Source organism: Pteronotus mesoamericanus, unplaced genomic scaffold (genome assembly GCF_021234165.1).
Source record: "Pteronotus mesoamericanus isolate MK-2021 breed Mesoamerican mustached bat unplaced genomic scaffold, CSHL_Meso_final scaffold_651, whole genome shotgun sequence".
NCBI classification, from domain to species: domain Eukaryota; kingdom Metazoa; phylum Chordata; class Mammalia; order Chiroptera; family Mormoopidae; genus Pteronotus; species Pteronotus mesoamericanus.
In genome coordinates, this window is record NW_026555325.1 from 20,140,181 (window position 1) to 20,284,359 (window position 144,179).

General features: G+C 37.1%; 3 protein-coding genes across 3 annotated transcripts; 1 reads left to right on the top strand and 2 right to left on the bottom strand.

Moving 5' to 3' along the window:
* The first annotated feature begins 6,654 nt into the window (after nucleotides 1-6,654).
* On the top strand, nucleotides 6,655-47,263 carry GALNT5 (polypeptide N-acetylgalactosaminyltransferase 5). Its single transcript, XM_054562385.1, has 10 exons — nucleotides 6,655-8,459; nucleotides 23,303-23,469; nucleotides 25,530-25,649; nucleotides 31,435-31,570; nucleotides 32,129-32,248; nucleotides 33,868-33,985; nucleotides 35,003-35,326; nucleotides 40,373-40,453; nucleotides 43,552-43,713; nucleotides 47,111-47,263. The coding sequence occupies exons 1-10, from the start codon at nucleotides 7,006-7,008 to the stop codon at nucleotides 47,249-47,251; spliced, it is 2,823 nt and encodes a 940-aa protein (XP_054418360.1). The 5' UTR covers nucleotides 6,655-7,005; the 3' UTR covers nucleotides 47,252-47,263.
* Nucleotides 47,264-53,176: 5,913 nt separating this feature from the next.
* Nucleotides 53,177-60,267, bottom strand: ERMN (ermin). Its single transcript, XM_054562726.1, has 3 exons — nucleotides 59,811-60,267; nucleotides 59,056-59,148; nucleotides 53,177-56,221 (listed from the first exon to the last, which is right to left on the bottom strand). Exons 1-3 carry the CDS (start codon nucleotides 60,049-60,051, stop codon nucleotides 55,725-55,727), a joined length of 831 nt encoding a protein of 276 aa, XP_054418701.1. The 5' UTR covers nucleotides 60,052-60,267; the 3' UTR covers nucleotides 53,177-55,724.
* A 54,790-nt stretch (nucleotides 60,268-115,057) lies between these two features.
* Nucleotides 115,058-138,650, bottom strand: CYTIP (cytohesin 1 interacting protein). Its single transcript, XM_054562709.1, has 8 exons — nucleotides 138,372-138,650; nucleotides 131,530-131,579; nucleotides 131,254-131,308; nucleotides 127,768-127,870; nucleotides 127,454-127,547; nucleotides 124,398-124,467; nucleotides 118,580-118,646; nucleotides 115,058-115,961 (listed from the first exon to the last, which is right to left on the bottom strand). Exons 1-8 carry the CDS (start codon nucleotides 138,546-138,548, stop codon nucleotides 115,495-115,497), a joined length of 1,083 nt encoding a protein of 360 aa, XP_054418684.1. The 5' UTR covers nucleotides 138,549-138,650; the 3' UTR covers nucleotides 115,058-115,494.
* Between the last annotated feature and the right edge of the window lie 5,529 nt (nucleotides 138,651-144,179).

Consider the following 144,179-nt stretch of genomic DNA (forward strand, 5'->3'; position numbering starts at 1 on the left):
TTTTTGGAAGTAGTTAGGTGTGGTGGTTGTACAATATTGTGAATGTATTAAAGGGCACTGAATTTTGTTCACTTTAAAATAGGTAATTTTATATTATATGAATTTCACATCAATAAAAAAAATTCAAAAGTCATCAATACACTCTTAACTGGCAAGTCTAAAGGATTACTTTTAGTATTTTGTTAAACTTCTTAGAATCACCTGATATTGTTGAACATTTTCCATTTTCTCCTCTCTGGAATTTTATGACATTATTCTATACCAATTGCTGCTTTCTCTAACTCTTCGTTCTCAGTTTCTTTTTCTTTTTCTTCCTTTCTTTCTTCCTTTCTTTCTTTCTTTTTCTTTCTTTCTCTTTCGCTTTCTTTCTTTCTTTCTTTCTCTTTCTCTTTCTTTCTTTCTCTTTCTCTTTCTTTCTTTCTCTTTCTCTTTCTTTCTTTCTCTTTCTTTCTTTCTTTCTCTTTCTTTCTTTCTTTCTCTTTCTTTCTTTCTTTCTCTTTCTTTCTTTCTTTCTTTCTTTCTTTCTTTCTTTCTTTCTTTCTTTCATTAGAACAATTCAGTCAAATAAAATTCCAGTTTATTGTTGGACAACTTTGTTTCATACATACATCAAACAGGCCAAAACAATAAATAAACAACAACTTCATAGACAAAAATAAAGGGAGGGGGGAAGCACCGTTTTATCTTTGGCCTTTTTAACCATTTCATACAAACAAACTACCTATACTACATACACAAAAAGTTACTGGAATGCTCGAAATAAGTTTTTTTGTCATAGTTTTTGCTTTTCTTACAAGGTTTTTTTTTCTCCTTTGAGATTTTAATGACCATGGTCACACCACAAGTAAAGTCCGTGCTACAGACTTCAAAGGCTCCAAAGGCTGCTTTGGTCATCCTGAGATCGTTAAAAATGGCTGACCCCTAACAACACGTACAAAAATATAAAATGGAAATAAAAAATACAAACAAATTTTCTTTTTTAAAGTACTTTTAAGGAAAAAAAGCAAGGCCTTTGGAAGTTTCGGGTTTTTTCCTCTCCTGTGGTAAATGCACTTTGTAGTTTTTATTGGGTGGTGGAGAGCTCAGGTCATCTGCGGGTGGCACTGTCCTGCGGTGGGCGGGCGGGCCTTTCTATTCGAAGGTGATTGCGTATAGATTCTGAGGTAGAAAGTGGAAGGTGAATAGGCCACAGAGACCTTTTTTTTTTTTTAAGTTTAGCTTTTCTTTTTTTGCTGTCTAGTCATCCTCATCAGTCTTCTGCTTCTTCGTGTCAATATCGTCATCCTCATCATCTTCAGCGGCCAGTTTGCCCCTAGCTGCCTCAGCTCCTCCTCTCAGTCTCTTTCTTACTACTTCTACCTTCTTTATTGCAGGTTCTTAGCCATTTTCTCATCTTGCGGTCTATGCAGTGTCTGAGTAACCTTATGCATGCAGTATTAAATACGTTTACATTTCCACAAAGGTCGCAAACCCTGGGTTCTTTCCTAAAATCTAAGCCAACTTTTTTTTGAAAAAAGGATATCTCTAATCAAGTAAATCATTGACAATTCAAACTCAACATGACCACAATCAAAATCATCATCATCCTCATTCTTTTTTCTTTTCTGGATACCTTACTCTTCACCAAAGCCAATGTTTCTCAAAGTGTGGTTCTCAGATTAGTACCATTAGCTTCAATAGGAAACTTACTGTAAGTGCAAGATCTGGGACTCCACTCGTTACCTATTCATTTGTATCTTTATGCTACCACTAAGCCACACCAGCCAGGGCACTTTATATACTTTCTAATTAGGGTAAGCTACTGAATAAATATCATAAAAGACAATAACCATTAATTAATATTTAGTACTCACTTAGCAAACACCTAATACTCGCATAGTATTCAAAGAAACATTCAAATACCCTGAGAGTGTAACTTTTGATGCAAAGTCAAAGAACTGGAACCAATACGCCTACGATTCTATTCGCACTGGGAAAATTTGAAGATAGAAATAAAAACATGTTTATTGAACTCCTAGTGATTAATAATGGGGATGATTCAGAGATATGTGCAATGAAAGTAGAACAAGGGTACAGATCCCACTCTATTTATACAGAGCTATCTTGCTAAACACTTTATGATGCGGTCTGGAAGAATTTAGTGGCAGGCACTCAGTAAATTCTCAATCAGTGGTTGCTATTAATATGATTATCCTTTGAACCTTTTTTTATCTCATAGCACGCATAAACTAATTATTAAAATTCTGCAGCACACCAAAAAATATATTTTTTTGTTAGTCTAATAAAACAATAGGTATAATTTTGCTTCATTCTCACCAGATGGCTATTGTTGGGTTGGCTGTTGTTTTTTGTTGTTTTTTTTTTAATTTGTCAATGTAAGAGAAAAGAAGTAAATGCCCCTGACTAAATAGTCAGGTAGTGCATGTTTTAAAAATGCTTGTGGCACACAAGTTGATAATCAATGAAGTAAAGTGAATGTCCTCCCACTAATATAACCATTTTACAAAAGAAGAAACTCAAAATATTTTTTTCTCTTAATTTTTATTTTTGGTTTAAATACATTTGTCTCCACCTTCCCATCACTACTTTCCTCTGCCCCCTCTCCTACATCCCTCCCTCAATCCTTCCCCATTTTGGCTTTGTCCATGGGTCCTTTATACATATTCAAAATGTATTTTCAATTTTTTATTATACAGGTAGATTCAAAATAAGAATAAGAATAACCCTTCCAAGAGCTCTCCAATGAGCATTTCATAACTAGATATTCAGGCTGATGTCCATTTTAACTAAGTATGTAGAGATTCTTGAGAAAGTTGACTGGCCAAAGCCACAGTTTGGGATGACATTCAGAGTACTTGAAATAACCAACCTACCTATGTATTTAATTTTTTTTCTGGTAACATGGATATTAATGCAACTAAAATAAAAAAATAGCTTCCCTGGCTGCTGTGGCTCAGTGGATTGAGTGCTGGCCTGTGAACCAAAGGGTTGCTGGTTCAACTCCCAGCCAGGGCACGTGCCTGGGCTGCAAGGCCAGGTCCCCAGTAGGGGCATGTGAGAAACAACCACACACTGAAGTTTCTCTTCCTCTCTTTCTCCCTCCCTTGCCCTCTGTCTAAAAATAAATAAATAAATAAATAAAATAAAAAATAGTATAATTTACCTATGAAAGGTCACCTGTTGGATAATATGTGCGTTGACTTTTATTAAAGGTAAAATTTCTTAATTTATCTGTTTTCTATTCCTTTTTTATCCATACTTTGTCAATGGGCTGAACATCACATGTGTCCAGACAAGAGAGGAAAAAGAGGAGAGGTGTTCACCTGTTGGGGACTCACTGCGGAAGAAGGGGTTGGGAAGACAACTTTAAAAGAGCCAAATTAGTACTCTAGACCAGGTCTGACTATCTATCAATCCACTCCTCCCTTTTGGGGTACTTAGTCATTGTTTCTTTTCTTTTTTATATATTTTTATTTCTTATTCTGAATTCTATGTCTGTTAAAATTGAAGACTAAGCCAGAGTTAATAAGTAACTTAGTCCAAATTAAAGTCAAGATTCTACTTTATTTTTCTCAACATTTTTCTCTCATGTTGCAAGTAACATGTTTTTATTAGTAAGGACAGATCAGAGGTAGAGAAAGAGGGGTGGAGGGGAAAGTGGAGAAATCATTATCCTTAGACCAAATGAATATAGAAGACTCAGGATATTTTCTAAGCAGTATTTTAAAACTGTCAAGTATAATAAAGATACAACAAGTGTTGACTATTCTCACAGGAGTTTGAGTAATTTCAGCTGCCATTTGGTGTGGGGATGTGGTTGGACAAGGCAAACCTTTTATAGTAAAATGTTTTCAAACATTATATTTTAATATTTAAAACAATATTATAATGCTAACTGCTTATCCCTGATACTGAAAGAATTCTCATTTTATTTTAGAACATGGTTCCTTAATAGTTGTGCTATGTTTTGTATTGAAGGTATTCTATTCAGTGGAGTTTTAAGATTTTTCGGGGCAAAAACAATGTCACCTACTTCATAGTTCGGTCATATAGTTAGTGCTCAGGGAACAATTGTTCATTGATTAATCCATAATAAAATAAAATAGAAATAGCAAAAAAAAAAAATACACAGACATACTTCTTGCCTCATTGCCAAAATCATGTTACTTATCAGTATTCTTTTTGATTTTGGGGACAAGCTGGTATAGTACCCCACATTCCTATCACAACAAAGCATCAGCAACAGTATTAGTGGCAATAACTATCATTTATAGATTGCATTCTATATAACAAGAACTTTAAATCATTTTCTCTAATCTTCATATTAACCTGCTAAGCAGAAATTATTTTCTTTCTTTTTATTGCTAAGTAAACACATCTAATTAACCAACTTGCAAAGTCATACAGCTAAAAAAGCAGTACACTGTGGTATTTAAGCACATGGTTTATAGCATCACGCAGTCATTTATTCAAGGTCCAATTCCTCCAATCTGTACTACAAGTTGGTTCACCTCCCTAAGCATTTTTTTTATTGATTACCAAGTATAGTGGTACCTCCTTGGTACTTGTCGTTAATTCGTTCTGACAAGTGGAGAGCCAGTGATGATCAATGAATCATTTTCTCTTGCAGAGTGGCATCGTGAATCATGCAAGTTCTAGCAGGTGCAACAAGTGGCGAGAAAACGCCAAGTGTTGAAACATTTTTGCATCAAAATGAGATAAGTACCAGGTTTGATGAGCTCTGATGCTGACAAGTACTGAGGTGCCACTATATAGTTATAAGTGTTTCGTCCTTATTTTTGTGAAGACTCAATGAGGTACTCAAGGGAACGAGCTTAACAAAGTGTTTGGGACATCTTAGGCATACACACACACACACCCCCACACACACACGCACACAAGTTAACACCAAAGCCTACATTCTCAATCATGCTGGTTCCCTTGTCCTTCTCTTAAGATACTATGTTCTCTCTTCACTTCTAAGCTTTGCTAATTTATCTACCTTTCACCATCAAACTAATATTTATTTTCTTGGACCATAGTAACAGCAGAAATAATTATGCTCTTATTAGTACCTAAAGTCTAAGGGTATCTTCTTCAAAAGTCATCCATGCATTCTAAAACTAAACTACATCACCATAGAATCTGGGATATTATTCTCTCATACTTACTGTGAATTATGTATGCACTATTTGTGTATTACTACCTGACTGTGAAATCTCAAAGAAAAGAACCAAGTCCTTTTATTCAATATCTCTCAACACCAAATATAGGACCTGAGCCATGGAAAACACTCAACAAACATTGCAAGGATAAATGGAGCAAGGCAAAGTGCATGGAAGAAATGGTAAAGCTACCAATGCTGCCGTCCATGTGGATATTCCAAATCAGAGTGAGCAGTCACTGAATAAAGGGGAGAATCAGGGATTCAAGAAACACATTACCATAGCTGCATTAATCAGAGTTCCCTCCCTTGAGGCAAAGTATAAACTTAAAGGCCAAATGCAAGGCAATTGCATAAGTATAAAGAATTCAGAATCTTTCCTTCTCCTCTCCCCAAGTTTTTGGGAACCTATGATGATCTCAAAGCGGGAATGTTATACCCCCCCTAATTCTACCATAATAAGTCAGAACTCCTCAGAAAACAGTGCTCCTGCGCAGTGCTGCTCAAACTTTATGAGCAATGTTTATCACAGGTCATGTTAAAATGCAGATTCTGATTCAGCTGTTCTGGAAATGTATAGCTTTTATAAAGTCTTACTCTGAGAAGGAATCTAACAAAAATTATGGGCAGTATTCAAAAAACAAACGAAAACCAAAAAAATATAACAGTGAGGCATTTTATGGTAGACCAGTGTCTCTCCTCTTTGGCTTTACATTAGAAAGACCTGGGAAGCTTCTTAAAAACACAATACCAGATCAACTGTCATCTCTACCTTCTCCCCCTATAAATTAATCAGAAATTGGAGCGACTTCTTCAGAGTTATTCTAAGGCAAAGCCTATGTGGGAACCACCCCTCTACCCATCTACCAGTGCCACTCAAAGTCTGATCCAAGTTCAGTTCAAGAGCAAACTGTCATGGTCTATGATGAGATAAGTACTGAAACTGAGAGTGAATTTTTAGAAAATTTTATAGCAATATGATGTTGCATTTATATCTGTTAAATCAAATAATAAAAATAGATGGGCTAGTTTAACATAAACAGTTGACTTACAAAGGAACATTTTGATAAGCACTCAAGGAAGGCTTAATTACACAACCACCTCTGGTATATAGATTATATTAGGCCCCTTCTTTACGCTGACATCTCTTAAAGTTGAAACATGAAGGCCAGTGACTAATTGCTCAGGCAGATCACTGAGAGACCTGGGTACAACAGGGTTAAAAGCAGGAATGGGGTAGGTGGGGTTACAAACCAGGAACACATGCCCTGCAAGTGAGATAGCTTTCATTCCCTTTAATTGCCCTGAAAACAAACACACTCTCACATAACACAGAAGGTGAGAGCTGAATGAAGTTTTCTGGGTAATGGCTCAAAATGTTTTCCTTATGAGAAGTGGTGTTGAGTTACAGCGTGCAGACTGAAAACTGGGAGGAGAGAAGCAGCAGCTCCAGCCCGGCCCCCACTTTTTCTTGGGCTTGTAGGAAGGTGGACATGGGTTCCCAGAGACAAAACAAGTGATATGCTGAACTGTCTGGCAGCTGGAATCGACTGTTCCCAGGGTGACCTAAGGGCAGTGTTTATCAGGGTTTAGCCAGGGGCCAGCCTAGCAGGCACAGATGCTCTGCTGTGAAATGCCACGCTGGCAGAGACTGACAAGCAGTAGGAGCTGAGCTTTCCCCTCGGACTGCTATTTCCTGCTGTGTTCAGGGGAAGGGGGCACTTTCTGGCAACTCTGCTGCTGCTGCTGCTACTGCTGCTGCTGCTGCTACTTCAGCTCCCTCTCCATTCAAGGTAAGCAGACTCAAAGGGAGGGCAGGCTGCAAGGGACGCTTTTGTACCATGAACAAGATCCGAAAGTTTTTCCGAGGAAGTGGGCGAGTCCTGGCATTTATATTTGTAGCTTCTGTCATCTGGCTGCTCTTTGACATGGCAGCTCTCCGTCTCTCATTCAGTGAGATCAACACTGGGGTCCTGAAGGAAGACATCGTCAGAAAGGAGAGGATAGGGTTCAGAGTTCAACCAGACCAAATGAAGATCCTTTACAGCAGCATAAAAGAGATGAAGCGTCCACTAAGGAGACACGGGAAGGGCATATGGGGCAAAGAGGACTTTAGAAAAACTGAGGCGCATGTGCTCAAGATTGAGGATGATTTGGACCAAACCCAGAGGGAAAGAAAAGTGCAGAATGCACAAGGAAGTGTCAAGATTGCGCCTTTGTGGCCTCCTGCACATCTGCAGACCTTCCTTGTGACTTCTACCAAACTGATGACAGAGGAACATGACCTCAGACCTGAAACTTACTCTCGTTCTGTGACACCAAAGCAAACGACTGCTCAGGGAGCTCAGAAAACCACATTCAGAGGAGCAAGAGGAACATCATTGCCCCAAATATCTGTACACACAGGACCTGTTGGTATAAACCAGGAGGCACAGAAGAGACATAGTGACAGCAGTGACACATCCACACAAGCAGCTGAAAGGAACCTGAATGTGACCATCAGGCTTCATAGTGATAGATCAAAGCAGCAATCGCAGGCAGTAGCAAAGGAGAGGACATACACTGCCAGCCCGCCGGTGCCAAAATCTAGGGAAACCATAGCCTTAAATAAAACTGAGACTCAGAGCAAAGAACTAAATGCATATAAACAAAAAGCCAGTAAGAACCTTCCCTTTTCCAAGTTCATTGCCAATTCAAATCACTTACAGAAGCAATCTATTAATGAGACACTGTTGGGAGGACTGCCAAAGAATGATGGAGCCAAAGTGGCTGGTGGGAAGAAACTCAATTTCTCTGAAAGCCATGTTGTGATCATAGCCAAGGAGGAGGAGCTAAAGACAGACACCAAACAGGTCCCCAATCCTAAAACCAAAACTATATTTCCTTTAGTATTGGGTGAAAGCCAAGGGAAACACAGTTCCAGGAATAGAACTGAAGCATCTTTCTCTTTGCTTGCTCTACAGAGAGCAACAGTGTCTCAAACCAATCAAGTTTTAACTGGGGGGCTAAAGCCAGCAAGAATCAGTTTAACTACCAAGGCCCTGCATGAAGAACTCAACCAAAGGCATAAAAAAGCCCTTTTACCTGAAGACCATGGAATGCACCAGGTATTAAGCATTGATATGACACTTTCTCCAAGGGATCCCAAGGCTCCAGGTCAATTTGGACGTCCTGTAGTTGTTCCCCATGGAAAGGAGAAGGAGGCAGAAAGGAGGTGGAAAGAAGGAAACTTCAATGTCTACCTCAGCGACTTGATCCCTGTGGACAGAGCCATCGAAGACACAAGACCTGCGGGGTAAGATTCATTTCTCTTTTTTTTCCTGAACACCACATATTGACGTAGAGAAGGTTTATTTCTAGATAATTTTGTATTATTTTTGGTCACCTCAAGGACTAAAGCAATATTACTTATTAAACATAGTGCACATAGTCTACCACCCACAAAAAGAAAAATTCCAATATCTGCATACCCACTGTGTTCCCTTTCTGTTCTTATTTCTCTGAGTTTTTGGCCTTTGCTCCTATTAGCTTATGTTACATTTCATTTCCTCTATTGAAAACATAAATATGATTATTTTTATACATTATGCTAAGTGAAATAAGCCAGGCGGTGAAAGACAAATACCAATGATCTCACCTATTAGTGGGACCTAATCAACAAAACAAAACAAGCAAGCAAAATAGAACCAGAGACATTGAAATAAAGAACAAATTGACAGTAACCAGAGGGGAGGGGAGAGGAGGATAATGGGGGAAAGAAGGGGAACTGTTGCCATGTATAAAGGACCCATAGGCAAAGCCAAAGCAGGGAAGGATTAAGGGTGGGAGGTGGGGTGGGTGGGGCGGGGGGAGGGTGGTGGAGGGGAAGTGGAGGCAACTGTGCTTGAACAACTAAAAAAAGGAAGGTAATAAATAGATGATAAATAATTTTTAAAAAGAAAGAAAACATAAAAATGATTAGATGGACTCAGTTCCTAATAGGGAATTATAAATGATAGAACTTAAAATATAATTCCATTTAAAAAGTAACTATGAACTGAATTCCCAGTTTCAAAACTTTACATTGTTAATGGGCTTGCCAGGGATTTATTTGGGAATGGAGCACAGAGAAGGATCCTTCTAGGCCCCCCTAAAATTGTATCTTAGCCAGCAAAATTCTGCTTAATCATGAATGATAATCACCATAATAGCAAGTGAAAAAGTGACTTTTCTCCCTAAAATTTAATTGTATCTTTTGTAGTTCAGGAGTCCAGTTATACAGGAATAACAAGGTTGGAAAAATCAATCAGCCAATAACTAGTAAAAACCTGTATAAGAGCATAATAATACCTGCTTATATTTTCTAGAATTGCACCATTTATAATGAGCCTGCATACACATCAAATGAACTTCATAAGAGTCCTAAAAAAGAGGAAGCAGGTATTAAGGGTTCAAATTAATAGACGAGGTGCTCAGTTGTATCACCTTCCCAAAGTAACAAAGCTCTAAAGCTGCCCAATGAGTCTTCATGAACCAGTGCTTCAAAGAATTTAATTCCTGTAACTACATCACCAGGAGGTGTATCAAGTCACAGCTATATGCTCTGATTCAAATAGAGTTGGGTTCCCACCTTTTTTTAATCCTCTCATATGTGAGGTTACTGTGTAGCCATATAGCCACTACTGAGTAATATCAAAGCTCCATGTATGCCTTGATATTCAGGTCCCTGAGTCGAACAATGTTTGCTCGGAACTTGGAATTAGGGAGCATCAAGATTTAAACTTAACACATGTGGTATGTAAACAAGGGCTTTGTTTGGCTTCTGCAGAAAACACCTTTTTGTGATGTAGGTAGTCAGTGTTACCAGGAGAAAGGCAGATATAAATGAGCCTGTATTCTTGTTAGAAAGAGACCATGATGTCAGCTACAAGGAGGCCACTTCCCACGTCCTTAGCCTTTGGCAAATGACTATCAGACATGCACTAATTGCCTGCTAGGCCAACCACTGTGCCATTCATGTTTCGCTCTCTGGTGAAACTCACCAATCTTGAGGAGAATACAAACATACCCAGAATAAAGATGAAGAAACTGAGGGCCTAGGAAATTAAATTACCTGTGGTCATAGAGCCAGTAATCATAGAGAAGTGATTTCAACCTGTGCTCAAAATTATGCTGTGCTTTTAACTCTCATCTCTTGCTGATTACAGCCCACCCCCTCAAAGAATCCTAAAAACTATATTGGACCAGCTCTGATCTGAAATTCTGTATATTACATGCCACCTACATTTTATACGATTTATTTATGAGCCAGCTTTGAGTTAGTAGTTAAAGGAGCTCCATTTCACCATCCTTTTAGCAGCCCGGCAGATTGCTATTGATCCTGGGGAAGAAGCAGACACTGCACAGAAGCCTGGGCTGCAGTTGCAAACCAGAGAAAGGGCAACTGTGTGAGGGCCAAAAGCGAGTAATAATGATGCTCTTATGAATGTGATTTGTTGAAAGCTTGCTGACCCCTCAGCACTTGTTAGTTTCTCACATTTGGGCCGTGGAGGTTAAGGGTTGCAACCCAGGAAAGTTGCTTTTACAGTTACGCTCTGTCTCATGAAGGAGGCTCTCCAGACTGTGGGAGAAACTGACACGTGTGCCTCAGAGGATGAGTCAGACAGCATGTGGCTGGGTCCCCTCCCTCTTATCACACAGCCCACCTTGGCTAAACATAGCTGCTCTCTGCAAGCTGCCTACCTGATGCTACACTCCACCAACAGTTTAGCCCCCAGGGATTCTATGTACGGGACCCCCTAAAGTATTTTACAGCCCTTTTGTGCCACTCTTCCTTGAAAGAGGACAGATCTTTTGTTATTCTTTTACTCAAATACACTGACTACAAATATGTGCAAAATATGTGCAAAATATGTATCCATATAGCTAGAGGTTAGAAGAAAATAGAAATGAAAACTTTGATTCATCAGTTTTACAGGAACTGGAGTGACGTTTTCTTACTTCGATTTTATTTCTTTTCAGCCTGTTCTAAACATATATGAGATGGCACATTATGATTTTGAAGATAATAAAATTTAAAAGTAAGCAAAAGAGAAAATCATTATAGAATATAATAAGAAAGTGTGTGTATGTGTGTGTGAGAGAGAGAAAGAGAGAGAGAGAGAGAGAGAGAGAGGAGGGCTGCCCTTAAAATTAGCTACAGTTGAGCAGCCCACTGAAACCTTTACAGCTTAAGAACTCTGGGGAATATTTCCCTTTGTGCCCTTTACATTTTCCCCAAACTCACCATTACATATTGATTAACACAGTTACTGCTATATCATAACAACCAATTGAATACCAATTAACCAAAAAAAAAAAAAGGATAAAAGCCATAGGCTTATTTAAATTCAATACTTCTCAGTAATAATAACTGGTTACTAGTTAACATCTTCTTAACTGAGGATGGCTTAATGGATATGCTAGGAGGAGGCTGGCATTGAGAAAGGGAAGAGGCACAACCACACCTGCTCTAGTTCTAAAATCAGACCCTCTTTTCCAAGCCAGCTCTTTGCTTCTTTTCTCCTGAATCCAAAAACCCACCTCTAAGATGTTAAGATATAATCATGGCCTTTTCCAAAAGCCCGAGTACTCCTTTCTGTTATCAGCATTTTCTCCACTGTCTTTTCCAGTGTCACCCACGTTTCTGCCCCTTGCAGTGTGGCTGTAGCTCTCTGGATGTGACATTCTCTCCAACGTGGGCCCTCAGCATGAGAAACGTTGGTCTCGTTACCCTTTCCTACGTACCACGCTCATTACTATCCACTGATGTTTTCATTAACTCGTCCCTTCCCACAGCCACCCACCGTCCTTACCTTGCACGGTCCTCGCCACGCTTTCCCATACATCTTAATCGGACACTGCTCCAAGTCCACTGTCACTTCCCTGCACCTGGACCGTGACTTGACTGTGACCGCGGCATTCCAATGACCCTGAAACACTCGTTGTATGCTCTCCACTAACTCCGGCCTTCGGAGTCTATTTTACCTCCTTAGAGAAATTAATAATCTTCTGAGGGAAACTCTTTTGCTTCATTTTATACTCTTTAGCCCTGAGCACAGTGTTGTGCATTCAAAACATACAGCGTCACACAATATGCTTTTAAAAGATATGTTTCTCTAAAATTATTTAAGTTGATACTTTTTTTAACAAGTAAATAAGATCCTACCTAGGGATGTGGTGAATTGAACTCTACCAGGCCAGACCTAAGGAAAAAAAGTAAATGAGCGGTAACTATTCAAATGTAACTTGCAGTGAGTCCTTTTATAAATTAATAATGACATCATAATTTTTCATTTTGAATATATGGAATATATTAGTATCAGGTTAAAGGTAAACACATTCTGGTCTAACAACATGATCTATTCATTAATTCATGTTTTTTCTTTAGTGCATACATTCATTATTGTTTTGGCTTCTAATTATAATGTTCTCACTGTCAATGGAGGAAGATCTCCCGACTTTGCTTACAAGAATGTTTTATGTCAGTAAGTTAAATACAATTTCACTTTTGCCTCTAAAGTATGTTGAAAATAAACAGCTTTTTAGACAGTCATTTTGAAGTTCCATATTGAATCATTCTTTTATAAAAAGCTATTTTGTACAGTTCTTGCTGTTAATTATTAAAGTTTGTTTCAGTCTGTGATAACGAATACAGCATACAAGTATTGTTAACACATGGTCCTGTCTGCTGAAAATGCACAGCAATTCTACTTAAAGTCTGTCTTTTAGCCTGCAGCCATAGTTAAGATGTAACTACAAAAAAAAAGAACTCATTTTAAGAGTGCACTTCCTAAATCTGTATTTAGAGAGGAATGACTCAAAAAGTTTTTGCTGCCAGCGTTTAGTTTCTGAAGCACGCGAAGAACCACAGCACGCCTCTCCGCCGCTGTGGTGCTGTCGGTCGTGAGCTCGCTCTGCCGCTTCATTCAATGCTTGCTCTTCCTGCAGAACTCCGGCAACCCCCCGCCCCCCCCCCCCAAGGAAAACGATTGAAATTGGTCTTTATTGTCTTAGCCCAGAGCTGGGACTGTCAACCAATAATTTGATTTCTTCCTGCACAGCTAAAGAGACTTTTCTTTTAGCACATATGAAAAGCAAAAGACAGCCCCATGCGTTTGCCACAAACCAGTCTAAATTACTGAGGGGAAAGAAAAACCTTTCTGGAACCTTGCGTTCCAACCCTCGCTTCCCTTTCCTACCCTTGGGAGGTCAAAACCTGTAACTAATGATTTACTGGAGGAGGAGGAGGAAGAGAAGGAGAAGCTAAAAGAGAGAAAATAAAGTGACCACACATACTCTTCTAAACTTCAGGCCCCTAAAAGTGTATCAGTCTTGGAGAAAATAGGAAGTTTAAAGATAAATGAAGTTCAAATTCTTTTATTTTGTGTGGAATGAGTATTTTAATCGATGAGACGGGACTGCAATTGTGACTAGTAATGATTGGAGAACATTATCTATCATAAAATTAATTGGAAAAGCTATGAGACCTGCCTGAAAAACCAAATAAGGACAAGGGAAGAAATCTCACAAGATAGAGTTAAAAGGTTCTTTCCAGGTTTCACCCGTACAGGTCAACACAGTGCAATGGTGCTTTTGAAGTATGTGTGCATGTTCGTGTGTGTGTGTTTGAGCATGTACCTGGACACATTTGTGTGCTTGCATGTATTACAGCACAGTGCACTATTCCACTAAAAATTCATGTAGAGGAGCAGGAAATAAAAAACAGAATTTGTTTAAAAGGTGCAAGCTAGAACATAACGTAACAAAGGTTGAATATGGCTAAAAGATGATTACAGAACCTTTTGATACTTTTATCTGCCACACTTTCCCCATAACTAGGCGAACAGTATGGAGAAAGGTGACCAGAGGGGAGGAATGTACAACACATGGCTGCTGCTAATTCAAAGAGAAGAAAACGGTTCAGCAGTGTCTAATTAATGTAAAACTGAGCAATGTTAAATCAAATCAGTGACATTTTCTCCTAAATACTGCCTAAGCCCTGGACATATTTCTGGGAGCAAGTAATTAGTAAATATAGGAATTTAAACATGTTTACACTTCTTTTTTACACATCTAATCGAGCGCCCAGTTTCATCCCAATTTAACCATCAGCCTAACTTTATCAACTTCTTGTCATAATATCACCACGGGTACTCTTGTGCTAGAAAATAACTTCCCATTGGTCTTCCCTGGCTGACCCATTCAGAACTAGAGCCTCTCAAGAGGGAAACATTTTTTTGCTCAAGGGTCAGAAAATTATGGAAAATAGCAATGTTTAGAACTTCTGTTTGGTTGTTTACTTTCAAAATGGAAGAAGCTTTGTATAGTCCCTTTTATGAAAACAACAACAACAAAAAACCTCATAGCCACAGACAACAGTATGGTGATTACCAGAAAGAAAGGGGTGGAAGGGAAAGTAGAAGAGGGTAACTGAGGAAATAAATGGTGATGGAAGGAGACTTGACTTGGGGTGATGAACACATAATACAATACACAGATGATGTATTACAGAATTGTACACCTGAAACCTATATAATTTTATTAACCAATGTCACCACAATAAATTCAATTTAAAAAAACAAATTAGAAAATCTATACTAGTCCAAAGTATATCATCTTCTAAATTGGCTCTGCTTCTAAAACGTCGGTATATGGACATGTGTGAGAAGGAACAATACAGAGAAACTTTGTATTTGCAAGGGCCTTTATGACTTGCCTTCTCATTTTATCCTTAAAACCATTCCTCAAGGAAGGTGCTATCATTATCCCAGCTTTACCTATAAAGAAACTGAGACTTAAAGAGGAAACTGAGGTTTCATATTGTGGCAGGTAATTCAGATGGTGGCAGTTCATTTCATTCCATGGGCTATTTGCGCATTGACTGTCACGAGCTGGGCGCACGGCGCCAGGCAGCTGAGACCTTTCTTCCTTCATGTCAGCTAGTTTCATCCTGACAACAGCCTGTCAGATGGATAAAGTGTTACCTTTCCTTATAACAGATGAGGGAAAAACACCCAGGGAAAGGTAATGTTCCCAAAGGCCCACAGCCCACAAATGGCAGGGTTGGCATCCAACCCTAGGCCTTCTGATTCTTCCTCACTCAGTAATAATCTACTCTGCCAAATGGTTCTCCCCCAACCTCAGACCTCAGCCACTCTTCCTTCATAGTGACCATCATCACTTCTACCTCGCCTGCATTTGCCAAGGCTCTCTGAATAAGGGGACTCTCTCCCTTGCTGAGACTCACCAAAAAAAAAAAAAAAAAAAAAAAAAAAAAAGTGCGTATTTATGTTCCAGGCAGTGATGTGTGTGTGTGCGTGCTGAATTTTACATGTATAGGTTTTTACTCTAATCAGTCCTCACAGCAGCACTATGAAAGATATACAATTTCTTTCATATGATTTGCAGAGGTAAAAAGTGAGGTTCTAAAAATGATCTGCTATCCCAGCAAGACAATGGCACATTTGGGATTCAAAAGAAAATTTCCTCACTTCTACAATATTTCAAACACTCAATATTAATAAAAGATTAAATGGTATATACCCTAAAAAAAAAAAAAAAAAGAAAAGAAAATTTCCTCACTTCTAATTCTAGTGTTGTTGTTTCCCCACCCCCAACCCACCCATAGAATACAGAGCCCCATTCTTTGTTTTCTTATAATCATGTTTTCTTATAATTTTGGCAGAAATTAAAATCTCTCTCCTCCTATACACAAGTCAGAAGTGTATCAGGGTATTAACTTTTACATGTTAGGTCCTTCATCAGAGAGAAATATGATAGGAAATCATATTTCTTTATATAGCACTAGGAAAAGGTGATTCTTTAAAACTGCCCATCAACCACAGCTCAGCAGTGAACTAATATCCTGGGCTCCTACTATGCAATCTGTCCTCATGGTTCTGCCTTCAGGCATGGAGCACAACATTGTATGGAAGCAGAAGGTACTCACTAAAGGAGTAAGCAAAAGAACATGCAAGTATGGCCTGAGGGAGGGCAGAAGTCTTTGAGCTCTTACCTGAAAGGAAGAGAGTTAGGGAAGTGAAGAAAGGGGATAAAAAGAGTGATTTATTGAGGAAGTGTGGAAAATCTGACATGGGGTGAAACTGAAGAAATAAGTGGAGTCCACATTACTCAGGGACTTAAGTTCTTCTAAGGGCCAGTGGAAAACATTGAAAACTTTAAAGTCGTGGAGAGAACAATTTAATTACCTTTTCTCAGAGGTATCATGATACAGAGAAAAGCAAAGCCCTTATGGGTGAATGAGGCTGAAGCTGAAGAGAGAATCAGGGAATGTTAATATTAGATGAAGTTTCGGAAACGAAGTCTGAGGAAGGAAGTGACTCGTCCAAGGCCCTGCACTGTGGGAGAGGCAGACCTGGCCCTAAGGTGCCCTAACCTCCACCCAGAACTATTTCTGCTGCATCACACCCTGCTCTCCTCCCTCCTCTTTCAGTTTCACTCTGACAGCTGCCTGCTCAAAATAGACTATTGTTGAAGTGATGAATGTTGATACTGGTGGTTTATATATCTAACCAGAGCCCAGAAGCGTTGAAATACAGTTACCTCAGGAACCACAGCCTCAGCTGGCTAAAGCCTTTGGAGTATAGGTGGTGAGTGTGACTAAAATCTTCTGAATTAGTAGTCAGGCTATTCTGACTGAATGTCAGGAGTACTCAGGAGTCTACCACAGAAATAACACAGCATAAAAGTAAAAATTTCATATAACTATACTTTCTTATCAGTGAGGTAAAAAAGATCCAATAATTCTAAGGCCTTGGAAAATAATATATATAATATAATTCCAGACAAAGCTCCTCAGCCAGATGCTCAATTCTCCTTCTGATCATCCTGAAGATAGCAGAGCTTGGGGAGTGAGCCCCCAAAGGCTCACAGGAGGCAGTAGTTGAATTGCAAATAGATGCTGAGAAAATATTCTCCTCGACCTTCTGTTCAAACCTGAGAACACTGAAACTTGACCTACAACAGTACATTTTGACTGTCTTGGAATAAAATGAAAAATTCATAGACGTGAGAGAATGTTATCATTCCCTCAATCTTCTGATTTGAAACCTTTTTTATTTGATAGGCTGCATTCAAATCAAGTTAGTGGCTGAGGCTTCAGCACACAAGCCAAGAAGGTGAAACATATCACTCCTCAAGTCTCTTGGTAAATGATGAGCCCTTGATAGGTTTGGATTAAAAGACTGCCTGAGAAAAGGGCAATGCATCCAGGCAAAATGTATGTATTTGCATTGTGGATAATCATAAATCCTCACACAGGTGTTCAACCATGGAGCTTAAAAAGTATTTTCATATCCATGATCTCATCAAATCTTCACTGACTTTCTGTGATGAATGGTAATCTTCACCCTAAAAGTGAGAAAACTGAGGTTCTGGAAAGTCATGGGATTTGTCCATGGTCATGCAGACAATAGTGTTAGAAAGAACTAAAAACTCAGTCCACCATTTTTCTCAAGTCTAGAGTCTTTCTGTCCCACCACAGTAGTGAATTAACTTTGTGCGGGGCTGTGAAACCTCCACATTAGTGTCCCCATTTGTTTTCAGTAGTTAAATTGGCTACAGCAATCTAAGTTTAGACTTCCACCAAACAAAATAGATTAGATTAATTTTTAAGAATAGCATGGGGACTGAAGACTCTAAATACCTAGTTTTTGTAATGAATGGGCATATAGAATAAAAATATTGTTTCTTATTCTCAAAAAAAGATTACCAACCCAGAAATATCTTGATTTAAATTAAACTTGACTCTAGCTATGACCTTTCACCAAAGTATAGCAGAAAACAAGGTTTCCAATGGGCAAACTGGAAGGAAGGAAATTTACTTCATTTTGGGTCAGTGTAGGATATCTAGAAATAGTTTTTACAACTAGTGAAAACCAGATGGCTGTCAGTATGTAAAAATGGTGCAAGAGTTAAAAAGGCTGAAAACATTTCTGGCCTGACCCACAGCATTTTTGAAAAAAACAGCATGCTGATTTTTCTAGGTACCTGAAAACATGTTTGGTAATATAGGAAACCAAGTACATATAAATGTAAAAGTGACCTGATATCTCAGGCGCCCAAACCAAGGCACACTCTGAAACTTTGTGCTTGAACCCTCTTACACCTCCTCTGGCCCCGCTTCCACATTCTTCAATGCGGCCCCTTTTTCCCAGGCACCAGTGTGATCCATACAATCCTCCACGGAGTCTTCTTCAATGTGATCCCTTAAATACATCTAAAATATTTTTGTTCAATAATTAACAGAGGTACTACTTATTTCTGGGATATCAGCATCTAGTGGAAGCACTCATAATCTATCCAGAGGTGTCTCCATGGTGAAGTTAAAACACTATGACAGGCTGCATGCAGTCAATGGAAGATCAGATACATGGTGAGTGGAGATGCCTTCCCTAAATCTCTAAAGTCTCAGAGAGCTTTTCCTATCTCCAATTTTAGGCTGGCTAGCACTATAACACTTCTTAGAACTTCCTCCTAAGAAAGACCAAAAATCTACTGATTTTATAATATAAGAAGTTTCATCTGCATTAGAGTTCTTGGTTAACTCTTCCCAATGTAACTAGATGTTCCTACAGTCAACCAAATTTCAGCCATAATGCAATTCTCAGGACTTCACAGCTAAACTTGTTTGTTCAGGGTGGCTCATGCAGAATTTGTGTAGGTGACCCTTCTTTTTTAGAGCTTATTTATTTTTCAGTACCAAAATGTTGTAAAGAATATTTAAGTGTGAAATATGTATTTCTTATTTATTTACATTATAAAGTTTAAAAAGTCATAAGAAGTCACTGATGTCTTTTCTACCTTCCTCATCATTTTCTACTCCTTTTAACTTTACTTCCTATTCCCCAAATGAAGCCCATGATGAAACATTTAACCATTCTATATCAGTGCCTTCAAATCCTTTGCCACTTTTCTTTCCACCTCATTTGTTCAGATGACCCCTAAACTTGGATTAATCCAGTGACCTTCTTTATCTTCTCCTGCATCTAGGCTGCCAGACGCTGGTGGAGGAAACCACACTTGTATTTTGACTAAAATTTTGGACTATCCAAATTCAAGAAAGTGCTCAGTGCCCCTCAGAAGTGTTTGTCTGTGTGCGTATGTGTAGTGAGCCAGTACAGTCTCCCATTGTTCATATTGTTATCCCAAATATTCTCTGTTCTCCTCCACTGGAAACAAATAACCTTTCCTCCAGTATGAGCTCCAAATTCTTTTAATTTCTCATCCCAGACATTTAAATTTATCAGTATACGTCACTACCTTTTTTCTTTATATCTCAAAAAAAAATATCTTTTTATACCATTTAAACTTTTGATTTAAACTCCATTATAACTCCCTTCATTCAACCATCCATTGAATCCATAATTATCAAAGAAGTATTATGTGCAACCATGCTAGAAGCTTGTGGTACTTTAGTAAGCAAGGGAGATTTGTCCTGCACTCAGGAAATTCTAGATGCAGAAGGGGAAAATATCAATAAATTAATGCATGGCAGAAATACTGAGGGCTGTAAGAGAGAATTAAAAGATGGCAGCTAAATTTCAACTCAGTAGTCAGAGAAGGCTCCTCTGTGGAGGCAATATTTAAGCTGAGACCTAAATGAACAGAAGAAGCCAGCAATGAAGGCACGGGGTGAATAGAAGTTGTGCTAGAGGTTAAAGAAACAACACAGCTCAAGTGTTTAATATCATTTAAGGAATTAAAAGAAGATCAATGTGGCTAGGTGGAGCATGTGACATGATAGTAGAATAACATATAGGCAGTTGGAGAGATGGCCAGAGGTCATACCATGGGTCCTTTAAGCTATGGTAAGAATTTTGGATTTTTTTATTTTTATACCATAGGAATTACTAAGGAATTTTAAACAGGGGACTAGTGTAAGATGTGGTGAAGAGTGGAAATAAAGTCTGGGTAGGAGACTTCAGCAATAACCCTGGAGAAAGATGATGGAGGTTCAAAAACAAAGGGTAGCAACAGAGGCAATATAAAGCTAGAATTGAGATATATTTGGCAATACAACAGGTAGAAGTTAGAGGTTGGTTTCATTGATGATCAAGAAGAGAGTGAATCTAGGATAACATCCACATTTCTGCAGCAAGGTGGGTGATAATGTTATTAAGAGGGAAAATGCAGAGGGACTAGTTGGTTGAGATAAGGTGAAATAAAGGTTTATTTTCACAAACTTATACGTGAAATGCCTGTGAGACATCCAGAAGTGATGTTAAGTAGTTGGTTAGATATATGAGTCTGGAATTCAGAGGAAAAATCTGGACAGAATATAAATTTGGAAGGTAATATTTAAAGCTGTGGAAATGGATAAGATCATACAGTGGCATTATACATAGAAGAAACAAAAACCAGGATCCACCTCTGAGAATCTTCTGTTTAGAGATTAAGAAGAGGAAAAGTTGAGAAGAAGACTGAAGGGGAAAAGCAATGAGTGATGGGTGAAAATCAGGAGAGTATAGTGTTTCATGGGACAGAGAAAGAGAGACTTGTAGAGGCAAGACAGAGGCAATTGAGTCAACTGCCACTGTAAGGCTGATTAGTGCAAGGAGAGAGACCTGGCTCCACCAATAATCTTATCAATCACCGATTCTTTCAACTACGTATCAACTCTATTTGTACATCCCCTGAAGCCAGTAAATATAATTGTTTCTTCCTATGCAAGAAAGAGAAAGGGAAAAGGGATGACAAATTTGCCTTGCATGCCACCTTGTTATCCTCTCTTTTCTTTCTAGTTTTCCTTTTGAAACAGTCCATAAAAGTCTCCACTTCCTCATCAGCCTTTTACTCTAAATTCATTGTACTCTAGCAGACCCCATTCCCCTCTTAGGGAACTTTACTCCTATTACCTCTGGTCTTTGACCGTCACCACCAGAGATCCTGAGAACTGGACGATCACAATAGAGATATTTTGCTTTGTGAAAAAATGTCAGAGTTTAAAGCTTGCCTAGTACAAAATTATCCTTTAATTGCTAAAATTATTAGTAATTACATATTCATACTTTCTAATATTTTTCTTTTCTGTAATTGAGTTATAAATAATAATATTAGAATTCTAAATGATAATGTTAGAATTCATAATTTGATATCACCAATTTAACACTTTCATGGTCTTCTTTGTATAAACTCTTAAACTTCAAAGAAGAGTCAAATGTAGTAAAAAAAAAAAGTATTCCCTTACTTTAATAATTCTGTTAATTCAAAGTAGACCAACCTTTTGCTGACAAGTAAGAAGGGTGCTCACCCATTCAAGGAAATAATATATGTGTCAACTCTCTCTCCAAAAAAGTTTACAGTTGACCCTTGAACAAGACAGTTTTGAACTGCATGGGCCCACTTACATGCAGGTTTTTCTTTTTTTCAGCCCTTCATATCCTCAGGTTTTGCATCCTCAAATTCAGCCAACCCAGAATCAAAAATTGGATTTTGATATTCCCAATTATAAATTCCCCACTGCAGATAGTTAATATTGTTCTTGGACTATAGTTGGTTGAATCTGTGGATTCAAAGAGCAGATTGTAGAGTCAAAATTATATACATATTTTTCTACTGCTCTGGGACAGGAGTTCCTAAAAGTTGTGTTGTTCAAGGGTCAACTGTGCATCCTTTCTAGGTGAATAATGTTGGGTAATGGATCTAATTTCTCAAGCTTCAGTTTGCTCTATTTGAAGAAAAGTGTGCTAATATGCATCTCAGGTAGTTGTCATAAAGATTAAATTTAATTGTGGACCAACTGTAAAGGACTGTGCAAATGTGATTTCACTATGGTTTTGATTCTTATTTATTCTTTATTTACAAACTAAGCAAAGTATAACTATGTTATCTGACAGAAAGGCCTGCTCCCCACAAAATGCCATATCTACAGCCAGCTGCTTTTATTCTTGTGTTGTTAAGACTTCCTGAATGTTTATTTCTAGAGCCAGACTTGGACCAGAGTTTGAGTCCCAAGTCTGCCATTTACTAACAGTACAATCATGGACTAGTCTCCCCATGATTTCAATTATTCACCTATAAAAAGAGAAAGATATGCTATTGGTTCAAGGTTTAAATAAAAATAATTCAGAGTGCCTGTAGTATTTACTTATGATCTTCATAATTATTGCATTGCTAACAGTAGTTGTGTTAAAGGATAGCACATACTCTTTGTAAGATTCCACTGGGCACCATCCCGTGAATAGTAACACACGCAGAAGATGGAAAAAGGCCAACAGTGAGGCTGTATGCAGTGCACAGCATGAAAAAACACCAAGACCAATTACAGCCCACCTGAATACCAACTCCCACTGTGGCCTCCTTCTCATTTCTGTGCCAGCAAAATGATTTCAACTGTGGCTCATCTTTAGCACAGAGAGTCTAGCAAGAAATTCCCAAACAGATAAAGAAGCTAAAGACTCTAATTATTATATATATCATATATACACACATATATATGTAATTTGGTATTAGTGCATTTACATGAAAAAAAGAATAAAGATTTTCTTTGGCCCTTGGCAGAAGGCCAGTTGGAAGGATAATCATAAACTACTTGGTAACATTATATAATTCCAAATGTTCTCTTGTGGTACATAATCTAATTAGAATAACAATAGCTTCCCTTTGTTGAATTTCTGTGCCAAGAACTGTGCTAGACATTTTACATACATTCTCACTAGGCTGTAAACCTCTGTTCAGTAAGAAACATTATCTCATCTTACAGACGAGAAAACTGAAGTGCAGAGAAATTAAGTAAGGTATCAATGAATAAAGATCTTAGAAATAGTGGTGGTGGGATTCAAAATAGTATCTAACCTTCTGCAAAGCCTATGTCCTTTCCACTACAGCATGATGCCTCCACAGGACATTCTCATGTCATGCACTGTTAGTCTTTTTATAACACTGTTACTGGCTATTCTTTCTTTGCTTTTTCATTTTTTATAACAGTCCCTAAGAAAAAACACACACTAGAATCCTCTTTGATATGCATAGATGGAGGAATGGATGGATAGAGAGATAGATATGTATATTTATAGACAATTGCACTCTGTTACTTTTAAAACCAGCTTGTGGCTCTTATTAGCACATCACTTGTGCTCTGCTTGTGTTCTGGCCCAGGTGTGCAAAGCAGCTGGTGCACAATAACCTCCCAACCACCAGTGTCATTATGTGCTTTGTGGATGAGGTATGGTCCACTCTCCTAAGGTCTGTTCATAGTGTCCTCAATCGCTCTCCTCCACATCTCATCAAGGAGATTCTGCTGGTGGATGACTTTAGCACCAAAGGTAAGAAAACAAATACTTAAAAATAAAAGTTATATATAAGACAACTGCAATTTGGATGGATGGCAAATTTACAGTGTGATTTGAAAAAACATATACATTTTATAAATTCCAAATCACTGTTTCATTTGGTGCCTTACAGACGTGAGTCCAAGCATCTCTGGGATACCGAAAGCCAGCTCTAACTACTCCCTAGAACCCTGTGTAGTCAACCTCCTCAAACTTCCTTTCAGCTGTGACCTCTCTATCATGTAGAAGTGATATAGAGAACCAGATGTTCTTTACGATTGCACAAATACCTTTTCATGGCATCTAATAATCAAGTACCCCACAATTACTGGGATGCCTTTCCTATAAGTAGAGTTCGAATTATACTTTATGGAAAACAGGAGATGGAAGACCTATGGCTTCTTCTTTAAGGGCAAAACATACTATGTTTTTAGGTAAGTGTCCAGAAAACACATTTCCAATGGGATGAGAGAAATGAGGTTCTAACAGAGTTCAAAAGCAGAATCAGTCATGGTAAGGCTTTACATTTGTTTTGTTTATTACAGAGAAGAACCTCTCTCTCTCTCTCTCTCTCTCTCTCTCTCTTTGGATTGTCAAATAATTTGTGTATGTAAGTGGCTAATGACAGAGGTCACATGACTGTCACATTACGGGCTCCCAAAATGCAACCCACTTTCAAAACTTTTAGAAAATAGTAAAAGAGGTAGCAAACCTTATCAGAACAGCTTAACCTCAATCATGACCACAATGACAGCCAGTTTCCTCAGCCTCAGAGTTCTGACCAGAATCACACAGAGCTCCAGAAGCAGTGAGACACCCAAGGAAAACTAGTTGAAAACTTTAAGAAAGCATAAACAGAAATAGTATGTAAGTAGTTACTAAGCAGTTAGTAGTCTCTTTAGGAATGGCATATCCCAATTTTGTGGGACTTGAAGTTCTGTGGAGTCTCTTTATGAAAAACAATACAACATTAGTCAGAAAGTGAGTAGCAGAAGCATTCTTAAGAGCCATACCTCAGTGGGATATATGTCTATAGCTTAATTACACATAAAAGTGACAGCAAGGCACATCAAAATACCTCATAAAACCACACGCACAAAAAGTTCCTTTAGCTAGATCCATCTTTGGCCACCCAACAAAACTGACTGGGTGTGATACATGGGGATGTCACACTAGGAAGTAATAGTGTTCTTAACCAATGACAGTTGTAATATCTTCCTTTTGCAAATTTTTCAGTTTGCATACAATGCTTAGCCTCTTCCCTAGGCTTTAAAAGGGACTTTTGTAAGGGGGCAGGGTTGTACAGCTTCCATTTATTTCAAGATTAAATCTGCCCCTGTACTCACAAACACTCAGAAAGAGTGAGCCCTCCTTTGTGTAATTTGGCAATACTAAAAGGAAGGATGTAGGCTTTAAGATAACAGGCAGTTAGAGTATTGAATCCAGATAAAAATTAATCCAAGAAAATGACATCAGAAAATAAAATCATGGCCCAAGAAATAAAATTTTTTATTTGTGACAACATGGATGGACCTACACCTAGAGGGTATCGTGCTAAGTGGAATAAATCAGAGAAAGAAAGACAAATACCATATGATTTTACTTATACATGGTATCTAAAAACAAAACAAAATAAATGAGCAAACAAAACAAAAGCAAACTCATAGATACAGAAAACAAAATGATGATTGCCAGATGGGAGGACTGTTGAGAAGTAGGTAAAAAATATGAAGGGATTAAGTACAAATCGCCAGTTATAAAAGCAGTCACAGGGATATAAAGTACAGCACAGGGAATATAGTCAATATTATTGTAATAATATATGATGTCGGATGGATACTAGACCTATCAAGTGACCACTTTGTAAGTTATATAAATGTCAAATCACTATGGTTTACACATGAAACTAATATAATATTGTATGTCAGTGGTAAATGAATTTTTAAAATTTAAATATTATAGTTTTTTGGAGTTTGATACTGAGGAAGCACTACTTCTGGTATTTTCCAGATCTAGTTAAGTGATTTCTTGTCTCTCCTTAAACTTTCATGTAGACTACCTAAAAGATAATTTGGATAAATACATGTCTCAATTTCCAAAAGTTCGGATTCTTCGCCTCAAAGAGAGACATGGCTTAATAAGAGCCAGATTGGCAGGGGCACAGAATGCAACAGGTAAGAAGCTGCTAAATTTTTGTTTTGGCTACATTTTTGTTTTATTTTAATTTTTTTTCAAATATACATCAAATGTAAAATAACACAATGCATACCCAAGTATCTGTCATTTTTTTGCAGTATGTGCTTCATCACACACATACACAGACACCTGTCTATATATGCACACCTTTTTTTCTGAACTTTTGAAAAGGAATTTACAGTAAGTACCTCAGTAAGCATCTCTGGAAAGCAGAGGATTCCTCTAACATAAGGATAACTTTCATACTTAAATATCACCTAATGCATTGTGTTTCAAATTTTCTCATTGTTCCCAAAATATTTTCTATAACTGCTTTTTTTCCCTTTGATATTTGAGATCTAAGTTTCATGAACTGCATTTGGATGTTTGATCTCCTTAGTCTGTCAAGGTAGAATAGGTAAGACCACAACCATTGAACCATTGTTTACCTTCCATTGACTTGGTTTTTCTTTTTTACGATTATGGGCCATTTGTTTGGTATAATTGAATGCATTCTTAAATTTTCTCTTTCCCCATGTTACATACAAGATTAATATTTTTGGTATGAATGCTACATTGAATTTGACTGTACAGATGATAAGAATTGTGCACTTATTGCTTCAAATCAAGATGCACATGATGTCAGGTTGTCCCACTGTTGGTGATACTAATTTTACGCACTTGTTTAACATATTGGCAGCTAGAGTTTGTCTTTGGTAGTGAGAAGTGTTTTGTGGGGCGATACTTTGATCCATGCAAATATCCTGTTTTCCTCACAAGAATTTATGTAATGGTTTAGCATTCAATGATGATCATTGTTTGAATCCTTGAATCAATTATTACACTGACCTGCAAATTTATTTTTCTAATTCTATCATTTTTTCTTTTATTAACTGGCATTTACTTGTAAAAAAAAAATCTCTCTCGTCCCCTCCTCCCTTGCTCCCTCCCTCTTTTCTCCTCCCATCTCATGCCTCCATCACTATACATATAGATATATACATAATTTTATTATGTATAAGGTATATGCATAATTTTATTATGTATAGTATATATGCATATGTATATGTATATATAGCATATGTGTATATATAGCACATGTGTTATATATACATCTATATGAAATTGTCAACAGGCTTATATTAATAAATTACTCTGGCAAACTACTATAAAATTTCAAAACACTGGTTCTCAGTTTCTGTTTCTATCTTCCTGTAGACGTCAGGGTTCATGGCCCACACTTTGAGTAACATGAGTAGAGGACCAATGCATGAGTTCGGAAGAAAACAGAAATGTTTGTCTGGGTGAGGTTAGTAATAGCCTTGTGTTACTAGGATATATTCAACTGCCTGGACCCCATGGAGAATGCAAAGGGATTTAGGATCTTGTACCAGGTTTAGCCAAGGATATAATTCAGGCACTACCCAGGGACCATCCTTGGTTGAAGATATACAGCCTGTTGGGTCCTCCTAGCCACCCTCACCCCTTCCTCAGGCATCCCCCAGCCCTCACAAGGACCACATAGACAGGAGACCTCTCTGGGCCTGAAAAGCCTCTGTAATCAGAGATCAGCAAAGATACCAGGATGGAAACTTTCTTTAGAATGCCTTAGCTAAAAAAGAGATCTGAATAGAACCTGAATCCAGAATTTGACAGGTCTTGACACCTACTGTTCCCTATACATTTATCCTTTAAAATTTAAAGAAAAGGGAAGGGAAGCCATGGGCAAGGATGAGATCAGAGAGTCAAGGACATGTAGAAACAGAAGTCAAGTGGCCCCTTTCGGTTCCAACTATTATCAGTCTCTGGAATTCTGAAAGAGCCTTCTACAAAATAATAAGGGCAAAGCAGTGACTCTCTGATCACTAGCTATGTCAGCTACACAGTCAGGTTCTAGGACTTGATAGGTTTATCATCTGAATCTGATTCAGGCAAAAGGTCAGATGCAATCAGTTGTCTAAGGGGAATGAGGAGTTAGAGAGGTCAAGTAGAATTTCAAAATGTATAGGGCAGGCCATGGTCAATGAGTCTCCAGGGAAACACCCCTATATAAAAGCAGAAGAAGCAAGAAGAGATGGGGTCCAAGGAAATAAACTGACCAGCTGGCCCAGTGGCCTATTGCCCTGCCAGGAAGAGCCTGTAGTCAAGCAGGTTCAATAGTACAGTCCCAAGAGTCAGAGTAAAGATGAGATTTTCATTTCCTTCATGGCCTTTAACAACATACTTGACATTTACTGTTTGCATTCCAAAGAATCAACTGGCTAACTTTAAGAAGTGACATCAGGCCTTCTGAAGAGCAACAGTCATGTAAATTTCCACAACTTGTTTCTGCTGAACAAGTTCAAACAGGTGATTTCCTTAGCATCACTTATAAATCATTATGTAAAATTAAGTGGCCAGCCAGATCCACATTCCTCTGGGAACCCTAAACACAGCTCTCCAGCACTAATTGGTGCTGGCAGCAATCTCTCAGAGCTGGTCAGCTAAACGTAAGTGGGAGTCCGGGCTCCAAAAGGAGCCACAGCTGCTGGGCATGTGAAGAGTCTCTGGGCTGGCCAATAAATAACTAAATAAGTTACAATGAAACCTATACGCAAACACTCCAGCATTACTAGGACTTACTCTACTTACTCTTAGGAAACAACAACAACAACAACAACAACAACACAACCTGCCAGGTGTCAATCAAGATTGAATTAATTATTCTGAGCTGTAGTTTAAACACTTATTGAAAGAAATGTCAGTAATACTCACCATTTATTAAGAATTTAGGTAGTTGGTAGAGCTTAGAAATATCCCCATAAGGTAAAGCTCAAAGGGGTTAAAATTAACTCATCCAGTGTAGCTAAGAGCGGCAGCACTGGGATAAAGGCAGTTCTGTGAAACTCCGATCCTATATTCATTTCACTATGACTCTCAGCCTCTCAGAGTCAGGAACAGTGTGTAAAATGTCCTCTGACAACATCTACAATAATTAGAAATTTCACCCAAAGTTAGTTACACAGCTCCTTGTTCTGATTCCTGAGATCTTATTTAAAAATAAAATGTCTGAAGGTGGAGCAATGACATTCTTGCATGGTAGGATTCTCTTCTCTTCCCAAAATATAATATAGAATGTCATCCTATGATTTAGGCAGATGCTACTTCTTGTGGGTCCACGCTGCAAGTGAATGAGAAGCTTTGTGGGGATCTGGGACAGGCAACAATTGAATACAAATTTAGGGACCCATTCTGCTGCCACTGGGGACTGAGGGAGTCTATCCAAGTGCGTTGACCCTGTAAGCCTGCTGTGGGGATAGGGACGGGGCCTAGCAGAGACTGTTCTTTAAACTCTGCGTCTGAATAAACAGAGGTAGGAGTGCTGGGAAGATGGAGACTATCATTACCAGTCAGATCAGATCTTCATTTCCTTCGTGGCCTTTAGCAACATACTTGACTTCGCTGTTTGCATTCCAAAGAATCAGTTGGCTAACTTTAAGAAGTGACATTAACTCTTGGTCAACTCTGAGGTCTCCTGAAGAGCAACAGTCCTATAAATCCCTGCAACTTCCACTACCATATCACTAGCCAGTGGGGCCTTAGCCGACCACGCTTACACGCTCTACACACCCAGGTGGCCCATCCAAGCCCATAACAGGGGAAGGACTGGGCCAAAGGACACCCTTAGAGAAAATGACATTTCATTATCAAACAAGCTATAATTCCCTGAAAATAGGACACTGCCAACATGGTCAGGACATGTCACTGCTGTCTCCACGAGTAGAGGACCTGGTGGGGATTCAAGGTTTCTTAACAGTACAGCCAAGTCAGGTCAGAAGAGCCTTTTCAAGAACATGCCCCACCAAGACTTTGGCTAAGATAAGTTCTTTACCTTCCTGCCAAAATTCTATTGTTCATCAGGTAATTAATTATGTACTGAATTCTGTTCATTTAAGAGGTAGCTTAGAGATTTCAGTGGATAAGGACCCATCACTCAGATATCCATTTTCATCTTGTTTTTTTGTGCATTGCTGTCTTCTGCATTTACTTTAAGCCTTCTTTACTCAAAATTCTGCTTCATTGTGCCATTTTATTTTTTAAACTCAGGCTATGGAATGAACTATTTTCTAATAGTATGCTGCTGCTGAGCTGTGCAGCCTTGAAAAAGTCACCTAAGTCCTTTGTTCCTCAGTTTCCTTACCTCTTAAATGGGAATAAAAATTAGGCCTATGCTTCATGCTTATTATAAGGATTACAATATATAATGTTTAGAACAGTGTCTGGCACAAAGTAAGCACTTAATAATGACGAATGATGTTATTATAGGTTTGTCAAGAGCAGAGGAGAACAGCCAGGTGTCCGAGTGATCAATTAACACAGTAAGGCAAAAAGAAAGTACAGTCAACCGTTTAATCACTTACTGCAATAGTGTTATGTAAAGAAGCTAAACAAGAAGAAAATGCTGGCTGGCTCCCTCAATGATCCATTTTTTTTTCTGTGGAACAGGGCTAAGCTGGTGGATAAGAGCACATTTTAATCTCACTGTCAAAAGAGTCCAGAATGAAAGTTTCTTTCTGTTTTATGGCCCTGGGTTGGAGGACAAAGTGTGAGAGAAGGGAAAGGGCTAGGAGTGGAAAAGTACTGACTAATGAGTCAGAATGCAGAATAATGTCTTCGGGATCCACCCACCTCCCATAAGGTGAGGCAGAGATGTTGGTCTGAGAGACAGGCCTCCAGATGGAAAAACCCGGGCTGAGAATGTAGAGATGCATAAACGTGTGTCCAGCAGTGGGGGAGGGAAGGCCTGAGCCCTGACTGCAGTTCCTTTCAGATACTGCAGTGACCAGCTGTGCTCCAAGTCTGGCTTGGGGAGGGCGGCCTCTTCCATGATGTCTGCAGGGTAGAGCCTTTGCCATTGCCTGTGGTAGAGCCACAGAGATTACAGGTAGGATTCTGACCAGGAACCAGATTTCTCCTGTTATTAATAATCACGCATGCACAAACACACACACACACACACACACACACACTCTGTTTGTAACAATTTAGATGCTGCTGAGATTTTCAGAAAAAAGGAGTGTTACTTCACGCAACTAATTTTTTTAAAAAATAAATCTTAATAAATATTTCTAGCCTCTAAGTTTTTTTCTCTTGCAACTCTTTTTTTAATTATGATAAAATAAACATAACATAAAATTTACCATCTTAACCATTTTTAAGTGTATAATTCTGTACTGTAAAGTATATTTATACTGTTGTGCAACCAACCTCCAGAACTCTTGTCATCTTGCAAACTCTATACCCATTAAACATCTCCCCAATCCTCCTCCCTTCCCCGTAACCTTTTAAACACTACCTCCTAGTCCTCCTGGTTCTTCCCCTTTAATTTATTTTACCTCTATTATGTGAAACAGTTTTTCTTCTTTATCATCTCTAAGGCCAAATTTGGAATCTCAAACTTATCCTGTTCTTCTGCAAAACAAAATCCCAGTTCTCCATCCCCAAAGTTAACGGGACACATCTCCTTAGAAAGAACATAAGCAACCACCTCTAATACTAAGTATTCCCTGCAGGGTCTTGGCTACCCATTCTAAGTGGCTTAGCAATTTTTTCCAAGCATAAATGTTACTTGCCCCACAAGACTACAAGAAACAAAATTTCTTTTATTTTGCTATAAAATGAAATCATACAGACAAGGGGTATAGTGAGAAGAAAAGACTACCGCCTTTACAACCACACTTCAGGAACAATATCTAAGACCTTATCTCACATTTTCAAATGGATTTTTTTTTTCTGGCTCTTTAGGTGATGTGTTGACATTCTTAGATTCTCACGTGGAATGTAACATTGGTTGGTTGGAACCTCTTCTGGAAAGAGTTTATTTAAGTAGAAAGAAAGTAGCCTGTCCAGTAATTGAAGTCATCAATGATAAGGATATGAGGTAATATGTTCTATTCCACAAGATACTTCTAAGTTAATCTTTGGCCAGCAGCAAAAGGAAGACTGGTCATACTCCTCATTTGCACATTTTTGCAAATCTAAGAAATATGCAGTTTATCAAATTAAATAAATGGAAACACATGGTAGTTTCAGAGCAGAAACTACTTAGGATCAGAGCAGGCAAATCTGATTATTTGACTATCATAAATTTTAACCATTAAAACCATTGTCCAGTTCTTTCCTCTTTCTATTCAACTAAACTGAAAAATATTTATTTTTCTTAAGATAAGTTTTTTTGTGATAAATACATATATATATGCTTGTAAGTTGGGGTTCTTTTCCTCAAAAATGGCCATATTATTTTTTTAAATATGTTAAAAATAAGCAATTTAGCCAAGTGGTCACTAAAGCAAATTATACTTAAAATTTTTTGAAATGGTTTTTAAAAGTTTGTAATGCAGAAGCACTTATTTTATTCATTTAAATGAGACATAACATCAGGTCGATTAAGTATATACGTATGATCTCAGGTAGCACTTTTGGTTTTTCCCTGGACTAGTTACATGACAGTGGACAACTTTCAAAGAGGCATCTTTGTGTGGCCCATGAACTTTGGTTGGAGAACAATTCCTCCAGACGTTGTTGCAAAAAACAAGATTAAAGAAACTGATATAATAAGGTAAGTATGTGAAATTTAAGATTAGAAAGCAGTCACATGTCTTTTTATAAAGATATAAGAAGCAATTTCACAAAACAAGTATGTCCTGTCATTCTATAGGGCATCAAGAATTACATTTGTAGCACCGGCCGGGTAACTTTATTGGTTAAAGCATCATCCCAATAAGCCAAGGTTGTGAGTTCGACCCCTGGTTAGGGCACATACAAAAATCAACCAGTGAATGCATAAACAAGTGAAACAACAAATTGATGTTTCTCTCTCTCATTCTTTCCCATTCTCTCTCTCTAAAATCAATTAATAAAAGAAATTACAGTTGTAGTTAGTAGATGACCAAAAGTAAACAAAATTTTCCTGAGAAATTAATTTCCTGCTAGCAAAATTCATTTTTAAAGTAGTCAATTGTACCCTAGTCAGCCCTGAATGTAGAGAAATTCACTAACACAATTTTTGTTCTCTGGGATTTACAATCTGAAAAACATTAAGTTAGTTTAAATATGCTGCATAAATACTATATTAACACACATAATATTAAAATCAACATAAGTAAAAATTAAGAGTAAATAATAGTAATAGAAGTATCATTACAATAATAATAGTTACTGTCAGGATTTTCTTTTTGAGTCTAGTCTTACCCTTTCCATGGGAGGGGTGCCAACTTCTATGAATGAATTAATAAATAGACACAGAAGCTGGATATGAATTAAAATTAAGGTTTCATTGCTGAAGAAACTGAATATGCATTAAATTGAGGCTTTGTTGCTGGAGAAACTGGATTGAAGAACACAGCTTATACCTGAAGCCAAAGTGGGAGCTTCCAAACTCTTCCCCCAAAGTCTAGCCCTGAAGGACAAGCAGGCAGGCAACCACAGGCTGTGCAGTGGGAGACCTGAGCTTTCCCTTTTGGAAAGAGAGCTTATGTAGACTCAAGGCAGCAAGTTCCAAGAGAAAGCCAAAGACCCATCTATGCACTGCATCATGCTTTCCCTGAACTTAATCCTTAATAAAACACACTCATCCTTTGCCAGGTGTATGCTTTCAGGGTTGATCTTCCTAGCCAGTGGAATAGGAGTACTGTATTCATCAAGCACTATGTGTTTAACCCAGTCTATAACCGTAGGAGAGGGGTGGTAGTATTCCCATTGCAGAGATAAGAAAATTGAGACTTAAAAGAGTTAAGTAATTTTCCCAGGGATACATGGATAGTAACAGAGGAAATTGGGATTCATACTTGGGTGTGATCTGCCTGAATTTAACATTCTTGCTCTGAGCCTGCACCTAAATAACCTCTTCACCTATTCAGACTCCCACTTTGAGGGTCAATGTAGTGGCTCAGCTCATATTATACTTAACATAATGTTAGGAAGAGAATGTGTTCTGAATAGCGTGGGTTACAGATAACCTGAGTTCCAGGCCCCATCTTTGCTGACTAATTAAGCTCTAACAGCAAGAACCAGGGAACCTCTCACTGAAGTGCTATTTGTGACTCTATTTCAAGACCTCACACTTGGTAGCTATTCGGAAATGCCTCCTAAGTCCATCACAACTGTACATAGGATCTACGCTAAAAGTTAAGTTCCTGTGACACGCAAGTGTAAAAAACCAAACTTTTCTTTTTGTAGGTGCCCTGTCATGGCAGGTGGATTATTTTCTATTGATAAAAATTACTTTTTTGAGCTTGGAACTTATGACCCTGGACTTGATGTTTGGGGTGGAGAAAATATGGAGCTGTCATTCAAGGTATTACCAAGGGTTTCTCAAATTCTATTTACAATTAAGAGTTTATAATTTTTAATGGTTTCTTTTTACTAATATAATCAGATATTTTATTGCCTCTGGAAGGAAACTTCACAGAAATTTTAGGGCCTCTAGATTAATGTTTTCATATCCAAGATTGAATTTGGAAGAATCAATAGCACTCATGAAATTTATTAGAGTTCCCTAATATTTCACAGCACTGTTTCTGCATCTGAATATGGGAGAAATAATTGTCTGTCATTCACTGCAAGTGCTGTAAGATTCATACTTAATATAAAATAACTCTCCTGGAACATTTTTCTAATATATTCGAAGTGATGAAATCATTCATTTATGGCTCCTCTTGGAGAGCACAAGAGACAGAAGTACAAAAACAGTGACTCTAAGGCAGGCCACCAAAGGCCATAGTGCAGCAACTTTGGACATATCAGACAACTCTGGGTGATTATACAATCATTGATTAATGTCTAAGAAAGCCACAGCAACAGCCATAGTAGACTGCATCCAAAAAGCGACTGTCTTCCTATGGAGTGGGGTGATATATAGCAAAAAGTGTATTACTTTGAGCTCCTGAACAAGAAGAATGGTTTTTAAGTTGTGAGACCAAAAAAAACAAAAACAAAACAAAACAAAAAACAAAAAAAACAAACAAACAAACAAAAAAACAAGACGAAATATATACTCCTCTTCCTGATTCCATTAAAGCAAGAAGTCATTTTATATTTTGAAATTCTGTTAGGATTTCTTAGGGAAAAAAATATATACATTGCAGGGGAGGGAAGGAAAAAATATATTTAATCCTAAAATGGTCACAGCAATATACAAAAGTAAATAAACTTGCTGAGTTTAATTTTCGAATGAAGAAGATTTTAGAAGGTGAGAGGACTACTTAACACAGGGTGGAGGAGGGGAGTCATCAAGTGGTTTCTTGCGTTGTTAATAGCCTATAATTTGTGGACAATGACTTGATAATTGATGCTTATAATTGAACTGTTCCAGGTATGGATGTGTGGCGGTGAAATTGAGATCATTCCCTGTTCCAGAGTGGGCCACATATTCCGAAATGACAACCCATATTCCTTCCCCAAAGACCGGATGAAGACCGTGGAGCGGAACTTAGTGCGGGTAGCTGAGGTCTGGCTTGATGAGTATAAGGAGCTGTTCTACGGCCATGGGGATCACCTCATAGACCAAGGCCTGGATGTCGGAAACCTCACCCAACAACGAGAGCTTCGGAAGAAACTAAAGTGCAAAAGTTTCAAATGGTACTTGGAAAATGTTTTTCCTGACTTGAAGGCTCCCATTGTGAGGGCTTGTGGTGTGGTAAGTTCAAGCAACAATTTAAAGTCTGACTCCATGAAAATGAAATACCAAAACACTTTTGCAAATGTGTGGAAGAGAATAAATTATTACATTATAAATAAATACCAAGTATGAGTGCAGATGAGACAAAGCAGGGTTGAGGATTAAATAAAATAAATTTGAGGAAGGTTTCCAGGCACCCATGTTCATGATTAGTTCAGCAAATACCTTCTGAGTATCAATAAACCAGGCAGTATTTCAAAACTGGATCATAGAGCGATGAATAATGGAGAGTTGACCCCTTCTTTCTGGAGCTTAAAGTTGAGAAGAGAAAAAGATTACAAATAACAAATTAAGTATAAATAAATATAATAGTTCTCACTTAGGGAACCAGCCACAAATGAAAATTCTTCTTCATTAGAACGGTCAACTCTGAGGAGGCGTTGAAGGCTAGGACTGACAGCCCAAGTGTCAGCCAAGCTCCAAAGAAGAGAGGCCCAGGCAGAGGGTGCCATGTACGAAAACTCTAAGTCAGGTAACAGTCTGAGGCCTTCAAGAACTGGAAAAAGCCCTGGCTGGTGAGGTTCACTGGATTGAGTGCTGGCCTGTGAAACAAAGGGTCACAGGTTTGATTCCCAGTCAGTGCATGTGCCTGGGTTGTGGGCCAGGACCCCAATTGGGAGTGTGCCAGAGGCAACCACACATTGATGTTTCTCTCGCTCTTTTTTTCCCTCCCTTTCCTTTTTTCTAAAACTAAATAAATAAAATCTTTAAAAAAAAAAAAAGAACTGGAAAAAGATGAATGTTCTTTTCAGGGTATGAAGCAGGGAAGAAATGGCACCCAAAGAAACTGAAGAGGCAGGAAGGAGTCAGATTATGTAGGCCCTCATAGGCAGAGTAACGATTCTCCGTCCCTTCCTTCTTTCCTTCCTTCCTTCCTTCCCTCCTTCCTTCCTTCCTTTTGTTCTGACTCTGAGAGTTAAGTAATGAGATGACATGATTTAATCAGAATTTGATAGATTTCAAAGATGGGTTGAAAATAACAAATTGTTAGACAATAGGAAAGAAAATTCCAAGGCACAAGGTAATATACCAAAAAGGGAGAAGCCAAGCTAGATGGGTTGGATAGAGTAAAAAGCTAATAAAAAATCAAGGAAGAGGAGAAACTGAAAGCCAACTTTTTCCAGTTCTTCCTAGAAAGTAGATTTTGCAATCTAACCACTCTGCCTAGCAAATTTCCTGATGACAAGGACTTAGTAAAGTCATACTCCTTGGTGGTATAGGAAGATCCTGGAAGAATTTGAATGAGAGAACACTAGCCCAAAAATTTGTTCTGATTTTATAAAATTCAGCTGGCAAATGTGTACATGTGACCTGTTTGTATGTACCATAATGCATTATAAAATTGCCATCTTGATAGGTCAAAATAGAACAGTGCTACTTCAGGTGGTTTGACCTGATGTTTTCTCTTAGGTAACTCATTGGGAAGAATACCCTGGACTGACACACTATTTAAATATGTCTGGCCCTGACTCCTGTGACTCAGTTGGTTGGGCATTTTGCCGCGGAGCAAAAGGTTGCCACTTTGATTCCCGGTCAGGACACATGTCTGGGTTGCAGGTTCAGTCCCTGGTGAGGGCACATACCAGGGGCAATCAATCAAAGCTTCTCTCTCACATCGATGTTTCTCTCTCCCTCCTTCTCCCTCCTTTCCCCTCTCTCTAAAAATAAGTAAATAAAAGTGTTTAAAAATGATATGTCTGTAAAATAATTTATATTTTTAAATTCTAGTTCTTGAGCAGGAAAAGAAAAGAAATACTACCATAGTAATTTCCTCTTGTCCTAACACCACAAAATCTCAGCAAGAGCATTACTGAACTTTAACCACCAGAGGGAACTAAAAAACTGTCTCTTGCTTCCTCTGTGCAACTGACTTTTTTTGTATGCCTATGAAATTTTTGAAGAGCTCTCCAAATGAAACAGCCATCTGCTGATGCCTGAGTTATTCTATATCAAATGCAAAAAAAAAAAAAAAAATACTTTAAGTGATTTTAGAAAATTATTTTTTTTCTATTTTTCCTCACCAGTTGTTGCTTTCCTTAGACAAATTTAATAAAGATGTCATTTGCTTCCTTCTGAAGCAACCAGTAAGGAACATTATTACCATTAAAAAACAAAATAAAACAAACAAACAACCAAAAAACCTAGGACCTTTCTCCAGGCAATGCAGAGTAAGATTAACTAGACCATTATTTTGATAGACATTCTTGAAAAGTTCCAAGAAAATGAACTCCACAACTTTTTGTTACTTGCTTCACATTTTCCTTTCTTTCAATCTACATACTTAAGAATTTAAATCCAGTGGTTATTTTTTAATGTATTTATTATTTATTTTCAAAGAGAGGGAAAGGGAAGGAGAAAGAGAGGGAGAGAAAGAAACATCAATGTGTGATTGCCTCTCATGTGTCCCCCTACTGGGGACCTGGCCCGCAACCCAGGCATCTGCCCTGACTGGGAATCGAACCAGTGTCCCTTTGCTTCACACTCTGGCACTCAATCCACTGAGCCACACCAGCCAGAGTGAAGTTTTGGGCTGTTTTTTGTTTGTTTTTTGGTTTTTAATGAGAGCAAACCATTTCTTATTAAACCAAAAATATTTAGAATACATAAAATAACCTCACCAATAATATGTATTTATATTGGATAAAACTCTTAGCAAATGGCCTGTAGCCTAATGTTTAACAATTCTGTAATAAACTGTGGGGGTAACTCCCATTTCCTAAATTGGGCAATAAAGTAATTCAAAATGAAAAGTTGAAAATCGATATATGACCTGATTTTTTAAATAAGATTTAAATGGTTTATCATAAAATCATAGACACAATTCTTTAACAATAAAATAAAGATTCCATTTTAAAAACCATTCATAACGAATAAAGAAAAACAATTTATTAGCCCTTCATAAGCTATTTTGTTATGAAGAAAAGCAGTGTCTCTAGTAAATTTCTCCAGTAACCTCTGATAAGAAGGAAGAGAAACAGATCTTTAGATGAAGTGTGGTGGGGGGCAAAGATAAAAAAGATTTCTCTTACCTTCTAATGCCTTTCAGTGTTGGAAGAAGGGATTGTACAAAATAAATACAAAGAAATCTGTTGAACTGGGGGTTTCCAAATACTGTTCTGGTCAATTTTATTAGTTGTGCTGCCAAAAATAGGAACCCTTGGTCAAATACATTTGGCAAACACCCGCACAAATTCCCTCTTAGAGCAGCAAACTAAACATTAACATACTGAAAGTTCTGAGAGGTTCTGGAGTAAGACCACCTCTTCCACTGTGTTGAAGCCAGAGTTTTCCAAACCACTTCGAAGACAGGATTAAACAATCCACAAATACAGGAGTTTATATTTATCTCTGTTAAGATCCAAAGAACAATTGAGAAAGCATTTCCTTTCTTTAACCTCCAGGATTATTCTACCTTCACATGTCTCTATTAACTCTCTCCTCTGATGTTCAACGATGGTCGATTCCTTCTGTGCGTTGTGACTGCTCCCATTGACTAATGGTGGATGGTTTTCTCCCATATTTGTCATTTTAAAGTGTGAATAGAGCTTTCTTTAAGGATTTCTGACAGAGTTCCTTCCTTGTAGAATTGCTTTTGCGCTCCAGACATCCCAGAACTAACCAACCTGATACTATTTTTGTTTCTGTGTCTTGAGGGTTTATCAGGATTCATATTCAATACAAGTAGTGTAAATTTGCATATCAAACCCAAATGAAGGTCGCCATAAGGTTTTAGCCCAGGCAGAATCTAGCCTCCCTGTGGTGTCCCTGTGCTAATGGGTAAATTGTTTTTCCGGGACATCATTCCACTGAGGGTCTTACTCCAGTTTTTTTATCTTTATGTAGAAGACCACAATTCTACCTCTCTGGGTTATCCATGCCCAAGTTTTTCTCCTAGCTCTAAAATGTTATTCCCTTGCTCACATTATTTGCTGTTTTTCTACTTGCCTTTAGTTTCTTTTTTTTTAAATTCTGCATTTTCTGGTTCCTGAAAGTGTCCCTTACTTTCTGGCCAGCTAAGCTATGCATGTAAAAGCGAGGACAACCCACTGAGCACTGAGTTAAGAACGCTGGCAATGCTGTGAGCTACACAGCCTGCATCATAAGCACCCCAGAGTTAGAGCTCTGTGTTAGGCACATGGAACTGGAAGGCACACTAATGGTGTCCCTGGCAACTAGCTCCTCACTGCCTCCCACGTCAGCTGGCTTTCCAGAGTAGAAACATGTTTCTGCACAGCAATTCTAGAAATCAGGAAAGTCTAAATTGCACTATTGACCCAGCATCTCGTTAGCCCTGCCCAGGATGTCAAAGGGAGCAAGAGAATCAACATTTTTCTGTGTTAAATGGTGACTTATAGAAAGCTGTCTCCATATTTGACCCTGCAAATCCATTAAAAATCTGGGGGCCTGCCAGGAACTGCCTTTAAGCTTGTTGGCGCTGTATTAGCTTTCGTGACTTTCCTGTAATCAATTGTAGCTTGCCTGAGTCATTAGGAAGATTCTGACAGGGAATCAGCTGGAAATCTGCTGTTCTTGAAGGACTCAATTTATCTCTGATTCACTACCTAAACAGTCAAATAGCTTGGAGGGGTCAGCCAGACAATAGAGCCCACGACTATTGGTTTGATTAAATTGTAAGTTTATGCATTAACTTCTAATATATGCGTCGGCCAAACTTGAGCCAAGAAAGTCACTACTTTTCTTGCCCCCTTTTGCCCATCCCCTGTTCAGCATTCCAGGCAAGGGTTAATTAGAAACTTCTGTTTGTTGGCTCTGTAGCTAAATCACAGGCCTGAACTGACAGACTGAAGCTGTACTTTAGCAAGATTACATTATGTCTCTGTTAGGGATAGCAACCACTAAAATCTTATAGTGTTAAGTACTGCTAAGCTATTAACTTAACTATCATTTAACCTTATTGTAGTTTTATATTCTGTGTTTTCTGAATGTCTTGCTCTACTTTAAGATATTTGTTTCTTGATGCGTATTTCATATTTTGCCTCCTAGCTTATCAACGTGGCCTTGGGTAAATGCATGTCCATTGCAAACGCCACAGCCATTCTGGAAGACTGTGACGGGGGCAGCGAGGTACGTTCAGCCGGGTTCTCCCTCTCACAGGGCACAATGGATGCTACTGTAGTAGTTGATAAGTGCAGGATACGACACATTCCTCATTTCCTTAGAAAGTTATTTTTGCCTCTAGGAACAATAGTTACTTTTTATATAATCATAAGGTTGGTGATGAGAAGGTCCACCCCTACATGTAAAGATGTGGGTGCTGAAGTCAATCCACCAAGAACACCGTTTCTGGCTCCATCACTTGCAAAGAGTGTTAATTTTGTAAGCTTCTTAACCCTTGGGTAAATGGTAGTGATAAGTGCCTACCCTAAAGCTAATGTGAGGATCAAGTCAGGCAATGTTTATGAAGGATGTCGAACGATATCTAACACTTAATGCTCCACAAATGTTCGCTGCTATAGCAAAAACAAAAACAAAAGGCGAAAAATAACACATTACATATAAAGTAAAAAAAGACAGGACATATTTTTAAAGAATTAATCTCAGGGAGCAATTTTACTCTCCAATTCTATCCCCTGCCCCCATTCTTTTATATCTCAAGAAAATCATGTAAATCAAACAAGCCATGATCCACAATGGAAAACCAGGTAGCAAAACTCCACAGACTCAGGGCACAACGGTGAGGGGAGGGCGGGCAGAGCAGGGACTCTGCGGCTCTGGTGACGGCACCGCCCTCTCCAGCACAGGTTCCCTGTCCATTCTTACTCTGTGGGGACAGTTTCTGGTTTGGGTGCCAATTAGGACTCACAGGAACAGTGATCCATAAGTAAAACTCAGTCCCCTAAAATCGTAGGTCACTCTTTGGTAGAGAAATTAATTTAAGATGATAATGCAGGCTGGCCAAAGCCTACTGCTTTGATTTGAATGAGAGATACTGCTTTTTATTTTCAAGCACATCCCATCTCTACCTCTTAAGCTGCTACTGGAAGAAACGGCATTTTTTGTCATCGCTGTGGCTATAATTCAGCTGTGGATTGTAAACTTGCTGCTAAAGAAACTCTCTTAATTAGGAAAGATAGGAGACATGAAAGAGAAGTGTCAAAAATCAGCTGCAAGAAATAACTTCTGTGTATTAATGATTCAAAGAGGAAATAATTCACACATTGTAAAGCAAAACAACAATTCATCCAAATTATATGAAAGTAAATATTAAATAATGCTGTCTTCCAAGACTCAGCATTTGGTGACTTTCTGGGCCTGATGAACCAGCATTTTATCTGAAAACCTAAATTCTGGTCTCAGTAACCACTGAGTCTCTGGGGGAATGCTAAGAGGGAAAGGTATGAATTATGAAACCACTGCCTTCCACAAATGCCCATCTCCCTTTTGTGTCTTACTACTTTTTTTCAGCTTCTGCTTCTTGTGGGTTTTTTTATTAATAAAAAATTAAGGAACTTGGTGGAAATTAACTTATTTTTGCCAGAATTAATGAGACAATATCAAGCCAGTGACTATAGCATTTATCTCAAAAAAAAAAAAAGTGCAAAAGGAATAAAGCCTTACGACTGAAAAAATCAAGCCCTATATTTCACCTTTCCTAAAAAGTCTCTTTGGTTAACTTTCAACCAGCTGAGATGTCCCTTTGCAAGATAGTATCTAGCTTCTCTTAGTAGCTACATAGCTTCCTTATATTATGACATGCCCATGCTTCTTGTCAATGTAAGGAACATCCAAACCTAAAGAGAATTTTTATGACTTTATTTGAGCCAAACTGAGGCATATGCCAGGGACTAAGATTTCAAATGTTCCAGAGAATAACAGCTGTGCAGTTTCTTTTATGCATCTGAGGTTAAGGAGGGTATACAAGGAAGATTATATGTGAGAGAATCCAAGGAGGGGATTAAATTACAGGATAGTTCAGATCATGTGCTTTCATGTTTTAGAAACAGATCTTCGTGTTTAAAAGAAAGGGTCTTTAAGAGGACATTGCACAAGTGTATTAACCTAGAGGCTCAGAAAAGGTGGACAGAGGTGAATACCCACCATGATCTGCCAAGTGAGGAATTTATGATCAGATCACCCTGTGAGGTTACTCTCCATAAAGCCCCTTTTTCTTCCACATTCTCAAAACTAATGTGCACAAAAATCACATGAGAGGCTGTTACAATGTGAATTCTGAATCCACAGGTTCGTGGCGGGGGGCTGAGACTCAGCATCCAGCTGGCTCCTAGGTGGTGCTGATGGTGACCCTGTCAACACAGAGGTCATACTTGATATTCTAAGTTAAATCTCAGTTACATTACAAATGCTTCAGTAGATAAAACCAGTTAGAATGTTTTCCCAGCAGCCTATTTTTTTTCCTACTGTATTTACACTGGTGTAAAACAACAAATTTCCCACAGACCCAGAGCCTTATAGTATATCAACCAGGCAGACAGTACTAGGTTGTAAATAGTTGGAGAAAGCATATAAAAATTGAAAAATGGTTCCATTGCCTGAATCGGTATTTATTTTAGACCTTGGCGACTCCCCCAAACGAGACTCCTTTAAGGGCAGTTTCTATGAACTGGGGGACACTCCCAGATCAGCCACCTGATGACTCCTTGCGCTGTCAGCAGAGGAAGATTTTTAACACTTCCTCTAAGAGTTCAACTGTCTAGATAGTCTTAAACAAAGAAGCATAATAATTTCTGCCAAGGTGATTTAGAGCTGTGATTTTGATCTTCCTGTAGTCCCAGTGGCTCAAGGCTGTAATCCTGTGGTGTTTGTATGTTCCCTAAGAATTCAAGCACCAGCACTGTCTGGGATTCAGAACACCTGAAATGACATTTATTTACATAAATGTACTAACTGCACTAAATTGTGTCATTGCAACTAACATTTATGGAGGATTTACTGTGTGCTAAACCCTTGACAAGTCATCACCCAAGCCTCTGAGACAGACACTGTTAAATTGCTCACCATCTTAAAATGGAGAAAAAAAAATGGGATTAAACAGAATTAATAATATGCTCATATTATCAGAGTTGGAAGTAGCAGTACCAGGGTTTAAACACATTTGACCAAAGTCCCTACATTGTTAACCTTTGCTAACAAAAATGTTTGACAAAGTCCTTACTTGTGTTTTCTGCTTGAAGTGACATTTCTCTTACTCATTTCTTCCACAGCTACAACAGTTTAATTACACCTGGTTAAGACTTATTAAACATGAAGAATGGTGCTTGGCTCCCACCCCTGACACGGGAGCCCTGAGGCTGCACCCTTGTGATAACAGAAACAAAGGGCTAAAATGGCTGCATAAGTCAACATCGGTCTTCCATTCAGGACTGGTAAGCAAAATATCTGTACCCCTTCTTTACCACAAGTTCCAACTTTAAACAAAGTGTGACATAAAACCCTCATTGTTGGGTCACCCAATCTGAAGCTTTAAGAGGGCGATGGGGCAGCAGAGGCAGTGCAAAAGTTCTTACAGAGAGATACACATACTTTTTGTAAATTTTCAAGGTTTTTTTCCTCTTACAAATTTATTTGAAACCAGTTATTTTAAAGAGCAGTCACCAGGTTTTGTTGGTTATATTGCTCCCATCATCTGATTCTAAAAGTCATTTGCTTCAGTCAATTAACAATGTCAAAAGTCAGGCTTATAAATTAGAATTGGTTCATGTTGTTTACCAGAAAAGCTCAGAGGGAGAGTATATAGGGAAAGCAAGAAGCAGTATGCTCCCTGCGGGCCCTGCATTTTAGTATGCACCTGGTTGCAAATTCTGCCTCTCACCAACAGGAACACATCTTCTCATGCCCTCTGATTTCCAAAGACCTGGGCTCTTTGGGGATCCGGGAGTCAGCGCCCTCCACTTGCCAACAGCAAATGCAGGGATACTGGTTTGGGTTCTTGAGAGCAGCCATGATGGGAGTATTTATTTCCATGCAACAAGTCAGGGGGTATTTTTTCAGGGGTCCAGTGATTAATATTTACCCTGTAAATACAGGGGGTATTTACAGAACACCCCTGTAATACCCTATTCACTCAAAGTCCTCTCAGCTTTTCCCAATTCTAACAGAGTACAAAGTCAGAGGCATTGATGTATGATCTTGAAGTGGCAGAAATAATGTCAGGACTGCCTTCTCAGATTCTCCACTCTCTCACTAGGAGGTAGCCACCAAATCCACTAAATGCATTAAGAAAATGGAGGTCATCATTTTGCTCAGAGCTGGTCCCAAAGTAATTTTTTTTTTTTTACTTGGAGTGCCTCCATGTCTTTTGATGCCACAGACAGTGACTATTCTCTTCAGGATATTTTTCTTTCTGTCCAGGGTCAAAATCAGGGCCTGAGCTACACATTCTCCAGTCTTTCCCCTTTTGGATTTTTCTCTGCTACATTTTAATCCCTCCTGGATACTGTTTTTCCTCTTTAGTGACAATGGTTATTATTGTGTTATTCCAAAAAATTAGTAATTACTGGTGTATAAACTGCTGATTTTATGTTTTACAATGTTGGGAAAAATCTATAAATATATACCAATTAAATTACATCTTACCTCCTGCTTCCCTAACCCTGTGAGCAAGAGAAAGAGAGAGGCGGAGAGAGAGAGAAAGAGGAAGAAAAGGAAAAAGAAAAAGAGAGGAAGAATATAGGAAGGAGAACAAAATCCTTATCTCCAGAAGTGAATCTGAAAATGGAAAATATTTTAGGCTGGTGAGAAAATATTTAGAAGCAGGCCGTCCTTAAATCATATAGGGCTATTTACCAACTTAAATAACCCCAGTTGGCCCCGTTGAGAAGTTAAGACTTCATTAGCTGCTTAATTTTATTTTTCAATCCTCACTCAGGAATATGTTTATTGATCTTGGATAGAGGGAAGGGTAGAGAGAGAGAGAGAAACATCGTTGTGAGAAAGGAGATACATCAATCAGCCACCTCCCATACCCGCTCTGGGATTGAACCTGAAACCTAGGCATGTGCTCTGATTGGGGATTGAACCCATAATCTTTTGGTGCATGGGATGATGCTCCAATTGATTGAGCCACCTAGCAGGGCCAGCTGATTTTTATGAGGCCTAATTTCGGTCCCCTTAAACGATAAGCCAATTTGTAAAGAAGATGATTTAATTAACATAGCAGAAATTAGAAAGCTGTTCTGCTACCTTATCTGTGCCTATGACTTGTAATCTGTTACATACCTGCCTTCTGCCTTAGGTTCCCCTTTTTATGCCGCTAGATGTGATGGAGATGAGTATCTTGAAAATTGTCTTTCTTCTTTTTTCAGTATTTTGGTAGTTTTCATACTGAACCTTTTAAGTCCCCCAAGACATGAAAGTCTTAAAAAACAAAAGAAGTGGAAAATAAGACTGAATGACAGAAGCACCTCTTTCCTTTCAGAAAGCATTAGGAGTTGGGAGCTTTGTGGAAGAAGGGATGGTAATAGTAAGCTCGACCCTGCATACCAGTGAATTATTCAAGTCATACATTTATAAGTCAGCTTTTAAAAGCTGTTCTCTAGGTGAGCCCTCCCCAAATGCTCTGGATTATGGCCACCTACAAGTGCATAGTTGAGAAGTTCATGGGTGGCTTTCAGGATGTGGGGAATAGAATACCTCTCTACCACTAGTTCTCACAGCAAGTGTCTTTGGATTGGGGACAAGTTATTTCGTTACCTCTTTACAATCCACCAGCAGAACAATGTAGATAATCCAGAATAATGTTGCTCAAGTCTAATGCCTTTACAAAAACCTTGAGCAGGTACAAGCATCATATTTCCAAATTTCTACAAGGGAGTTTGTTAAAAGGTGGATTCTGATCCAATGGGTCTGCGGCGGGGCTGAGACTCAACATTCTAACCAGCTCCGAGGTGATGCTGGTGATGGTCCAGGGAGCACCCTGTCAGTGCAGAGGTGATACTTGCTCATCTAAGTTAAATCTCAATTACATTACAGATGCTTCAGTAGATTAAAGCATTTAAAATGATTTTACCAGAGGTCTATTTTATTCTAACATATTTTTTGTAGGAGCATTGGTAAAATAAATTATTATTGTACCTCTGTTTGATATTTTAAAAGTATTACAAAATATACATACATATTTTAAATTATCTGTGTCATAGTCCTGGATAATTGAGGAATTCGATAGGGGGAAAGAATTATAAAGCCATGAGCAAGTTCTAAGTAGGTTATTAACCATTTCTCGGATATCAATAAATATTAAGCAATAATAGAAGTACCTTTGACCTTTCTCCTAATTATATCTGAATTTTCTGGACATCAGGCATTATATACTCCGAGATTATGGTAGGGAGCTCATGAATTAAATACATCATTTATCTAGCACTTTGTATTCCAAATTTGCATTCTAAGGCATGGATTTAATTAAGAAATTAACTAACTCACTATTTGTCATGGTATGTGTTTTTTTTTTCTTTTCTACCATCAGTGAGGGAGCCATCATCCAACAAATATAGCAAATGCCATCTGGTATTATTTTCTTTAAATAATATAGTAATCAGCCACATGATCAGAAAATTCAACTTTGAAGTGTGAGAACTTAGTTTGAGTGAGAAATTCAATACTACCCAAAGCCTGTGTTTATGCTATGAATTTAGTTCAAGATAATTCCTAAATAATCAAAAATGTGAATACCTATTTTTTTTTTTTTTGTATTGGTTTCCATTTCTTTACACCTCAGTTGTCAAATTCAGTCTGTGGCTCATTCCCAGGTCCCTTTCTCTCCAGGTAAATCACATTGTTTTTGCAAACTATCATCAGTTACTATGCTTGGAAGGAAATTTTTCTCAGAAGACCCTGAAAGTTGCTGCTTGTGACCCAAAGAAGCCATATCAAAAGTGGAAATTTGAAAAGTATTTCGAAGACTGAAGAGGAACTGATATTTTTATCTAGTGAACCATTAGATGCTGTGAAAATGAAAGTGAACTCAGTGACTATATTTCTTCATGGTAATTTAAATTTTCAAAATGAATAGCACTTGAATTTTTAAAAATCACAATATTTGAGATACCAAAAGTTAACTCAGGGAAACAGTCCAACATTGAATTGGAGTCCTTCTTCAGCACTAGAGACCTTTTTGAATTGCCTGCTATCCTCACCCTGTGCTGAAATCAGCCTTTAAGTTTCCCCACGCAATCCACCAGGTACCTGGAAATAAAGACAGAAACACTTGGGGAAGTACAATTGTAATCATAATGACTGTGTTGGATAATAATCAGCTCTTTTGGCTCAGAAGTAGGTTAAAATCAGTGAAAATCTGATTCTTTATTTACTATTTTTTCATCAGAAAATGATTCCTTGTGTTTCTATGGCTGGAAGACCTCATAAACACATAGCTGTCACCTTGGTAAAATCCCTTCAGACTGCATGCATGTTTACCTTAAAGTTTGAAATAGTATTGATATAATGCTCCATCATGGCAGGATTTTGATCTGGATTGCCACATAATGTTTTTGACCAAGCTGAGTCAGTGGAAATTTTTTTAATTGAAGGCGTCAAGTGCTTACTCAATTCTAGCTGTGGACATTATTTTAGTTCATTTTGTGCTTTTAAAACTAAAGTTAAAAATGGTCATACTAGTAACTTCCTAGACTCATGTGAATATTAAAAAAGAAACAAAAAAGGCAAAGTAAAAGAGACTTCACCAAATCACATTGTAGTAACCCAAAATACATTTAATTACTAGACACACTAATGCAGGACCAAATAAGAGGAGTTGAAACAAAGGAGAAATAGAGCATTAAAAAATATTAAGGTTCTTTTATATAAACTACTGTCTTAAATTTAGCAGCATTTATGGGATGAATATGCTAAAAATGTGCTTTAGAGATTTTAAAGAAGAAATAAAGTGAAGGAAACAGTGAAAGGGGAAAAGAATGAGGTTAGCAATCTTAAGGAAAAGGGGTAAGAAATATCGCTTTAGACTTGGCCAAAAAAATAAAGAATTTGCCACCTGGATGAAGAGAGGAGGATAATAAAGCCTCAGATGTGGAGCTAATGATAACACTGGGGAAAGGGACAGTATTCCTTTGATTCAAACTGAGCTCCCAATCTTAGGTATGTCACTATAGGCATATCAGAGATCTTAGAAATCCTGATGTCCTTTACATTCATTTTGGTAAGAAAATTGATACCCTGAAGACACATTACCTATCTGAAAATCCCAGGCCAGTTAGTGGGAGAATCAGGATTAGAACATGCCTCTCCAGAGACTAGGTTCATTCCATTGCCCCAGAGCACTGTCCTGAACAAATTGGTTCCACAGCATTTCTATGAAAGAGATACAGAAACCATTTTGCTGGGGTTGAGTCTCTGGAGGGTAACCATGCTATATGCTTGTTAATAGTATAAAAGCTTTGTTCAGTTGAGCTGATGATAAACCTGAGCATCTTTAGTTCTACTTTCCAATGTAAAGTTCATTTTTAATTCCCAATTAATTCCAGAAGAGCAGGGCATTAACCAAGATTCAGAAGGGGAAAGAGTTTTGCTCCTTGCATCATATCTGGGATGCTTTTTTTGAATAATTGACATTGCAGGTGACATAAGAGAATGATTAGAAATGAGATAATTCTTTCCATACAGAGCCATGTAGGGGAATAAAACACAAGGTGGTTGCCAAATGTCATATTGAGTTGCTGACCAAACTGAATATACTGAGTGCTTCTTGAAATTCTTTATGTCACTGAAAAATGTTGCAAGGTTATTTTCCCCCAGTGTAAAGGCTCTATTGTTATTCAAAAACCGAGTCTACCAAAAACTAAAACTCTGTTCAGAAAAAAATGAATTATGTTTTAGGTACATGTCACTTTGGATAAGAACAGAAGAAATTTGAATGTTTTTTCTCAAAAAAACCTTCTTATAGATGGTCAGTGTATGTTCTTCCTGGCTTTACCTTGACATATGCATTATATAAAGATATATTTGAATCTCTATTGTCAATATAACAAAGGATTGTTTTCACACATCACATAGCTGTTCTTGAGTAGAATTTTAAAAACGGCTTTTAGCATGTATTTGTTCAATTACTGTAAGATGCAAAAAATTAATAACTAGTTAAGAATTTTATAACCCTAAACTTAACAGTGTTGACTAACTATGAAGTCTACTACCAACATATTTTAGCATTGTTCTCTAAATTTTGTTTTCAGAAAACTTATAGTAAAGGTATAAATGCCTCAAGGTCTTCTGGTACTTCTAATAAGAAACCTTTGGGCGGGACACCTTAGGGTCCTTATCAGCCCTGAATTTTTCCTTAGGGGGCTGTGCTATTGGGAAATTCATAGTTTTTTCTCAATTGGCTTAAGTTATTGCCCTTCTTAGAAAAATGTCTATGTATCTCATTACCTTACATGCAAGTGTAGTTTTGTTAATATTTAACAGAACTCATTTGATCAAAAAGCTAACTTATCAAACCATCTGAGTGCTTCTGAGCCTTTCGGTTTGCACAATTTCTTCCTCTTTTTCAGCAACTACCCAAAGCTTCTACCCTCTCCCCCCCCCACAAAGGATGGCACAGCTGTTCTTGGGACAACCATATTTTATCACCAGCATCAAGTTTCTTCAATTCTGCTTACTGACATTCAATCAGCTGTCATTCACCAGGCCAAAACCACCCTGGGTCATGATCACAATGCACTGTTAGCTTATCCACACTAATTTGGAAATATTATCTTAGATATTCAAACACCTTGCTTCTAGTAGGACCTTATGGATTGTAGAGGGGCAAAGATATAGTTATAACATAGGAATTCAATTTCCTCAGTCAACCTTGATTTCATGAATGGCTTAGAATGGTCTCCATGGTGCTCTCACGCCAGAGAATGGGGTTGAAGAACACCAGATAGTACCATCTTTATTTGTTTTAACATCTTTAATTTAATTTCTGTATTCAGACACAAGAAATAAATTATGCCTCAGATGAAGTCTCCAATATCCTGGGTAAAAAGGAAATGACAAGGAGTAAAGAGAAAAAAGTGGGAACTAATTATCTTTAAGTACGCACCGCGTGCTAGGCACAGTTTGCACCCCATCTCACTGTCGTGCACAACTCAGTGAAGTGGGTCTCATTCTCCTCATTATGCAGACAAGAGGATGGCTAAGAGGGATTGTCTAACATTATCCCATCATCCTGCTTGTGCAAGATAAAAACCCAGTTTCTATCCTATGTGGATCAAAAAAAATTTTAAATAAAGAAGAAAAAAGAGAGAGTCTCTTCCACGACACCATGCTGTTATGATTGTTTTTCTAAGTAAGCAGGCAGCTCATTGGGGCACAGTTAAAATCCCTCAGTTGTGGAGTCGGGCCTCTTTGTTTTCTCTCATGGATGTTGTACAGACAGGCAATAGAGGTTACACCCCTTTCTGTTAAACAACTGAAGTGTAGGCTTAAGGATAGCAATCTCCACATGCTTAACAGTGGTATACCTACTTGACTTCATGCTGGACATATTCTTTTCCATTTCCTGGAACAAATAGGAGAGGGGGAAGTGGACATAGAGAGATTGCTTCTCTGTGAATAATATTACCAACCCTTTCTTCCCCCAAACGTTGATAAAATCTGACAGATCTGAAGAGAGGTGGGAAATGAAAAATTGAGGAATCCCTTAATTTAAAACACAAACCAAGACTTGTAACTTTCCCTTCATTGTGTTGTCATCATAGTGCTTTTGCAACAATTTTTGCATAGATTATTGAACAATTTCTGCAAGCCAAAGTGTCCTGCAATGAGAAAAAGAACACTAACCAAAGCTAATGTAGACAATATTTATTTTTGGCAAATAGCCATCTCATGAACAGTTTTGAATAAACCATGTAGAGAGCTATATACTCCTGATGAGTTTTAATAGATGGTATTTCAGGTATTGGTGGTGCCTGTGTCTAAAAGAAAGGAAATAAAAATTACCATCACACTAAGCAAACTTACTGTCTCTGTTTTCACCCTAATAAGTCAAGTAAGAATTACCACTCCAATTAGGGTCTCTTTACAAATTTATGTGAATCTTTGTTTTACAAAAATACACATGAAATTCTCATTTTCCTGAAAATAGAGCAACTTTTAATATGCTGAGTTCCTAATGATGACAGTTGTCATCAAATAAGAAATAAATTCTTTTAAGATGGAGGTTTTCTATTTTTTATAATTGATTGATAAATATTTTCCAGCTTGAGAATATTGGTCATAAATATCTATATAAATAAAGCATAGATTGTCTGTACTTGACCCTTCAAAACATATCAATCTTTGTAAATATATGTGCATATATGTATATTTGAATATACATATATGCACATATATTTATTTATATGCATATGTGTGTGTGTGTGTGTGTGTGTGTATATATATATATATGCCTCCATTTTATGCTTTTAATTGAGAGGTAGTAAAAACCAAGGGTTTCTACTTAAAAATAAAGAAAACTAAGAAATATTTTTGGATATTTTTAACTCGTTAAGTGCATAGCTTTCTCTGCATCTGGCCTTCTGGACAAAAGTGCAGGTTGATGTTAACTCTGGTTATTGTTTTTCATACTTGAAAGGAGTAATCAAACTTTAAATTCAAATCGCTTGTTATTCAGGTTATGATTATACACACACCTTAATTCTTCTCCTTAAACAACTGCCCAAATATTGCTAGTTTTATACCTATTAGCTATAAGAGGTGGACATAAAAACAAGAGAAGACAAAGGTCAAAACAGAATTTTGTTTTTCACTACCTAAAACATTTGTTAATGGGAGACACATATTAAAACTATAGAGTATAAAGGAATTTGGAATTGATTTGAACATTTTTAAGTACCCAATGTTTCTGCCTCTGACCAACTGCAGTTATTATAAATAAGGTATTGAACATGTAATATTTGATTTTTAACTTTCTATATACAAATTTAAATTACTTTCCAAGTTAATTTCCAAAAAGTTCCCTAGCTGGCAGTTGATTACTAGATATTGTTATTTGATTTTACAGTTTGTCATGTATCTGAGTGATTTCTGCTGCTGATTTCTACCTATGTCATTGGGTTTATGTTGATTGTGTGTCTTGGTCACCTTGTGTTCTTCATGAGCTGCATACATGTTTTGGTATTCATATTTATTATGTTACTGCCTGATGTTTTAATATTGTTAAATGTTTGTTGTAACTTCTGATCTTACTTTTTACAGTCCTTTGGTTTCTATAGAGCAATGAAAGTTCACACTTTAGAAGAAGTAGTTGCCTTTCTAGAAGTAGTTATCCTTCTTTATGATACTCTGGTGCTTCATCTTTTTCCATTATTCTCTACTATTACTTATTTTAAATGTTTTTTCTATCACTTTGAAAAACTTCAATGTCCATTTTCCATTTGAAAGTGTACCAAAAGTACTACCCTATGTAAATATGCAGAAACAATTGCTATAAAAGTGTCAGTATAGTTTACATGTATTACCTGATGACTACGAAGATATGTTTTTCAAGTATGGAGTAAAGATACATCTAAAACAATAGCTCGGTTCTAGTAAAAATAATGGAAACTTTTCATGAACATTACATACTACCCATTGTAAAATTTTTTGCAATTTCATGTACATTTTAAGACCTTTTAATACAAATAATGCAAATGAATTAAAATAATGTGTTCTCTTGCTTTCTGAAGCAGCATTTATTGATCATACTAATTGTTGCTGATATGCAAGTGTTCTTGCTCAATTTTAAAGGGCAGCTAAAGAAAATAAAATCTAGACACCGAAAATAAGGCCACAAAGTTTTATTGAGAGAAAGTCAGACACAGAAATTCTTCAATTTATTTGTTACTAGATAGATAGGTTCTGACATATTCTGTGTCATCAAAGTTAGCATTATATTAAAGGTAAATTTTAAATTGACAAAGAAAGAGAACTATTAATTCCTGTTCACCCAGCAACTAAGGAAAATAAAAAAATCATGTAAGAAATATCAGCATTCTCACAATAAATTAATTCTCCCTCCTTCAGGTACCAGAGTCATCCTTCTTCCAACCATGAACCTTGACTCACACAAGTGGTAAACTTTGCTGCGTAGTTATCAATTTATATTCTATATGTCCCACATGAGTTTCAAATATGATAATATCCCTCATGCAATCTGACCCAGAGCCTTGTCTTTCCTAGGTTACAAAGAGTCAAACAGCCACCCATCAATGTCATGTTACTTATAGTCACTTAACTACGTGGCCTTAGTGTACAACAACAGCATAGGGCAATGCCAAAGAATAGTTACAGTCTCTTTGCAACTACATTGTCTTATCCATCAACATTAAGTATTTATTCATAGAATATACCCTGAAAAAGTATATGTTGACAAAATCTTTCATGATTGGTTAATCATCTGGTTAAAGAACACAAAGCAAAAAAGGCTAGGGTTACTATCTATCTATCTATCTATCTATCTATCTATCTATCTATCTATCTATCTGCATGCCCCAGAAGAGCTAGTTGTTTGTCCATACCACATGGCCATAGTCCACCACCATACAACTACCTCCCCTGGAATAATTTAAAATTCAAGCTCTGTTGATGGTAGATTAACAATATGGTCCTGTTTTATGACAGATAACACAATATAGAGCTTTGAATTTAAGGAGAAAATTGTAGGGGTCATCAGTAATCCAGAAAATAAAATAGGTTGTCTAGGTTTAGAGGCTCTAAATAAACAGGAAACTGTGCTAATACATCAATTTTCTACTTAAGTTTATCAATAAAGACGAGATTTTCCTAGCTTTATTCTGAAAACTTGCCTTGACAAAAATGAAATCTACAGGTTAACAGATTAAGGAAGGATGGTAGGACTTTTATATGATCAAGTCACAAAGTATTTCTTTGAAAGAGTAGAAGGGACACTGCAATCTTAATTGAAAACTGAGTCTTGTAAAAGCTAAATAATAGTATGTGATACTATGGAAATATATGACGAAGAAGAATTAAAGAAATTTCCATTAAAATGTGTGGGATTTGTTACACATAAATAAGCAATAATCTAAGAAGAGCTAAACCAAGGTTTTTTTGTGTTTTTTTTTACAAAATAAAAAAGAAGTAAACAAAGGATTGAATAGTACAATGAAGACTGTATTATATTCAGACAATAAGGAATTGTCTTTTTATTTGCAGGGCCAAAAAATATCTTTATCTGCAGTGACTGAAAGTACAGGATAATATATATGGAGCCTGAAATAAAAAATTATGAAACTATCTAAGAAATCTATATAAATATAGACTCTCAATTTTCATAAATATTCAATGCATTATTTGACACACTGGCTTCATTAAACTCCGTCAGTGCAATTTTAAGCATTTCGATTTGGGCTGAGGTCCAGTAAATTATATATTCCCAACAACCATCAAAGCTTTCTCACTAAAAATACATGCTCACACTCTACTTTGAGAATATTCTAAGATAATTACTTCCATTTTCATAGTAACTAGTACAGTTATGACTAGTGTTGTGTTGAGTTTCTTAGGAAAGAAAATTATTCTGACATTATTAATAAGGGAAAGCGTGATAATAAGGGGGGTATTTTCCTTAAAATGTGCTAAAGCTCTTTTTCATTTTTAATGACACTAACTTTTCTAGACAAGATTTTATTTTCTGTCACAGAAATAAAATTTTCCAATATAACTAGTCTGTTGGCCACCAATTTTCTAGCCCCTCCCTGTGTCTACCTCACAATGGATTTAATTCATCCTGAGAGCATAAAGGCAACATTTAGTTAGAATTCTCCTAACAATTGCTCAGCTCCTCTAGTGAGAAAATTCAGTGAATGGTAACACTGAGGAAGAAGGCCCATACAGGGTTTTTACTCTGTGGATACCTAGGAAACCACTTCAAATCTTTTTTGAAGATAACAAGGAAGGCAAAGTATTTTGAGAAGTTTATTGCCAGAATCTATAAAATAATGTTTAAAAGTTAAGAAAGAGTTAACAACAGACTTTCATTCAGCCTCAAGGTACAGGAAGAAAGACCCCGAAAGAAATATAAGAATCATTTCAAATAGGTCTCTCCATTTAATGACTACATTTCCCAGCACTCCTCCTTTTAAAGCCAAATTATGTGAGATTCCCCAGGGTTCTGGCTGTTTAGGGCTTATCCTGTAATGCTATGTAAGTGAAGTTTTAAAAAGCAAATGTCCACAAACAAATGTAAAGCTTTCTGATTTGAAGTTACCATACTGAATTTTGTCTAGGGTTATTTCCACATAACTCTACAGAAAAACAGAAAGTGAGTTTCCACATCTTTACAGGGGATAAGTGAAATAAGACATACAATGATGCATCTCAGGAATATAGAATTAGCTTTTGCATTAGTGGGCCTGAGAACTTCTCAGATCCAGTTAGTTTATAAATGCATCATAGACTCAAATTCATCAATTCTCTGCTTGGTATTCCCCTTCCTGATTTTCCGATAGGATATTGTATTGTATCTTGAATAAGCATTTCTGGAAATATCACCCTTCTTTCCAAAAGCTGGCTGCTCATCAGGTGTCACAGGTTGGGAGCTGGAGCTGCTCAGTGGGGAGTCCTCACTTGGATCACCTTCTTCTGTTAAGTGAGAACCCTCTTCATTTTTCTTCTTGAATTCTATCACTCGAACTTCATCTTCATCATCGTCTTCATTGTTAATTTCTTCATCCCAAACCTCTTGCTCCTCCTCACGCACCACATCAACTTGGTGAGGTTTTCGAAATCCCAGCCATTCAATTTCAGTTGCCTGGTAAGCTTTGTTCTTCCTACCCTCATCTTCTCTTTCTTCTAGAGGCTGTTCAACAATTCTTTCTTTTTGTCCACTTACTTCCCGGTTATTGCGATGCAGAGAAATCTTTTCCCACTGAAGCCCTGTAGCAAAATTAATTGGTAATTGAAATGTGCAGAGGTTCCAAAATACTCAGATGTTATTCTCCAAATTATATTTCTGGACAATCATTTCCCCACATATTTTTTATGAAATATTATGTTGTGGATTATATTTCATACAATAAAGTGATCTATATCATCCAATTAGTTTGGAAAACACTGAATTAAATACAGTTAAGTAAGCTTCTTCAGAATTTATCTGAGCCATGCTAATGAACATTGTAAATTTCCAGGAAAGCTGACAACTTAACTTTATTTGACTATGGACTTTTTGTTGTTGTTATGGACTACTGTATTGAGGGAAACCGGTACTCCCTGAGACAAACTTCTAAAAATTTTGTTGAGCCTGCCGAGATGGGATGTGAAGAGATAAAATAAATATTTGAACTTATATCTTATATACACAGACCACACACACATTCTTCAAGGAAAGTGAAAAATACCTCACAAGGGAATAAATGGATTTCTTCCAATAGTAAAGACAATGACTGCCCACATCTGGTCAGGCTCACAGTAGCACATTTAGTACTTGCCGCCATGCCTCTCAGAATTGTCCTAAAGTACCAGGTGTGGAAGGAAGAACAGAGGACCGCAGGTGGGCAGAAGTCATGAGCTGAAGCTAACTGAAGCACCAAACCCACCAAAGCACACACACTTTAAATTCCATAAATTCCTAGAAAACCATGACTTAAAAATAATGTTGATGTCATATCTACATAGTGTTAGATTACCCTATTATTTTAGACATGTCCCTGATCACAGATAATTAATTCAAGTTGTTTGGTACCATGTCATGACTTTTAAAAAGCTTTATTCATTGCAAACTTCACTTTACAAACAGATCATACGAGGATATTCTCAACAATGTTTATCGTGAGTGCAAAAAAGAATTAATTATAAGAGAGTAAAGGTAGTTCTCTGAGCTTTCAAACCCCTAGAGGGCTTGTGTGGGAAACTTCAGTCTATAACGTGCACGACTCGGCAACATTGCCCGGGTAGAGCCCCTTGTCAGGCCTGGATTCACTATTCCCTTTCACACTTTATGAGTTTTTAACTCAAGTGAGAGATGAGGTTTCTCTTTGCCATTCCCTTCCACAATTTTCTATTTTCACTGCAAGATGTTCACATTTCCATCAAAAATTTTTCATTCTCTTTTTATTTTTTTATCAACTATAGGAAATCAAATTGTAAACTTAGAAAAACAGAATTAAAAGACAGATTATCACTTCTGACTAGTTGTACCCAGGTGCCCAGTCATGTTCTTTACACTATAAATATATATGCATTAGAATGTTTGCTATCATCTTGAACTTTGTTTTGTTTTCTTCTTTTCTACAAGAACCACAGAAACTGTTCTTTTTGCTCACATTCATGACTCAGGCATAGAGTTGTCATGCGTGAAATTACTTTTTGAATTTAAATTATAGGTTTTCCTCAGTATTTTTAGCATCTTTTTTATTTCTTGACCCAGGAGTATTCTCTTTGAACACTTTATAGCTGTTTGCCATTGTAAAAATAAAAGACAACAAAAGGGTCAAACCTCTAGCTTATAGCAAAAACATATGTTCCACCAAACACAAAAGGATCAAATCAAGGGAAAATTCACACTGAGATCTGCTACTTTAAAAATCTAGACTGCTTTTGTTTTGTATTTGATGAAAATGAAAGGTCCTTTAAAAAAGAAGCTGTTGTCTCCATTGGACTTCTGATCAGAAATTTGAAAAGGGCACTAGGAAGAAGATTGTGATCCCTGCCTTTAAGAACTAATTGGAAGCAGAAAGACTAGGGCAGAGTGTTAGCTCATTTCATAGGGGCTTGAGGCTGATAGATTATCTGTGATAATGTAAGGCTGGACAACACCTGTGGCTTACTACATTCTTCCTTAAGCATCCACACAGTGGACCACTGCATGTGGTCAGCAGAGACTCTGACAAGTGTCCAGACAAAGTGGACAAACCTAGGAAGCTGCCAATCACATTTATATCTTCCTTGGTATCTACTTTTTATGTGATATTCCAATAGTTCACGCAATAATATCTACAATATTTTTCCCATTAAGGTTCTAGCTGAACTAAATTGCTTAGGTCTAACAAGTTGACTTCAATTTTTAAATAAGACATTTATGGTTACATGAGAGGATATAAATAATTAATTGATTTTTATCCTTTGCTGTATTTGGAAATTGCTTGAATGTAGGTGTTTCCTTAGGAGAGAAGTCTAAAAGATTGTATATCTCCTAGTCTCTTGAGTTTATTTGAAATATAGTCACTTAAAAATCAATGTTCTTTTTATTCTCCCATTTTCTGAAAAACACAATTAAAATTACTTTATCACCTGGTAGATTTCCTTAACAAGAATTAGGTAACCATTTTGTGCTTAGAGAAGAGGCCTGGAATTTTCTTATAAATCAAATAAATTTATAAGGTTATTTTAAACTGTATGTCAATGGTAAACTTTTAGAGTAAACATTTACATTTCACAAGGTGCCCGGTGCAGATGTGGAGACACTAAATCAAAAAGAAAGGTTGATTTGGTGGACTAGCTTATTAAGAGACCTATGTATTGTCAGGTGAGAATGTGCCAATCAGTTATACCAGTCCATGCAGTTTCAGTGTTGAAGCTTCTAGAATACTTTCTAAGGTGGAACCCACAGATAATGAAGATTCCCTTATTCCCCTGTAGCAGCTCTGAGGTTTGAAAGGCATTGCCTAGATTACATTCTCAACACCACACTCCTGCAGCCTCCCATGCCAAACCTGTCATCCATATCCAGTCAGACACACGCTGCATACAAAGTGCAGGTAGATTCCTCTTACCTTCTCTGAATGTCATTTCATCAACACTTGTTTCTTCAAGAGAAAGATCTGTGATGGCCTTATGAACAACAAACAGATTCTCTTCTGGTTTTTCTGAAAAAAACACAAAGATTAATATTGTAATATTTAAGTAGTTCAAGGTTAAATGTGTTATCAATTTAGACTCTAGCTAGGGAGATTCTTTGATTTTTCATTGTGATCACTTAAAATAACTATTCTTTTACTTCATTTTTTCATTGGTTCCTTTTATTTGTAAACATAATGATAATCTCCCTTTAATATCTAAGTTATTTAACCATGATTAAGACATTTTAGGGTATATTTAGAAGGGAAACTTGAAATTCTGAGTTCTCTTTGCTCAAATAATAATGTGGCCGTCCATAATAGTAGTAAATAACAATACATAATAGTAAATAACATTTAACCGACACTGTGTAATCCTCACAACAACCCAACAAATATCGGCACTATTCTTCTGCCTTCTACTGAGAAAACGAAGTCTTTAGGAGGCTAGGAGAGTTGTCCGGGGTCACGGAGCTCTCAATGCATAAGTCTGGACTTGACCCACAGCAGAGATTTAGTCCTCATGCTATGCAACCCCATTGGAAAAGGGGCCACATTCAGGCCGGGACAGGAGCAGGAGGATGTACAGCTTATTTCTGTCCTGGAAGTTTATCAAAAGAGCCCTGGAAGTAAACGCAAAAGAGTTTACAAATCAAATCAAATCAAGATTGAAGAGAAGGAAAATGTTTTACCTTTCAGGATCTTCTCATCCATCGACCAGTTAAGCATTCTCTTCCCTTGAAGTTTTTCACTTTTCTCCTGATTTCCTTCTGTGAGTAAATCCTCAAGACTGGGTTCTATCCTGTAGTATGGTGGGGTGCTACCCACATCACTGGCTTCCTCACTGGCTTCAGTGATCGGTGGTTTACCGTTTTCAGGTGGTATATCCCCATTACACTCCACCTGACTGAATGTCACTGGAACATCTGTCATGATGTACAGCTGAGTCCGACTAAGAGAGAGCTTTGAGGAAACTGGGTAAACAGATCCTTGATGATACGTTCTCTTGCCTTCAAGTCTTATGGTTCCAACTCCTACTCCAGGAATATTCACTTTAGTGCATAATAACAAACTTCTTTTTTCTACAGGTGCTCAGATGGAGCTTGGAACAAAAGCAACAGGATTTGTCAGATTTGCCACCAGCCCACGAATCGGGCCAACCGCCACTTTCTTTGTGGCTCAGCAGTCCCACTGGCAGAATTAAAGGCTGCCCTTTGATTTACATAAACAAACAATCGGAGGCAATCAGGCTTTTGTGTTGGTGTGTAGAGGGGAACTTTCAGCTTGTCAGCCCCTCTCTGGGAACAGAGATTTTTGTCCCTCTTCACAATGGTCCTTTGTCATTTTCCTTGTAACAGGAGCCACCATTGTTCCTCAGCTTTAATCCAGAGAGAATGACCACCTTGAGGCGTATTAGTTCTGTGTAACCAGCTTAACATTTCCAAACAGATTTTGTTCAAGTAAAACCTCAGCTATTTTGTAGGGAACAATGGCATCATTTCTTATTGATTCAAGAATAAGACAGCTTATCAAAAACCTGTAAACAAGACAACTTTATTATAAGTGGTCCTAGTAGCAGATTCCCTGATATGCTTTCAGGAGCCCAAAGAAAGTACCTAAGAAAAAACAAACAAAAATGTTCTGCCACCTTGCTAATACCAAAATTGTTACAATTTTATAGTAATTCACTTGGCCTATAGCTCCTTATCCTTTAGTTTATTGATATCTATTGAAGCTCAACTCACCCTTTAAAACTTTAATATGATTTCTTCCATGAAGTTTTTCCTCCCTCAATCAGAAACATTCTCCCTACTGATATTGCATGATGCTGGTAAAATTATTTAGCACCAACATAGTCTGCCCTTAGGGGAAACGGGTGATTATGTAAAACAACTGCCACTACCACACCTTCCTTTTTCAAGAAGACATCAATTCTTTTTCTTTCTTGGATCTCATGGACTGCAAAATGATCCCAGATTCTTTGCTGTGCTGCCTCTCCCAAACCCAGCCCCCACCTCGGAAAGCCCTCTCTTCCTCAAAGCCAAACCCCTGTCTTAACCAGGTCCTTTAAGTCTCAGCTATGAGGCTGAAATAACATTTTTTAATAACACTTTTCCTGACCCGCACAATTAAGACAGAACTCCCGTATGCATTATCTTTGTCATTCAAAGTACTCTTCACAGTTGTTATTAAACTAGTGATGGCACAATTATCTCTAATGTCTCCTTCACCAACTAGAATTGAAGCTTTGTCTGGGCAGGAATCATGTTTAATTTTATTACACATGTCCCTACCATGTAACATCTGCCTTGAAGTAGGTAGGTACTCAATTTTATATATATATATATATGTGTATATATATATATATGTATATATACACACACATATATCTGTATATATATATATATATATTTAAATAAATGAATACATTTTCCTCCCAAGAGAATACATTTCAGTTATTTTCTAAAAAGCAGAAGAAAGGTTGGATAGTAATTGTAAATTTATCACCTTTAAAATTGTATCTAGGGCTGAGCTCATTAAAGTCTATGTCAAGAATGACAAATACATGACATTGCCCCATCTTTCTCCCTTGTCACCATGAGCTCTTCTCTACCCAACATACTAATTACTTGTTTGTGGAGGAGAGGAAAAATAATTTTCACTCTACTCCTCTGAGCTCTTGGCTGAGGCTCTGTAATAAAATACAGATAAACAAGAGAAAAAAGGAACAGAAGTTTATTAACATGTGTACTTCACATATACATAGGAGATACCCAGGGAAACCAAGTAACTCCCTGAGATGCCCAAGATACTACCAACTTAAATATCACTTTCAACTAAAGACAAAAGAAAGAAAGGTTTTAGGAGCAGGGTGGGGGCAGTTGTGAGGGATTACCAGGAAAAGCATAGTAGACAAGGGCCAGTTTTATTATGCAGCTGCTTATGCCTTTCCAGCTGATTAGATTCTCTTGCGGTTTAGGGGTATCCTTCTTTTGCTGGTACAGAGAAGGAGACACACTTATAGAGATTTTCTTTATAAATGTCCATTTCCCCCACAAAAGAGGAGTGTTCCTCAATCCCCGGCTTTGTTTTCAGAACTTCTCCAGTGTCTGCTATTTCTCAAAAATAATTAACTCAATGTAATCCTTCTGCCAAAGAGACATATTTTGGCTGGGGTGGCAGTTTGTTACCCTTCATTTGTTGGTTCTTAATTTGTTTGACAAACACTTATACAGAATTTACTCTGTGTTAAATTCCTTCAAAAATAGTAACACATTTGATCTTTATAAAAGCCCTGTAAAGTAGGTACTATTATTATCCCCTTTAACAGACTAGAAAAGTGGAGCAGAGAGAGATTAAGGAACTTGTTCAAGGTCATACAGCTAGAAAGACTACCAACGAGAGCTGGCAGCATAGATCAAGCCTGGTGCCATCGCTGACCTGGGTGCCGAGGTTTCCTTTGGCCGTAAGTCCCAGTGGGCTCCAGCTGGATGAATTAACCACATTGGCAGCAAGATGTCGCAGAAGTCGTTGTGACTGGGAAAAAGCAGCAGAGTGTCTGAGGGGGGCGGCAGCAAGCTCTTCCCAAAATAGATGCCCCAGATGCTGAGGACAGTGCTGGGAGGGCCAGGGAGTTTCCTATCACCAGGAAGAACAGGATTGATTCAAAGAGCAGAATCTGAAGCTTGAGGGCCGGGTCAGTCCGTCCCACTGACTTGGAGTGAAAACAGCCCAGGATCCAAAGGAAAAAGAAAATGTTGCAGGGGTTAGATGGAAAAATGCAGAAATCAACACCAAAGCCAGGAATACTAGGTTGTGAGAACCTTAAGGACAGGAAGTGATACCAGGTCTACCCAATGCCCAGCAATAAACATAAAAACAGAGAAATGCTCACATTAGCCTTAGAGACCTGTCTCCAAGCATTTTCATTTCCCTGGAGACTGCCAACCACTTCAATTTCAGCACAGAGCAGAGTATAGAGGTTTAGTTTATCTCTCCCACCCCTAGATTTCTATGACCTTATACCAACCTGCAATTTATATCTCTGGCTTAGTTTTTATGGGAATTTAATTTTTTAAGGTATCTTGTTTTTCATGCCATGTTTTAACATTTTCTCCTGGCATTAGAATTATTTGATATTTTGAAAAATAGGAAAATGATCCATAGTTTCAGTAACATCAGCTAAGCAGTGTGTTCCCCTCTATATCAAGCAGGGATGCTATGCTGTCCTGCAGAATAATGGGGGTCAGGGGACTGGTTTGCAACATGTATTATTTTTCCTAGAAGTAGTTGGCAACACAAGATACATATTTTTAAATTTTATTTTAATTTATTTTTTCAAATACATTTGTCTCTGCCTCCCCCCCACCACTTTCCCTTGCCCCCTCCCTCCTTCCCTCCCTCAGCTCTTCCCCTTTGGTTTTGTCCATGAGTCCCACAAGATACATTTAGCACCAAGATGAGTCTACCCAACAAAAAAATAAAACATAAGGCATTTTATCCACAAAGAGGTAAGTTGTCACCCTTTGTAATAGCCTATTACCTACAAAGTATGTTAGAATTTGCACTGATTCTTAATTCAAACACCATTGCATAATCTCCACTGCATGAAGCATGACTTTTGTAGATGATTTACTGAATGTTTGTCTAGTTATAATTAATAGTGAAGGGCATCACATAAATGTAACAATTATCAAGTCTATAACAAAACATGATAATGATAGGATCTTCACGTGAGAATGTAAAGTCTCAAAAAAAAAAGTATGTAAATATCAACATTCCATTTGTCAGACTCCAAATGATTAATATTGAGGCTATATTAGGTCCAGAAACAAGATTTGAGGAGAAGTCATAAGCTTCTGACCTTTAATAATACGTGAAAAGTCAAGACACAAGTGAATGTTATAGTTATACAGCCAATGAACACTGAATTAAAAACAAGAAATATATTTAAAAGGTCAGTTTTTTTTTTTATCCTGGCAGCTTGGAGCCAATGTTTATACAAGCATATATTTACATAATTGAGACAGGGTTATTGTATCAATCAGGGTTGACACAGAAAGGTAAAACCACTAATAGTTCTATGTCTCCGAAGGGATTTGATATTACACAATTGTAATGGCTGCTGCTTAAGTTGTCTCTGTAAGTCCGTTGTCAAGTATGGTGTCAGAGCTTAAAGTCTAAAGGGCAGGAAGTACACAGGGAAAATGGATACGTTGGGCAAGATCAAGCTAGAGATACAGGAACAAGTGGGAACACCCAAGGACCAACTAAAAGGTGGGTTAGTTCTCACTGCTTCTGACCTTGGAGGTTTCGGAGTCTTCCAGGAGAAGCTGTGCCCTTGTAATGACCAAAGACCCCGAGAAGCCAAAAGAAGGCTCAGGGGAAGGCAGGGCACTTGCAGGCCCAGTGCAGGCTGTGCACAGATAGGTCAGCAACAGCGTGTGTGAGCTATGAAACAGCTTCTGCTTCCTCTCTGCCCGCCTCCTCTCACCCAAGAACGACCCTTTTAGCCCACCTTTCTTTCTCTGGAAACACCAAGAAAAGGGAATTCTGGCAAATGTAGTTTAGACTAGTGAGGTTGACAGATATAACGTCACCACTTTGGACTTTCAGCACCTCTCTGAACCTGAGGGGTACCATATGCAAACTTTCAGCTCAAAATCCCACAATAATCCACAGAATCTTCTGCAGGAAATAGAGTAACGCCTCAAGGAAGTGTGCAACTCTGAATGTCCCTGAGGAGTTGGATAACCTGAAATGGTTCACTTAAGGGATTAACATTACAAATTGAAAAGACAAAAATATAAAATGTCATAACACATTGAAATCAATCAGTATCCATATATTTTAGTTGAAAAAAAATAACTGCCTTCCTCCCAGTATAAATTAAGTTGATTGCCTTATGCTCTTAGTGCCTTGTGTTTATATATATGCCTAGTATGAAGCAATAGCTGTCATTTAGGTGGCATAACATATAAAAGTAAAGGGCTGTATCTCCCAAAAAGCCAATAGTGAAATTCATGAATAGCACATAAGTTTTAAGAATTTAATGTAACAGAATTTGAAAATTTGGCGTGCTTTTCAGACTTAGAGGTGAGTTACATTTGTGTGCATGTGCATATGTTGGATGGGGGGAAGTTGTCAATCATTTCTCCAGAAACAAAGCCTTTCTTAGATACCAGGAAAGGTGTACCTGTTTGTGGTCCTAGAATCCAGTGAGTCACAACACATCAAGAAAAGCAGTGAAAGAAACAGGCTGGTAATTTGGTGACGATTAGTGGAGAGTATAACTCTGACAGGAGCCAGTGTAAGTCCCTATGGCCCAGACGAGCAGAGGTGGGGGACGCGGAGGGATAGCACTAACCAAGAATTAAGAGGCCCCTTCAAACAGAGGGCAAATGAACATCATCATCAGTGACCCCTGTAGTGGTCTAGAGGATGGACTCAAGTGTCAGATAACCTGGAGTGAAATCACAGTTCTGCTGTTCTGTGACCCTGGGCAAGGCCTGTTTTCATTGCAGAGTTGGCTTCATACGTATGTGGATCCAAAAATTTAAAAGAATGTCACACATAACCTTTCTCTCTTTATTACAAGGAAGGTGAGTGTTAGGAAGTATGGACTTGAGAATCCAGTCTTTTCTTAAGTCCCATAATATCTCCAGCTGACTGTGTTAGCCTGAATGATGACCGGCCCAAAGGCAGCCAAACCCTAATCCCCATAGCCTGTGAATGTTCCCTTACATGATGAAAGGGATTTTGCACATATGATTGAAACAAAAATCTTAAAATGAGATTATCTTGGATTATCAGATTGATTCCCATGTAATAATCACACGGGTCCCGACAAAGGGGACGCAAGGTTAAAGAGAGCAGTGTGAGTCGTGACAGCACAGCAAGAGGCCGGAGTGACGCGAGGAAGGCACCAAGAGCTAAGGCACGCAGTCGGCTTGTAAAAGCTGGAAGAGGCAGGAGAACAAATTCTCGCTTGAAGCATCTGAATGGAATACAGCCTTGCCAATGTCTTGATTTTAGACTTCAAACCTCCAGAACTGAAAAAATTAATTTGTACTGTTTAAGTCATTAAATTTGTAGTGATTTGTCATCGCAGTAATAGTAAACTCATACACTAAGTTTCGTGATTCTCTGGCTTGGTTTTCATTGACTGGCTAGGGACAGAAAATTCAGCTCTTTCAACCATTTGTGAAGTATTTTTAATACTCAACTATCTTGAATTGCTTCTTCCCGGCCAAAAATTCCTCCCATAATGAGGCTGTATTTTCCTTTCTTTCACCTTTCTGATACTTCAAGTTTGACTGAAGTTTGTAGCAGGTTACAAAAAACTGTAAGAAAATTATGAACACTCCAGCATCCAGATACTTTCCTACCAAATCCCCTAACATTCAGTCTTCAGTCAGAAATAGTCTAAATCAAGACTCAAGGGGAGGGTTTAGAGCAATGACGGTCAGCTTCACAATCAGGGATGAAGGAGTTTTCACTGCTTCTTATTGCCCTTCCGTGAAGAGTGTATACTATTTTATAATTACTTAAGAAGGAAAGTCTCCTGAAAAAACAGGGCATATCTCATCTACATATGCATGGATTTTTTAATAACAAGTCAAACTCTGAAATTACTTCTGAGACAGGTGAACTCAGAGAACTGAAAAATTCTTTTTTACTCAGTAAAAGCCATGTGGGGACTGTGACATGCCCGCTCCTGAGCAGTGCACATATTGGAGTTTAGATCTAATGTGGCTTCAGTCCTACCCCTTCCTGTTGTCCCCAGGAAACCTTCAATAATGTCATACTTTAGAATGACTTGTTTTAGGAGGTCACTGTATACAATGATGGCATCTGTTTCATCTAATAATACACATTTTGAGAGAGTACCATGGCTCCATCTTCCTTCCCTTGGATTGGGATTTGCATGTGAGCACCAGCCTATGGCCGCTACAAACACCCCAGTGCATTGACTTGGTGGAAACTGACCCTAAAAGTGTATGAGAGAACGGTGACTCTGTAGACCTTGACCCACAGATCCCTCTCTCACGTGATTCCACACAGTAGAGAATGAATCATGTATGAGACCATTGCAGAGCAATTGCACAGGTAAGCAAGTGAGAAGCCCCACAAAATAAAATAGTCTCCTTCTTTTTGTCCTATTTTGAGAGTAGACACAGAAGAGTGCCCCCAAGGGTCTAGGCTCTCTAGAGCTTTAAGCCAAGCAATTATAATTCTGACTTACTTAAAGTGGGATTTTTCTTAATACCTTTCCATGGAAAGAATGGTTTCTCTGTTCACAGAGACTCTGTAAGTGTTAGCTAGAAAAAGTGGAATTTGTGCAGGTATTTATAAAACCACCGAAAGAGAATTTTGAACTGTGTATGTGCACATACTCTTTGGTAGTTTGAAAACATTTTATAATCCTCCTGGGGAAGTAGAGTTGAGAGGAAGTAATATCACTGTCAGTAGCCTCCTTCCTAAACTATTTTGAATGTCACTAAGAATTTAAGGCAACATGCTTTTCAGTGAAGAAACACAACAAAGTAATTAAACACATTTTTCCTTAAGGAACAAATTAAAAACAAGACCTCTCTGATTTTGTAAGAAGGTGAGAGTGTTGTGACCATGAGCAAACTCAATTCCTCCTAAGATGTTTCTGATAAGTTAGCTCTATAAACTTTGACTGAGGGAAAGCAGGAAAAATTCACATGCTTTCTGGGAGGGAAATAAATCTGCAGACATATTAGAATCTCTCGTAAAGCCTTCCTATTGAATCCAAAAAAGGAATATTGGACAGCTGCACTCCTGACCTTTAGATGAGGAGAGAAATTACTTTAAAGCTCTATTTATTGATTAGCTTACTCATGCCCAAGAACTTGAAGCCAGACAGGAGATGTACTTCAGGAGTCGTGCAAATCAGAGAAATGTGGGGAGAAGAGCAGCACACTCACTCAGTGGGATCCACACAATAAAGTAAATTCAGCCTCTCAGAGTTGTTTGTCTAGGCCATTGGAACAGTCTTCAAACTGGTCTCCTATCTCCAGCCTCCAGTCCTCTGTTCCCCACTCCCAAATTGAGGTAATATTATAAATCCTATAGTATATTATATGGCCATAGTAAATGTTCAAAGAAAAAAAATAATTTTTAAAAGACTTGCCATGATCTCCTACACACACACACACACACACACACACACTCAGGTTTTGTCCATTGCTCCACTGTTGTTGTATTAAGTACAAACCCCTTATAATATGATCCAGCTACTTTTCAGGTTTATCACCCAAAGCGCCCAGTTCTTTTTTTTTAGACTTGCCACAGAGAACGGTTCCATATTACCCAAAATAATTTTCTATGTCCATGTGTTAGCTTTTTCTTCCCCCTATGTCTGTAACACCTGCCTCCCCCCGCCGTCACCTAGCATTCTCTTCACTCTCTCTACGAAAGCAGAGCGATGCACCAAGCCCTATCGCAAATATTATATCTACTACATAGTATTGTATGACACTTTGACCCCAAGGCTCTATGTGTACTTTTCTTTGAGCCCCTTAGCAGTTTATGTTGTTTTCATGTTGCTTTGCATTATGTAGGCAATTGTCTTACCTAATTACCAGAAAAGCTTATGTTGTAATTAAAAGAACCTGATTTAAATCTCTGTCCTGCCACTGAAAAGCTACATGAACTTGGACAAATTATTCAATTTTCAGGAGCTTAGAGCATGTGGAGAATGCCTATCTTATAGAAGTTTTTATAGAAGCACAAAAATATATATATAAATCAACCGGCACAGTGTCTGACACACAGTGAGAGCTGAGCTATAGCAATAAAGCTATTTATCAATATATTGTTGGTCCCTTCCTTGCAAATTTTGTGTGATTCATTTTTGCACTTTTGTAGAGACTAGCACAGCACCTAATTTGTGCTCTGTGCTGTATATATATTATTTGAGTTGACAACAGAAGTTTCTGGCATTAGAATGTGACCATAAAATTCATTTGAACATACACCTGACCCATTTTTCATCCTTCCTTTATAAATCTATTTAAATTAAATATTAGGGATTCAGGAGAGAAGTGTGCTTTCTTTTCTACAGTGTAGGATTGTGGTATGGATATAGAAGATGCCACCTACTGGCAGACAGGCAGACTATAAGTTTGAAAAATAAATGGCCCCACAGAAGACTGTTCTCAGTGTTCTGTTCTTCACCCACCCTCCAGAGAGACCCTCTCAGTAGAATATTCATATACAATTGCTAATATACTCTTTTAAAAATAATATTTTATTTACTTACTTTAAGAGAGAGAGGAAGGGAGGGAGAAAGAGAGGGAGAGAAACATCAATGTGTGGTTGCCACTAGCACTCCCCAACTGAGGATCTGGCCCGCAACCCAGGCAAGTGCCCTGACCTGGAACTGAACCAGTGACTTCTTGATTTGCAGGCTAGCACTCTATCCACTGAGCCACACCAGCCAGGGCCACTTGCTAATATACTCTTTATGTAGAAGGGTTTCTACATCAGCCCTGACTAATTTAGAGGCTTGTCACAACAAAAATCCTCAGCAAAAAAGTATGTGCTCAGACAGGATGTGGCTCGTTTGACCTGTTTAGAAATACCAAGATTCTGGCCAGGTAGACCTCATCCCACCCGTCAGTGTGCCCCTCACCACCAGATCTTGGGCAAATCATTGAACCCATGAAAGCCATAGTTCCTGACCTGAGAAACTGAAATCATGAGAGAACCCACTTTCCAAGGACACTTTGAGGGTTAAATATGATCCTCTCCAGAGACCTCAGTGGCTGGTGTCCAATAAATATATGCTCTAGAGATGAACCTATTGTTATGATAAGCAAAAGTGGGCTTTTACTTGCATTACTCAGGTGTCTTTAAACTTTAGTTGGCCTAGAATCTTCTTGGTACCTCACTGAAACACAGGTTTCTAGTGAAGGGGAGGATTCTCCACTTGGCAGGGCCCTGTGGGGCCAGGTGCTGAGGGGAGCCTCTCTGTAACCTACCCATGACTTGTTTTCCCCCTCTCCCCTTGAAGGACCTCAGATTGGGTACTTAATAAATACCTTCATAAATACCTTGAGGGGGTGGGGGAAGGATGGGTTATAGCTGCTTTGTTTCATTGGAACTGGAATAGGGGTCATGTCCTATTTTATGTCCTTCCCATAAAGGGGGAGGGACATTGTGACCGCACTCCTGTACTGGCCACTGCTGCTGTCAATCACATTGCATTCATTTCCCTTGAGAGTTTGGACGAATTCAGGTCATAGCTACAAATTCGCAGCCCTCAAGTGTCAGAGAAAACCAATTCACAGACAACCTATCTCTTCATTCAGAAATGTGCAGTCTTAATGTACAATGGTGAGAAACTGTTCTTTTATGATCTTTTCATTAAAAGCTTGATTGAAAACTAAAAAAAAGAGAAGAAAAGAAAACACAGGTTTCTAGACCACATCTCCAGATATTATGATTTTCTTGAGGCACAGAATATGCATTATGAAGAAAACTCTGGGTGATTCTGGTACACAGTCTCATAGGCGACATTATGTTTCCTAACCTCCACCCGTCACTGGGTCGATTTAAGGTTTATGGCATGATGGTTTGATTTACATATATTGTGAAATAACTACCACAGTAGGTTCAACTAAGATCCATTTTCTCGTGTAAATACGACCAAAAGAAAATTAAAAAAAAAGGAAGTAATATTTTCTTTTTCAATGAGAACTCATAGGATTTACTTTCTTAACTTTCCTTTATATTATACAGATTGGTTGTTCTTGATTGAACCTTTTAGAGACATGCAGAACAAGTCTAGTCTGTTTTCCATCTAACAGTTTTTCAGATATTCGAAGACAGCTTTCAGGACCACCTCCTTTCCCCACTTCTCTGGGGTAAATGTCTCTGGTTCCTTTAGCTCTTCCTCATCTAACACTGTACTGGGTATCTTAATTCTTCTCTGAACGTATTCTCATTTGCCTATATACATAGTTGATAGTAAGCAACTATATACTATTACAAACACACTGTGTACTAAAATATTGAAATATTTTCACTATTATTGATAAAAGTCCATTGTTCTAAGTCCTTCCCTGAGTGCCTACCATTTCCATTACATCTCACCTGGGACCCTCTTGATCTCTCTATAACCAGTAACCGAGGATTGGTCTTAGACCAGTATCTTGTTGATTAGTAATTGATCAAATCATGTCAGTTGCTGAATATTTTAAAGAGACTAATTCTTAAATACTTTTTTAAAGGTAATATCTGAAAGAAAACTAAAAGAAAATTAACATTTATTCAGCATTCCTGTGTCTAGCACTATGGCAAGTGTTCTCAAGCATTATTCTCATTTGCTTGTCATAGCATTACTATGAAGTATTCATCACTATTCTTATTTTATAAATGAGAAAAATAAGATCCTCAGGAGTTACATATCTTTCTTATTGTTTCACAATTCTTAAATGCCAGAGGTAGAATTAAAAAACAAAAAGGTTGGTAATCATATAAATTTGAGAAATGATGCAGGTTTTTTATCCTCTTGGAAAATCATGAGCATGTTAACTATTCCAAGATACTTTTCAATTTAAAAAGTGTTTTTTAACCCAGTGTATTTGAAGTTCGACCCTAATCGTGTTTAACACCCATAAACACTTTGACAAAGCAATGCTTAAATTATTTTGGAAGCCGACTCTCACGCAGCTTGGTAAAGGATGATTCAGCCTCACATATTTTTTTTATAAATCTCGTTGTTAAGGACCAGCTCTTCTTTCTCATCCTTAAAAAATGTATTTTGAACCCAAGGGCAGGAACTTAATTTTACCCCTCTTGTATTACTGTTAGTTAAATTCATGTCATTGTTCCAACTTGTCAGTATCACAAATGACCATCCTATGTAGCCACAGTTCTTCTTGGTTTAATTCATTCTCAGACTGGCTGACCATAACCTCTACATCTTCACGTAGACTAAAAATTATAAATGTTAATGTAGAATTGAGGGCTTCCAGTTTCAGTTCCAACATGGAATGAGATGTTGGAAGTCATCGTGTCCATCCTTATTATTAAACAATCTGAATAAACTGAAAATCAATGACTTTTCTTGGACCCATCAGAGAACTGAGGTTTCAGGAAAAGATGTTACCACCGAATCTGGAGACACAGGACCATCCAGAGAAACACAGTTGATGTATTTACTTAGAGCAGAAGGTACTGGGACCTCAAACCATTAGGAACGCTTACACAGTAATTTTGACAAATGGCTAGAAGTTAAGTGAGGACTAGTGTGTGAGGGAAATTTCCTTGGAACCACACTCTTAGGGGTGCCCCCCACACACTTGTGGGCTTCACCTCTAGGAACCCAGTCATAACAAAAGTGTTCTCATAACAAAGATCAGAAAAATGTCCCCTCTTGGCTGTGGCAAGAAATGGAAAAAAAATAATCTTTGTGAAATATCTCCAGGGTCTTCGCCATAACAATGATCTACTTTCCAGGGAAGAAAAAACACTTTCCTTGAGTCTTTTTTCAGCTAAGCGAAGGCATCCCCCATTCCAGACCCTTTTAGCTTTCCTGTCTCACCGAATGGAAAACATAAAAAGCCATGTCACTGGAGAAACTGTTGTGAAAGTGAAAGACCAGAGACACAGGCCTCCCAAAAGAATGAGATTTAATTACCCCTTTTTGATATCTCTACCCAACACCGTCCCACCATAGCAATGCAGCTGTTAAAACAACAGTGGATTCCAGCTGAGGGAGTTGCATGACAGGGACTCTCTTTGAGGAAAAGTACACAAGAAAACCGAAAATCAAAACGGAAAACAAGAAAGAATCTGAAGTTGCTGGCACCTAAGGTTATAGCAAACATTAGACACAACCCAGTTGCTAGCAAGAATGGCAGAAATCCTTACACTAACAGTATATTTTCTATTTACCTGTCTGACTTTCAAAACAAATTGCAAAGCACACCAAGAGAGGACGAATAAACCCTACAGTTTGAAGAGACAAAGCAATCATAAAACGAGACTCAGATATGACACAGATATTGAAATGAACAGACTAGGATTTTATAATATAATATCCATTATTAGTATGTTAAAGGCTCTAAACAAAAAAGTATACAACATGCAAGAAAAGACGAATGACGCAAGCAGAGTGATGCAAAGAGAGAAACAGAAACTCTTAAAAAGAATGAAAAAACATTTTCAAGATAAAGAAAAATAATAGAAATAAAGAATACCTTTGATGGGCTCATCAATAGACTCAGTACAGCAGAGGAAAGAGCAAGCTTAATGATAGGTCAATAGTGACTTTCCAGAGTAAAATGCAAAGAGAAAAGCTAATGAGAAAAAAATAACATATCTAAGTACTGTGGGACAGTTTCAAAAGTCATAACATGTGTGATTGGAATACCAGCAAAACAAAGAGATAATAACTAAAACAGAATATTTGAGGTAGTAATGGCCAAAAACATTCCAAAATTAATGACAGATGCCAAGTCTCAGACCCAGGAAGATCATAGAATAACAAGCAGGATAAACAAATTCAAAAAACAAAAAAAAAAAAAAAACTAGTCATATCACATTCAAACTGCAGAAAACCAAACTCAAAAAGGGAGAATCAGGAAAGAAGCCAGAGGGGAATAAAAACAACCTTACCTATAAAGGAACAAAAGTAAGAAAGGGCAGATCTCTCACTAGAAACCATGCAAGCGAAAGAGACTGAAGTTTTGCCACCCTAAAACTGTCTTTTGGAATATTCATTTTAATCTGATTATTAAGAAACAAAAGACGCAGAAAGAATGTTTGAGCTTCATCTTAGCATATTCACCTTAGCCTAACTGAATTCAGTACTGATAGATAGGAAGACTCCAAGCAGAGGCCTAGTGACTGGATTTCTCCACCCCTCCCCCACCCCTGTGTCCCATTGTTTTCTGAGTTGCCTAGCAGGAATTTGCCTCTATCTCAGCCCACCTGTAAATCACCAACTTTCAGTTTTGAAATCTAAGATCTCATTCTCCCTTTTCTCCTTTGTGCAAAATGACATTATACCCAATTTTGCCTTGCTGTCTTTGGAATTCTCATGCTTACATGAATTTCCTGTGCACACATGTTAACATGAGATTTTTCTCCCGTTAATTTCTTGTGTATCACCAGCACCAGTCCTTGGCCCGTTAGGAACTGGGCTGCACAGCAGAAGGTGAACTTCGGGAGACCAAGTGAAGATTCGATGTATTACAGCCACTCCCCATCGCTCACATTATCCCCTGGGCTCTGTCTCCTGTCAGATCAGTGGCGACATTAAATTCTTATAGGAGCACGAAGCCTTCAGTGAACTGCACATGCGAGGGATCTAGGTTGCACACTGCTTATGAAAATCTTAATGCTTGATAATCTCAGGTGGAACTGAGGCTGTGATGCTAGTGCTGGGCAGGGACCGCGGATACAGATTATCATTAGCAGAGAGGTTTGAGCGCACAGAGGCCATAATAAAACAGTTGCTTGCAGACTCATATCTAAACCCTATCAGTGAGTGGCAAATGACAATTAAGCTTCTTCTGGTGGCAGGCTTTATAGTGACAAGTGAGTTGATGTACTTCAATTGTACAGCTGTATCTGGTGTCAAGCTTTAAGTCAGAATCTGACACTTATTTTAGTCCGTGTGTTACCCACCCATTATTTTATTTACCACTTCCGCCCATGCCTCTTTCCTGCACCGCACATTTGTCTCAGTCACAGTTTTGGTAAGCCCACATGCTAACCCTAGCCAAAATGAGTAAAACACAAACGTTGCTGGAGAGCTTCTTTGATAAAGGGGAAAGACCCAATGATGATGCAGCAGAAGACTCTAAGACTACAAACAAAACAAAAAGAAAGCTGCATTTAAAAGAAAATACCAAGAGTCCTACTTAAATTATGGGTTCACACTTTCAACAGGTGATTCACACTTTCCAAGCCCACTTTGTATAATACATGGCGAGCTGCTATCCAATGAAGCCATGAAACCTTCAAAACTGCTTCACCACATGGAGACAAAGCGCCCTGCATTAAAAGACAAGCCTTTGGAGTTTTTCGAAAGAAAAAAATGTAAACACACAGAACAGAAGCAATTCCTGAACTCTACCACTTCGTCAAATGTGTCTGCACTGAGAGCATCATTCTTAGTGGCTAACTGCATTGCTAAAGCTAAGAAGCCCTTTACCATTGGTGAAGAGTTGATCCTGCCTGCTGCTAACCACATCTGTTCATGAAATTTTAGGAGAGGCTGCAATTGAAACAGTGGCACATGTTCCTCTTTTGGCTAGCACCATAACGAGATGAATTGATGAAATAGCAGAGGGTATTGGGGCACAATTGTTAGCATTAATGAGTCACTGTGGTACACAATCCAGGTTGATGAGTCTACCAATGTTGACAAGGCAACAGTGCTTGTTTTTGTTTGATATATTTTTCAGGAGGATGTGCGTGAGGATATGTTATGTGCACTTTTGTTGCCAACCAACACCACAGCTGCAGAATTATTTGAGTCTTTGAATGATTACGTATCAGGAAAACTGAATTGGACAATTTGTGTTGGTTTATGCATGGACCAAGGGGCTGCCATGACTGGACAGCTTTCCGGCTTCATTACTCGGGTCAAAGAGGTTGCTTCTGAAAGTGAGTCTACATGCTATGACATCCATAGGGAAATGCTGGCTCGTCGAAAAATGTGACCTGAACTTAACAACATTTTGCAGAATGTGATTAAAATTATCAGCCACATTCAAGTACATGCCCCTAACTCATGGGCACAGAGCACACACGTCTTCTCTTATACACAGGAGTGAGATGGCTTTCTAAAGGTAGATCACTGGTCAGAGTTTTTGAGTATGAGAGCCACTCCAAAGATTTCTTTTAGAAAAATAGTCACCATTGGCAGCACACTTCATTGGCACAGAATGGGTCGCAATATTTGCTTACTTGTGCGACATATCCAACCTGCTCAACAAACTCAATCTGTCACTTCCGGGGAGAACAACAACACGTTCAAGTAGGAAGATGAAGTGGCTGCATTCAAAGCCAAACGGGAATTATGGGGGTAAGAAGTGAACATTGGGATTTTTGGCATGTTTCAAACATTAGCAGTCTTTTGAAAGAGACTGAGCCAGGGCCTTCTTTCTCCCAACTGGTGCGTGACACATATCTCAGCTTTCAAAATAGTTTGAGCATTACTTCCCAACGATAAAAGACCCCAAAACTGGGAAGGAACGGACCTGCAACCTATTTGTGAATAAGCCAGGTGAATTGCTTTGTCTGTGCTAAAAGAGGATCAACTGCTTAAGAGTACAAATGATGGTGACCTTAAAAGTATGTTTGAGACAGCTTCAGATCTCCATACATTCTGGATTAAATAAAGTCAAGGAAGAATATCCTGAAGTTGCAACAAAAGCAGTGAAAAGCCTGCTCCCATTTCCATCATCCTATCTTTGTGAAGCAGGGTTTCTTGCAGTGACAGCAACCAAAACAAGATTATGGAGTGGACTGGATGTAAGCAACACACTTCAGGTGTCACTGTCTCCCGACATCCCCAGATGGTCCCATCTAGTTACAGGAAAACAAGCTCAAGGCTCCCACTGGTTCTGCATTACAGTGAGTTGTATAACTATTTCATTCTATATTACAATGTAATAATAATAGAAATAAAGTGCACAATAAATGTGATGTGCTTGAATTATCCCCAAATCATCCCTCCCACCACTGCCCCAGTCCGTGGACAAATTGTCTTCCATGAAACTGGTCTCAGGTACCAAAAAGCTTAGGGACCACTGCTGTATGTCATTTTGATTATTAGCCAGCTAGAAGAACCTAGAAGGCAGGAAAAGTTTTGGTTTTTTAGCCACCATGCAAGAGAAGAAAGTACAGTGCAATAACAAGGTGATTGAAAGAAAAAAAAATCCACCAAGCTAGAATTCTATATCCTGTGAAATTATGCTTCAGAGATGAAGATAAAACACTTTTCTCAAACAAAAACCAAGGGAATTTGTCACCAGCAGATCTGTCCTGCAAGAAATGTTAAACATGAAAGAATCTTGTGAAACAACATTAAGAACCTCCTCTTTATAGGACATCATTTTATTAAGCGACCTTGTTCATAGACATGTTAACCGTCGCTCAATAAGGTACTGATCATTGCATTAAATGCATTCTTCTCCATCCTCTCCCCAGAAAATTTATGAAATTCCAGCATGCCTATGGACTATCAAACATAGTCATAAAACAGACAATATGTCTTGCTAAGAGTGAAATATGTTATTCTGTCATGAACTACTCATAATGAACTTATGAATCATCTGTTTAATAATTAATTCTGGAACCTTGTCCAAGATACCTTTAGAGTTCACTAATCTGAAATGGTAATATACTTTTTGTCCCTCTTTTTAAAATGTGCATCCACATTTGCATTTTCCTATCTTCCATTTTCCCTTTATCCTTCAAATTTCTTGATATATCACTGTCCTCATTTGCACCCTAAAATATTACATGCTAAAGTTTGATTTTCCCATTGAAGGAAATTGAACTCATTTTTAGCAACAAGATTATGTTTTATACTATTTTATCCCATCTTTTCCTTTTATTTTTCTTACCAATGTTTATTCTGTACAATTTAGTGTAAAAGTCAGTCTCTTTCACAGAAAAGACAAAGCAAGAAGGAAATAAGAGTTCTATTCTTCTATGTCAGCCATCAGCTTCCCACCCTAATTGTGAAATACCTACCCTATTCTTCAGCCTATTCTTTTGATGATCATATTCTTGTACTAAAAGTAACTAAGATCTTTTTGATCACTCTTGGCTTTACTGTAAATTGAAACCCATTTCAGACTTTAGCCTTTCTAAATCTCATCTTCAGATCTTTGCTTCTTTCTCTGCTGTCACCTTACATTTTTCAACATTAGCAGCTATTATTTCCATTGCTCTAAACCTGAACTCATTAGAAAGTCCAGTTCACTTTGTATACTGTCACCTAAGTCAATTCTCTTTTGCTCCATACATTTATTGCACTATCTATTACACTATATACAAATGTAGATGAATAAAATTTACTTACCGATCTAGATCCCTGTTGAAATAACCATGAGCAGTTGACAAATACCTCTCTAGTTAATAGAAATGCCTATTATCAGGGTATTGAAATGAGGAAAATCAGTGTTCTGTTTCTTGATGAAAAAAGTATTTGATAATTTCTAGAGTTACTCATTTATATGAGCTATTCAATAATAAAAGAGTTCAAAGATATGTTAGACAGAGAAAGACAAATACTATATAATATCACGTACATGTGGAATCTTAAAAAACCAAACTCATAGAAACAGAGAGTAAAATGGCATGTACCAGGGGCTGGGGAACTGAAGGAAGTGGGGAGATGTTGGTCAGAGTTCAAATTTCCAGTTGCAAGATGATCAAGTTCTGGGGGAAAGGTACAGCACGGTAATTATAGTTAATAATACTCTATTACACACTTGAAAGTTGATAAGAAAATAAATCTTAAATGTCCTCACCACAGAAAAGAAATGGTAATTATGTGACGTGATGCAGGTGTTAGCTTACTCTATGGTAGTAATCATTTACAGTATATAAGTATATCAAATGAACACATTGTGCACTTAAAAATCACACAATGTTACAAATCAACTATATCTAAATAAAGCTGGGGGAGGAGAAAAAAGTTTGAAATGATAGTTGTATAATATATAATATTCTAATAGTACATAACATAATAATATGCTGATTATATCATGGAAAAGGGGTTTGTGTTTGTAACTGATACTGATTAAACACAGGGGGTCTTTTAACTGCCTTGTGCCTTTGCTTCCACATCTGTAAAGTCAGGTAAACCAATGAATATGCTGTTAACCAAACTTTATATGGTTCTTTTAAGGGTAAATGCAATACAGTACATGAATATGACCTGGGAGCCTCAAGACAGTGAATTTTAAAGTGTGTCCCTAGCTGGTGTGGCTCAGTGGATAGAGCATCGACCTGCGCATCAGAGTTGCTGGGTCGATTCACAGTGTCTGGCACATGCCAGGGTTGCAGGCCAGGTCCCCAGTAGGGGGCGCACGAGATGTAACCACACATCGATGTTTTTCTCCCCCTCTCCCTCCCTTCCCTTCTCTAAAAATAAGTAAATAAATAGAATAAAAATTATTTAAAAAATTAAAAAGTAAAGTGTGGAATAGTAAAAAAATATTGCAATTCTCTTTTAATTCTTCTAATTATGTAAGCAAAAAATCTGTTTGGTGCTAGTATGGTTTCCCACTGTTCTAGAACTTGTTAATCTCCCTTTTACACAAAGAGAAAATAGGTCACAGGCCTTCCTTTCAGGAGAAACAGCATTTATCTAGAATTTAATTTCATTACTTTGTTTTAATTGCGCTTATTCTTTGCTTACCTTCTATTTATAACAAGCAATATTTGTTTTCAATTTCCCATTCTTTTTCAAATATTTTAAATAAAAAGAAAATTGATTTATATTAAATAAGGAAAAACTAGTACAGGTAGGTTAAGGGTTAGTAACAATGATAAACTTTGTATATAAAAGACTGAGAAAATAATCTATAAAATATATTTTAATGTACTATACTAGTATTATTAATGATTCTAGAATAATTACTCTTATTAATTATTACTATGAAAAAATAATTCTTTGAAAAATTGGTACATGGTTCTGATTCTTAAGCCAGCTTCCCAAAGCTTCTTACAGAGAATTTCAAAAAGATTCATAAATAAATAATAAAGATGTAACTTGCATTTATTTGACCTCTGATTTTGTCTCCTATAAGCTAGGGGCAATATCCTACCTCCTTTGCATGTCCTACAGTAACTTCCAGAGTGCTGAGTGCACAACTGTTGCTAAGTACATATTAAGATGTTTTGAATTGACACTTAGGTGTACCAAGAAGTTTGCGTTTAAGATGTTAGTGCTCTCCCAACCCTTCTCAAAAGTACCACCAGATGTTAACTACCAGGACAATTTCTATACCTAACTCCCACTCTCAAATTTGAAGTTATAGTTCAGATAATGTAGAGACAACAGTCTGGCTCACAGAATCCTTAGCTATTTGTTGATTCCATGATGTTTGCCAGTACCTGTGTGATGTCCAAGACTAGATCAAGGAAGTGTACTTTTCTTCAAAGTGCGTATTTACTAAGCCCTACTATACTACAAAGTCTCCTCTAATCCCTTCCCAATTCAGTCCCCGCTCCCCATTACCACAACAACATGATTTATCAATAGTGCCTTTATCAGCAGTTAAAAGGTGAGATCTTTTGATGTTTCTCTTCAGGAATCTCATTTACATCTATATCCTTTACTTGTGGGCTCCTGACATTGTAATAACTGAAATACCTAAATCCTATATAATCAATAAGAAAAGAAAAAGAGCACCTCTATGTTCTCATCACAAGGAAGGTTTCTCAAAGTCCTAAGCCCAAATTGAGTGCAAATGTTTTCAAAAACCTCATACTGGTCAATGTCTCCATATTCATGAAAATCATTATTTACAATTAAAATGTCTTTTTAAAAAAGGCTGCAGAGGCAGGACATCCAAAGGTAGATTTAAAATCCTCTGTCCTTGCAGCTGGGTTAGTAAGGCTCACACTTCCTCCATTCGGTCAGCTTCTTCTTTGAGCCTATGTAATCCTCTCAATTAGTACTATGCTTTTGCTTTACTTTTAACTCTTGGCCTTCAGGTCCTTTATAAAAAAGCAACAAGGATGACTGCCAAAATTCTGACATTCATCTGGCATACATGGTTGCTCATGGAAGCCTAGATTTCTGAATCCTCTGAACACTGGGCTGGCTGGCTGTTAGCCGTTAACAGCATTCCACCAGTCTTCCATCTGCCCTCAGGAGTGAGTCTGGTGTAACTACTCTGTGAGAAAGACCAAGCTCCATTTTTCCCTTTATATGTGATATCTCCCATCATCCTCCCAACAACCCAATGAGACAGTCACGCTATCAGCATTACATGGAGTAGGAAACCTGAGCTTAGGAAGTTAAATAAGTTACTCAATGTTAGGGAACTTGTGAAGGGCAGAGAATGGTTAAAATCCAGACCTGTCTGACTACAAAATCCATTCTCTTTTTATTACACCAGCCAGCTTCATAATAGTGTTGTTCATACTGTCAGTCTTAAGAATGTTTTAGAAGATTAAAAGAAGTATTTCAACTGACATATGCAATGTGAGTTTTTCACTTGCCTTAAGAAGCAACTATTCTTCCTTCATCCATCCAATCAGAAATTCAACAGATACTTAGTATCCCTTCTGACAACTTTTGATGATAAAACATTATTTCTGTTCAAATGCTGTTACTGTTATTTCACATACGCTTGGTTAGAATCAAACATGTCTACTATGCCCTGGTTCCTGCTTCAGAAAACAAAGAAAATAAATGCACTCCCATGTCTTCCTAATTCTTATCATTGGTTCACCATTCAGACTCCCAAGTTTCTGTTTACATTCTGTTTTCTTATGTGCTTTTCTGGTTTGTTTTTTTAATCACTAATAACTTTTGACTGTTGCTTTTTTATCATATTCAAGAAAGCCATACCTCTGTTACTCAATAATAGCATTTCTTATAGCACTTGGAAATGTAATAAGCATGAGCAGTCTGCAAATAACCCTCCCCCCATGTATGGATAACCGAGGCTTGGGAAATATTTCATGATCTGTTTAGCTTTCTCAAACAACACAGTTTTCATCTAGAGAAAAACAAATCTTGAGACAATTGGCTGCATGCTGAACACTTCCATATGGAAGTCTGTGTTTTTCAAATGTTCTAAACAGTAATGTATGTTGGCACCTGTTCTTTACATATATAGGCATCCTGTACTATATGAATTATATATCTAGATGATTTTCTTCTTCATATTCCTAGAGTGTTTTCTTCCTTCACCATATCTTTAGGCCAAAACTCTTTCTATTTACTCTTCTCAAATGATACTCTCTTCCACATTTGTGCCCCCTTCCCTGAATTCTTCCAAAAAAACAGTTGCTAGAAGAAACCCTAATGGGACTTCCTATCCCAATAATGTTTCTATAATGTTCTAGATATCCCTGAGCCACAGTTTTCATAAATACAAACAAAAAATATTAAAGACAAAGAAAGCCCATTATTACTTTCCTTTAATAGGACAGCTTATTACCATCACTCTTCAATTTCCATCAAGAACAAGCTTCCTCATCTCTCTGAAGCGATACCAGAGTGTCTGAAGTCATAGGGTGTCCACGATGTCCCCCTCACAGTGGTTTCTATTTTCCTGGTTGAGCCTTGACAGATATAATGACATAACTTAATAAGAAGTGGCTTTGAGAACCTAGGCTATCCAGCTTTGTGTCCCATGCTCTTTCTACCAAGAAATAAATGGCACACTTGTGAAGGTAAGGAAATGTGTGTCACCTTGGGTACATATACTACTCTTGGCTAACTAAAGTTCAGCTTGACATTGGATGGCACCTTAGAAGTGAATCAAGTCCAATGTCCTCATTTTACAGATGAGAAAGCTGAGGCCCAGTGTTATTAAGAGACTCCCCACAATCACTCAGATAGAAAGTAGCATAGTGACAATATGAATACAAATTGTTTGAGTCACAGGAAGAAATGTATTTGATTAACCCATTAACTTCCATGTCACCACACAGGAAGAAAGAGTGCTGGGACTAAAAGCAAGACGGAGGAAGTTTGGGATCTTGCTGAGAAAGGAAGGGCCATCTGGATGCACCTGTACTTTATGGTGGAAATGGGGCGTAGAAAAGCAAGCTAAAGGCTCATTCTGTCTTCTCAATATTTTGCCTACATAATTCAGACATACACACATTCATCAGTTATTTATCAAAATCATTTTTGTTTATGGGTGTGAAATTAAGGATCTAAATGGTAAAGGACACTGTGAGGCATGAAGGTGGGGATACTAATTCTCCAACTATGCTTGAGTAAGACCTGTATAACCTGCCCCCGCTACCTGGCAGGCAAAGGGCTAACAGGTATTGTGCACAAATAAAAATTCTCCAGAGCAGTGACACCCAGGCTGGGGAAGACAGATTCCTACAATAGAGGAAAGGGTAAACTCAGAGTAATTTCAAAAGTTTTGCCAATACACATAAGTTCCTAACATCGCACTTTCCATGGACTAATTACGATCAGGGGCAGAGGGGAGAGCAACGGAGAAATAAAGCAAAATGGATCCTAATAGTCCAAATAATTAGGACTTATTCTGAAGCAACTGTGCTGGCTTGGCCACATCTTCTCCTCACACTAGTTCCCTTCCCTTCACCACGTTGCTCTTTTTCTGGGTCACTGCATGTCACAACTGAAAGAGGTAGCTGGGACGTGCTCGGGGCTGCCCCAGTCACCTGGGTGGGGAGACACAGGGGAGGCACCGCTACTTCTTTGTGAAGAAAGGACCCGGCAAACCAGAGAAGGTGCAAATATGATCCTATTCCCTGTCTTATGTCCATGTGTTTCTTTAATGCTCTTTTCCATTACTACCACAGGCAAAATAGAAAGAAACAAACAAAAAGAGAGAAAGAAAAGGAAAGCTTTGCAAATGTCATCCAAAATCACTTGGAGACTGAGTTATCAACCAAAAGAATTACTTTATTGCAAACAGTGATTCATCTCAGTAGGCAGGAGTTGTGTGTCTGATTTAGAGGTTGGGTTCAAAGGGCCAAAGAAAATCTGAAAACCCCTAAACCCCATGGGATGGCACTTGGAGAAGAGAGAAAGGGAACGGAGGGGACATGACTCCTGACGCCTGGCGCAGAAGGCCCGGGCCAGCAGGCTCAGCAGGAACCCCCAAGAAACAGCTGTTGGGCTGAGTTTAAAACTAACAAAGTAGTAGTTTAATTTAGTATTTGAATAGAAACTAAGATAATTCTAGATCAAAGTGCATACTGTGAAGAACAGGGAAAGAATCAGAGACGATGTCTGGTGTTTCCATTGAAAAAGACAAACATAACCTTCTTTTAGATTTAGGTAACTAACTAAAACACATCAAGAAAAGTCGTAAACAGTGAACTAAAAATCTTAACAAAAAGGGAATAAAAAAGAGGAAACACTGCCCATTCTATGGGTCAAATATATCACCTCCTTTATTAGTCATAATAACCTTATGAGATAAATGTTATTATCCCTGCTTTATGGATTAGGAGGTCATGATTCTAGAAGGTTCATAATGTCCCTGAGATCACAAAGATAGTTGTGTTCCTGCAAATGTTGATGGATATTCTACAAAAATAGTTATATGGTAAATTATTTGTGAAATGCAGTTTATTCTATTTCTCTCTTCTGGAGATTAGGCCCTGAAACTCACTTAGAGATAAATCTTTTAGCCACTTTTTAACACAAAACTTCTCAAATGTATAACATTGTAGGAAGTGTGTATGTGTTCTTACTACCTTCACAAGAACACAAATGTTCCAAAGGAAGCACTTTCGGAAAGACAGCAAAAGGCTATGATACATAGAGCTAAACCAATAAGACTAAATTTAATAGAGATAAATTTAAATCTGGCATTGGATACTTTAAAAGTTTGATTACGCAAGAACAAAATTCAGTCTCACAGTGTCTTTTAAAATGTTCAAGAGAAGAACTACCATGAGTCAAAAGGTGATAACAAAGTTTAAAGTTAATGAAACCCTAGGCTACATTAATAGAGGTATACGGCATATATCAAGGGAGGTTAAGGTATAAGTTTCACCCTAGATGAAACCTTGATATGGAATACTGACAAATTAAAAGGGAACCAGACATAGACAATAAAGTTGAAAATCTGGGAACTGTGTCACATGACATTACTGGGGAATTTGGACTTATTTTAATTAATGTAATTATTTCATAGTTATCTTTTCATGGTTAAAAGACTGTCATAACATTAATGGTGTAGACTTAATTGATGTTTTCCTATAGTCCTAAGCTAATGCTAACAAATCACAGTTATAAGGAGTTAAGTTTAGGTGTAACATAATAAAATGATTCAATAAGCTATCATAGAAGAAAATGGGTTCATGAAAGAATAGGCTAGTTAGACAAATTCTTAGAACTTGCCAAAAAAAACAGAGGCATTTTTCCAGTTCCCTCACTTAACAGGGTTCACTCTGAAAATTCATTAGTGAAAAAAGCAGTCTCAGAAATCTCGTATCTGTATTTAAAGAAGAAATAGACGTTTATTTACTGGTGTCCAGAATTTAATAACATCCTTGGTTATCAAATACCTGTTCTGTTGACCCAGCGCAGTCATCGACTCTGCTCTTAACTGTGCTTTGCATCTTTGACCTGCCCCATAATTGATTAATTCTTTTCTTCTCATGGCTTTACCTGCTTATGGCTTCTTCTCACTAGTTTCTTTCTCTGTTGTTTGGCTCCTGACTTCTCTGCTATCTGATGATTTTCTCTATGACTTAATGTAAAATCACCTGGGAGATCATCTTCTTGGCTTGGTCTGTCAAGGTTTAGTATAGTGCATCACTGTTAGATTTCTCTCACAAGGCTGTCTCACAGGCCGCTTTCTCCAGATAGCTGCCTTTGGGACAGCTACCCAGTCCCAATCTACTCAGCTGAAACCAGAGTGATGAAGCCACATGATAGCAAACATTGCAACCTAGATTTTAAAAAGTCCTTAAGTGGGGATGTAAATGGCCCATCCAATACCACCAATTCATAGAAAGGAGCTTCTGTTTTATTTGAGAGGTTAAAAAAGATCTCCTCAATAGTCCCTTCCAATACTAGTATCCCATTACATTAAAATGTAGCTCTAAGCCATTATTTTCTTCATATTAATGTACTAAATCTTAGGTGTTATGGATATAATAGGTTGATAGGCACCATATTTAGTATAGAGCAAAACTGAACATAATATTACTTCTAACAGCAGCCTCTCATCCAGATCATTTATTAAAAAGTGAGACAAAAAAAAAAGAGAAATGAGAATAAGATACAAATATACACAGACATGAGAATCAATTTCACATGTTCCACCCTGGCTCCTACTTGCTGAATTGAAGCAGATTTGAATTTTTTTGAGACTCAGTTTCCCCATTTGAAAAATAGAGAGACTATCACATGACTTTCAGAGTGTGGGAATCAAAATTTATAACGTAAGTGTGATAATTCTTTATACTTTGCAAAAAGATCTGTAATACGCTTAACCAATAATTCAGAAATAAGGTCACAGAGCCTCTCTATCTTAGAAATTAACAAAGTAATTTCTCTGAAGCAACTGTAGAGTACTTTTTGGTGCTCAGAAGAAAATTGAGCATTTGAAATTTTCAAAGGGGCAAAGACTCAGGCATCCTCCTAGCTGATGTTATTACCATCCTTGACTCATCTCTTCTGTCCCCACATTTCTATCCTTTGATTCCCCTTATTGATTCATAAGTATAGAATCACCAATTATTCTATATTTTATATTAATCTCTTATATTGAGTTATATGTGTTCTTACTACCTTCACAAGAACACAAATTGAGTTACAACTTATTCAATAAATCTTAGAGGAAATACCTATGAGACTGCCATTTCTTGTTCTCTAGCATAAGCAGAAATAATAATTAAGATCACATAACATATCACTAAAAATAGATTTCCCGTGTGGTTTCTGTCATACACGTATCTAAGCTTTTTTTGTTAATGTTTATTTTAATGTACCACATATTTAGCCTCTGGGACTCATTTCACTGAGTAGCTGGGAAACTGCAGTAAATTCTTGGTTACTGAAATGACAAGTGTATGGGTTATTTAAATACCTTTATGTACATAACAATAAATTTGAGACCAATCTTTCTGTAGTGGCTAACTCATAAAGAACTCATGATCTAAATAAGAGATCTCCCACACCAATTTTTCCCTCAATGAATGGCTCTTTTTAGGTATTTGCCCATTCATTCAACATTTATTGAGCATCTACAATGTGCCAGGCACTGTTCCCAGGGCTAAAGGTATCATAGTCAATAAGACATACGGGTATCCTGCTCTCACAAACTCACAATTCTGCTTTAGGAAGGCAGACAGTAAACATGACAATAAATTAATAAATAACTCTAGACAGAGATAAGTGTTATAAAGAAAAAATTGGGTAATAAAATATAGAACAGCAACAGTGATGGGGATGAGGAAGAACTTATTTAGATTGGGTGTTTATGGCAGGCTCTGAGAAGTAAAGAACCGAGTTACCAGAAGCTTGCCACTGGAACATTGGAAAGAAGAGTGGTTAAGGCAGAGGGAACCACAGTGGTGAGCATGACCCATTTAAGGAAGAGGGGCCAGTGTGGCTGTAGCACAGAAACAGATGTGGTTGGAAATGTGGTCATTATGATAGACAACAGCCAAGTTCTGCAGGGAGAGGTGCACCATCATGAGGAGTCTGATATTCATGACAGTTCAATGGGAAACAATTGGAAGAGATTTTAGAAATGGATGATAGGTAATTTACATTTTCAAGAGCTTATGCTGGTTACTTGGCAGATAGAAATGGAAGTAAGGAAATCGTTTAGGTTTTTGAAACATTCAATAATGAAGACAAAAACAGCCGATGACTTGGATTGCTGCTGTAGGCAGGAGGAGGGAAGAAGTCGTGAGTGTGAGAGGTCGTCAGATTCAGGTTATATTTTGGAGGTAAAGCTAATTTTTTTATATGACCTGTGAAATGAAAAAGAAGAATTGAGGCAGCAATTTCTGTACTTTATTTCTCAGTCTATTTTGTACTGGTCTCTCCATTGCATGGTAAGAATTCAAGGTCGATATTAAAAATAGAGTGTCCATGTAACAGAAAATATGAGAATGAGAAAGAATATACTAGATATTAGACAATCACAGAAAAATGGATTGGGAGACCCCTGTAGAAACAAAAGTAGATACTGTCTCTGACTCTGAAATCAATGTAGGAAAACCAGGGATACTGGGTTTGTGAAATTTTCCACCTCCTTCTCTATTAAAACAGGTTGTCCTACTTCTGTCTTTACATTGTATACAAGGCTATAAAATTTGCACAATATTTCATTAAGCATCACAACCCTATTATCTAAGTTCAATAAAATTTGGTCAGCATAGATGTAGACAATAAGAAAACAAAATAAAAATAAAAGAATATGCAGAAGCAAAGAGGATAAAAGAAATAGAGGAGAAAAGTGTGAAACGTGCCTGGAATTACACAGAAAGTTCATTTCTTTTTTTTTCTTTTTTTCTCTTTTTTTCTTCTCTCAATTTAATATTCAAAGACAGAGGATTTAATTAAAATGATGGGATACAAACAACCATTAGAAATTATGGCCTCAAGCAATTTCTAAGTATATATAAAATCAATCTTTTTCCTGCCAATTTTGATGCTTTTTATTTTTTTAATTTTTCAAAAATCATTTATATTATTCTATTACAATTGACCCAGTTTTTCCCCCTTTTCCCTCCCCTTTCCATCCCACCCCCTGCTCCCACAGTCAGTTCCTACATTGTTGTCCATGTCCATGGGTCAGAAAGTTCATTTCTAATCATCAGCTCCTGTGTACTTTCAAGCTGAGGAAGCTTTGAAGTGAGTGAGTTCAAAAGACAGCCAAGTCTGATAAAGTGTCAGTAGTAAACTTACATTGAGGACCTGAGGGAAGCATATTTGCAAGTCCCCTAATAAGCTGCTCAGTTGGGAAAACAATCTGAGTTTAATCTTTTGGTTTAATAAATTAGTTCTCTTAGTGAAAGAGGAGTTGACTGAACCAACTTTTATGGGATGCTGAAAGAAAAATTCTACAAAAAAATTGGGGCTCCCAACTATTGCATGTCCATCCTTTCCCCTCAATTTGCTTTATCCTTTCTGCTGACTGATCTAGGAACTGTGTATCAGAACTAGACAATGCAAAGGTCTGAATTCTTTGTAATGGGAATTTGAAATCATCATGTTATATCTGTCAAAGCTTTGTATTCATGGAGGTGAACAGTGTCAAGAGAAAAAGTCTACAACCAATATTTGTATTACAGAGATAATGCCCAGGACACTTTGCACTTAGTGGAAAAATAGTATGGGATCTCAGGCTAAGTCCTTAAAGTGTAAATATGGTTATACAAGCCTTCCATGAAAAGCTGCTACCTTGAACTTTATAGTCCTTGGTATTTCGGTAAACCTAGATTCATAACCTTATAAATGATGCAAGGGAATTGCGATTGAAACATCATGAAAATAGACTTGGGTTGCAAAAAAGTTTATAAAGTTTTATTTCTATACGTCTTAAGGCAATTGTAAGCACCAATTTTCTTATTACAAGAAATAGGTCATTTTAGACATGGAATAAGGGGCAGAAAAAATTTAAAGTTTCAGACCTTTCACTCTTCTAACTCATTTTTTTAATGCTTACAGAAGATATTTTGTGATTATGAATAAATAAAACAAAGTGGTACTTGAGTTAAAATTGGAGGCCTTGCTTCACTAAGTATTTATACAGAACTTTTCATGGTGAGATGGCCAAGGTACATTGGATAACGGGTCAGGAGGAAGGGACACATTAGTTTTGGGAATACAAAAGCAGATGACAAGCTTTCTTTTTTTATTGATAATCAGCAAGTACTAGTGAGCTACTACTAGTGAGTACTAGAAACAATATTCTTCATTAACAGAAGAAAAAGAACTGGTACATATGGATGGTTACAGGAAATCTATAAACACATAATATCAAAAGCAAAATCATGCATTATAACTTAATTCATGTAAGTAGGCTGCTTTGTCAGAAAGTAATGTGGTATTAAAAAAAAAGCACAAACAACTTAGTAAAAAAGACACGTTTGTAGCCATACTTTATCACTTACTACCCAGGTGATTCTGGGCCAGTTACTTTACCTTTCTGACTCTCAGTGTCCTTAACTGTAAAGTTAAGATTCAAAAATTTATCTCATGGAGCTATTGTAGGATGTAAGACAGCACCTTCGAAGCACCTGACTTGTGGTAGATAATATCTAGGGGACCTTCACATCTAATTCACAGTGCTGTTGCAAATATAGGTAGCAAAACTTTATCACTTTTTATTTAATAGCAATCAAACTCTATTCAAGAAGTGAGAACTAAAAGAATTCCTTATTTATTTTCCTTTTAATACTGTGTCCTCCTCTGTAATTACATCAAGCCCTTTTATTAAGTGGCAATGAATTAACCACCTCTTGACACAAGTACATTTCTTCTTGTTGCCCTACAATCTCAGGACAGAAGCTAATAGGAAATTTGCCCTTTTTTACAGGCTTAAGGATAAAGGGAATAAGTTAGAGTAAGAGACTTATAAGCCAGGCAACTTCTTCTCTCTCAAAGACATTTTTAGAGAAAAGATAAGTTTCTACAGAATAGCACTAAATATGGGTTTATTTAAGGTAAACTTTGTTAGTTGGAAACTAATGATCTGACATACAATATTAATAATGTAATATATTAGAAATATATTGTCAACTGTAATTGAAATTTTAAAATTAAGAAAGTAATGATCTGAGTTATAGGAACTCAAGCAAGCTTGTTTATAAATAAATAGAAATTAAAGAACAAATAAAATAATTCCTCAGCCTTTACCTTTTTAAAAGAGTTAGGGAGATAGGTGACAAAGTGTGACAGTTTTAAGCATAATTAACACTTATTAAATCTCTATTATGGACCAGACACTATACTGAGAATTTACATTAATGATTTCATTTCCTCATCCAACAACTCTGAGGATGCAACATTTTGATCTCCAGTTAAAGATAAGGAAATAATTTTCAGGTCTATCCATGCTGTCACAAAGAGTAAAATTCACTTCTGCATTACAGCCAAGTATTATGCCAATGTGTAAATGTCCCATAGTTGTTTTATCCACTCATCTAATAATGGACTCTGGCTACTTCCATATCTTGGAAATCATGAATAACACTGTAATGAACATACGGGTGCTTATGTTCTTTCAAATTAGTGTTATGGATTTCTTTGGATAAATTCCAAGAAGTGGAGTTGCTGGGTCATAAGGCAGTTTTGTTTTACAGTTTTTGAGGTATCTCCATACTGTTTTCCACAGTGGCTACACCAATCTGGATTCCCAAAAACAGTTGAAAAGCATTTCCCTTTCTCCACATCCTTGCCATCACTTTTTTGTTGATTTGTTGGTGACAGCCATTCTGACCATGTGAGGTGATATTTCATTGTGGTTTCAAATTCCATTTCTCTGATGACTAGTGATGTTGAGCATCTTTTCATGTGTCTATTGGCCATCTGTATGTCTTCTTTCAAGAAGTGTCTATTCAGGTCCGTGGCCCATTTTTAATTGGATTGTGTCGCTTTTTTTTGGTGTTGAGTTTTATAAGTTCTTTATAAATTTCGGATATTAACCCCTTATCAGCTGTATCAGCAAATGTGCTCTCCCATTCTGTGGGTTGTGTTTTTACTTTGTTGATGGTTTCCTTTGTTGCAAAAAGCTTAGTTTGATGTAGTCCCATTTGTTAATTTTTTATTTTGTTTCCTTTGCCTGAAGAGATAGATTAAATATTGTAACGAACAATGTCCAAGATTTTACTGCCTATGTTTTCTTCTAAAATTTTTATAATATCAGGTCTAATATTTAAATCTTTAGTCTATTTTGAATTTATTCTAGTGAGTGGTATAAGAAGGTGGTCTAGTTTCATTTTTCTGCATGTATATCTCCAATTTTCCTAACACCATTTATTGAACAAACTGTCTTTAGCCCACTGTGTGTGCTTGCTTCCTCATTATGCTAAGTGAAATAAACCAGTCAGAGAAAAAAAGATACCTATGATTTCACTCATGTGAAATCTAAATAACAAACTGAACTAACAAGCAAAATAGAGATAGACTCATAGAGATAAGGCTGACATTTCCTGGGGTGGAGGGACCTAGCAAAAAGGAAAAAGGACTCAGGGACATGGGCAACAGTGTGGTGACTGTGGGGAGAGGGAGACAAAAGGTAATGAAAAAGTACAATAAAAACTAAAGATAAGAAAATAGGCCAAAATTATACAGTTTTTAGAATGAGAACGCCATCATCTGATTCCAAAGCCCAAGCTCTCAACTACTTCATTTCACTCATTAACAACACTGGTAAATCTCACCAATTTCTGCTCCAACATTTCCACTTACCAGTCACAGCCTCCTGGTGTTTAGCCATACTTTAGGATATTAAAATCTTCAAAAGTAGCAATGTGATATGGGATGCAGTCTTACGATTTATTGTTATTTTCTTAACGAGCCCACAAAAGTCTCCATTTGGGCTTCCTATTTTTTTCCCAAATGAATTTATAAACCAAACTACTCCATTTTATTTTTCTCTTGCAAATATCACCAGGTATGAATTTCAGTAAACTGCCTGTTTGACTCTTGCTTTCAGTGAAGATAAGAATTATTTATTGTTTTCATAGCTAGCATTTATTGAGAGCTTACTACATGCCAGGCATTGTCCTAAGCTCTATACATTACTCATACCATTTAATCCTCGCAGATCTCTACAGGTAGTTGCTAATATCATCTCCGTGAATGGCTGAAGAAACCAAGGTTTACTGCACAACATCGCAATATTAAAAAAAAAAGGGGCAGAATTTTTTTCCAAGAGTTATGTGACTACAAACTGAAACTTCTAATTATTATAAAATCGAATTAATATCACACTTTACTAGCTATCTTTACCTTGGGCACCACATAAACTCAATGAGCCACTGTCTCTTCATAGGAAAATGGGAGTAATACTACAACTGGCTCTGAGTGTCAGATATGCCATCTGAGGTGACCTGTGGAAGAGTTTGAGGAGTGCTAGAGCATGGCATGTATAGTAGTATTACATAAGTGCCAAATAAAATTTTAATTCTACCTAACAACGTCCTCATGAAGCCCCAAGTTGTAAAAATGACAGGACGGAGAAGCTTCCTGGGACAACCTCAGCCTGATTACATAGCGCTAAAAGGCTATGGTTGGTGGGGGTTAATATTGCTTGCATTTGTACATTGGCTCAAACTCCACCCTCTCTGTAAACGAGTATCTGAATTCTGTGGAGAGAGGAGGCTATTCCTGAAAGCTCCCATAGCATTTCGGAACCCAAAAATATCTGTAAGATTTTCCTGGGTAGAAATGAAAATGCAAAGTGTCACTTTTTTATTATCAAAGTAAAATGGGGGGAAAAGATTCTTCTAAAAATATTTGTCTGGGAAGAAGTTAATAGTGTATGGACTCTTTATCCTGCTTGCTGTTCAGGTTGGCCACCTTAGATGGCATCTAATTTCACACCACATCAAAGTACTATCCTGCAGGCTTACGCTGAAGAAAAAGCAGGTCTTGGAGTTAGCCTTATCCTCCTAAAATTGTTTGGTTTGGAATTTCAGGAAAACATGTCAGATTAAAGGCATATTTATACTATACTTTTTCCTTGGAATCTACCCAAAGTACCCAAAAATATTTAAATGGGGAATAACAGTACAAGTTTTAAAAAAAGACCTCCAAAACCAACATACAAACAAAAAACCATGGGACACACCCCATGATTTGCTATCAATTCAGTAAAATGTGGGCCAAAATGAGAGAGAAAGCTATAAACTTATACATCTTAAAATAAGCCAGAGGATCACTGAATACTCTTCCAATGGCATTTTTTTTTTTACAAAATAAAGAGGAATAGGGCATGGCAGACCACAGAAAATCTCAAGGTATAGCCCTAAAAACGTCAAAGTCAACCTTTTGTAAATAGCATGAGAGGAACTGCCACTGAAGCTGAATATTTGACCTCAAAACACCATCTGGAGGTAACATGAGGAGAAAAATAAAATGGGAACAAAGCCTAGACTTGCAGTTAAAGACAAATGCAACTGAGCAGAAATAAATCCAGAATGATTACTTTTAAAACTATGGTAAACCAAGAGGCTCTATTGAAACCCAAGATGACCTCTGACTAGTTCACCTGCTCACCCTGAAGTGTAGTGTGCTGTGAGGTCAGAAAACAATGTTGAGTTGATGAGGACTGTGAGGTAACATTCCTGATCGAAAGCAATCCATGGCCCCAGACCCAGCCCGTGTTGCTTATCCACACTGCTCTTAAGCAAAGCACAGGTGTGCATGAATTTCCTCATTCAAAAAGGCCAATAAACAAAAAGACTCCAATGTGAGACTCTTAACCACATGCTACAAAAAATGTTTAAATGAACAGGAGGGGAGGGGAATGGCAAGTTAAACAATACTCTAACAACTAAAAGAAGATCAAGCTATACTACTCTATGCTGTTATGACATTAATGGCATTATGAACTCTGAGGGACTCCATGAAGAGTCACAAGGATCAAGAACACACCAAGGAGGCAATTCACCCAGGGTGACAGTCACCAGAAACAACAAATTGTATCATTAAGGTCTTCAGATAATGGAACCATCAGATACAGAATATAAAATAAATATGTACTGGGTGTTTTTCAAAATAAAACATTATTTTTTAAAATGAGCAACGAATGAAAGAGTACTAAGGAATGATGACAATTTTAAAAAGAGCCAAGTAAAACTTTTAGAGAATATGAGCATTGAAATTAAACATTCGGCAGATGAATCAAATAGATTAGACACAGCTGAAAGGACAATATGAAGAACTTATCAAGAATTAGTTACATGTGAAGAAATCAAAATAGAAATACAGTGAAAGTAGGAGATGAGAAATGCAAAAGAAAGGTTAAAACACAGAATCACATAATGGGATTATCTAACACATCTAATTACACATATAGGAGAAAACTAGAGAGAATGAAAAAGAGGTGATATTCAAGAGAGATAGCTGAAAAGTTCCAGGAAAAAAAAAACTAATAGAAGACATCTCAAGAGCAAAAATTGAATAAAGAAAATCATGAAATAAAAGCTTTATATGTTGAGAGAAAATGCTATATGCCTATAATTATGAAACCAGAAAAATTTTATTTCAGGAAATCCGAAGTAAATATTTTTTTTGTTAGAAAAAGAGTTTACCATTAGACTTTCACTAAAGGATCTTCTAAAGAATCAACATTAGGAAGAAAAAGAGTAAGAAATTAATAAAGAATATTATTTTATTGATACTATCTTTAAATACTGAAAATAAATACTATCTTTACAAAATAATCACTGTTATTATATTTAACTTGTAAGATTAGAAGACAGGATTAAAATGCTATGAAACAACACAATGTAAGTCAGTAGAAGAGTGATTAGAGAGTTAATGGGTAATAGACTTACTTTCTTCAAAAGAAGAGGTTACTGTTATTATTAATTCAGAATTTTCTGGGTTACTAAGTGCACATATTACAAGTTTGAAGGTGTCCATTAAAAGAACAGAAATAGTATATATATCCTTCAGCTCAACCCGAGAGTGTGAAAAACAAAAACAAAATCCATTTATTTAAACAGAAGCACTTTTAAAAGAATAGAAAAAAACAAATCAATAATGCAATATAAAATAGTAGGACAAATACTCATAAATTAATAATCAAAGTACCAATAAATAAAATAAAACTAAATATTCCCAATAAAAGATAGACTTTCTAAGAATGGGCTTTTTTAAATGTATTGATTTTAGAAACAGAGAGGAAGGGAGAGAAAGAGAGGGAAAGAAACACTGGTATGTTGTTCCACCTATTTATGCATTCATTGATTGTTTCTTGCATGTGCCTGACTAAAGATCAGACCCACAACCTTGGTGTTTCAAGATGATGTTCTAATTAACTGAGCTACCTGTCAGGGTTAAAAATGGATTTTTTAAAAATCCAGCTTTATTTTGTTTATAAGAGACACATCTAAAAAATAAATATCCAAAAACATTGAAAGCATAGAAAATGGGCCAGGTAAATAATAACAACAGTGAAAATTTCTGTAAAATCTACATTAATATCTATATTAATATTAGAAATCTGAACTTTAATACAAAAAGTATTACAGAAACAAAGACATCTCTTCATAATGACAAAAGTTTCCAGTCATCAGAAAGATACAGTAATTCTATTTATACATCTAATAAAGTAGCTTTTAAATACATACACCAAAATTTTGTTTACACATAAGAAACTGACAAATATAAACAACTGTCTCAATCATATGGCCAAGAATAAAAAATTGAATTATATAAAATTCTGAAGCCAGAAATTAGAGAATACACATCTGTTCAAATACATGTCGAGTAAAAACAAATAAGATGACCGTGTAACAAATTAGAAGCAAATCTCAGCTCTTTTAAACAATAAATATATGCAAACCTTATTATTTGCATTGCAATCAATTAAAAGTAACAAAAAGGTTAAAAAAGTATCCCTTACATTTGGAAATAAACACAATTTTATATAGCTCATTTGTAAAGCAATCATGATGCACATTTAAAATATTTAGAACTAAATAAAATGTTTAAAAATACATATCAAACATTGTTCACACCTCATGGGATGCATCCAAACTAGTATTTAGAAAGAACTGCATGGTCTGAAATGATTACTCTAGAAAATACAAATTTATCATAAGAAATTAGAAATATTGTAGTACACTATGTGTGAAGAAAGTGGTAGGAAGAACATTTTAAAAGAACAGCAACTAATAAATTCAGAGACAAAATAAATAAATAAAATATTTTTAAAATGTCTCAAAAAGAAACACAATTCTTGAATAATCTTAATATTAGTTGAAAAAAAATCAGAAATAAATTTAGAAGTTCTTCTGCAAAGTAAATAGCAGTCCTAGACAATTTTACAGTTGCGTTTACCAAGCCTTCAAGGAACAGATCCTGCTAACCTTACTACATGGCTGTAATAAAAAGAAGAAAATCTCACCCTTGCGATAGCGTGGATGGACCTGGAAAATATCATGCTAAATGAAATAAGCCAGTCCAAAAGACAAATACAATATGATCTCACTGATATGTGGAATCGAATGAACAAAATAAACTGATAAACAAAATAGAACCAGAGGCATGGATACATGGAAAAGACTAACAAATATCAGAGGGGAGAAAGGGTGGGGCAACTGGATAAAAAATAAATGAAGGGATTAGCTAAAGAACATGTATGCATAGCCCATGGACACAGACAATAGCGTGGTGAAGGCCAGGGACTGGGTAGGGGAATGGGGACATCTGTAATAGTATCGACAATAAAAAATTTTTAAATTATAACAATAAATTTTTTTTTTAACTCTTCAGGAGAATAGAAAAAGAGCAAACACTAGTCAATTCATCCTAAGGCTAGTTTTACCTTGGTATTCCACAGAGCTACAAAGAGAAGAAGAAGGGTGATTCGGATAAGAATAAGGACCTTCACCAGTACTGGAAAGTTCGGATAACCTTAAACTTCAAATGGGATAGGGGGCACAGAGTGCCGTGGAGTGATTGAGTATCTACACCCAGCAGGTAAGCAGGAAGAAAATCAGGAAATTAGCGTGAGCAAGGGCAGTCACAATGAACAGGGGACTCTCCTTAAGATCAAGTTAATATGCTAATCAGAAGGAAAAAATTAAAATATAATTAGTAATTTCAAGGTGATATCATTAAATTTTAACAAGTTTTAGATATTAAAAACCTGATTCTGAATTTTATAAAAATAAGTGTATTGATGACTAGAAAAATAGACCTCGATTTGTAAAGGAACATGTTTATAAACAAAGCAAATATGAAAAAGAAAAATAGAAATTGGGAGGGGAAAAAAGTCTTGGAGAAAAGAATACTCAGATTTTAAACTATAAAAAGTGGGAATGTAAGAAGAAGAGAAAAAAGATGGAACAAAAGCAATAAGCACAGAAAAAAAACAGAAACAAACCATTATAGAAATGAAAAAAGATCAAAAGATCAATTTACACAAGTTTAACAAAAACACATACCATTCATTCTCCTACTTTGATTTATAGGCAGAAATTTGTAATTTTAAGAACAAGTATTTCAGAAAAATCTATCACAAGAAGAACAAACTGGCTTTGGATTGTTTACCTGTAAAACTTGAAGCCAAAAAGCAAATAATATTTATTACCATCTTGAGAAAGGACTGAGATCCCACAATGCACTATGCTACCAGTACAGCATTCACTTGAGAAAGGGGAGTCATTTCATATAGGAAAGGCTCAGAAAATATTCCTTTGATGAAATTTAAAACATCAAATAGCTGAGTACCGCATCTGGCATAATTCAGTTTAAAGAAATATATTAAATACTAGGGTTTCTTAGATATTAACTCCTACAATTTAACAAATTTTAATTATTTTTAAAAGTACAATTAAACATATAAATGACCAGATAGAGGCCAATAAGAAAACTCACTAAAGTGTTAACAACAACACATCTGAGGAAGTAAGAGTAAACTGGGAACATTTTTAATTTGGCCTAATAGAAACATAAAAATTGTTTTGTCACTGCAAGGTTCTTGAACTTTCTCACTGGGGGACATTCTGTAATCCATGCCTGACTGCTGTTAAGCCCCTTAGGTTCCCTGTTCTGGCACCTCAGGGGGGATTCTGCTCTTATAAACCTGACATTTTCAAATTCTTCTTTGTTTCCAAAATAAGCCCAAAGGGCACACGTATTTCTATTGTTTTCTAACCTGATAGCCAAGTTTTCGTCTCTTCCATGCTCTGTGATACATACAGAAGTTTTAAGATTATTTTTAAGGCACATCACTGAATATCTTTAAGACCATTTTCTTTCAATCTTTTATGTCATCCTGCCCAATTTCAGCAACAGTTTTTTAAATAACAAGTATAATTGGGGACAAAAACAACCAAACCTTGAACAGCATACTCCTCATCTAGAGGGAGCAGAAGTCATGAGCACACGAAGCATAAATGGACAAGGGAATGGGGAGCTTGAGTTAGTCTGGAGAGGCGAGTCAGCAGAGATCTGCTAAGAAAGTCTCCATTGCAGCCTAGAGACATTAAATACATGTAGAGAAGCAGGGAAACAAAAGGCTGAAAGGAAGATCATGACTACGTTGAGGACAACATTGAGAACTCTGCTAAAGTTTTACGGTCAATTTGATCAATAATGAAATACTATTACTTGGGAAATAGCATGATCTGCAGTTCATTTTACCTTAGAAAGATTAGTTTAACAATCATGTAGGATGAGTGGGAATAGGCAGAATCTGGAGTTAGAGAATGGATTGTTCAGGGGGTTTCTTCAATAACCAAGATTTAGGTCAGAAGTTGCAAACTGATTGTCATTGAGCTAAATATGGCTGGCAAATACATTTTCTTTGGTTTGCACGGTTTTTTTAAAATTTAAGGTTTAGTTGTCTAATGTTTTAAAACCAGGAGACCATGTACAACTTAAGTTAAAAAAATAAAAATAAAGTCCAAAACCTAGGGAAAATTCACTGGAGCAGAGTCGCAGCTGGCCTGTGGCCATGTACCCTTCTTTGGTGCCCCCCTCACTGGTCTCCTTACACTGAGGCTGTGTTGATTACAAAATGATTTGCCTTTTTCCTGGCCCACACCACTCATTTACACATTCTCCTTAATCTTTGCAGTCACAGAGACGGGAAAGTTGGTTTATTCAAACAGTTGACATATAGACAGTGTAGGAGAAATGGAGAGACTGGATTAGATAATTAGATTAGAAGCAAGGAATTCTGGTCTGAGAAAATGGCTGGGGTACACAGACATGATATTTGAAGTTGTGGCAGAAGATGAGAATCCCAAGGGAAAGAGCATGTGGAGGGGAAATTAGAGAGCAGAGGACAGAACTTAAGAAATGTCTCCATTTAGGTGGCTGAAAGAAGAATTGGAAAAGGAATAATCAAGAAGGCAGAAGTAGAGTATTTCATAAAGGAAAGAGACTTATTGCAGATATCAAGTATTAGGAAGAGGTTGAAGAAGACAAGGTTTAATCAAAAGCCATAGCATTGTTCTTCAGAAGGTTGTCAATGACAAGAATGTTTTCTGTTCAAGTGATGGCACAGAAACCTGGACACAGAGGATGAAACAACCAGTAATTGGGTTAGAAAAAAGCGGGGACAGTAAATGCGGGGAGCACTTTTCCAGGAAGACCAATTGCTAAGAGAAGGAAAAAGATATAGCAGCAGCAGCAGATTCAAGGGAAAATCAGTGAAGAAAGGATGTATATATAAACACATGCATGTATATATGTATATGTGTATATACTTATGCACATAGATGTACATTTATCTGTAGATATACATATATATTAGAGGCATATAAAATTATGAAGACTTTCTCTAAGTCTAGAAATGGAGACTATAACTCATTTTGTTGTTAGGGAAATAATCACTAGAGTGGCTCTTCAATTAGCTAAAGGTAACACACATGGCAACCTACTGTCCTAGATGTAAAGATATAACAGGACCTTTCATCGGCTAACAACTGCTGTCCTTGGTGTGCACAGTTGGACACCTTTGGATGAGAGTCAAAAAGCCAAAAACGAAATATCAATTCCTCCGTTTAAACTCTGAAATTAGTTATTTAAGACCTCTGAAGAACTGAGATTGTCCTTAATTAGTTCCACTAACAGGAAAACCTCATAAAGGAGCTTTCACCACAAGGGAAGTAGTCTTAACTCATGGTCTTTGCTTGCTACCAGAACCTCGCAGAGCATGCAAAGAGGGGTTGCTCCAGTGTGAAAATTAGACTAGAGCTCCTTCCAATTCTGCCATCCAATCACAAAAGGGGTCTTGAAGACAAAAGACTGTACTTGTGAATGAAAACTAGAAAAAACAAAAACAAACAAACCTGCCATCTTGGAAGCTCACATTCTCTTGGATAGACTGGCTTCTTTCCAAGAAATACCAAGATTTTGAAGGCTCAGGGCCAGAGACTGTGTCAGTGCCTTGAACTCTTGCAGGGAAGGATTTCAGTAATGACATTTGGTGACAGCAACAGAAGTAACTAAAGATGAACCCACTAGTGGCTTTCCAAATTCTCCATTTCTCTTTTCAGAAGTTTGGAAGCACAGCAAAATAGGTCCCCAAAGTTCTCAGAGATTTAGGGAAGAAGATGGAACAAGATCCATGAATGAGAGTCTACTCTTGTTTAAGGTGAGCAAATCAGGGACTCATAAATTAATTTAACTATTAAAGAGATATAATCTTGTTTATGCTTGTAAAGCAGATCTAACTTGTTAAATTCCAGATAAGAAAAATAAAAAATATTTTGAAGGTATTGTAGAAGAAATTTGTAGATAAACAAAAAAAATATGAGAGGTGTGAAAAACATGGATTTATTGCAGTCAGTACCTCTACTCAGAAACAGGGCAAAGGGAAAGAGAGACAAAAATCATTTGGGGCAAGAGAATTAAGGAAATTTTTTCAGATGGGTTCCACTTCATTGGAGTAAGAGTCAGAGTTATTCACTGAAAATGGGAGGGTATTTAGGGTTGGATAGAGTGAAGATTTCATATACCATGATGGAAAATCTAACAGGAAGTTACTAGGAGGTAGCTTTCTTCTAAAGACGCTTTTAATAGTTTTGTATTTCTCAATTTTTCTTATACTTCTTTCCTTATCACTCAGAGTTCAACCCTTTACCAATACCAGAGCTAGCAGAGAAACAATAAGCTTCTAGGGCAGTGTTTCTCAAAGTGTGGTTCCCTGGCTGCCCATGAGAGAATATCTTGGAAAACTTGTTAAGGAGAATGTCTGAACCCTGCCCAGACCTGTTTGACAGACTCTTTGGAATTTGATGCCTGGGGCTCTGCACTTTAGTAAGTCTCTTAAGTGATTCTTTTTTTTCCGTTTTTTAGAATTTAATTTTTATTATATATTTTTTCCATTGCCCTTTGGTCCCTTTATACCTCCTATCCCCAGGTGATTCTTAAGCAGAGAGCCAGCAGTTGTCTGAAGACTGCTGCTTCAGAGCCACTCTCTTAGCTCATGTCTAGTCCAGTGAGGTTTAAGCATGACTATTCGCCCACATCCTGTTTTTAATCAGTGGCTCTGTGTGTAGTTTTGAAACTAAAATAAAAGTGTCACACACTGTGGTGAGGAAATGAGAACAGTGTCTGCAAGTACAGCTGGTAAGGATCAGACCCATTCTCATTATCATCTCTGATGTTCTGCCATTTTTTTAATTTTTTTAAAAATACTTAAAATTTACTTATTTTTTTGATGGTAAAGGATGTTAGAGTTACTCTAATGAAGAAATTGCATAATTATAAACTGTGTTGTTTAGTCAATTATTTTCTTTCTCACTTTATCCATTATTTAGCTGAAGTAATAGTGAGATTTGAAGATATATGAACCTATTAACTTAATTCTGTGCATTAACAGGTCAAGACAATTACAGAAATTCCCCCTCCAAATAGTGCAAATGCTATCCCTCTTTTCTTCTCTGGCATTGCCACTTCAATAGTTTTTGGAGATTGAAAAAGGAAACAAGTATGACAATAATGCAAGACACTCTCTTCAAATGGGCACTGGGAAAGAAAGCGGGCACCATCCAGTCTTCTCTGCTCTTCAATCTGAGCAGGAACATTTTCATCCATAATAAATTTGTATCTATTACTGACCAGGATGCTCTCAGGTCATAATCAACAAATTGATACTGTTGTAAAGAAAAGGAAATATTTCTTCAAATCCAAGTGAGTTTCTTAGATTAACAATTATTTAATTTCATTTATCATGTCTGATTTAATGTCAAAGTGAAGTTTTTTGCACTTTTTTCCTAAAGAGTTTATGAAAAATAATGAATACTTTTCTAAATCCTGTCTGAGTTGAATGACCCTTGTACATGCTCTTAAAATATATTGCATATCTTTTTTTAATCCTCATTTCAGGAGATTTTATATATATATATAATTTATACATATATAGATTTATATAGAGATATATATGATTTATATAACCATATAAATTATATATATGATTTATATAAGTATATATATTTATATATTATATATAAATGTATTTATATATATATAAATGTGAGGGGCATAAATATATATATATATATATATGGTTCAATTACAGTTGTCCCAATTTTTCCCCAGTTGCTCTCCTCTGCCTCGCCCACAGCCCTGCTCCCACAGTCAATCCCCAACCTGTAGTCCATGTCCAAGGGTCCTCTACACATGATCCTTGACTAGAACTTTCCCCTATTTCCCACATTATCGCCCCCACCCGCCTTGCTGGTTACTGTCAGTGTGTTCTTTATTTCCATGTCTCTGGATCTATTTTGCTCCTTTGTTTGTTTTGTTGATTAGGTTCCACTTATAGGTGAGATCATATTGTATTTGACTCTCACTGCTTATTTCACTTAGCATAATAGTTACTCTCCAGTTCCATCCACGCTGCTGCAAAGAGGTAGTATTCCATTGTGTAAATGTACCACAGTTTTTTGATCCACTCATTTACTGATGGGCACTTAGGCTGTTTCCAGCACTTGGCTATTGTAAACTGTGCTGCTATGAATATTGGGGTGCATAGGTTCTTTTTGAATTGGTGTTTCAGGATTCTTAGGGTATAATCCCAGCAGTGAAATTGCTTGGTCAAAGGCAGTTCCATTTCTAGGTTTTTGAGGCAATTCCAAACTTTTCCACAGAGTTCAACCCACCAGTCTGCATTCCCACCGATGATGTATTAGGGTTCCTTTTTCTTCACAGCCTCACCAGCACTTGTTGCTTGTTGATTTGTTAATGATGGACATTCTGACTGCTGTGAAGTGGTATCACATTGTGGTTTTAATTTGCATCTTTCTGATGGCTAGTGATGCTGAGCATCCTTTCATATGTCTATGGGCCCTGTGTATATCCTCCTAGTAGAAGTGTCTGCTAAGGTTATTTCCCCATTTTTTTAATTGGATTGTTTGTCTTCTTGGTGTGGAGTCATGTGAATTCTTTATATATTTTGGAGATCAAACCCTTGTCCGAGGTATCATTGGCAAATTTCTTTTCCCACACTGTTGGTTTCTTTCTCATTTTGCCAGTGTTTTCTTTAGCTATGCAGAAGCTTTTTCAATTTGATGGTCTCATTCATTTATTCTTTCCTTTACATCCCTTGCTGTAGGGGGCAGATCAATGAAAATATTGCTGCATAGGATATCTGAAATTTTCTTGCCTATGTTCTTCTCTAGGACTTTTATGGTGCCATAACTTACAATTAAGTCTTTTATCCATCTTGAGCTTATTTTGGTATATGGTGTAAATTGGTAATCTAGTTTCTTTTTTTTTTTTTTTTTTTTTTGCATGTACCTGTCCAGGTTTCCCAACACCATTTATTGAAGAGGCTATTTTTACTCCATTTTATGCAACTGCCCCCTTTGTCAAATATTAATTGACCACAGACACATAGGTTTATTTCTAGTCTCTATATTCTGTTCTATTGAGCTATATGCCTGTTCTTATGCCAGTGCCAGACTGTTTTGATTATAGTGGCCTTGTAGTATAGTTTGATATCAGGTATTATGATCCTTCCTACTGTGTTCTTTTTCAAAATTACTGAAGCTATTGGGGTCATTTATAGTTCCATATAAATTTCTGAAATACTTGTTCTACATCTGTGAAATATATCATTGTTATTTTAATAAGGATTGTGTTGCATCTATAAATTGTTTTGGATAGTATGAACATTTTAATGGTGTTAATTCTTCTAATCCATGAACATGATATATCCTTACACTTATTTTGTCTTCCTTAATTTCTTTCTTCAGTGTTGTATAGTTTTCTGAGTACAGGTCTTTTACCTCCGTGGTTAAATTTATTCCTAGATACTTTATTTTTCTCAATGCAATGGCAAGATGTTGGGAAACACCCTGTCTGGTTTCAGGAACTATAACCCTGCCAAAAGGTTGGAGGGCTCCAAGGCTGGAAATAATCCGGAGGCCTTGGAGAAACAGGCTCCTTAGGAGACATAACCTGTCCTTCCTGGCAGGGGCGTAGCTCCTGCCTCTCTGCTTTGCCCTGTAATGGTCGCTTGTTGATGACAGGTAAAGCCCCTCGATGGAGGGGTGACCCAAGACAGACATCAACCAGTATGGGAAGCTGACAAGAAATTGAGGGACACAGAGAAAGGGCAAAAAGGCCTGCACCTCTCGGCTGGGCTTGGACATGGCTGGAGTCCTCATTTTAGCCAAAAGTAGTCTCCTAGTCTCTTGGCGGCTCCCTCCTCCAGCCTGGCTCAGACTTGAAACAATAAAGGAATCACCCCTAAACCAGATCTGGCGATTCTCAGGGAAATCAGGCCTAAAAGTAAATTCTTTAAAGTGTGCTTTGTTCTTCCCTCAAAAGCTCTAGCCAGCTCATCCTGAGAAGGAAATTTACATTATTCACAGACCCTAACCCTATACCGTTAGACACTCTTATGTATACTGTGTTTACTAGTCTCGTCTCAGACCCATGTAAATTGGTGTGTTCCTGCCATTGTTTTCTTCAAAACATCACCTATTCTCTGTGAATATTAACATACGGACGTAATGAGATAACCTGTGCATTCCTGTTAACCTAGCCCCAGTGATAACCTTTTCAACAAAAGCCTTTGGAAAAAGGGACGCGGGGCCTTCCCCACCAGAGGGATGTGCCATGTCCCCTCTCCTGGCAAAAAAAGAAATATTTGCAATGACTCATGTTTATTCCCCTCACTGTGACAACCCTGGGACAGGCTCTGTGGAATTCAGAGCCTTGCTCCCATCTCAGCTGGCCCCAGACGGTTTCCCTCAGATTCAGGGAGTGTCGCACTCCCCGCAGCACGCCCCGACCCCCTATGTGGCAGTTGCTGCCCAGATCCGGGATGAGCGGTGACCCCACCAGCATTCCCCTGTGGCAGAGTGCCCCGTCTAGCTGCGGCTCAGCGCAACAATGAAAGGGTTTTTTCCCCTTATTTTCTGTTTATGCCTTGGGCATGTCTGGTCCCACCATGTTGTTCTGGAGCCCATACCTCCCAGGCCTTGTCTTACCACCCCGGTAGTCGTGGGTCCTGAGCCAGTCCACAGCTGCCCCAACTCTGTGCAGCCAGCAGCGCTGGGCTGGGCAGCTGAGGTTGCCTGCTTAGAAAGACCGGGTCATTAATTCCTGGTCCACCAAGAAAGCCCAAGCCATCGGCCCCCAGGTGCCCCACAGGCAGGCTGGTTCCTGTCTACCCCGGCTCACTCCCCACTCTCTCGTCTGTGTACATGCTTACTCACAGATGCTTTCAGTCACTCTCTACTCTGTGTTCTGACTTCAGATTTAGTCCATGTCTGTGAGCAGATGAACAGAGCTGTCAGTCACTCTGCCGCCATCTTGGATCCTCCAGAAAGCTGTCTCATTTCAGGATATATTTTTAAGGATTTTTAGAGAGAGGAAGAAAGAGAGAGAGAAAAAAATATTGATGTGAGAGAGAAACATTGATTGGTTGCCTCCCATATGTACCCTGACCAGGGATCAAACTCACAACCTTAGTATGTGCCCTGACTGGGATCAAACTTGCAACTTTTGGTGTACAGGACAATGTTCCCACCAAATGAACCACCCTGCCATGGCTATATTGCTTATCTTTACCTCAGAATTTACCATACTGTAATACAAATATTTGTCTTCTGACAGAACTCTAAGTATTGTCATGAGGGATTTTTATTTGTTTTGAGTTTCTAACAGTTTCCACTGATTAGAATTGGCTCAAAATCATTAATTGACTTTTGAATTATTAAAGAAACAAATAAAAATTGAACATATGTACTCATTTGCCCACCAAAAGTCTTGTCCCTTTAATAAACATTTTCTTTATCTAGTAAATGTGTAAGAAGGAAAATTGAACATGCCACCAATGGTGAGTTAAGTTGTGCACATAGGAAAGTCTAGTAGACAATCTCACAAAAGATATCACAAAGCGGCATTCTTTATCACAAGGAATTTAATAGTGGTAGGTTTCTTACTCACTGTTACACATTTAGAAACTTGATTCTGTCAACATGATTATTGTTCATTGTAATCTGTTTTTCCTTTCTGGTAGCTTTTAAGATTTTCGCATTGACTTAAGCTTGTTATGGTTCTACTATAATGCATGAGTGTAGTATTTACCCAGCTCAAGACATAAACTTTCGGATGATAATAATGCATAGGTTGCTATTAATCCTGCTAATTCTCAATCATTGTTTCTTCAAATATTACCACTCTCTCATTTTCTCCTTCTCCCTCTCACTTTTCATCCTTTGAGAATGTCTATTGGATATATACTGGACCCTTTAATTCTCTTCTCCCCATTCTTAATCTGTTTTAATACTTTCATTCTCTTTTTATTTCTCTCTACATTAAGGTAATTTCCTATATCTTTCAATTCACAAATTTTCTCAGTATCTGTGTGTCATATGCTGTTCCACTCATCATTAAAACTTAATTTTAATGAAATGTATTTGAAAATACATTATTCAAATTAAATGTATTTGAAAAAATAAATTAAAATAAAATTTAAAAAAATTTAATTTCAAGACAATATTTATAATAAAAATTTATTTATTTTTATTTAAATTCTTCCAATGAATATCAATATTTTTTACTCCATTTTGGTTTCTATTACTTCTTTTGATTCTCTTTAATCAACTTCAGTGTCCTTATTTTTAATAAATTTTATTATTTGGAAAAGTTTTAGATTTACAGAAAAATTATAGAGATAGTACAGAGCATTTCCATATGCTTTGCACCCAGTTTCCCCTATGATATTAGTATGACACATTTGTTATAATTAATGAAACTATTGATACATTACTATTAACTAAAGTCCATGCTTCATTAATATATTTTTACTTAATGTCCTTTTTTTGTCCTAGAATACCTTTCAAAATGCCATATTATATTAAGGCATCATGTCTACCTAGGCTCCTCTTGGTTATAACAGTTCTCAGACTTCACTTGTTTTGATGACCTTGACAGTTTTAAGAAGCACTGGTTGGTATTTTGTAGAAGTTCACTTGTGATTCGTCTGATATTTTCTTGTTATTAGACACAGGTTGTGGGTTTAGGAAGGAAGACCACAGAGATAAAGTGCCATTCTCTCCACATTATATCAAGCATATATATTATCAACATGACCTGCCACTACTGATGTTGACCTTGACCACCTGGCTGAAATAGTGTTTGTTGGGTATCTCCACTGTGGAAATATCTTTTTTCTCCTTTCTATGTTACACATCATGGAAAGAAGTCACCATGTTTAAGGAATGGGGAACTATACTCCATCTCCATGAGGGTGCAGTATCTATGAAACTGACACGGAATTCTTCTGCAGAGGTGATGTATCTCTTCATCCCATTTATTATTTATTCAGTCATTTATTTATATCAGTATAGATGGACTCATATATGGATATTTATTTAATATTTCGGGTTATAATCTAATGCTCTTGTATTTTGTTGCTCAATCTGTGGCATATATGGCTATTGGAAGCTCATTCAATGGGCTTCTGTGTCCCTTTGTTATACCCCCATCATTGTGAGATTTTGCTTTGTTTTTGTGTTTTAAATACTTCCTTGTATTATGGCACTACAAAATATCCCAAGCTCTTCTTGTACATTTTATGCCCCAGTCATAAAATCAGTCATTTCTCCAAGGAATTCTTGTTTCTTTTATTAGAGAGTGGCATAAGAAACCAAAATCTTGGTGTTAAGTGTGCTCATTGCTACTAGGGTATCATTGCTTCTAAGACTTCTCAGCTGATAGAGCAAGTTAATGTACGTGTATATTTTCCCATATATATATATATATATATATATATATATATATAAAACATATCTATAGATATTTTTCTATGTAATCTGTACCTACATTAAGCTAATACTGAGTGCACACTGATGTTTTCAACTCTAATCCATTTCCACGTGGATTATTCGAGCTTCTCCCTTTGCTTATCTGTGAACTCCCACTCCAACAGTAAGAAGCTGGCTCCCATTATCATTCATTCATCAACAGTTCAATTCCAATATACATGTAAAACAAGATCAGAATAGTTAACTGGAACTCCATGGGAAACAAATTTTCCAAATAGAGTACAATGTTTATTTTTAATTTAACAGACTCCAATCATTTTCAAAGTCACTTAGGTCAGCTCCTTTTCCTTCTACTTTCTTAAGTAGGTTATTTCATAATTAATAATATATATAGTTTGTTTTGTCACACTCTTCATTCCATACTGGGATTCACCTAACCTCCTAAGTGGGTTTTGGTAATTTGCATATATTGAGTCATGCTTTGTGTTATAAAGTTCTGTAGGTTTTTACAAATGCATAGGGTTATGTATCCATGATTACAATATTAAACACAATAGTTTTACCACTCTTGTCCTAGTCTGTTTATGCGGCCATAACACAATTTCACAGACTGGATGCCTTAAACAATAGAAACTTATTTTTTCTCAGATCTGGATGCTGGTTCTGGTTCCAGTCCAAGATCAAATTTCCAGCAGGGTTCGGTTTCTGGTAAGAGGAATCTTCCTGGTTTGCAAATGGCTGCTTTGTCCTCAAATGGCCATTCTTACCCCAAAGACTCTGCTAGGCAACTAACCTCCAAAACTGTGAGAAAATAAATTTCTCTTGTTTAAGCCACCCAGTCTACAATTTTGTTTCAGCAGCCCGAGCAGACTAAAACAGCTCAGTTAAACTTGCTGGTGTGCCATCTATTTAAACTTCTACACACATGTATCACTCCACCCTGCACTCAGACTCCTGAAGACCACTGGTCTCTTTACTATTCTACAGTATTGTCTCTTCCAGAATGTCATATAAATATAATCATACAATATGGAGCCCTTTCAGACCAGCTTCTTTCACTTAGCAGCAAGCATTTAAAATTTATCATGTTTTTTCCTGGCTTGATTGCTCATTTCTTAGTGATTAAATAATATTCCATTGTATGGATATATCATAGGTTGCTTATTCATTGACCTATTGAAGGACATTTAGTTGCTTCCAATATTTGGTCATTATAAATAAAGCTGATACAAATATTTGCATGCAGATTTGTGTGAAAATAAGTTTTCAAATCAGTTAGGTAAATACCTAGGAGCATGATTGCTGTATCATATTGACCATATGGCTTTGTAAAAAAATCTGCCAATCTCTCTTCCAAAGTGGCTGTCCTATTTTATATTCCCATAGCAAAAAAAAAAAAAAAAAAAAATGAGCTTTCTTGTTGCCTGGCATCTTTGCCAGCAATTGGTATACACAATTTTGTTTTGGGTTTCTTTTTTCTCCTTGAGATTTCAGTCATCCTAATAGCCGTGTAGTAATATCTCATTGTTGTTTAAATTTGAAAATTCCCAAATAACCAGGTAGTAATATCTCATTGTTGTTTTAATTTGAAAATGCCCAGTGACAAATGATTTTGAGCTCTTCTAATGATCTTTGGAGTTGTGTTTATTCAGATCTCCTGGACACATTTTATTAGGTTGTTTGTGTTCTTTTCTTTTTTTATTTTAAAAGGTTTTTTCAAAGTTTGAATACAAGTCTTTTCACAAGTGTGTTTTGCAAATATTTCCTCCAGTCTACAACTTTTCTTTTGATTCTTTTAACAGTATCTTTCTCTAAACAGAAGTCTTAAATGTTAATAAAGTCCAATGTATCAACTTTTTCTTTGATGAATTATACTTTTGGTGTATCTAAAAATTCATCACCAAATCCCAATGACATCTAGGCTTTCTCCTATGTTATCTTCTAGAAGTTTTATAATTTTATGTTTTACATATAAGTCTATAATTCAATTTTGAGTTAATTTTGTGAAATGTGTAAAGTTTTGCATATGGATGTCCAATTGTTCCAGAACCATTTGTTGAAAACACTATCCTTTCTTCATTTAACTGCCTTTACTCCTTTGTCAAAGATCAGTGACTGACTATATTTATGTGGGTCTATTTCAAAGCACTCTCTTTTGTTTTAAATATCTATATATCTATTTTTTTTTTGCCAAACCATGCTGCCTTAAATTTGTAGATTTATTGAAAGTCTAAAAATTAAGCATTGTGATTTCTCCAAACCCCTCTTCTACCTTCTCCTATTTCTTACTATTATGATTTAGCTATAGGTTTTTTAGTAGATGTTCTTTATTAAGCTTTGAGGGATGTGTCCTCTATTCCTAAGAGATGTATGTTTCATATTTGTTGCAACTGCTTTGTTTCTCAAGTTATGACAATTCTGCTATTTGTCATATCTCCTGACCTTTGCTCATCATTGTTCATTTCTTTGTAATTTTGATTATGAGTTTGCTTGTTTCTGTGGAATTCTTGTCCTCTGCTCATAAAGATGCACCAAGATAGAAATGATAAAGTCCAGCATGTCAATCACTGAATTATACATTCAGATTCCCTGAACAGAATTTGAAAGCAAGTAACTACTTAACTCTTCAATATTATTCTTTTTCTTTATTTTTATTGTTTACAGTACTATAGAGGTTTCCATTTCCATCCCCATGCCCACCGCCCCTTCCCTCTGGCCATCACCACATTGTTATCTTTGTCTAGGGGTTATGCATATATGTTCTTTAATATTCTTTTAAAATCTTCTATCATTTCATGCACCTGGGAGACAAAGTTGGAAGGTTAGTAGTAGAACTGGATTCAGTTTCTTATTCAGCTTTTTGGCTAATTATACAACTTTGACCAGGTTATTTAATTTCAAAGGCCTATAATTTTGCCATTTCTTTATAGGGCAATTTAAAATGGTAACCTTCACCATTTATTTTTACTCAAAAAAGTTAAGAGAAACTCATTATCTTTATATTATCAAATTTACGAACTCTTTGGATGGTGCTGATCTTTACTTCCTGATGTTCATGCCATTGCATAATCCCTGCTTCTTGTATATAACAAAGAGAACATGGAAGTTAATAGGCTGTCTTTCTGCAGTTATGTTCTGCTATATGGCAAAAGTGATGGGATGCCACTCCTGTAGTGACACTGTTATTATTTAAGAGTTTGTCTTGCTTGCAGTCTTTATCTCCATTGTTGGTTTTCATAGCAAGCTGCTATGAATCATATGGCTACAAGGAAATGATTCTGACAGCCAGAAGGAGTTTAGCAGTAAATCTTTTTCCCAGTCAAGCCTCGAGGCAAGAACTCAGTCCTGGGTGACACCTTGATTGCGGCCTTGTGAGACACCACCTACTCTTTGCCCACACTTCTGACCCACAGACTTTGAGATAATGTTTTAAGCCCCTAAGTTTATAGTAATTTGTTAAATAACAAAGAAAGCTAGTATAAGTGCAAAGACTCAAATAGTGGGCAGCTCCTTTTAAGAACGTTTGAAAGGTTCAAAAATGTGTCAAGTGTTCATCCCTGATTTTTTTTTTATTTTATTTTTTAGAGGGAGGGAAAGGGAGGGGGGAGAGAGAGAGAGAGAACACTGATGGGTTGCCTTCCATAAGCGCCCTGACCTAGGACTGAACCCGCACCCCAGGACTGTGCCCTGATAGGAATCCAACCTTGACATTTGGGTTTGCAGGAAAATCCCCAACTGAGCCACATCAGCCAGGGCTCACCCCAGATTTTTAAAAATTTGCATTTAAAATAACCATTTCATTTAGGGTAGATAGGGAAAGAGATAGAGATGAGAGATAGAGATGATAGAGCTAGAGATAGAGATAGAAAAAGTTCTAACACTGAATAATAGCATACTTTATTTCAGAAACATCAAATTTTGTTTCATTGCTCATAATCCTGTAGAAAATGAATATAAATTACCAATAATTTTGTGATCTGAAGAATTCAATAGTTATAATGTATCATTTACTGTCCTTAGATTATATACATCCACAAATACTTATACTTTATAATCAGTGCACATAAACTGTGTCCACATTTGATTTCTTCAGTATAAACTATAATTTTTAATACTGTCTGCATCATCTAACTAAGAAATAAAAGTATTACAAAGTAGAAAGTATATTTTATTTCAAAAATATAATTCCCACCTGTTTGACATGGTGATTCTCCTTTAGCCACATGACAAAAGGAATTCCTAATATGCATCATTCAGATTTAGTTTAGCAGCGCCACACTAGAATATGCATTTTCACAGCAAATTGTCAATTAATGAAATTCAGCAATCCTACATATATGACTTTTGGGGTTTAAAAAAAACTTAATCTTTCTATTCTTTTCTTAGTAAATTGCATCAGATCAGAGAAATGAAGTCCAAAGCCCTAATGAGGTCATACTCAGTCTGAAAAGTTGTTGTAAAAATTTACCCACATTTCCACTAAATAACTAGTTTTCTCACAACTTGTGAACACACAAAACATGTCATACCCTCCCTTCCTGTACTTTGGTTAAAAAGTGCTTTCTTTATTTCCAGAACAAAGCTAACTGTTGACTCTAATTCTTTGTATCACAGACTATAGTGGAACTTGCTCTGTCCCCTCCCTGTGCCTTTTTAGATTTGATGTTTAGTATAAGAAAGTAGTGCACTATATTTAATACTAAAAGCTACGAGAAAAGTAAATGACCTATAGTCTGCTCTCCAAGACCTGTGGTAGTTCTCAAAACATTGTTCATATTGTAGAAGACTTTAAAGTCATTTTTCTTCAAATATTCATGATATTTCTTTCCCCTGAACTCTGTGAAATAGGATTAACAGAAAATGCTATATTCAAGTAAGCATATCTTTAACATGATAATTCCAGTCTACGATAAGAAATAAGCACTATCAGTTGAAGCATAACCCATTTGCAAGCCCCTGTTGAAAATAAATGTACCGCTAACCATGCAGTTATAAATGTGCCAATATCTGAAAACTTGCTTATGGAGACCAGGAGAGGTACCCTCAATGTGTGTCTGTTTTCCTATTTACCAAAGATGTTATCCTTAATCCATGCAGTATCAAAAATTGCACATTTTATGTATTCTTATGGGCTGGGGGTGAGGGAGTCCTGTAGACTATGATGATAACTGTGCAGAACCAGCAACAGAGTAAACAATATGTAGAGAGACAAAGATAATAAGCTAGAGCCAGGAAGAGCTGGCTTCTAATTTTAGCCCTGGCACTGACCATGGGAACTTCTCCAAATTCCTGCTTCTTTATGTGTATGCCTAACCCCTATCTACAGGGTTATTTCAGGGATCACATAGAAATCATTTTTAACCTACTACACACTCAGTAAGTGACAGGCAGGATTGCTACTGTTTCCGTGAAATGCATTGTGCACGGCTTTTCATATGAATGATTCTCAAGCAGAGACCACAGGATGTTTCTGAGTTCAAAGAATTAATAGAAAAGTGGTCTTAATTAGAAATCTCTTTCATTTTTATTTTATTATTTATTTATTACCTTATGGGCTTCCTTACCCTTTCCTCCATTATTTTCTCAAATGACTCATTCTTCACTCAGTTTATTTAAGTGTAGCTGTTCCACTCAAAGTCAACTCTGAAATGTCTCTGTTTCTCCCGAACACACTCGTGCACGCGCACACACACAACTTAAAGTCAATAGGGCTATTTATTGCATTGTCTGATTTATCTACTCTAGAATATATGTAATGGGCAGATGAATCACCAGAAAAACAAAAATTTTGGACTTTGATGGACATTGAATAAAAATTTGAATGTTAGAAGTAATGTAATACTAACATAATTAATAGGCTAAAGAGTGTTAAGGCAATAACTATTTAAAATATATAACATAAAGTGAGGAGTATTGTGAAACAATCTACAGGAGGAAAATACTTTTCCTGACTCTAATTTTTCAAATTTTAGATTTGGTTTTTTAAAAAAATCACAAAGCTATAGATCTTGAGAGTTCTGGTCTTGTCATCAATATTTAGGGAGAATAAAAAGTGAATTGAGTAAGAATAATATTCACACCCATTTTGTTTAGGCTACCTATTTTTTTAAAAACTTTATTATAATCTTCAACAGCACCCCCCCTTAGACAATATCTTTCCATGGATCTCATGAAACTTAAACTCTCATTTTAAATATAATCCCCACTTGATTGTCACTGTGGATGTGAAAAGGGCTGATGGTCATCTTTGTTTATAATCCTTGATAGATTTCAATGGAAACATTCAAAATTGCCTATTCTTAAACCTCCCCAGAGGTTACTGAGTTTAAGCTAACATCAAGTTTTGATATCTATTAACTTACAAAAGTTTATTCCAAATAATTATATTGTTACTCTCTTATTTACACTTGACTCCAAAGTTCTCAATTTTTCACCTGGATAATCCACAAAATAAATATTACTCTTGCCTTCAAAGGAAGCATTAGAATGAGCAAGCACTTGTGTTAGTTTGTCATTTTATCTAACTTAACAATTTTATTTCCCGACTGTCTGCTTAGAACTTGAGCTGTTGTAGTTGAGAAATTAAGAAGCAAAAGTTATGACAGAAAAATTTTAAATAAAGGTCACTATTGCCATGAAATGGGATGTCAGTTTTGCAATTCATCTGCACTTTCCCACTAAACTGGGTGGAGTTGATCTAAACAAGTCTAGAAATATGAAATAAGCTCATAAGGACAGCATCACAGCCCATCAGAAGCGACTCTCTTCCTCTTCCACAGGGCGGTGAAGGCCAGGGATGAATTTCAAGAGTTGTTTCCGGACACTTCCCTTTCTGCTCTTTCGGGGCAGGGTCCCAAACATGCTTGAGAAGTTGCCTTCCCACAAGGGAGACATGGACCCACTGCTGGCGGAACTAATGTTCCGGTTTCTCCTCGAGGATGACCATTTCAGAAAATCGTCCCCATCCTTGAGGACGAAGCACTCATCGTCTGTGCTTGTCTGCCGGCTGAAGGCGCCCTTGCCGGAGTCCTCAGACATGCATGCCTGATAGCCATCCTCACTGTCCATCGTCATGGAGCTCAGGCAGCTCTTACAACTGCTCTCACTGGATAAGCGATTCCGGTCCCGGAGGGCTGAGCCTGACCCAGGCAAGTTCCCAAACAAAAGGGATTCATCTATGTCCATGTTTTCCAAACTTGGGCAATTAGCTGCGTCACCTAGAATGCAGAAAACAAAGTCTACTTGGAATGGATCTGCACACCACTTCCTACAAGGAAATACACCAAAACTTCTCTTCAAAGGGTACAAGAAATAGTAAGGGTGAATAATGTTTTTCACTGAGCCTTGACTTACATGAGTAAGTGACTGGTTATAAGGCCATTTTATAAACCTTTTGTAGTAGAATTTCCCAAACTATTGTTTATGGCCTACCTGCCATGTAAAAGAGTTCTATGGTCAGGAAAATGGTAATGCTAGATTAAATAAATTTAAACAAGTGTTCATATGAGAACAGTTCCATTCATCTGACTGTATGCCAGTGTGACATGTGAATTTTTAAAAGGATCATTTCTTAAACTGAAGTGACCTGGCAACCTTTGATTAAAATTTTACGGAAATGGGGTTCTAAAGAAGATAGTTGAGGAAATGATGTCTTATGGATTTTCTTCATTTAGTTCCTCTGATTTTTAACTACTGTCTTTTAACAATTGTAAAATTAATATAATATCATCTGAAGTGCAGGGGAAACACAGTTATAAAACCTGCACCTGTAGGCTCGTTATGGAGAATTCAAAGGTGCTTAAAACAGAAAGGATATCATCTAGCCTCAATATCCCAAGTTTCTTATATATATGCTGTAGTATTTGAATGCTCTGGAATGATATTGTACCCAGAAAACAGTCCTGTCCTCAAAAAGTAATAATTCTTTTGAAGAAATTGAATTTTATCTGCTTAGCTGAATATTTTCATCAAACTTTTATAACCTACATCTGGGCTCTCCAAATTCAAATTTTAATTGCATACCAACATCCTATTCAGGCCTCTATACTTGCTTCTATACTGGCTGGTATACTGCTAAAAGAAAGGAGATTATCTGTAATACTGGCCTGAGAAAGCCCTCTGGATTCAACCAATCACAGATCTAAAATATTGGAGAAAAAAATAATTCCAGAAAGTTTCAAAAAGCAAAACTTGAATTTGCCATTGCACCAAGTACTATACTGAACCCACATAAATGAAGTGAATATAGGCATGCCCTGCTGGAGCCTATATGTAAATATAGGTTGTATGCAAACTCTACAGCATTTTATAGAAGGTACTTGAGCATCCTCAGATTTTGGTATCCACAGGGGTGGATCTTGGAACCAATCCTCTGTGGATGTCAAAGGATATCTGTAATTAAACTGTGATGACTTCAAGAAAAGTAATAGAATATTGCACATTCTGAAATGGTTTCATTGTGTGTTACTTCTATTGCTGCTCTCCTTTGTCCTTGGTTGACAATATAAAAGGAGACTATATTTTTCCTTTTGATCTGCAAGGTGGAGTATGGCCAGCACTCAGTAATCATAATATTTTTTCTTTTTGGAAATACAACCTACTTTATTTCATCTTGCAACAAGCTAATTAGAGAGCAATTGTCTTGTAGCGTTGCATGCCCTGAATATTTATTCTAGGTCTAGGAAAAGTGGACTGAAGAAGAGCTCCTTCAATCTCTCAAATAATATGTACAACAATGGTCTCATGATGAGTCTGTCTGCTTAATTCTGTACTAAAGACCTTGTCTCTACAAGGCCATTCTTATAGACTTTAAGAACAAAGCCCATCTCTACTCCAGAATGCTCCAAAAGTAAAAGCAAAAGTTTTGCAAACCTTCAAGTCTACAGAAATCCAAGAGGTAGCTAAATGTTGTACCTCTGTCTTGCTAGCAATCTTCACACCTCCAAAAATACCTATTATGGATTTTTAAAATATTAAGTTAAATACATAGGAAAGAGAAGTAGCTCATACCTATGTTTGATTTAAAAACAAATTCAACACAAACCTCCAAGACATAAATTACTGCCTAATTAAAAATAAAATGTATCTCTTTTTCTATAAACAAACTATCACTTTTAACAGACACCTATGTTATAAATGGAGACTGTAGGCATGGTAGTATTTGAAGAAGATAAAACCTATAGTTCATACCCACTTGGCTAGTGGTTTCAATAAATTATTTATACATATAAGTTCATTCTTCAGGTTACATTAGTCACATAGCTAATGTCAAATCAACAGATTTTAAACTTCTCTCTTCCCTTTATATAGTACAAATGGCAAGAACCATGAATTTACTGTTATGAGGCTCATTTACATTTCTGTCTTGGGTTTGCAGGCCATGAAGGGGAAGTTCTCTGCATTAATGTAACCTACACAATTTGAGCAAATGATAGGAGCTCTACTGAAGAAGTGTGCTATCATTCCAGCCACAATAGTTTCTCAGAACTATGAAGCCCCTGAACCACATTCTCAGGAATTTCATTCATCGGCTTAAATCAGACAATTGTTCCAAATGCTCTTCTAAAACCTCTAGGTGCCTCTTGCAAGCCTGGGCACACAGGTGTGTGTATGCATGTTTTTATGTGCATATGTGTTATGTGTATGGAGGAGGGGATGTTATTTGATTTATTCTCTCCTAAATATATAGGTCATCACAAAGAAACACAGACTAGTATTCTTTATCCATGGTAGACAATTTTTTCTTGTAATGATGATAATCTTAAAGCAACTTAGAGGCAGAAATGCTGAAAGGGTGAAATGTTAGTGTGGTTTCTGAACAGGAAATCACATTTACCATGAAGCAGGCGCTGTTCCTGTAACTGCAGAGTTCTGAACTCCACCCATTTCTTCTTCAAGTTTTGCTGAGAAAAAAAGAATAGTGCAAATTATTAGGAAACCTCAGTGAAGACAGCAATTTACTTCTGGGTGTTGAGATTTGTCATTAAAATTTTTCTTTTCTCTCTAGCACTTAAAATACCTCTCATTCATTTGAAAGATTTTTTTCTGTATAAAGGGTAAATATTGGGAATACTTTCTCAAGAAATAATCTAGTAGCACCAACAAGTTGAAACAATGACATCATTTCAATAGAAACAATAAAAACAGTAGAAAATAGAACCACTGACGTTTATGTATTTTCATTTAGAAGGTATCATAGAATTAAATTGCTTAGGTTTGTATGCATTTACTATCTGTTCAGAAAAGGATTTCCATTCTAGGCTCCCCTCATAGGCAGGATGAAAAGCAGGATGAAGACAATAACAGAACCTAATCCCTGGGATTATCATGAGGATTAAGTGAGTTAGTAGATATAAAATGATGAGAACAGTGACGAGATCTTAGCAAATTGCTCAGTTAACACCATCCTCATCCTCTAAGTCTGGAACACTGAAAGTATTTTCTTTTGGGCATCTTTTTATTTTCTGCACCAAAAGAGGGAAGTCAGCCTGTTCTGAGAGACTTCCCTGGAAGGCTAAATTTAAAACATGGCTGAGCATCTTTTTTTGGTGGCTCAACACATGAGAGCAGTGGCCCAGGGCGGGAATGAAGTGTCTGACATGAGGATCAGGGCAGCAGGCGATGCCTGGACTAGCCCACAGACGGGACTGAGGTGATGGGCAATGAAAGCCAACCAGGCAGAAAGTATCTGACAAGGCAGCTCCGAAAGCTCATTCTCTCTCCTGCTCTTTGTTCTCTGCTCCACCTCTTCCTTTGTCATTTCAGGTGCCCATAGCCAGCCTTGCAGGCAGGCACAGCTCAGCTCTGCCTGTGGACACCAATACCAGAGGAAAGGCAGCCCAGTTGGAAAGGGCAGATAAAGTCTAAAAAGGAAGAGAAAAGGGAGTACATTTGGAAGGGGAAGGTCTAAGGAAAAGAAAACTAATAAAACATAATGTCATTAAATGCTTAAGGAGAAAATGACTATTGTCTCAATTCAGGGACTACACAATCACTGGGCAAGATTTTCCAGTCCTTGATAACAGTAGCATTTCACAGCAATCCTGTGGTTACCAGTATAACATGCAAGCAATAAATTCAATCTGTAAAATTCCAGGTTTTATTAATTTCTTGTTTTTTCTGTAGTATAATGTAGTCTCTATACTTGTAAGACTGCTGGGCTACCTGAATCAGCTCTTATCTGCATAAACCTTTCATCTGTCACGTGGAGGTCCAAGTTAGTAACCCAAGGAGTATAGAACTAGCAAGACCTGGCCTATATACCAACCCTTTTTCTCTTTTCTTAGAGATGTCTATCTCCTGCAAGTCTTTAGTCTACTAGGGGAACATTAGGCTAGCTTGACAGTCAAAACTAAACACAGACAGAGGAGGAAGTTGTATTTTGCACCTATTTATCCTGTAACACAAAGTCAGGGCTTGCCACATACTTAATTTTTGAAAAAAATAATAAAGTTTTTAAAATATCTAATCTCTTGATCTGGCCCAGTCATCTAAGTATGCTGTCACTTAAACCAAGAAAATACCAGCATAAAGAGCAAATATGTCCAAGTGACTAAGAGGTTTTAGTTTACATCTAAGCTTCCCTATTTTTCTCAGAATCTGATTCTGGCTGCTATTAACATCACAGTTGCATATTTGGACAAATTTAATCTCTTGTCATTAGAAGACAATTAAAGCAAATGGGATATTTAATCATACTGGTGACATCCCCTCACTGTGCCAAGGTCAGTGCCTGGTACCTAGCAGCAGCTCTGTAAATACTGGTTCAATAAGCATATAAAGGGATGGCTTCCTGAAACAATTTTCAACTCTTACAGACTGAATATTTTCAATTGGCTATATATTTCCAATGTGTTCACTCTACAAGAGACACACATAAAGCTAAATATATCCATGGAACTTTGCTATTTTTGTAGTGCTTTCTTGGATAACATTCTATTTAATTTTCCTAACTGTCCAAAAGTAGTCCCAGATTAGAAATGTTGCCAGTGGCAAAATTTGTCCCAAGAACTACAAACCCCGTAAATAACAGAGCTAGAAAAAAAGTAACTCCCCCACTAGCCCATTAGATGCACTATTTTCATGTTAAACATTTGAATCATAGGTCATGAGAAAGGGAATCCCTGAAAACCTGATGAGTCTTTGAGGAACAGAATGCACACTTACGTAGGATGCACAAACTAAATGTCATTGTGTGAAGGGAAAGCCAGCCTGACCCTCATTATAGGTCAGACCCAAGACACATGAGGCCCAAGAGGTGAACTGAAAATCTCATAATTTCAAGTTTAGAGAAGGGACAGATGTGCTAGACAGTAGGCAGGAATGAACCCAAAGGTCTGCTGGACCTGGAGAAACAGAAAGAGGTAGCGAGGAATTTCGATCTTATGGTGAGATACACAGTTTAAATGCACTTACGCAGCACAGGACAGAGAAAGTTTCCTACTTGAGAAAAGAAACTTGGCTGAAGCTCCACCACCATGAGAAGGAGTCTGGGGAAAGAGTTTCATGGTGGCTGTGGTTCATGTAGAGCTTGTACCTAAAGGGGCAAGAGTAAATAAGTGCAGCCTCATCACCTGAGCCAAGCAGCACTCTGACCCTCCAGGGACAGCATCCATGCTGCCAGACCTGGCTCTGATTGGAAGCTTTAAAGTGTATAGTGGAGACAGTTGCCCAACCATCATGCTGAGCAGGAAAGAGAGACCACCGTGCAAGGGAAGTAGGCAAACTCCAAACTCCTAAACTCCAAAACACCTGCTGAGGTTTAGTAACAAGAAGGACGACAAAATTGATAATCAGTACATGGATTCTCTCCAAATAAAATGAAAATAGAAGAGTGTCCTAAAAGACTTTAAACTGAGAATATTTACAATCCTCCGAGAGAGAAATGATATCAATGTTAATAAGAATATTTGAAACAAAAAAGAACAGATAAACATGAAAATAGCTATTTGAAAATCAAAAATTAACTTTTAATAGGAAGAACACATTCTATGCAGAACACAGATAACATTACTGAAGCTATTACTATGGAATTTAAAAATAACATAAAACGTAAAGTAATACAAATGTGAAAGAGTAGTTGGGAAGCCTGGGAGGTAAATCAAGAGACTCTAAAATATGTCTAACCAGAACTGCAGAAGATAATTCAGGGAATGGTAAATAAGGTATAGTTGACCCTTAAACAATGTGGGAGTCCCTTCTACCCTGGCACAGTAAAAATCTGCAAATAAACATGTAACTTTTGTTTCCCCAAACTTAACTATTAATAGTCTACTGGTGACCAAGAGCCTTTCCAATAACATAAACAGTTGATTAATACTTATTTTGTATGTTATGTGTATTACATGCTACATTCTTACAATAAAGTAAGCTAGTGCAAGTGTTATTTAGAAAATTATAAGGAAGAGAAAATATATTTACAGTACTATACTGTATTTATTGATGCCATAAGTTTACATCATCTGTTTATGAGATGAAAAATAATCCGCATATAAGTGAACCCATACAGTTCAAATCCATGTTTGTTCAAGGATCAGTTGACCATTTGAAGAGATCAAGCTGAGAGTTTTCCAAAACTAAAGAAAGTCACTAGTGTTCAGATTAAAAGGGCACTGAAAATTCTAAGTTCTAGGCAGTAAAAATTTAGAAATGAATCCAGAAGCAATCACATTGCGGTAAAATTGTAGATTGGTAAAGAAAACAGAACAACTTAAAAGCGACTAGCAAAAGATAAAAGATTGGCACAAACTGAAATATTGTTTTTTAATGTATTTTTTTAATTAATTAGAGCGAGAGAGAGACTGCTTTGCTGATCTACTCATTTATGCATTGACCCAGGAATGAACCCACAACCAAAATACTGTTTGTTTTAAAAGCTCAACAAGCCTCTAGAGAGAATTACCAAGAAATAAAAAGATGAGAAGGCATAAAAATATTACAAATATTACAAAAAAATATTACAAATAAAAATGGGGATGTAATCAGTTGTGATAGAAAATAAAAAACTGAGAATAGAATTTTTATTACATGCAATAATACATGCAATAAATTTGAAAATGTAAAAACTTTATTAACAAAAACATAATTCAATAAAACTGTATCAAAAAAACCCTAAAAAAACAGAAAGGCTGAGCAGTCTTATAACTAATAAGAAACTGAAACAGAATTAAGAACTATCCCCACCAAAAAAGAACTTCAAGCCAAGATGATTCAGATAGTTATAATAATTCTACAAAGAGCAAAAGGGGAAAGATACTCCCCAGTTCACACTAAAAGTCCAGTAAATGTAATACCAGAATTAAGGAGAGATAGCCTAAGAGGGAGAAGGTACAGGCCATCCTACTTGTAAAGTAGAGCTACCCTCAAGTATCTAAAGAAAATGTTAGCAAATCAAATATACAGACATATATAAAAAATATAAATTATGATCAGATTGAGTTTGTTTTATTTTATTTTTTAATTTAATTTTATTTTTTAATTAATTAATTAATTTTTTAAAATTAAAAAATGCATCTAACGTGCAAAAGAAGTATTTGGTAAAATTTTGTATACAAGCCCTATAAGTACTACTGGCAAACTTGGTATAGAAAGGCGCCTCTCTAACCTGAAAAGTATATTCATAGAGATAACTCATTTCTAATGTGAAAGGGTCAAGAGAAGTCCCCTTAAGTCAAGAACAAAAGCAGGAGGCCAACAATTATAGTGTCTATTCATCATTATATTGTAGACCCTAGACAGTAAGAGAAAGAACTGAATGTCATTCTTAACAGATATTATCTTTACAGAAAGCCCAAAATACATATAGATAATTTATTAAAAATTATACAGTTTAACATGGTATTTGAATGTAGTAGTAGCATAGAAAATCTATTTTGCATATCTATATACTACTCTCAGTAAAAATATTAATTTTTTAAGTAAAGAAACTATAATTAGAACATAACTATATGTCATAAAAGAGTAAATCTAACAAAATAGTTGTAGAATCTTTTATTTACTTCAAAAACATTTCTTAATTTCTTCATAAAATTTTACATATACTCTGACATATTGCTAAAGTTGTTAAGACCCTCGAAGAGCCATCCCAGGGGATTTTCATTGAACATCCTGCATTGTGCACTATCTCCTAAAAACTGTATTTTTTTCCTCTCCAAAGTTGGACAGCGGGCTTGGCACTGAAAGTAGATTCCAGGACAGCCACAGGAGTACAGGGAGATGATGTTTGTCGTAAGAATGAGGCAGAATGGGAGGACACAGAGGAAGATGATAGAAAGCGAAAATGCCATGTCTTTCTGCCCACACATGCAGCACTTGAAAAAAATGACAGAGAGGCCAGCTCCTCCTTCTTTGCTCCCCCCAAAACAAAATGTAAATTAAGAGAGATAGGTGCCTTAATGAAAAGTTCTTCAACTAATATGCCCACCTGTTGCGTGTCTGAGGCTCACAGACACACAGAAGGAGGAAGTGATTTGCACTGGTTTGTAAAATTTAATTTTCCTGCAAAACTAATTGTGTAGCTCTTGATAATTCAGCAGTTTAGACTCATCATGACATTTCATCCTCAAGGGCTATCTAAATTCCTCAAACAGATCTTTATTCTACCACTCATACACTCAAGGATGAAAAACGTATCTCACTGTATTAAATTAAATTACCTTTAAAACTTGCAGCTTTGCTTCAAGCTCGGCTTTTTTGAGAATTGTTGTTCCGTTAAAAGTCTCTAATCTGTTTTAGGAAAGAAAGGAGGGGAGGGTATTAGCATGAGTGATTCATTCAGACAAGTACCATCCTTATGAAGCACTACAATGTGAGCACTGACTATCCTTAAAAAGCAACATAAATGTTACAGTTCTGGCACTGAAAGGATTTGGACCTAGCCCAGGTCTTCTAACAACACTCACAGAAAGAAAATAGGAAAAACAAACAAATAAACAAAAAACAAGTCCCCTTGAGAGGATGACTGAAAGATTCTGGTTAATTTGTAAATTGTAGCTCATTTTATATAAGCCACTGTGTGGCAGTGATGGTTGTTCTCTACTAGAATCTATTCCTGTGGGGTCTGGCTGAATCACCTTTTTTGTTTAGTGAATGTTTATTGGACATTTACTACATGCAGACTGTAGACACCACGCTGAGCACGAGGAATATAGCAATAAGAATAACAAGCACTAGGAGTTTTACACAGTGGCATCAACATGCTATTTCTTGAAATGGAAAAATCTTTTCCTCCCTACAATGCCAAGAGCCTTTATTTCTATAGATTGTCTTAATTTTGGAAGTAGAACAAATAAAATCAGATGTACTATCAGATGATAACTTTCATGTGAGTCTCTTTCCTCAAAATCTTTTAAGTTCAAGAACTTTAATCCCCAGAATTACCAGTTTAATGGTATTCTGTCTCCCTATACCTTTCTAAAAATAAAAAAATAAATTAAAAAAAAAGATTTGTTCTATCCTGTGTGACTGATTTGTTTTGTGGGCACAAATTAGAGGCCTTTATTTTAAATACTAAGCCATCAATCTGAATAAGATAAATTTCATGTGTGAATCACACACCTATGCACTGTTAGAGTATTGGTTCAAATTCCTTCTAATAAATGAGCTGTAACTCTCTAAAGATGCAAGAATTTTTCAAGCCCTGGTAAAATAATAGAATTAAATATGGAGGTAAATTTTCCTCAATTTCTTTTATTTAATTTAATTTATTTTCTTTATTTTTTCAAATACATTTGTCTCTGCCTTCCCGCCACCACCTTCCCCTGCCCTCTCCCCCTCCCTCCTTCAATCCTTCCCCTTTGGTTTTGTCCATGAGACCTTGCTACACGTTAAATTTTCCTCAATTTCTAATAGCATCATACCCAAGGTAATGAGATGATAGGCAGCCAAGACACTATCTGCTTTCTCATTAGGACAGTCTTGATTCTGGGCAATGGTGAGGAGCCCTGCAAATCTGTTCAATTGGGGTTTTTAATGTTGATCTGACCTTCCCACAAAATAGATGTCTATGGGCAAAATCTCAGGCCTAGATTGCCTGCTCCCTTCAGTATTAGTGCAAGCTGTCTCTCATTTTCCCGATCTTTGGCTTTCCAGCTGTCTCTATCCATTATTTCTTAGTTATCTGTCTGAGGACTGCCCACTATTACCAACCTTCTGATGGTAATAAAAGACCGAGCTTAACTCTACGGATCCAATGAGTTCAAGATAAAGAGAAGCTTGAATCTGCAAGGTAAAAGCCATATAGAGTCCAAGAGAAAATGCTGGCAGTTAAACTCAGTCCTTTATCACCATCAGTCATCTTTTAAAACTACTCCTATACACACCCAAAATATCCTTTGAAGTTTTAGACTTGAATCACTGAAGAATGTCCAGTGGATTTTCTATTGGCAGCTTGCAATGAGCAGCTGTGATGTGGCTGAAGAGATCTTGGCACTCAGAGTACATGGTCAAATTCCAACCCTGTGACTTACTACATGGTTGATCTTAACGAAACCTCATTTAAGTCTCAGTCACTTTACCAATAAATAGGAATGAAACTCATGAGGTGGCTGTGAAAAGCAAATGAAAAAATGTAAGAGCTACCTTAATCAGGATAGAACCTAAGCTCCCTAGCCTGGCTGGCAGACCCACACTCTGTCCCAGGCCAACCCCCTGTCTTCATCCCTTATTATACCCTGCCTAACTCACAACTGCCATTACGCTGGCTTTCTTTCTCTCCCTTGGATGCGCCAAGCCCATTTTGACAACTCAGAGGCCTCTCTCTTTACATTACATGCTCTCTTACCAATAATTAATATAACCATCATTCTCTTCATTTAAGGTCTCAGCTCAAAGTCCACCTCCACAGAGAAGACCATTTTAAACACCTAAGCTAAAGTATCAGCCCTCTTAATGTTTTATCCCATTCATTATTGTACTTTCTTCACTATAGTTATCAATAATTGAAATATCAAAAATATTTATTTCTGCAGGTTTTTCTAATCCATTTCCCATGAGCCCATCACAGTACTGGAAACATAGTATTTACTCAAGAATTATGATTTCAACAAGTGAATAAATTCCATCCTTTAACTAAATACTAAAGTCTTATTAGGTTCTAAGGATAGTTGAAAAGTCAGTAAAACCTCCAATAGGGAAGACATTAGTAAGTTTGGAATAGTAACAGGTGTGAGAGAGAGAGAGAGAGAGAGAGAGAGAGAGAGAGAGAGAGAGTGTGTGTGTGTGTGTGTGTGTGTGTGTGTGCGCGCGCGCGCACAAGGTAAGAAGGGTGGGCAGACTTTGTTCTTCTTTCCAAGTAGACCACTAGATGAGAAAAACAATTGCCTTGTTATATAAGATGAAAAAACTCAACCTGCTGACCTTTTATTTGTTCTAACCACAAGATTATATCAACCATGGAAACTGGACCGTTTTCTGTTGTCCAAAGAAAATGACTGCCAGTTTAATTGAATTTAATGTTAACGGTTTTTTAAACGCTCTCCCTCCCACTCAGATGTTTGGGCTATTGATGTCCTCTGACTTCAGATGTTGACAACATGTTCAAGTTTGAGGAAACCTTGAAAAACAAAAGGAACTGATAAAAATGTCTGTATCCAATTCCAAAGCTATGGTGCACTGCTGCCTTTCCGTGATCCTGAACAATAAGTCTATTCATTCACTCAACAAGCATTATGAGAGACCATAACATTTTTGAAGCCGACGGATAGTTAGTTACGTTAGCAGGTTTCCTGACGATCTGATCAGGTCAACGACTTGCTTGTGGGTAAAGCCTTCCGTGCCCACACCATTGATATTTGCAAGGACATCACCTGGGAGATGCCAAGAAAAGAATGAGTGTTAAAGTGGTTGGTTAAATAATCTTTCCTGACATGCAAATGAAGAACAAGCAAGCCTCAAACCTTAACAACATAAAGGCACTAAGAAATTTTAAAACGACAATAGTTTCCTGACCTTCAGACCTTCACTATCAAAAAGTTTTCTCTTCTTTCTATTTAGACAATTCTTAACATGAGGATAGTTATACATTACCAGCTTGCAGGCCAGCACAGTGCGCTGGGCTGTCCTCCTGGATCTTGAAGATCAGAGTGCACAGCTCTGAGGAGCAGGTATTCTGGTTCTGGAGCCTGTAAGTCTGTGAAAGTTAAAGTGATACATAATTACTATTCGAAAAAACTCAAACACTATTTGCTAAAACTAAAATGGTGTCAGTTAAGAGGTATAATGGTAAATGCAAAGAACAAATGGAGAGGCTTTCCTGAATATAAATTAAATTAAGCACACGAATTTTACTATCCTACCAGACAATCTGCAGCCAACCCCATTCATTGAAAACATCTGTCCTGAGAAAAAAATGTAGGATAGGACTGGTTCAAGCTTTTATATTATCAGGCCTATGAGACCACCTGATGCTATCATTACTGCATATTTATTGAGAAAAATTAAGCTTCTCATTTCCCAATGGGGTAGAACAATGGTGGCCAAGAGCAAAGAGAAAGATTTCTTTGAGGATCTACCATGCTAAAGTACTCATTACAGGAGCAGACAAAACAGTACACAGCAATGGAGATACGCCAACATAATTATTTTACACTAGAGTTCTGCAAATAATGACAATCTGCCCTGCATTAATTCAAAAGTACTATAATTGACTTGCCTTCATTTCTGAGCACTTGCCTTGAATACTCATTGGTTCATTAATCACCTAACTAAATTAGAAAAAGTTATGCTTTGCCTCTTGCCTCAATTTGGCAAAAGCAATTTGTTTTTCAAATTGTACCAAAAGCACTGGATAAATGTTTGCTAGATAGAGTGACCCAGTGACTTATAACCAACACGTTTTTCTTTTTCACACAATTAAATTATGAGGTCTAGTTCCATTAAGACTCAAGATTACCATTCTAATGTAAGTCCTTTAAACATCTGATTCCTAAAATTAAGCTACATTCCAGTACTGTCTCCTTATGGAGAAATTAATGGCTGACGATCATTCCTTCTTATTTTGTAGAATTACAGGCTCCAAAACCAGAAGTCAGTCATGTGCCAGCAACTGCTAGAAATTTGACTTTGTGAACCTATAAGGGATTTCTATTCACTTAAGAAGGTGTTTAGAATCCCCATATCTTAAGGTAAAAGGGAACTTTAAAGATCATATAATATATTTCTCATCTCTGTCAGGAACCTTTAACAGGTTTTCTGCCAGGGAGTCTTCTTGCCACAGCCCAGACCTTTCCAGAGATGGAACGGTGGCCTAGTTCATGTGGTACATGAACCAAAGCTATAACTGACACCACATTGAGAAACCACTGCTATAACAACTCTGTTAACAGCGAGAATCTGCCCTCTGTTCAGTGATCATAGTGGGTACAATGAAGGGGAGATGTTGATTTACATAGCTGGAACCTGCATATGTTTGCCAACAGGTTAAAATTCTTGGGTTAGAGAGAGGGAATTCCTGGGTTAGAGAAAGGCAGAGGTCCCAATGTTACAGAAAGAAATAATAAGTTGAATCAATCTCTCTCTCTCTCTTCTGTTCTCACTCTAAATGATAAAAGAGTCCTTAGAGACACAAAAGTCACATCGTCTTTACTCACGACCAATGACCTTCATTCTAACACTCACCATTTGCTGATCTTCTGTTAGTACTAGGCATGATACTAAGTATTTTGTATGTGTTATTTCATTTGAAATTCCTAAAAACACCCATAAGGCTAGTATGGAGAAAAATGACTCAAGTGTTCCTGAATCTAGAGTCTGTGTTTCTTTCACGTTGTATGATTCTCATTAGCAGCATACGAGTAGCACCCATGGAAAACTGGAGAGGAAAGTGGACTTGTTCTCTTCCAATGAGCCCTTCACCTGGTAGACCAGGACCCAAATAGTTGTTAACAATGGGTGCACAGTCTGGGTACATGAGGTTCTATCTGGTCTTCAAAAAGTTCCCACAGCATTTCCCCTATTCAATGACTGTGTAAATCTTGTAAGTATTAGAGAAGAGATATGGCATGGAGCTGGTAATGGAAAGCACCCACCAAAAAGGAATGTGCTGGGGAGTGGGTTCCTGCACCAAAGGGATAACATACGTGCTCCAGTTCAGAGGTGAAGCCATTAGCTCATATTGTGCTACAAAAGTTCATGGTGCTATATAGTCTGTGGCCTACTGATCATAGCTTTGACTCTTGCTCCAGGTAGAGTAAGTGTTTATGGTACAGGGAGAAACACAGAGGAGCAGTGACTTACATCATGAAAGGGTAAGAAAAAAAATCCTCATTTGTCACTTTAAATAAGGGTATGTTAATAGTCACTGATCCTGTTTTCAGTAGCAATGGCTGCTCATCCTTATGCATAATTCTCACTTAAAAAGAAGCAGTCACAAAAAGTACAGTTTCTGCAATTGAACAGGAAGTATTTTGTGTGAATGGGAAATGAGTACTATGCTTTTCAAACCTTATAGAAGAATTATAGATTTCCCCAAATTTAAAAGTAGAGGAGTTCAGAAAGTAGGAGATATCTTCTTTTCTCCTGCAGCCTTCTCCCTGTTCATTGCAGGTAGAGTCCTATTTTGTTTCTTTACTTATAAAACACGTTTTACTTAGCAGCTTCCTGTCCTTAATCTTAAAATACATGCTGGCTTTCCAATTGTGGGGCTGATACTTAATGACCCAAGTTTTCTGAAAGCAGCACCAAAGCTAAGACCTGAGAGATGATGTGCAGTAAAAGAATATGATTGTGCATAATACATCTAAAAGAAACACAGAAGTGTAAAGGGGAAAAAAAGGTAATACCTAAGCTACTACTGTTGCAATTAATTGGACTAGATTTCCTATGACCTAATTCACCATCTTTACAAATATGGCCATTAGAAAGAGAGCAAATAAGAAGTGAAATTCTTAGGCTATTACATAGAAACTTATAGACTGTTTTCCAAATTTCCTAAAACATGCAAGTAGAACAATGTTCTTAAGTGTTTCAAATAATAATTATAAGGTGTTATCATTAATAAAAAAGTACAAATTTCTCATAAAATAAAATCTTTAGTATTTTTGAAATGTAATAGGCGCTATATGTGAATGCATGCAGTCCATGTGTATAAATATATATGCTTTCAAGTATTTCTTGAATACCAAAGTATAGATTTAGAATCTGACTACAGTATAAAAAATGATTATGCAAACACATCAGAAATGAAAATATACAAAATGCACTTCTATAAACAGCATTTCATTCTCTTATTTAAGACCTGGTTGTTACCAAGCATTTCTGATTAGTCTCTGACTTACAGGAAGACTGAAGCAACAGAGCAAGTAGAGCAAGTCTCAAGGGTTTTTATTTTATTTATGTTTCAATGTTTTATTTCCTTGATGATACCAAAAACAATAAAGAACTACCAAGACAACCATTGAATAAAAATCACAGTCTCCATCATTCTCTGATCCATATTTCATTCTTTGCAAATATCATGATACTACTAGTGCCACTGCCTTCATTAAAAGTCTGGAAAATTTGAAAACTGCCCACCTGAATTTCAAATCCAAATGTTCCATTATCCTGCTTTTCCACAGTAATAAGCTTTCTGTAATAAAAAAAATTTAAAAAGTAATTTCAAAAACTATGCATAAAGATCAACATATCACATTTGTCACATACTTATTTTTAAAACTGTCACAATTTAAAATAGCTGACATTTATGTAAATTGTAGTACTGTAACTCTGTGTGTGTGTTATCAGTAAGTCTGGAGAGCTGTGTTCCTAAATATCTTGGTGAGAGACCAAAAAATAAATGAATCTCTTTACCTTTGAGACCAGGAGAAGTCACCTAAAGAACTTGATCTCGACAAAGCAAGCTGAAAAATACAACAAGCAACAGTTATCTAAAGGTCCTTAAGACACATCTGCAAATGTCCTAACTCACAAAGGACTTTGTTCTTTATCGCCTTTGGCCCACCTCAAAGAAGGTAAAGGTAGTAATTTTCATTCTTTAGTGAGGGCAAAGGAGAGCTGGCAAAGGGAAGTTTGGGCATTCTGTTTAAAAGATTAAAAGATAATAATACACTGTGGCAGGAGTTAATGTCATGTGGCAAAGCTCCAAAGCTTCCCAAAAGAACTTCGTATCTAATCTGTATTAAAAATAGCCTCTGAGAGATTAACCATAGCAATTTATAATCACACTGAAATCCAAAGAAAAATAACACCCATGGAATGGCATATAAAACCCAAATACTTAATAGTTTTTTGAGATGCTGATGAAATCATTATGTTTATTGTAATGGTTACTTTAATATGTTACTTTTTAAAGCAGGTTAAAATAATCTCTAAAGAACCAACTCATATATAGCAATACAACTCAAGTAAAACCAAACCCTCAAACCCTCAATTCTGATTATGATTTATTTTTGTGATAGTTTAGGAGGAGTGGAGTGAGATTTCCAGTCAAGAAAGGAAAGGAATCTCAGAATAGTATAAATGACATAAGTAATATCACCCTTGCTCCATGTTTTGTAAAAAGATCATGTAAACATAAAATTCCAAGATACAGTCAACCATTGTAAAGTAAGTATAAGTAAACAAAATGTTGCATCTTGTTTTTTAGGTATTCTTCTAGGCAATTCAAGTGAGTTTGTGTGTGTGTGTGATTTTGTTTATTTGTTTAGGAATTAACAACTATTAATTAGCCTTTCTCAAGAGATGGTGCAGGGGCCCAAAATATAAGCTTATGCTACCAGCTAATCTGTGATATTTAACTGTCAACTTAATACATAAAATGTCAGGAGACCAATACATAATGAGTCTAAACAAATATAAATAAAATAAATAGATGAAAACTGGAAAAAGGAAAGCACATAGAAGAGATTAATGCACGAAGGGAATCCTCATTAAGCCCTGGCTGGTGTGGCTCAGTGGATTGAGCACTGGCCTGAAAACCAAAGGGTTGCCAGTTTGATCCCCAGTCAGGGCACATGTCTGGGTTGCTGGCCAGGTCCCCAGTAGGAGGCGTGCAAAAGATAATCACACATTGATATTTCTCTTCTTCTCTTTCTCTCTCCCTTCCCCTCTGTCTAAAAATAAATAAAATCTTTTTTTTTTTAAGAAATCCTCATTAATACATTTGTTAGGAGAGAAGCCTACATCACTATAAGGAATTTGAATTACCCAGTACCAAATGCCTATGTTCTGACAAATTTTCTGGAGTGGCTCAGAGTGCAGAATTTTGCTGTTGGTTAGTCAAGTTAATGTAATGGAGAGCTGGTCTCTTTCCACCAAGTTGATAGAAATTAATTACATTTTCCTTTCTTGTCACTTCTGAACCTTAAATCATTTATGTCATCCTGAAGACTGCCATAGGAAAGCTCAGACCCAAAAAAGATTCTCTAGAGTTGCTAAAAAGTATTTGTTTTCAACTTATAGGGACTGACTGTGGAAGACCTACAATATTTTTTTCCTTTGCTCTTTCTTGGGTTAAATATTTTTTCTTTTTAAAAAATACATAGTTTTATCATCTAAATTTAACAACTGACCTACAACAGTTCATATTGTTTATTTCAGCCTTATTTTGTCCTGAGAAGTATCAATAATAAGAGTGGAGACCATTCAGCTATGTAGTAGGTCAACTCTTGGTGGAATACAGTAATAAACTTAATATTACCAAGCATTTTCAATCTTTCCCTTCTATTGTTACCATCATTTTCTTAAAGTGTTTTCATTTTTTTTTTTTTTTTGCATCCCCTTAGCTTCTATACTTATTTCAGATTGTAAGGTACTTAGGTCATATCCAATTACGTGCAACCATAACTAGGGTTTATGTTTGAAAATATAGCTCTTGCTATGAGTATTCATCATATTAGTCATAGCATTGATGGGAACCTCAAGATTTTAGCTGGTCCACTCTCAACCTTCCTTCTGAATCAAAAATCATTTTAGAGAGATCAAATCTAAAATCTTTCAAATCCACAAGACAAGTCCAAACACTGTGTAGAGAAGGAATCTCCCCACGTCTCTCCTGCTACCTTTCCTATATAGCTAATTGACTTGTTGAGAAGGAAAATGTTTGCCTAACACAATGTGAGAGGTATAGCAGATATTTAGTTCCTATGGGCTGACTAATATGGGTTATCAGTGACACACAGAAAAATCAGACTAAGTCAAATTATAAATTAGTTTCCATTCCAGACTAGCAATGAGCCTGTTTTAGGCACCTAACATTTACATTAAAAAACTATTTAAGTAAATTAGGCTCCATCCAATTCCCTGACACGTGCCACATCTTGACACAAAGACTACTTGCTTTTGATCAGGGCTGTCAGAATGAGGTGATGTAGAAATGTATGTTCTCAGGGATCGACCTTGTTGACACACCAGACTATCCGCCTGAGTGAAAAGAAGTATGTCTAAGGTCTTATCAAAGGTCTTAAACTTTGGGAAAAGTCTTCCCTGTAGCCCTTTCCCTAACATGAGCAGTCCTGTTCTAGGATCTAACTAGTAGAGTCTCTACTCCCGGACAGCCCTCCCGAATCTTTTCTTATTTTCTCCTGGGGTTGCAGTGATAGCACCAAAACTCGTGAATGAGGAGCTGGTGTGTAATGAACAGCATATGCTGGCAACAGCTGTCTTTTATTACACATTAGCTAACATGAGAAAGCTAGGTTTAGCAATTTGGCAATTCACTTGTGACTGCTCAGTACACGAAGCTCTTTAACCTCTTTTGCTAGCCATTAATATAAAGATGTCTGGGGTTGAGTTTATGATCCCCCTTATTTCAGTTTTAGTCAAAGGACTTAAAAATCAGGCATTAATATTCAAGATGTAATTGTTCCTGCTCTCCAGAGATTCACAATGCCCCTTTTTAGTGAGAAACCGAGACCAAATACTTCAGCTGTCAATTTGAGAAAGAGGGAATGACCGTTAGCTCAGCCAGCATGCCTACCAGGCTCAGAGGAGCTTGAAGGTCAATACTGTAGGTTCTTCTGCTGTTAAGTAACAGACTGTTACTTCCTGGTCCCCACTCTGTACTCATTTCCTGAAAGTGTTGGGGGAAGGGAGAAGGGGAAGATACTTCTTCATAGGCGAGGTTCTCTGTTTTTGTTTACAAACTCCCCAAACCATGTGTTCTGCTCCCTTTCCAGTCCTCTGCCTCATTCTCCCCAGTTCCTCCACAAATACAGCTTGCTTTCTTTTTCCTTTTACATCAAGATTCTTGGGATAACAGGGCTGCACAGTTGATTCTAAGATTCAGCAAAATAAAGGTGCTGAACTCAATTGCTTAAATTGTAAGCGCCCCTTAAGAAACCAAAGGGGGTTGCTGCTTCCCAGGGAAGTCTCATTTGGGCTCATGGACCTCTTTTTCAGGGGGAGCTGTCAGGGCTTGACTCCCAATGTGCAACAATATGGATTAGAGAACACTTTCCAAAGTCTTTTGTGGTGAAATTAACAGTATTCTACCAAAAAGGATTCGTCATTAAATGAGCAAAATACCTTGTTGTAGTTAGGAGCACTTGGGAGTTTGGTAACAGATGGGTGTGTGGCCACAAATGTTGAGTGCAATATTCTGTATCTGAAGCTTTATGTAAAATTCCCTTCCAGAAGTTGCTAGTTTAGTAATACAGTTGAACAAGATGGGTTTGAACTGTGCAGGTCCACTTACATGAAAAAAATTTTTTAAATACTGTAAATGTATTTTTTTCTTATGATTTTCTTAATACTTTCTTTTTTCTAGATTACTTTATTGTAAGAATAACTATATAATACATGTAACTTACAACAAAATATGTGTTCATCAGCTGTTTATGTCCTCAGTAAAGCTTCCTATCAGTAGTAAGCAATTAATAGTTAAGATTTGGGGGAGTCAAAATTTATATGCTGATATTCAACTATTAGCACCCTTAACCCCCATGTTTTTCAAGGATCAACTGTAATTTGATAACCAAAAGAAAATCAGGCCAAGAGACCCAGTTTGTGATACCACTAACACATATTCAAGCTTCTCCCCTTTCAGGTCCCTGGCCCTACTACAGCATTGGGTAAAAGCTGTTTGCGAAGAGCAACCCTAGTTCTGGGGCATTACAGCATTTCTGAAGACTATCCTTATGCTCCCCAGTCTCCTTCTTACAGTATTTTCTATTGCAGGTATTTTTCTTTTAAAGCTATGTTCAGAAATAGGTACTGTACTAGAGTGTCTGTCACCTCCTACAAATTCAAGTGCTAAGATAATATGCACACACAGAAATCTATTTTTAAGCAATTCTGAGTGTAGCACCCAAATTATTCTAAAGATTAATCTGAAACTACAGGCTAACTAGATAAAGCTGTACAGAAACCAAAGCCAACAATAATGAGAATTATGGATTGTTGATGTCAACCCTGAAAGCGTTGAAAATAACCGTAGGCAGAGAAACACCTACCCGTGGCCTCACAGAGGTCTGATTGCCTGCCAAATGGGTGCTTGGTATCTAAAAACCAGTTCAAGGAAATGAACATCCTTTTGGGAAATTGTGAAATGTTGAATAAACTTGCATCAGATCTCATTGATGATAGTTGTATAGAATCAGAAATATCGTGTACACAAAGCTTTATTTTGCCTTTATTTTTCTTTCAAGTAATTCCCACAACTGTAAGAAAAAACTATTGGACTAGGAGGCATCTACCGTGAGAAAGAACATGAGAAAAGGGGAAAGAGAAGATCTAGAAAAGATAAGAACGCACATATAAATTAATTGGTGTTGGAATGTGTGTGTATATGTGTGTAAGCATATATATTACACACATGTAAACAGACACACATCCTTGTGTGCATTTCATATGCCTAAACCCCTCTCACTCATTACCTCCTTCCAGTCACCTTCAGGGATGGCCTTTTTGCAGTTCATGGCATCTTCACTCAGCCTTAAAGCCAGATGTCACTCCTCCATTTTCACTGCCTTTAGTGTTCAAGACTTTGGGTCTCCTTTCTACCCCCTCCATTTCTTCTTTCTCCAAATAGTGCAGAAGTTGCTCTCTCACCACTAGTCTCTACCCACATACTGACAGACCACATTTCTGGAATAAAGTTCCTAAGTCCTCTACTGTTCAAGCACACTCAGTGGCTCCCTGTGCTGCTCAAATCACTGCTTCCTCAGGGGAAGTGTCCAAGTGTTTTCATAAAGCTGCCCAACTCAGGTCTCCCCTCACCGCTCACACAGACCCTGGGTCCTCCTGACCCAGTAATATGCCATTACCTAAACTCCCCTTAAAGGTCCCAAGATCTGTGCTTCAACATTAATTATTCCCTCATTCTGGAATACCCAGTATCTGGAATATTTCTCCTTCAAGATTGTATTCAAAGACACATAGTTGGATTCAAGCATTTATGCTGTTTTACTTCGTATAACACCTATTCATTCTGCCTACTTTATCATAAACCCAGTAAGGACAGGAGACATGTTCTTCTCATCTTTGTCCCTCCTATAATGTTCTTCATCTGAAAACTGAGCAAAGATTTTGGTATTTCCCAGAGTTTCTTTATTTTCAAGCAGGCAGTAAATTGATGGACATGCTCATCATTACATTAAACTTAATGTCATAAAAGCACTTTGGGATTGAAAAGATTGATAATCCAAAGCAAGGCCAATGATACCCTTCTTATCATTGTGAAAAATCCAAAGGAATCAGCTATGCATATCACTGAGGAAAGATCATGACTCTGCCACTGTGCTCCAACTCTCTAATCCTGAAATTAGAAGGCTTAAGTGGAGCGAGCACATGATGCACTTGCAATGTTTAAGTCCAAAAAATTATGCTTTAAAGCATTTCTAAGTATTTTCTGTACAAGTGCTATATCTAAATTCAGATATGTAACTTGGGGCAGTAGAGCAGGTTATATAAATGAAGGGGTGTTATGGTTTCAATTTTATTTTTTTGAAATTGGAAGTCGAAGCATTAAAAAAAATCACAATAAATTCAGTTAGACATGGATTTTTCCAAATGTGTTTCCCTCTCTAGGGAAATTCTTAGCAGTGAAAATAAAATTAATAGCCTAATTATTGAGCATATACTACATTTCAGTCTCGTTGCTAAGCACTGCATGTTTCCTCACTTACACAGCACAAGACCCCATAGGGTGGTTCTATTATTATCTTCACTGTAGAAAAAAGAAACCTGAATCTTACAGAGGCAAGTGACTTGCTCAAGATCCCTCAGTTATTAAGTGACTGAGCTGGTTTCAACCTGGCACTTACTTACCCAATAAAAATCTTGTGCCATGCTTCAAAGCTAAAGATAATTTAGTCCACAAAATTTGTCTCAAAAAAACTATATGACTCTCTAGGACTGGTAGTGAGAAGAACCAATGGAGCACATATGGGGGAAAAGGTCAAGAATTCTCAAACTCATCTTCAAGTTTGTTTTGCTTAATGATTTCTGTTTCACTTGAACACCTCTTCAAATGAGAAAAGCAGTCTTCTTTTAAATATTGTCATGACAAAGAAAGTTTTGTTATGCTCTTAAATGTTTAGACTAGTCCACTATACTGTCTGTGCATCTCACCTCCTTCCTCTCTCCTACTCTTAGATGACCAAAAGGTAGCATTTCTGTATGAAGTCCCACAAACATCACTCTGCTCTCATCAGAACATGAACACTCTAAAAGTTACAAAATAGCGATCATACCTGCTGCTTCCGTCCCCGAGGCAAAGTAGCCACAGTGTCAGCCAGCATTTGAATCCTTCTGTTATCATCCATGGAAAAGTTGCCAGTAAGTGTGGGGTAAGAGCTATATGCTGGACCAGCGCAGTAGTCCGCCAAATTGCCATTGCTGCTCTGTTGCATGAGCCTTTGTAAAGACATTGTGAATAAAGATCACTCCAGCTGGTACATGGTTGAGTGGCCTTGCAGGATGAGGGAAGCTAAAAGTAAAACCCTCTGACAAGTAATCAGAAGTAGCAAAGCAGAAAGAGCCCATGTGACTTCTGTGGTTTGAGGTACTCGTTACAGAAACCCTATCTTACAGTTCACTCCCATTTTTGTGTTTTTTTTTCCTTTGAACCTAAAGCTACTTTTCACCATTGAAAAAGAATCAACTTATTTTTCCCCCTTCAAACAGTCAGAACTCTTATGTGTTCATGTTCTATGGCAACTTGTGTTCAAAACACCATCTGTCTTTTTTTTTTTAAGGAAGAAAGAAAAACTTCCCCTAGTTCTGCCATTTGTTTCCCATCCATTTTCCTATTTAATATGAACAGAGCAATGTAAAAGGCAGGATGTGCGAACATTCAGTTCTCGTGAATATAAGCAAGAATTACAGGGTCTGGTCATAATGTTCTCTCACGAAGTCCTTGTAATGTACTTTCCCCAAAGTACACTGTAGCTCATTAATGTTCCTCTGAAAGACATTATATGCGCCACTTGGGCTGTAACCATTCAGCATTCTCCTGGTTGTCCTTTAACTACTTTGTCCTGGCTAAAATTATCCATCATCTTTACAAGGAACAAGGGGAGGAGAAGACCAACACATTTAGAGCACAAAGTTGGCCATATTTTAGAGTAGACTTTGCTGCAATACCAGCAAGTGGTCCAGGGGGAGGAATGGAGAGGGCAGGATGGTAGCAGGCAAACCAAGGTGGCACAAGAATGTCGCCAGTTGTCCCTGTATGCACATATGGGCCAAGGGCACTCTCATGAGGTACTCAAGATCACAGGTGCTTGTTCTGGCTCGGGTTGAGGACATGCAGTTTTGAGAGCACTGCTTTCAGAGGAGGAGCAGGGGACATAAGTAGAAAAAAGAATCAAAACAAAAATCAAAAAGAGAAGTTTCAGATTGTCTGAAAAGCAAAGTATGATTTTCAAAATCATTTTGAGGGTCAATAGTAGAATTTAAAAGAGTTAGAAAGTCTTTAAACTAAAATGGAAATCAAGGTAAATTCAGCTCAAGCAGAACCTGCCAAATGTAAAAATAGCAAAATCTTCTGAGTTAACAGTGCTTTATAGTTGACACACTGTTCATAAAATAGTCTACACTTACCACTTGGTACAACATGAAGTGTTACTATGGAGTTTTGTTTCAAGTAATAAGAATTGAAAAGGAAAAGCTTTAACAAAAATGACTAATTCCCTATGAACTGCCCGATCCATGAGCAAATGTGTGGGCATACAGCAAGGATGCCCTCATCTACCACAGAGTAGTATAAAGGCAAGAACGCATGTGAAAATCTTCGCTGTCATTTACCAAGATATGCTTGCAAGGCGTGGTCAGAGCCTGGGTCACCATTAGCCCAACCCATCTATTCATTAGGGTAGATATGGGAGCAAGTGGTTACTCAGAAAATAAGGAGGATTCCTCTTGTCCTTCTGATTTTAATAGTTGCTGAGCGTTTTTTCATTCCTTTTATTTTTGGCTATTTTTCTTTTTTTGCATAAGAAGACTTTATTTGGCTTCCTGGAATATTATAGAGTTTTGTTTTTGTGCTTTTGTTTTGCTCATTCTGTTTATTTTGGCTTTTTGCTTTTATTTGCACCGAAGCCGTTATGTAGCTGCCTGGACTGATGTAGGAGATGGGTTAAAGTCACACAGATAATATTTGAATATTTTATGTTTGAATTTATATAAGGTAAATTTAATTTGGTAAGGTTACTCTCACATATGAGAGCTTATTAACTGTGACAACTGCTTTGCCCTGTTTCTCAGTGTGTTTGAGTGACTGGGCTGGTGGATGGGTGTTTCCGTGTTCCCCACTCTGTGTGGATTGTTGGAATTCTCTGACTATTCCCCATGGAGGAGCGGTCTTCCAGAAAAGCATAAACTAAAACCCTACAGTCAGAACTGGCTCTGGAAAACAGCCAGCTCAGGAAAGGGCAGGGAAAAAAGCCATGAAGACCCTGTGTTAGAAATCCCAAAGTGGATGCAAACCAAATATTAGTTTAGAGTTGTGACATACATATTTAAAACAGCACACATGCACACAAAACTTTAAACCTAATATAAATATTAGTTAACAATAAATCATATCCATCATGTTGTTAACACAAGTACAAGGAAGCAATTTTCTGAACTATTGAAGTTTAATCCAGTCAAATCATGAATCTATGAGTATATTAGAATATCATCCAAGAGATTAAGCCACTGAATTCATCTGAGGCCTTAAATAGATTACCTAGATCAGTTTTTCGCAAATCCACTTAATAAGATAATTTCAAGCCTTCTTTTAAATGTAAAAGTAAACATCTTGATACTTTCATTTGGTGTAACTTATCACATAGAATCATCATGAATTGCATTTTTAAAAATTCTACTTTTTAATCTACTTTGGGTTTGAGGAAAGTACTCTTGAGCATGGAAGGCATATGAAAGAGATGAATTTCTAAGAGGGTCCATGTTGAAGGTATAAAGTACAGTAATACGTAGATCATTTGGAGATGATATGGATGTGGATTGGTTTTCTAAAGGACCTCTGTTTATGGACTTGTCAATGGACTATACAAAATGGTCTGTAAGTGCAGAGAAGTTTAAGTCTTTAGGAGACGGTTTCTACAATAATTTTAAAACTGCACTCCTCACATTATAAGGAGATCCTTTCAGTTACTGGGAGAAGGGAAGAGGGGGACAAAGAAGAAGGCGTGAGAGGAGGATTCTGAGATTTTGAGTCTTGACTTCAGACATAGCAGTTCTGCTTTTAATTGCTTTATATAGTGTTCTTCCTCATACCACATGGTATCCCTGGGTTACAAAATAAAACTTTAATTAACGAACACTGTGCGAAGAACAGTAGCCTACTTAGTCCCTCTATAGGAAAGCATCGCACCACTAATAAGTACCCCGATTTCAATACACATGGCTCTCTTTTAAAGGGCTAAAAATTCTAACATTAAAAATTCTCTTTAAGCATACACACAAAGTAATAAGTGTAATCAGTAGACAAAGGATCCCTGATTCTGGATGTGTCTAAAACTATTTTAAAGCAACCTCTTTTCATGAATTTATCAAGACAATGGTGAAAAGGGTTTAACTGAAGTACATTTGCATTCTAAGAGAACTGTTTTATGTTATGGAGATAAATGTCAAAATAATTTTAAATATATAAAATAACAGCAGAAAACATAGGATATTATAGTAAGATTAGATTGGGAATGGTTTTCCTAACAATACATAAATACCCAGGGATGCTTAACAAAATAAAGATTAAAAACTTCTGTTCAATGAAAGCTATTTGTACATAGGTTAAAGCTAAATGGCAAATAGCAAGAAATTATTTGTGATATACAATTGATTAAAGGCTATCATATATAAAGAGTTCTTAAAATTATACTTTGCAGAAAAGTATTTTTTAAATGAGCAAAATCTGTGAAAAGATAATTTTTTAAAAATATAAATCATCAATACACTTATTAAAGGATGTTCAAACATATTACTAATAAGAAAAGTAAAATTTCAACCAAATGTTAGACACTGGTTTTTGTCCACCAAATAAACAAAAAATAAAAATTAGTAATTTCCAGTGGTGACAAAGTTAGAAGTAAATGGACTCAGCACTTTGTAGAAATATAAATCAATAAAACTTCATTAGTAAGGTAATCTGACAGTATTAAAATTTAAAACATGCATAACAGGAATTCTAGTTTAAGAATTTACCCTATAGAAGTACTCTTACATGTGCAGAGAACAGCACAAAATGTTTCTGTGGCACTATCTTTAATTGGGAAAAATGGAAGTTTTAAATGTGTATCAGTCAGAAGTGGCTAAAGCTTATAATAATTTAATTTCATGTACTCTGCTCCTATTAGAAAATATAAAATAAACAGTTATATACATAAAGATCTTTAAGACAAAGTAGAGGGAAAGATACATGGACAATGTGCATAATATGACCCCATTTATATTTTCTTCTTATATATATAAGGATCCCCATATATAAGGGTCACATATATATGTACACTAACATGTATATACATATAAAATACTACACAGATATAGATATATATCAACCTTTTAATAGTGGTTACTTCTGGAGAAGAAGTTGTGGGAGGAGAGGAATGTGAAGGAAGACTTTTGAAAATTATTTCATATGTGCTTTGAACCTTTTATAATAAACGTGCATTCATATTATTTGGTCAACTTTAAAAATACCAGTAATTCACAAAGGAGTTTTAAAAGCCAATTGCATTTTGCTGATGATAATATCTTATGACTTTATAGGTCTCCATACTTCTATTTATACTTACTGACAAGAACTATTCATCTATCCACTGGATGTTAGGTATTTGTTTATACCCAATGATTTTCTTAATGGGATATTTTTCATCTTTTTGGATAATTCTTTCATATTTCCTCATCATTTTCTTCCAACCAAGTAAAATTTCTCCTCAAAAAGGACAGATGAAGTCTCCAAAAAACAGTATAGTAATGGAGAGTAACACAAATATGGGTCTCTAATTTTTAGGGAAATAAAGCACACTGGTTTGTCCTATTGAAATCCACTGTTTCTAAAAAGGCAATTCTCAACAACTTAATTCTTTTTCAGTAGCCATTTATTACCTTACTCTCCTCCACCACGTACACAGAGTCCTATTTCAACATTGAGGTCTGTTATCAAAATTTAAGATAAACAAGTGACAGTCAGTGCTCCTTCCACTTCCCTTAACTAACACCCTGCGTCATCATCAGTGGTCAGCTTGTACTTAACTTGCCCAATAGGTCTGGACAGTTCCACCCCACAAAATTAGGAAAGGCTTCAGGACTTTAGAAAGTAACTTCTTAAAAAGCAAGAAGCTTGTCTGGGACTGGAATTTTCTGTAAATACTTGGAACAACAGAACACCCACCTGAGATCTAGGTGACTTCTCCCTGGACTTTGAATAAAATCTAAACTCCTCACTTAGTCTATTGTTTGAGGTCCTGAATGTTCTAATAGACCCTTTGACCTTATGTCATACCACATTCAGGTTTCACTGAACTTCTGCATACACCTAAAAAATTTACAATCTAGTTAAAGTAATATGATCTGTAGATAGTTAACCATATAAAAAATAATAGTGACAGTTATAGAGAGAATCAAGATGGCTCAGGAGTGAGTTGAAGTCACACAGACCTCCCCCCAGAACCAACCTGGAATTACAACTAAATTGTGGAAAAATCACCTGGAACAAACAACTGAAAAATAGTGAGACAGGAACCTTATAACCTCAGACAAACAGAAGAATCAGCATTAGCACAACTTAAGTGGTAAAGAGTATGGTAGAAACTCAAGAAGGCAGGCAGGGCACCCACGGGTGGCGGCACCAGAAGGATATTGAAATGGCCAGTTCAATCCCCGTGAGAAGAGCAGGGTCTGAACCATAAGTGGGGATCTCTAGCCTACAGCACCACAGCCCAAAAAGTACACAGATAACAGCCAGCTGCGAAAAATGACAGGGTTGCTCTCTGCCAGAGACAGGATGCTGGAGATGCAAAGAGCCATTTAAAGGGCCAACGCATAAATTTTTATTT

Excerpts from the sequence above, each read along its gene's own strand:
- GALNT5 (XM_054562385.1), top strand. The coding sequence starts at position 7,006 with ATGAACAAGATCCGAAAGTTTTTCCGAGGAAGTGGGCGAGTCCTGGCA. Across the intron at positions 8,460-23,302 it reads GAAGACACAAGACCTGCGGG|GTGTGCAAAGCAGCTGGTGC; the intron begins GTAAGATTCATT and ends GTTCTGGCCCAG. Across the intron at positions 32,249-33,867 it reads AAAGAAACTGATATAATAAG|GTGCCCTGTCATGGCAGGTG; the intron begins GTAAGTATGTGA and ends TTCTTTTTGTAG.
- ERMN (XM_054562726.1), bottom strand. The coding sequence starts at position 60,051 with ATGACAGATGTTCCAGTGACATTCAGTCAGGTGGAGTGTAATGGGGAT. Across the intron at positions 59,149-59,810 it reads GGATGAGAAGATCCTGAAAG|AAAAACCAGAAGAGAATCTG; the intron begins GTAAAACATTTT and ends TGTTTTTTTCAG. Across the intron at positions 56,222-59,055 it reads TGAAATGACATTCAGAGAAG|GGCTTCAGTGGGAAAAGATT; the intron begins GTAAGAGGAATC and ends ATTTTGCTACAG.
- CYTIP (XM_054562709.1), bottom strand. The coding sequence starts at position 138,548 with ATGTCTTTACAAAGGCTCATGCAACAGAGCAGCAATGGCAATTTGGCG. Across the intron at positions 127,871-131,253 it reads CATTTGGATTTGAAATTCAG|ACTTACAGGCTCCAGAACCA; the intron begins GTGGGCAGTTTT and ends TAACTTTCACAG. Across the intron at positions 124,468-127,453 it reads TCGTCAGGAAACCTGCTAAC|ATTAGAGACTTTTAACGGAA; the intron begins GTAACTAACTAT and ends TTCCTAAAACAG.